The sequence below is a fragment of the Melopsittacus undulatus genome, chromosome 1 (assembly GCF_012275295.1).
Source record: "Melopsittacus undulatus isolate bMelUnd1 chromosome 1, bMelUnd1.mat.Z, whole genome shotgun sequence".
In the NCBI taxonomy this organism is placed as follows: Eukaryota; Metazoa; Chordata; class Aves; order Psittaciformes; family Psittaculidae; genus Melopsittacus; species Melopsittacus undulatus.
Genome location: NC_047527.1, coordinates 115,922,033 through 116,066,211, shown reverse-complemented (window position 1 = coordinate 116,066,211; position 144,179 = coordinate 115,922,033). Strand labels below are relative to the sequence as shown.

Genomic DNA, 144,179 nt, shown 5'->3' with positions numbered 1-144,179 from the left:
TTGATGCGTTCATTAGTGAAGGGGGGAAAAGACTGAAATCACAGGTGAACAACCTCAGTGTGCCTAAAGCTCTCTGAAGTATACAATTTTACACATGCAAGGTGGGTAGGACTAGAGTGGCAGAAAATGGAAGCAAAAGAGGACAGACCACAAACCACAGCTAATTCAACCCTCAACTTTCTTGTGCCATTTTATGCTGTTTCTAAATATGCAGATGAAGTTGCAGCCACGTTTCCTCTGCATGGCAGGCAGAAAGAGCAGCTGAAAAGCTCTCAAACTGCAGATGAAGTGCAGCGCTGCAGGAGCTTTCATACTGATATAAATGGCAGCTCTTTGATGTTATGTGCTGCACACTCCTGCAGAAATTAAGGCAGAGTTTCCATCCTATGTTGGAGAATGCAAGGAAGGCAAGATGCTTTGAAGCAAAGATAAAGACCATCTACAAATTAAATATGCATGTGTTCCAGTGTGCTTTTCAGTTCCTTGAACAACTATATTGTGGTTTAAGCTCAGGGTTAAGAAATGTCTTAAACTACTACCCCATAGCAAGGGAAGGGGTTCTGAGACCTGAAGACTGTGCTGAATGCTGTCAGAGTATTAGTGACAGTGGACCAACACCATACTTACTGCTGCAGACCCTACTTTTCTGTTTAGAATGAATATTTGCTCACAGAAAATTGTCAAAACAAAAGTAAAAATCATACATATTTAAATATTGGTGATGGGAAAGGAAACCATTTCCATCCTGCTCACAGTTTGCAGAACACATGGTTTCTGTTCAGGTTCCTGCAGGGAAAGCGGAAGAAGAAAAAACCTGTGGCAGATTGTGGAGTCTCTTCTATTTCCAAAGCAGAGAAAACTCCAGTAAATGTAACCATGTAACCTCATATTTGCCTATCCTTTTCTCTATTATTTTGGCTGCTGAATATTGCAGAGGAGAGGCTTTAGCCATTCTTGCATGTGGCAAACAGGTCAGCTCTTTTCAGTAACTGGCAGGCAGAATCTATTTTTCAGAATCGTTACCTAACTACCAAAGAATAGTATGAAGGCACCATTAAAAAATTACAAGAAAATATTATTCCTTGTCATTTATAGCTTGGACAACTATGCAGACACACATACACAAATACAGCAGCCAGAAAGAAGAAGGACTGTTGCAGAAAAGAGCTGACAAAAAAGGGAAATGAAGGAGAGACAAGTAAATAATATAATGAAGAGGGAGGGAGGAAGCAGTGGGTGTTTTCATCCCTCTTCTGCGTGCTCTTTGTGACAAGAAAATTACTTTGGCGGTTTAGGCATTAGATTAGATATTTAAAAAGGAGTAGTAGAGAAAGCGTGAATAGACTGATCTTTTGAAACAAGCATTATCTTATAAATGAAATCAAATAGCTTCTGCTGGGGACAGCAGGTCTCATGAAGTATGCCATCAAAGTGACCTACTCTGTCAAACAGCAAGCCATGTTTCCCCTTTTGCTCAGAACAGAGAAACAATTTGTATGACTTATCACATCAGGGTTTTATTAATTTGCTTTCTCATCCATTACTGGGATATTTTCTATCAGTCACCAGGTTCCTCTTGACTCTGTCCTTCGTCATGTTCACTTGCAGAAAGCAGTATTAGCTTGAAACAGATCTCTCAAGGAGAAAGATATATTTCTCTAGGCATTTCAATAAGTCTGAAATATTGTTACTTCCATCAGTCCCTAAGGAAAAGCAGGAAAAAAAGCCAAGTCTGAGCATCTTTTGCATGAGTAAGTATTTAAAAATACATCTAATCTTTTATGTGTTAATTTGGTTTCTATGAAGAAAATAGTATTGGCACGTAAAAGAATATAGAGTATGGTGAATTAATGGTCTGTGCTGTGGTTAGCCCCGATAAGCTGGAGAAGGAAATGCAATCCCCTGTCTTTCATCCATGGAAAGCTACACTAGTCAGCTCTTCATTACGTTTTAGGAATATCACAAGCACCATCCCCAAGGCACCATTCCTTGACAGTATCTGCTGTCTAGCTTTAGCAGATCCCAGCTGGTACACAAGGAAATGATATACTAAATTCTTAATGTTCTTCCCACTACTACACCACTTGTTAGGTAATAATTGTAATACTTAAAAAAGCAATTATGAATATAATAATAATAAATTTGAAAAGAGAAAAACATCATTACAAAAACAGCTAGCAATTTGTAGGAGACACTAAGCAATTGCAGCCCTGAGATTATTCTCACATATAAGTGGTTTAAGAACTGTGCTTTAAGAGTTTTAAACAACAGTCCAACAAAGTGGATAGATATGTTAAATATAAGATGAATATAGGATAGAGGTGAAAATTTACAGCCGTGTAAATAACATGAACATAGGGGATTAAGGTTGATGACTGAACTAGTTAAAAGCTTTAGTTTATAAAAGCTCCACCACTGTCCGTGGGAGTTTCATAACCAATTTCCACAGGAGTGGAAAATTCTAGTTTTTACAATCTCATCCTGAAAATGATCCATAAGTATGGAGACTTATTTTCCATGATTTTCAGGTGAAAATTGTCAAGATTTAAAGTAATGATACATCTCAGAACTCAGCCTACAATTTCACTATTTGTTTTCTTCTCTGGTATTAAAAGTTCAGCAGCATAAATGACATCCACATTGACTTCACCTGGTAAACTAACTGGGTTAGACCTCAGTAAGGAGTTCTGATCACACAGAGTCCTTTCAGAAAGACTGGATCTGCACTGCAGCTGTTAGTGAAGCACTGTAACAATATTTTAACCACTTCAGGACAGAGACATCACACCAAATGTACACACAGGAGGGAACAGAGCAGTCGGAAAAGTTATATACTTAGTATTAGAGTAAAAGTGCACTTCAAAAAACATTGAGATAAAAATTGAGATACCTGAAAAATAGATACCCTACAGTTAAACTACTTCAAGCTGGTACCTAGAGAGAAGAAAATGTGAATAATGACATCTGAGGGCTGGTTCTTCTGATTTGCACTCAGGAGAACAAATCTAATTGAGAAGAATTTTGCCCAAAGAAGCACCTTTGGGTGACTTAGGATCTGCTTACACTGGCCTTGGTATAAACATGTTTGCCTTGGAAATGAAAATGAATGGTTTGAAGGAAAGACCCAAAAGGAAAGGAGCACTGGAACTGGTATGGACTCACATACAGCTACATCTCAGTGCATGGCAGGTGACCACGCCATGGGGCACTGCTGCAATGGGAAAAGGGAAAAGAGGGAGCAAGCCACAGGCAGCCTGACTGTCTGTGATGAAATAAAACCGTGCACCTCCCACCTCTAAGGCTAGAAATGGCTGGTTTAGGCATTTGTATCTTCCTGCTAGGGAGAAATTTCCAGTAGTTTGGCCCTTTCCAAAATGGACATTCTGCCTGCTGGGCTTTGTTCTGCTGGAAGAAATCTGATATTTTAGCTGACAGAACACATTTGTCCCTTGCTAGGCAGAACCTATTGTTATTTTTAGGAAAAGTTCTATGAAGTATCCCAAAAGACATTGCTAGTATTATTTGACATTTATGTATTGTATTAGCTTTTTGTAGCACGGAACAGATTATAGCTGACTTGTTAATTAACTGCTTTTCAGCAGATGGGGAAACCAGATATTGGGACGTTAGAATAAATTGGCTGTGCAAGTTAATGGCAGTCAGGAACATGAATCAGTATCTTCTGGCAAACAGGGCACAAGCCTTTGCCAGCTGTGCCTCTGTGACAATATGGGCTTCTCTGGTATCATGTGCTCACTCTCCTCATGCTTGCCTCCTGCTGAGAGGTACTGCATCATGCCTGCTAGGAGGGCCCTCTTCCTGGCATGTGGAATGGTCTGGCCATAGTCACTGCCCTACCCGAGCCCTCTTTACTCAGTGAAGGTCTGGTTTTCACATGATAAAAAGCCTTATCTGTTGACTTTTCAAGCCTGAAGTTCAAGCTTCTTTCTTCACATTACTGTCAAAAGCCTTGCAGACCTGATCCACAGCAATTAGGTTTGCTAATGCATTTTAATCCTCAACCCTCTTAGCCACTTTCTAAAGAGTCATCTAATTTATGAGATGATTTACATGATTGAAATTATTAATTTTTTGGGGACATCTGAATTTCAGCCAAGGCATTTTAGCTATGATGAATGACTGTTCAATACAGCCATCTTAAACAGTTCATAATCTATGACTTGGTCTGCCATCACTTTGTTATAAACTGTCAGGTCTTCCCCTTTCAGGCTGGAATAAAACAACCTATTTTGCATGTCTGTCTGGATGATACATAACATCTTTGTAAAGACAGCTAAAAAACCCCTCTCTGATGCACTCCCCTTCTCTGTAGAAAACATTTGCTTCATTGACATCTGTTAGATGCCAACACCAACACTTACCCTACCTGCCAGGAGGGATGGTGTTTTGCAAGGTCAGCCCTTTGCGCTTGAATTTTGCTCAGCCAGCAGTAGATATAATTTTATCTACAGGGTTAACTGCTGGTGGTAGAGAATGACTTGATTTAGGATTCCTGGATTAAAATTTGGATTGTCTGAATTAAAATCTAGATCCCTGGAAACAGTTTTCCTGGAGTTCTCAGCTGTCAGTACTTTTCCATGTAAGGGGAGACCCAACTTCTGCACTGTTTTCTCAGGCATTCATAGCGTTTCTTTTAAACCCACTTAGCAATACTCGTTCCTGTCAGGGAAGAAACATGCTGTTTGTCAGCTTCACATGAGTTCACTTGACCTCTAGAAAACTTAATATGAAAATTACAATTTTATTCTTGATGTAATTACAGAAGAAGAGCCTCCTTGGAAATATTCAGAAGCCATCTGGACACTTCCCTGGGCAATTGGCTGTAGGTGTCCCTGCTTGATCAGAAGGGTTGGACCAGATGACCTCCAGAGGTCCCTTCCAACCTCAACCATTCTGTGATTCCATATTTGCAAGTATAAAATACGTTGCGACCAATCTTTTGTCTTAACTTTCACTTATGCTGCAATTTCATCACAGCTTAGCCACAATTCACCCTTCACCCCTACCTGCCTGTTCCCCTTTCTCTCCCTTGTGCTACCACTGGTGCATCTCAACCTGAGGTGATCCAGTTCAAGAAAATAACAATTTTTCTGCTTGTTTTCTGCTTGTCCATGAAAAGGTACACTGTGGATCAGATGAGCAACAACACCAGCATAGGAGAGAGGAGAGGAGGCAGGCAAGGATAATTTATTTAGGTATCACAGCCTTGGGCATGCTCTGAGGTTTCTTTTGGATACAGTAGCCCAGAGCCAACTCATCAGCAGTATGCCTCAAAAATTCCATCTCTAGGAGTAAACCTGTATTCAACTTGGAGGTTTCCTGGTTGCTACTGGATATGCAGAAAATGTCAACAAGAATTTGAAGAGCCCTCTGTTTCTCTTGGAACACCGTATTTCTCTGTCTCATGATCTCTCATTATGCTATGATTAAAGGTATGGATTAATTGCTCAGCATCTGTGAGAATGAAAGGAAATAACTTGATATTTGCCTGAGACTGCCCCTCCTGTGAACTGCAGAGTCCTGTTTCTTCCCTTCTTTTGCCTTAGGAATTTAAATTTGGACATATTTCACTGATTTTGAGAATCAGGTATCATAAAAATGTTCCTTCTGTGTGGAAAGTTCAGCTTCCTTTCGGGATTAATGGCATCTTAAATGTATCACACTGTCATGGTTTAAACTCAGTCAGCCATGCAGCCCGCTCGCTCACTCCCCGCCTTCCTTCCCCCAGCTCCCAGAGGGATGGGAAGGAGAATAGAAAGAATGTAACTCCCACGGGTTGTTATAAGAACAGTCCAGTAACTAAGGTATAACACAAATCACTACTGCTGCCACCAATAATAATAATGGTAACAGAAATAACAACTGAAGAGAATACAACCGCTCACCACTCACTGACTGATACCCAGCCCAAACCAAGCAGTGATCTAACCCTTCCGGGTAACCGCCCTCAATTTATATAGTGGGCATGATGTGCTGTGGTATGGAATACCTCTTTGGTTAGGTTGGGTCAGGTGTCCTGTCTCTACTTCTTCCCGGATTCCCCTCCTCCCTGGCAGAGCATGAGACTCAGAAAGTCCTTGGTCAGACTAAACATTACTGAGCAGCAACTAAAAACATTGGTGGTATCAGCACTGTTCCCAGGATGAAAGTCAAAACACAGCTACTAAGAAGGAGAAAAATGACTGCTACGGCTGAACCCAGGACACACACATGCTGTGGTAATACCACAGGTTTAGTTTCAGAGGCAGTGTATCATGCTGCCTCCACGTCCCATTTGTGCTCTTTGAAACATTGCTGGGTCTTTTGACTTTCCGAGGGTTGAATGCTTCCTTCTCTTGCAAAGGACCAAACTGGAATACCTTGTTCTCCAAATATTGCTATTAAATTCAAAAAGTGCTAATGGCTAAAGAAGGTACAATCCAATATTACTAAACAAATGAGAATATATTCTTTACTCTTGAAATATAGGAACCTGCTACAGTGCTGGCTACAAAGGTGTCAAAAGAAAAGATGCTTAAAAAATACGAGAACTGTACTGGTACATAACTGATCAGAATCTCCCTTAAACACAACAAAACAAAGTAGCTTTCTCATGTTTTATTTTATAGAAATGGTAAAGATCACCACCACCACCACCAATAATATGATGTTTTATTCTTTCTAAAAGTTTTGCAAAAAAGCAAGGAATGAGTCAGTATTACGTGCCATACCTGCAACTGCTATTGAAACAGCAGCTTAAGGAGCAGATACTCAGGCAAGCAGTGGCACTGAGAAGTTATTCATATGCTAACTGTGTTTTTCACTTCATATTATCCTGTACGCTGGTCTGTAGCACTTAAGTCATACTTCATCCTTTTGCTCTGTTCAAGTCTGACCCCAGTTTTTAAATGGAAAGATATATTAAGAGAGTCGTAATCATAATGCTCCCTCTGGTTCCATTAGCTTTGGAAGAACTGCGGTTCATACATTATATGTGATCAAATTAAAAGGCCCAAGTTTTTTGAGTGCAATTCCTGGCTTACAGAGGCTGGGTATAATTATTTCTTCTAGGGTATTGCATTATACTATAATTTGCAAAATGGTCCAAAAGCCTTCCAAATGTGCCAGCAGAATCAAAAACTCTAGCGCTTCACAGTCAAAAGCAGAGCTGCTGTTCTGCTTGTTTCAGCATGGGTAGAAAATGAGATAATGAAGGTGGAATTAACTCCCTCATCCCCAAATTAGGGGATTCTACTAATATATGAAAATAAATACTGAGTTTGAAACATAAACATATTAACCTAATTTCATCAAAAGTCATGAACATATTATCAAGTTATATATGAAGTAATTACTTGTAAGTGTGCAACTTGAAATGTTGAAGAGGTTCTACATAAGATCTTCTTACTGAGATTCAGTTTCCTCTGCAGCCTTTGAAAGCAGAAGCCATCCTTTCTGTTCTTCTGTACATATAAAATTAGGTACCATTGAGTCACAGCTGTCTCAGTGGACAGAAAACATTTTATTGTGACAAAAAGTGCCCTCATATAAAGCATTTTAATAATGTCACCATTTCAGCTGTCTAACGTTCACCTTGACATTTATAAGGTGACTTCAGTCACATTTCTGTAATTTGATTGCCTAATGAACTTGAATAATCAACTGATGATAGCTGAGATCAAACCCAATTATCTGAATCGTATCTTTAACTTACATTTATGTCACAAATTCCTATGAAAGTTTGGTGATTCTGAATAGTTTTCTGGTCTGTTTAAAACCTGGCTGGGTAATGGATATCACAAAAGCAAAAATTAGAAAGGAAAATTCATATCAAATAGTTGTAGGATTTGTGCACCTGGGCTCACCATTCACTTAGTACAGATTGGGGGCATCTTGTTCTTCACCATGGGCAATTTTTTAATAGCTTACAATAAAGCTCAATAGTTTTTCTGCTCCCAGATTAAATTGTGCTTTCTTGAGATTGGATTAATTCAGTGAATTGCCATTTTCAAGAGATTGGTTGAAATGGAAAACTATTATGAAATAGTATCAAAGAAAAATACTAGAAAAGAAAGTTTAACTTTTTTCTTTGACTTGTCAAACCAATTACTTCAGCTCTTATTCCAGGAATTTTTGATGCAGTTTCAAAGCTTACCATTATATTCATAAAATGATGCCAATTATTCTGCATTCTTTCCTTTTACTGGATATAGAAAATAAATGCTCTGGGAAGCATATCATACTTCACACTTCATACGCGGAAATATATAATTTGATTGATATTTTCTGTTAATATTCTGAGTTCATATAGTACCTACTCTGCAAGTATCATTTAAAGGATGCCCTGATCTGCAAAATTAAAACAAGTCACTGCAGTGAGTTGCTGTCACTCATTCTTTCTCTTGGTATAGCACTGCTAAAATCAACATTGCAATATATTGTATCTATGCTCTTGAATCTGTTTATTCAAATAGACATGTTTTCTTTTTTCCTTTAGAAGTGTTGGAAACTAAATACATTAATATTATAATCTAAAGAAATACAGTTGTTTTTAATAATTCAAATAACTTTAATGTCTCTCAAACAGTTCCCTCACGTTCTTTTTCTTTCCCCTTTTCCCTCTTGCCTTTAAATTTAGGAGTCTGTAATTCTCTAAAAGTTTCACTTTTTTAGCTTTGAAGCACATTGATTCTAAATGTGTAGAAAAGCAAAGAATAGGGAGATTTGAATCACCAAAGAGGTTTGTTTGCTTGTTTGTTTAACTCTGAATAGTTGTCTTCTTCACCTGAAGGAGTCGTCTGGACTCCTTTCTAAGTACTGAAGATCCAGTCATCACGTCCTATGGCACGACAGGCACACCATGCCCTGAAAGTGCATTTCCTCTCAGGTGAGTATAAAAGGAGATTAGGATGAGTTGATCTAGCAGATACCTGTTGCTGTTGCCATCCAAAACTAGGGGAGATGAAGCCCTCCCAGAGCCTCTATCTGTAGATAAGCTATAGAAGAGCCACAGGAAACTGTCAGCTCTGGCTATGAAGGAAGATCAGCCTGCTTCAAAAAAAACCCTAAAAAACAAAACACATGAGGAGATTTGTTTCTGATGAGGCAACCTAGAAACAGTAATGCTATCAGGCATCTGGCATTTGGTTCCTATTACAGGGAACAGTAAGGACAGGTCAAAGCTACAACCAAGAGAAATCAATTTCCTTATGGGAAGTGTACTGGCTGTCTTTTTAATGACTTCTGTTTCAAAAGCTTTCATTTTATGACTTTGAAAATATGTGCTTCATTTTTATACTGCAGTGGGTGATCATGCAGCTATCTATACTGGCAACTAGAGTGTTATTTAAAGTACTTTTTTCAACCGGGGGGGGGGGAACCCCCCCAAACTTCACAGTATTTTGGTATAGTTAAGTTAGTATTTTGATTCATATCGTCAGTTTATAGAATAGTCTATATCGGGACAAAATTTTTAGGGTATTCTCCCAACCCAATTTGCATGATTATACTCGAATACAGCTGCTTTTATGTAACCACCCTCATTCTTCTTGTACCTAAGTTTGTCCCAGAGGTGCAGTAGCTGCCTCAACCAACCAGATATACCCATGACTTGGAATGTTATTTATAGGGCTTAGTGGAGATTTTCTGAATATACTGGTTTATGATCAAATATTTATTAGTCAAAAAAAGAAAATTGTTTTTGCAGGAATATTTATGTTATTTTGGACAAGAATTAAATGGTTGGCCGAAACCACCTGGCCTTCTCCCAAGGATCCAACAGCCTAGTAAGCACAGCTCTGTGGTGTGATGGAGAAAACTAAAGTCCAGATCTGCACTCTGCCCACTGCTGACCAACACCTGTGTTGGAGTCACACCTTTTTTTTGCAATTGCCCTGTCATCTGGTCTAATGGATGTTGAGGAAAGGGTCTCTCATTCCCTCCAGTTGTACCTATTCCATTTTATATAAACAGTTAATCAGTCTTTGAAATAGAGACTTGAGCCTTGACTCCCACATCTCATGTGAACACCGGAGCAAGCAGTGGTACATAGCCAATCTCTGACCAAATGAGTATTTCACTTATACGAGGTGGAACTGCTCCAACAGAAGAAGTAAACAGATGAACAAGAAGGAGACTGAAAGGCTGCTCATTAGTTGAATACTATCCATCCTGGGACCAGATAAATAAAATCGTTTCATGAAAAATATAGACGATGCCAAGGTGTCTACACATATATATCTCGATGTAGAGAGGAAGAAGAGGGTAGGGTAAATGCAGTTTAATCCTAGCTTTGAAGATTTGAAAGATAAATTACAAAGAATTTAAATTAAAAATTGTAAATTTTTAATGATGCAAGTTTGGAAAAGTAATCTGAAAAGTCAGAAAACTCACCAGTTTCTTACTGAGACCTGCAACAGATCAGTAAAGGGTGATTAAATTTAGATCTGCTCCAAAGACACTTGCTATTTAAATTAGTAATTTGCAGTCATAAATTTTTTGTCTCTAACATGGACTGACAACAGAATAGAACAGGATGGGACACACGCCTGTGTATGGATATTATTTATGTTTTTGGCAGTGACTAAAGAAGAGTTAAAAATCTCATATTCTTTTTCAGTCTCTGAAAAGGAAGTACCATTTTACTGCAATGGCTCCTTCTTCCTATTGATTCCTGAACTCTTTTTGGCAGTGCCTTCAGTCTCATTTTACGCAGTCCTCTTCTTCACTTCTCATTGCCCATCACCACCTCATAGTCCTCTACAGATCACTGCTTTACAGGCTTCTGAGACTCTGACCCCAGAAAATCTCCATTATTGATTTAAACTGCCAGTCTCCCATTTGCCCACTGGGTTGTCTTTTTTGTCCATGCTTTGCAATTCCACTGTGCTTTCTGGTTCATTATTTTTGTCCACTGGTGGGATAGATGCCTGAGAAACCATATAGTCACTGAACAAGATTGCAGTCACAATTTTCCCAGTAAAATTTCCACAAATTTCCCAGTAAAATATTCTCAGTTCTCAGTTCTTCTCAGGCTAGAATTCCATGTGTCTTATTGGGATTTCACATAGGACAGTATCAGCTTCAAGATCAGCCTCATGTCTTCTGAAGTGTAGATCATCATAAAGAAAGTTCAGCTTTGTCCTTGTGTTCTCAGGTTGGCAAGATGCTCACTTATTTTGTGGAGGTAGGTCTTGTGGAGTCTTGGCAGTCCTGGGAGCTGTCAGACATGAGCACACTAGGGAAAGTAGATTCCTCACAGTTTTTAGTTTCAAGATGCAATTTTCTCTACTGAACATGAGTAATCTGTGATTTTATAAGAACTTACAAGTCTTACAAGAAGGAAAAAATTGACTGAATCTTTCTTTCCATGCAAGATAGACAATTTCAGCCCAAACTGCTGGATATGTGCAAAGCTACAAGTAACTGGAAAAAAAAATATCTATAATGGAAAGTATTATCTGACTTTCGTAACTGTGCTGCTCTCTTCCTGGCCTCACAAACATCTGCTGGCCTATAGGGCTCATTTGTAGCACAATGAATTAGGTACCTCTGCGTTCTTATCAAACCAGGTATTTGAAATGTTGTATACCCGTTTCCTATAGACAAAACCAACCACCATGGTAGGAATGCAGATTACTTCCTTCTCTTGACATATGAGTGAGTGTTGGATGTATGCAACTGTTTGACTTTCTCCTGCCACCCCTGTGATCTCTCTTCTTTCTGCTCTAGTGTCTCAAAGCTGAGGAATGATGCAAATCCCTTGGTGGGGATTTAAGGCTCTGTCACCAAGGTCCATCCTCCAGCTTGTGATATAGGAGGCCCCTTGAATCTTAGAGCTTTTTGCAGTTTTTGCATTCTGGCCACTTCAGTTGGTGTTTCATAGATGGGAGGCTACACCTAACTCTGTGTTCCTACAAAACATCATCTGCTGAGGCTGGGGCTAATATGGAATCAAGCTTGAAACCAAGGAGCTTCAGCAGATCCAACAACCCTCATTACTGTTGCCCTGCTCTGCATCAGCAGACTTAATGTACTGACAGTCTAGACCATTTATAAGAAATGAAGATACAGACTTGTTGTGCTAGTGTTTATGCTGATTTTGTGAAGAAGCATAATACGTTTATCCTGAAAAAAATATCACAGCTAATAACTGGCACATTTTCAGGAGGGACGGGGAGAGTTTCAATAATGATTTTCATCACAAATTTTGCAATAATGTTCTCCCAGCTTTCTGAAGAGTTTTTTCTAACATGTTCTCATCCCTTATATCCCTGCAATTAATCTTTTTTGTAAAGCCTTATATAATTTCAAGTAAAGTCTGTTTCCATGAGTGTGCCCCGAATTACTGTTTATTGCAACCTGCATGTCAAAGCCATGCAGCTAACAGAATGCTGTGCTTGCTTTTAGCCCTTCTTCCATACACACAATTGTGTGTGGAGAAGCAGTAATTTAAGGACACAATGGATTTTTGTGTACTTGTACGGAAGCTTGTACAGCTAGCTAGTAAACTGAAAGCTTTAAACTACGTATGCCTTGTTTAAATTAATCAATCTGGCAGTCTTGAGGATGTATGCTTATTACAAAGAGAAATCAAAATATATTAAATTACTACCAGTATGAAACACTGTTTGCAGTCCATGGCCTGATAATATTTCCTTTGGTTTAAAAAAACAGAAATACAGCAAAGACCGAGCCAAATTTACCCAATAGCTCAGTGGGTCTCAACCTCAGACTTACAATCAGCAGTATTCTACCAAGGAAGAATATGGCCCACACCTTTAATTTTGTTTGATATTAGCAGTTAGAAAATATTCCATATGAAAAGATATCATTTACATTAATACAAATACGCTGCATGAAAAGAGACAGAGCAAACAAGTAGTTGCCAGAAGTAAGGAAAAATAAGAAGCAGAACATTTATTTTTCAGCTTTGGACAGTGATGGCTTACTACATTTATGAATTATTCTTCACAGTTTTTTATCACTTTCTGCCCCAGAAGCTAAATTAGTTTTACAACTATTAATTGAATTGTCTAACTTCACTACACACTGGGAGATAGAAAGGATTATTAACTCCACTATACAGATAAGGAAACTGAGACAGGCAAAGGAAACGATTAGCTGGAGGTCACCCAGAGAATCAGAGACAGATAAATCCCAGATCTCTCCATCCAGTGCATTAAGTGCTGAACATTGTTCCTTCTCCACACAAACGGCCATTGGAAATGAGACACATTTCAAAGAGAAACAATTAAAACAACGTTTCATCAAAGATAAAAGCTCCTGAAATTCCTCTATGCTGGTGATCCCCAATCTTGTTCTCTTTTGTCTCTGTCACATTGTTTTAAGTGGAGATTATCCCTCCTTCCTTGCTTCCTGCACCGTTAGGCCAGCATGTGCAGCACATGCACTCAGATCAGTCCTGCAGGCCTCCTGCAAATATCTGCCCTACCTACGTATTGCATACTGCTTTGTATGCACGTAATCACCCTTTCAGTGTAATAACTACAAAAGCTGATCATGCCCTAGCGCTCATGGTATGTGAAGTATAGGATGTAGGATGTTTTCTATTGAAGAAGTTAATGGGCAAGTTCATAAGTAAATTGTGGAAGGTCGAACTCTCTGAGAGGATGGAGGTGGGTATAACAGTAAAGCAAATACCTCATAGTTCTGAGGCTTGGCCTGACCTCACTCATGCTCTGGGGGTCTAGGAAAGCACAAGCATACTCATCTTGCACAGCACATTTACAATTTCACCTATCACCACTCTGAATAAAGTATTTGATTCAGCTAATTAAAGTGGTGTTTATTAGCTGACAGCCATTAATAAGTGAGCTGGTTAAACATTTTGCCACAGTGTATCACTCAACAGATTAGTTTTAATTTTGTTTTACTTAGAGCCTACCTATCTTTGTTACAATTACCTTAGCACTAGGATCTAATCCTGAGTTCCTGTAAACCAACAGACATATTGCCACTAATTTCCACAGGAAAAACACCAGGATCTCTATGAAAATCATTTTATAGAGCACTGTATGTGAGCAAAACAGGTCTCTATAAGATTATGGTTTTGCAGCAACTTTAGTTTCTGGCTTTAGCATTTCTCTGCTTCCTTTTGTCACTACTTGTACACAAATTATTTGCTCCTTTTCGAACAGAGTGAATGAGGTCTCATGACTTTAGTTTAAAGGGGCAGATCTATACTACTAAAGAAGAAAACAGAACTATTGCACAGCAAACGTTAGGGCAGAAGTGCAGATTTATACAAAACAAAATGCTTCAAGAGGTAGCATTAACTATTCAAAAAATATTGTTTGAGATACAACATTTTTATTACTAAAAATCTTTCTTTAGTTCTCTTGTATAAGTTTGTAAAATATTTTCTAAATAACAGCATGGATCAAAAATCAAAGTATTTTTTAATAGTTCTTAATGACTTTGATTTCAGTGCAGAATTAGCCTCCAGAATTTTCTGAAGTTTAATAAACAGTCTGTTTGTCTGGAATGGTTTCAGTGGCATCACTGGGAATGCAATCTGAGGAAGGACTTTATCTGCAGTACTTGAAGTCTGAAGCTTCAAAAACAATCTGGAATTAAAGAAAATGCAGTTAGATAAAATTAAAAAGACTTACTCATCATTACTGACACCACAATGGTTGTCTCTGTCCATTACTTTTTATAATTATACACAGTTTTCTGTTATTTAGCTCTGATGTCTTTTACAAGGCCTAGAATGTTCCAATTTACCTATGGAATTCCTTAGCTAAAAGGCATAATGAGTTAAATTTTAATATTTGGCTTGATACAGAAAAATTATTTATCTTGGTCGTGAGGTGAATACTCCTCTTATTCTATTTGTTCTTGGGGTAATTTATATTTTGTTGGAGCAAACTCTAATGTGTAAAGAATGATAGAAAAATATTTGAAAAATAGCTGAAATTAGATTTTAATAAGATTTTATAAGGGTATCTAAGAAACAGAATTTATAATGAAAGTCTTTTGTCTTCTCAATGACAGCTATAATAGCCTTTCTTAAACTCAAACCCACATGTTTAGACTAAAGCTCTAGGCTATTAAACACTTGTGACCTTCCCCCATGAGCTGCTGAAGATCTTTGGAAATGAATGGGACCTGTGGAGTCAAGCCAAACTAAACCAAAAGCCACCATCAACCAACCAAACAAACAATCAACCCCCCCCCAACCCAACTAATCCCAGAATTCTGGAATGAAGATAAGGCAATGCCTGCCTTCCAGGAGGCATTGCCCCTGATCTTCTAGGCTGGAAGGGGGAACACTGGCTCAGGAGCCCAGGGAAATTCCTCCACCATAGTATTCGACAGAGCACAGATTTTCTTGGTATATCATCTCATTGAATGCCTAGGGCTCTGTAAGAGTACTGGATTGTCATGACTGCACACAGATTAATTTTCAAACTCATCTCCAGAAATTCTTATCCTTCTCCACCTCCCGAGTCCCACAGCAGAGGCGTGGTCTGCTCCAGCTCCATTTTGGATGCCAAGAAGAACTGAATGTTCTGCCACAAAATCAAGGCTACAACTGCATCTATATTAGCGTTGTGTTTTGAGGCAATGCAAATCCTGACAGTCCTCATCAGTGTAGTCTACAGAACAGGATTTACACTAACTTTCAGAGAAATTTCCTTGCAGAGAACTCTAACCTTGTGGCTGTGCTCCTTATGGCCACTAGTGTCACTTCAATCCCTAATGGGGACACAGCAGACTGTAACAGTGTTTGCTTCTTCAGGGCATATCTACATCACTGATCAGATCACAAGTGTGCATTTGAAGCTGATGGCCTGGCTGTCCCACTTACTCTTTAATTCACACTGCAGAGGGGCCTCAGAGAGCCTAAGCTGGATTCCTTGTAGGTGAAACTCCAAGAGCTTTTCCTAATGTGCTGCAGGAACTAATGGACATTCAGTACATAAGAACATTTGAGATATAATCTGAAGTAAACCCTCTGAAGCATGTATAATGTGGTCCTCAGCACCAGCTGCTTCGCTCTGCAGTCCTGCTTTTCTTGTAGCACCCTACTTGCTAACTTAAATACAGCCTCAGATAGCTTCAGACCGTATGTGTGATGATGGTGACTATTGTGTTTCAGGGGACCAAATTAAAAGTGCTCCAAATGAAAATCCCTGAGCCACATATGATGTAGATGTACAGGCCTCAGAACTGTTTACTTCATTAACTTTTATTTCATTGCACCAAATCACTTGCTAATGTGGACATAGCAGAGTGCTCTTTGCCATTAGACAGTGGCCTCTGATGCTTAGTCATGCTAACCAGAGGATAGACACTTTAGCCTTTTTAAAAATGTATGCAGTTTTACCACCTTTTCTACATCGTAACACATTCATCTCTCTGTTGCTTTAACTCTGTAGCATTACTGACAGTGAGGCTGCAACCAGGGAGAGGTGGAGACATGCCACTATGGAGACCCTGAAATGGGCTAAGAAGGGCTACCAGTTTTCATAGCTCTGCTCAGTTAAGACTTAAATTCCATCACACAGCTTTTACTGAGGAGTTACTTAAATCCTGCAATTGCAGTTTTATTAATGTGCTCTAGATCCAATTAAAGTTTTTATATTTTTTTTCTCTCTGTATATCACTTAGTATTAAAAGTAGAGTCATTGAAATATAAATAAATATGTAAGTGAACTCAAAGCCACCATAACTCTGGTGATCTGATTCCAATTTCATGCTTACATTAATCAGAACTAAAACAACTGAAAAAAAAAGAGCCATATACTTCCAGAGTGTGTACTAGTGCACTTAGTAGCTAGCATCAGAAAGTCATCCTTGTAACAGCATAGCAACTTCTGCTGTTGCAGATTGCAAATGCTAAGTAAAGAGAAAATCACAACAGAGCCTAAAATTAATCTGATGCAAAGTCCAAGGCATATCCTCCATTATCCTTGTCAAAAGGGAACATGAAAGATGTAACAAAATGTACATATTGGTCAGAATTTAAAAAGTGGAAGGGAAGGTTTCCACATATCTCTGACTTCTGCCTTGTGATTTCAGTCTGCAATAGAATTAACCTACAAAAGAAAATAAATTGTGGCTGGACTACAGACACAGATCAAGGCTGCTTTAGATTAAGTTCTCTGTATACGTCATGGATCTGTACCATCTGTTTTGTATTGAAAAAAATAATGTTTTAAAGCACATTTATTACAATATATCAAGAATCTTAAGAGCTCATGTACTCCTTTAAAATGCATACTAGAATTAAAGACAAAGTCCTACACTGGAAACTGAGGATCCTTAACATCTTTCCAGAGACATTCAACAATTTCATGACAGCACTGTAAACGAAAAACAAGCCTAATATATGATTCTTCCTGCATCTTGTACAAATAATCACCTTTACTTATACTGTGCTGGTCACATATTTTACATGTGTATCCTGTAAATTACGAAAGATAAACTTCAGTCATAATATTCACTGATAAATTTCTGTTATACATCTATATGGAGAACTTTTATGGAAACGAAGTATTTGTTTCTTTCTAGTCATGGATGGACCTACTGAATTTTCATGTACTAGACTTCAGATACACTGGATTTAAATACATACGGCTTTTTATTTATGCACTGTATATGACATTCATGCATGTTTTTTCATTGAGGCTGCATAATGTCCTGAAGCATACAATGTCCTTGCATTGTATACTTCAGAATTCATTATTGTGGGGTTTTGTTAGCAAAAAAACACCCAACACCTGATGAATTATCCTTGAGAACTGCAGTTACAGTGCTCAAGTTACATTTCTTTTACACAATTTAGGGTACTCAACCAAGCTAGGAGAACTCTTAAGCTCTCTGTTTAAATGAGTTATCTAACAGCATGATAGATATAAACCAGCCCTAATGGGATCTGGGAATTTTTTAATGGTTCTTAGCAACTAGAGTTACAAAGACCACTTCCCTGCAGATTCCATGTTCTCTGGCTCTGGATATGTGTGCAGCAACAATGTTAATGTTATTCCAGGCTGCACTAGCAGCAGCATAGCCAGCTGGCTAACAAAAGTCCACTCTATTCAACATTCATGTCCAGTTTTGGCAATCCCAGTACAAGACAGATACAGGCATACTGGACCAAGTCCAAGTCCTGCTGACAGTCCCCAGGATGTTTAAGGGACCAGAAACTTAACATACTGAGGTATTTGAGCTATTTGGGCACACCTGGAACATTGTGTTCAGTTTCAGTCCCTGCTATACAAAAATGATGTGGACAGGCTGGAGATGGTCCAGAGAAGGGACTGGGAAGCCTACTGTATGAGGAAAGGCTGAGAGAACTGGGTTTGTTCAGTTTAGAGAAAAGAAGGCTCAGGGAGACCTTATCACCATGTTCTGGTGTTTAAGGGGTAGGTATAAAGAAGATACTCTTTTTACAAGGAGTCACATGGAAAAGATAACGGGTAATGGGCACAAGTTACTCCTGGGGAGATTCCAACTGGACACAAGAGGAAAATTTTTTGAGAACATACTGAAAACAATCAGCCACTGGAATAATCTCCCCAGGGAAGTGGTGGATTCTCCAACAATGGATGTTTTTAAGATTGGGCTGAACAAATTGTTGGAACATCTAGTCTAGATCACACTTTGCATAGAAAGGCTGGATCAGATGATCCCTGAGGTCCTTTCCAGCCTGGCATTCTATGATCTGGGTTTTTTCAGCTTGGAGAAGAGATGGCTAAGTGGGAATCTGGTGGCTGCTTTGAGCTGCCTAACTGTGCTTACAGAAAGGATGAAGCCAGACTGTCCTCAGAGCTGCACAGGTAAAAGACAACGTTAAGGTTGCAACAAAACAAATCCTGAGTAGATGCAGAAAAAAACTCAGTGAGGGTACTTAAAAAGAACAGGTTGCCCAGAAAGTGTAGGAACCCATCCTTGGAGATACTCAGAATTCAACTGGACTGCCCACTGCAGCTTGAAAGTTGGTCCTGCTTTGAGCCAGAGGCTGGATTTGATGACTTGCAGAAATCCTTTCTAACTAAATTCTAAGCCTATGTGCATGGGTTGCTACTCCTACTACTGTAATGCTTCTCATATCTAGCTTTTCTGCATCTATACACTAAATCAGTCATCTATATCCTCATAATCTTGCACACTGATTAATTCAAAACTGCTGTTTTCAGGCCATCTGTTACACATATCCCCCCTCAATTGAGCATGTACAAAATACAAGTGGCTATGATATTCCCTGACCACAATTCTGACGTTACTGCCTTTTCGTGTCTCATCACGGCATTGCTTATCTCTCCCCCACAGCACAGCGGATTTGCTTGCCCATTTGTCAGATTCTGCCACCAGGATCTGCCTGTGCTGGCAGATCCACATGGCAAATCATAGACCGTGACCAGACCTTCTGAACTGGTGCATAAACACCTTCCAGCCTCCCACATTTTCCCACACAGAGTTCAATTATTCTGTTGGGGTGTTTTTGAAGCAGCAGCCAGATGATGCATAAATAGAATGGTCACAGTGCTTGTCAGTCCCTTTCTTTAAAATGATTTTATATTCTACACATTCCCTAATAATTCCAATCTGAGCTTTGCTCAGAAATTGCTTACCTTCAATTATATGCTTACATCAGTATTTTGAATAAAATACATAGGTTAACACTGATACTATGGGACATACGTGGGGAAGGGTCCAGAGCCCAAGTCTTATGAGGAGCAGCTAAGAGAGCTGTGGTTGTTCAGCCTGGAGAAAAGGAGGCTCAGGGGAGACCTTATCACTCTTTACAGCTACCTAAAAAGTGTTTATGGTGAGCTGGGGCTCAGTCTCCCAAGTAAGAAACAACAGGACAAGAGGAAATGGCTCCAAGTAGCACCGGGGGATGTTTAGCTTGGATACTAGGAAAGAAATCTTCCACAAAAGGGTTATCCAGCACTGGAACAGGCTGCCCAAGGAAGTGGTTGAGTCACCATCCCTAGAGATATTTAAAAGACAAGTAGATTTGGTGCTTAAAGACATGGTTTAGTGGTGGACTTGGCAGTGTGAGGTTTACAGTTGGACTCAATAGTCTTAAAGCTCTTTTCCAATCTAAACAATTGTATGATTCTGTTATTCTGTGCTCTTTTCTAAATGCCTAAAAGGGGTAAATGTCTCATTTCTAGAAACACTAGTGACAGTTAAATGTATCCCCTTGCAGCATATTTATCCTGCCTAGGTGTTTTTCAAAGTTCCACCAGGCAGAAACGTATGTGTTTAGCTAAGTGAGTTTTGAATATTTAGTTGTTAACACGACATGAGAACAATAGCAACAATAAAAATATTGCAAAGGATCATAATTAATCTTTATGTTGTTTTTCAGTCCGGTGTTCTTTAGGGGTTTTGCTGATCATGTTTTTGGAGAGGACTATAAGATGTTTTGCTCTATGTAGATACATAAATCTGCAAACCATCACGAAGTTTTGATTCACATACTTGTACATAGGCACCTGGTGATGCCATTTGATATGTCCTAGCTCCCTGCATACCCACATGGCCTCTAGCTGTGCCCTGTAAAAGAGAAACAATCATGCACTGCATTTAGCTGCTTCCTGAAGATGTCTGAGATCCTTTAGGGTATCCAAAAAGCTATGGAGTACCTTTATGTACAGGTAACTAAATTGGAGCCCCTAGTTCCTGGTTTGCACATTAAGTTGTGGAATAATACAATAACAATAACAAAGGAGCTAATCCTACAAAATACACTGAAATTATTTAAATAAAATTGTAACAGTTCTGGGGAGGAGTTGGGGAGTGGAAGGGGAAAAGATCATCATCAGGTATTCAGTTTTAAATGTTAGGTGAATCAGTACTTGGCACACCAGAGTGGAAAGGGCTTCCAGTGTTAAGTGAGCCTAGTCCCTGCCATCATTGGCACAAGAACGTGTAATACTCTCCAAAAACACAAGTTTTGCCCTTGAGCGCATCACCTAATGCTCTTCCAACTAACAACCAAATGTGTTTATCAGTTGCAACCCATAGATGTGATAGACATATGGGATGTATTTTACTGGAAAGAGCTACATTTTGATTGTTTCTTATGCTCCTCCATTCTTTTGGAGCATGTTTAAAACATGATTCTAAAGAATTATATCAGTCAAGCTGGATATCAAGCTTCAGGTGCTGGGATACTTGTCTTCAACTCTGTCTACAACTTTGTTAGAGGAAGTGAAAGCACTTTTTAGACAACAAGTCTATTTTTCATGTCTTCAGAATAAAAACTATAAATAATGACATCTCCTTTTGTATTGCCTCTTTCCATTTTGAGCTGACAATCAGCTGTCTAAAACCTGAGATTTGGTTTATCTTATACCAAGTAAGAAAGCAATTCAGGATCGCTACATAAACAGGAAAAATATCCTTATTTTCAAAGTGGTCTGAGAAACAGTAGCTCCAATAAGGGAAGATTAGCAATACAGCTAGTAAATTAGCTTTGTACTGCACTCTGCATAATGAGGAGTTAGAAATGTTTGTGGGTGGGCCTCAGACTGCACAGTCAACAGAACACAAAGCCATTGACTGGAACTGAGATGTGGATTTGATTCTCATTTCAAAGGAAGTGGGCACTGGTCACTTCCTTTATCTTCTGTCACTTTTTTTTTGTGCTTGAAACTCTTTACTGGAAGGAGGTGAGGAATATGAATACAAACTTAGTGCATGGGGAAAAAAATGTAGTGTTGATAAAATTTATATAAAGCCTTGCCCACCAGATGACTATGAGGTAATAATACTGTCTATATCAGACAAAACATTTGTGTACTGAACTCACCAGAATACTCCCAAATGCATCCACTTGATCATTATTCAGCACAATATATTAATTACAGGTTGAACTTGACAGCTATGACCAGCTTCTTAAAAGCACTCTGACATAAAGTTTAACCTGTGATTGCACTTACAGTAAAGGATTCTTTCCTGCTTTTAGATGACTTATTATAACAGTCTATCAGGTGGTTTGGTTTTTTTATTTATTTTTTTTGCTATTATTACTACTTTCTGTCTGCCCTTAGTAGAGAATTTGAAAATATACAATGGTGTTCAGGTAATTTTCTTGCTGTATGCTGCTTCTGCCATAGTAAGCACAATGTGGTTATAGCCTTCTATCTCTTCCATCCAAAAGATGTGAGTGATTGTGCAAGATGCTAGTCTGTGGCAATCACATCCACTGTGTCACTGAATTTAGATTTCAGACCTGCCAAGCATTTCACACTGCTTGCACGATACATGCAGTTGGCTCTTGCCTGGAATTCTCTTGCAGCTGGGGATCCAACACACACATTTATTCATCATTTACACAGATCCTTTGATTTGGTGCATGAGATCACGAAGCAGGAATGAAGCTGTCACAAGTTCACGCCATCCTAATGGAGCTGCCTGCTCACAGAGGTCCTGCTAGGGGTATGCTCTCTGGATGCAGCCCAGTTCCCCAGCTTCATGTTAGCCCATCACTCAGTGTGTTCTCTGGCCTAGCACAACATTCTCACAGGTACTGAAATAAATGGAACCTGAGAGCACTGATATCTGATACCATACAATTCACAGAACTTGCAGTTTATTATAAAGCAGGCAGTGCAATAAATCCTTCTATATTATATTTAGTAATGATATCATTTGTGTCATTCAGGAAAGTGATCTTGATAGTTTTGTAAAACCTCACAGCTTTGAATATATCACTTCCATAGAGGAAAAATACTGATGAGGCAGTCCTACAATGAGAAAATTATTCAGGCTGGGAAGATGACAGGTTCAGAGGACAAAAGACAATAAGCCATAGAGAAGTGGGAAAGAACAACATGTACAAAAGACCAAAGGGCAATTGTCACTATCCCTGAGTAATGACCATAACAACAGGTGCTAAAACATACAATACAACTATATAGTTCCAGCCAATTTCTAAACAGGCAGAAAGCTCAAGAGCCAAGTGAAACCCTTTATAAGCAAGAAAGTCTCATTAGCACAATGAAAGGGACAAATAAAAATGGGTAGGTTTTGTTTACAATAGCCATTACAGTCTCCTGCAGTGTGAAAGAGCTAACTGTTTTCTATTTCCATTTGATCTCTCTTTGCCACAGCCAATATAATGGTTGCCAAGTGAAAAATAAGTAGAATCTTTGGTTAAAACTGTCTATGATCTTGAAACTGTTAGAATGTCTTTCCTCATTGTTCTTTCCATCAAAATCCCTGTCTTACCAAGTACAATATATAATTATACCAATTTTTCCTCATGAAGATGTTTATCCTTTCTTATCTAGCCCATCTATCATATCTTGTTATAAGTTACAGAAATCTGAAATATGCTGTTCTGATAAACCTGCCAGAATCATAACAGAAATACATAATTAATCTTTGTGATAGGCCTTCCACATTATTCTGAGAAAGATATAAGTGAATATTATGAATAACACTCTAAATATAATTTATATGAATATATAAATCCTTACCAGTGGTTTCTATTCTCTAATAATCTTGAAATCTTATCAGATATTAATTGCTAATAAGCATGATTCATTATGACTTACTGTGCACAGATTTACTGATCATGTCAGTGAAGTAAGCAAACAGACACTGGCAAGGAGTATTCTTGAAAATGCATAAAAAGAGTTTTAGTTATCAATATGGCTGTCAAGCATGAAATAAGACTTGTTATAAAGAATGTCAGTATGCCTGTGTTGGTCTTCAGTAGCCATGTTACTCTGAGCCCTTTTTTTTAGTATATATTTACAGAAGAAAATAGAGCAACTCTATTGTAACACTGCAGCAGAGCTGAGCTAGCTAGAGATAAGAAGTGGTATCAAGCTGTCATTTGGGGAAATGTTGCATCCAGATTCTTTAGGTCTAGTCAGGAAGACCTGAAGGAAGATTTATCTTCTTCCACGTAATTGCTAGTGACTTCAATGTTGAATTCAAGAGTTCTGAGAACAGAAAACATAAACCCCAGAGAATGACTTTTTGTTTGAAAGGCACATTAGCTTTAATCCTAAGCGTATGCCCCTGCCTCCCACACAAACATAGGAAAATCCAACAGAATAAGAAATATCATCCTTTGATTTATTTCTCTGGCTGCCCATGGTTCAGCTTTGTCATCAAGCAATCCATTTCAGGCTCCCCCCTGCACCTCACATCTCAGGCACAGGCCTTTGAAAATTATACAGCTAATTTTTTCTTAATTTGTTTTTGTCTCGTTGATGGCTTGCAGCACCAAACCAAATAGAATCATTAAATGGTTCAGTGGGCTAAGATCAAAGACAGACACCTGTGAGCAAAATCCTCCATTATCCTTTCACTGTCAAAAGTAATTGTTGCTAATTGAACAAGTTTGTTTAATTCTAATATAGCTCAAGAGACCATATCCTGAGCTGCTGGAAATAGATCTGGTTCTGCTGAAGTCAGCTCTGCTAATCTATAGCAACAGAGAAACTGTCACAAGGAGAGAAGGAAGTTAACCCATTGCTTAACTGCATAAGATGCATGACTAGCTATTGCAACTGAAATACATGTCTCAAAACTTGAGCTGAGCCAGAAGAAAAATGATAACAGTCATCTTTGCCTAATTTTATATAAGAAGCTATTAAATACACATTTTGATATTAGTAGACTAGAACATGTCCAAGAGAATTTGATGAAGGTAAAAATTAAAATATGCTGGAAGTTCTGCAAAGTTTAACACACAACTGCAATCAACCAGCAAGCAAGAAAAAGCAGAGCAAGTGTATGGATTTAAGTGTTTAGAAAGTAAACAACCACAAATCCAGCACATCTTCAATCAGGCATCTTTATAAAAAGAGCTCAGAATAAAGTGTAGGTCTATCTGCCACATCTTCGTTCCCGGCACAGTGAATGCTAAAAAAAACCCAAACCCGAGCAATTACCCTATTTACTTCCTGTAAGAGCAAATTAGATAGAGCTGTAAGATACGTGTCTGTTACACACATCACACCAGCCTGATTATCAACAGTAAAAGCAAAGCTTTCTGAGATAGCAGTGCACATTAAAAATGAAAGAATGTAATTTAGGGAAGGATTTAAAATAATTGCAATCATAAACACAAATATGTATTTTAGAATTGGTGCTGGCTCCTTCACTCAGCTAAGCTAGGAGAACCTACAAATAACTACTGTAAAACCCCAGCTTATCCTATTTCTCTGTTGAGTGCTTCATATGCTCCTGTTTTACTACGGCTTGCAGCAGTTCACAGCTATAATGGAATGCCAGTGCCACATAGAACTGCTGCGCAGACTGTCAAGCAAATCCCAGTATTTAGGACTCCATATTATTGAGGCTGATGCAGGTACAGTCCATAGAGAGACAGATTGGTGCAACTAAATGTGTATTACAAGAACACAGCATGCTGCATCATGGGTGCTAAGGGTGGGCAAATTCCACTCAGTTCCTTTGCTAACTCCAGTGCTATTTACTCACTATGCTTATTTTACTACTATTATTTATTATTGTTGTTGCTTATCCCTTACTTTCTACCCTTTTGCTTGAGCTATTCTAAGTCCCCAAGCATTACCTTTAGCTCTTAATATCTTACAGTTATATTGTTAAAAAAATAACCTATATATCACTAAAGAAGCTGGCACATAAGGAGAGCTTGTTAAAATTCAGTCATGCATGGGCATAGCAGATGCCATAAATTCAGCACACTTGCAATAAGCCACCAACTCCCTTTTTTTGAGCAAGAGACTCTCCAAAACCAAGAAACATTAATACTTACCAAAATTTAGGGCACAGCTAGATCTTACAACTGAGCTACATGCCTACCAGGCTCTGGGACCTAGATATAGGTGCCGATACTAGGGATTGTCATAATAAGGATATGGATTGAGGATCCAAAGCAGGCACAGAAAGTAGCAGATAAAACAACATGTTAAATACTAAGTAGTAATGTAAATTGTAAATAGTAATATAGCCCAGGGACAAAAGGTTTTTGGGAGAGAGCTGTCTGGGTGGAGGCTTGGAACTACCAGCAAAGAAACTTCTGCTGTTGTGGAAAGAGGAAATGTCTTGAAACACAGGAGATTTTACAAGTATGTGTCTGCATACAGAACCTGAATGTTAACCATGCACATGTCACAGGGAAGAAAATATAGAAAATATATAAACAATATACAGACCAAGGGTATTTAGACACTGGCTAGTAATTCTGCATTGGCTAGAGTAAATGTGATGGCACCTCTTACTTCAGGTAACCACAGGGGAAAAGGGGACCAGTGGCCTAAAAATAGGTTTTCAGTACAGAATTGTTAATTTTCTGGTGGCTTCCTGGACTGGATAATGAAGATGTGAGGTGCACACTATGGAAATATACAATTGCTGCATTTCTTTTTTTTAATTCATATCAGATGACTTGCAAGACTTTACAGGCTGAAATTCAATGCTGTGATACTGTGTGGTGTCCCACAGCACATTTTCTGCAAAAACTGGTCACTTAGAGGACCATGGGAAAAGCAGAAGATGAAGGCTGTGTTGCATAACATGTTAGTTAGCATCTTGTTTAGCATCCTAAGCTAAACACAGCTTTGTGCAGATGCCCTACCAATTACTCCTGAATGCACTCTGCCGAACACCCAAAATGACTGGGCTGATGACCAGTTTCTTAATATTCAGAAATAGGTACCAGTTTGGTAGGCTGACAATATGCCACGGTAATTTTCAAACACAAATAATGCCAAACAAGAACTGGATAATGACCAAGCTAGGAAACGTGTGAAATTTAAAATAATTTCATGTTAAAACAAGAGCCTCATTCGTTGCCATGGGATTTCAAGGTCACTGACCTAAAGCACAGCTCATCTCACATTTTGTGCTCCTCTTTCCCAGATTTTATAGGAACAAAAATATAAGAAGAGCTTGTCTGATAGATCTACATCTATATCTAGGTCTAATTCAAGCTGTGAATTACACCATTCTAACAGTAAGGCCTGGCACCACAAACAGGCTTCAGAGACAGCAGCACTGGCATCTTTCAAGTTACCCACAGGCTCATTAAGTGGTTGGCCAGAAATATGCTGGATTCTTATATCTAGCCTGAGTCTGGCAAAAGCATCCTAAAACAAGTGTTTCCTTAAAAATTAGTAGGGTATGGGAACAAACAAGTGCTCTGAGTTTTACAGAAATTCCCCTGACTATGAGGGGAAAGAGAAGAAAACAGTTTGAAGATACTTAAACACCCCTAAATACACATATCCTACTTCAAAGTATTCCAGTAGTAACGTACTGTTTACAGACTCTCACAGCTTAACAAAGCACAAGACAGAGGTAGCCCAACTAAGTTAAGGAATGTGATAAATAGTATTTAAAAGCAATATATAGACTGGTAGTTTAAATAAATTTTAAATACAATTTATGGTCTCTGAACTTATTTTCTAGACATAAAAGGGTGTTCTCAGTTAAAAAGAAATCACAGCAAGAAAGGGACTTTCATCCAAACAGTATGTTTCTCAGGAAAATTTATCTGCATGCCTTGTGTGCGTAACTTCAAGCTTTAAAATGTTTGGGTTTTTTTCTAATTCCCAAACTAAAAATGTAAAAAATACCTCTACATGGAGGACTTCTTCTTTCTCTCTGCTGCAGACCTATTTTGACTCAAGTTTTTAATAGTTACACAGTAAGCAAAAGGAAAACGAAACTGTAATTCTGTACTCTGTATTGTTTTCTGAGTTGAGAGTGTTGTGTAAATTACAAAGTAAACGAATGAGGAGGAACTGAAGAAAAGTGAAAAAATTGCTCAATTTCCCCTCTGAACCAGAAAGAAGCAGAAAGAAGAAAAGAAAGGGACTGAAACTTGAAATTCTGAGAAATCTAAATCTATCATTAAAGAGCAAAAACTTTGACCAAGAAAAAATTCCATTTTGAATGCTACAATATTGAAGCAACTTAAAAATATTCATTAAACTACCCTCTATATTTTGTGACATTAGCCTTGAAATCCAAGATGAGCACAGTGTTGTCATTCCTTGCTGAAACACAGCCTTTGGCAAGGCTTCGGAAGGTTGATTATAGGAATGGAAACACTACAGCACAATTTGTCCTGATGACATGCAACAGAATGTTTCATCTTTGAAGACAGAAGTTGTAAATTGAAATTTGGGCAAGAAAAATCTTCGGGTTTTGAAACACAGTCAATGTATTCCTTCACCATCACCAGAGATTATGGCCTCTGAGAACACCCAATACCAAACTTAGCATTTCTGGGATGCAACTTAAAGGTATCCCAGAGAATTAATTCAGTTTAACCTTGAAAAGGATCAATGTCTTGGGAAAACAAGTGATGTTTTAAAATACATTTGGTAAGAAATGGGAAAAACATTTAGGCAGAATTATGTGATCTGTGTTAGATGCAAGGTCAAAAAGGTGAGTTCTTAGTTATCCCTTCCTTACAGACATCCCGTAATACCCTTGATCTACATCTACAGTTTTCAAATACCACTTCAGATAACAACCACGCTTGTATGTTTATTTATGTTAACTGACTGTGGTCACTCATAACCTACTGGTTTTTGAAAACAAAAAAATGTGATAGTCATGGTGACTTAAAACACAGTCTCATTTTCTTGGGATACATATGCCGTAAGTGCCACCTATTGATTTACCAGCTACCACTTAAGCATACCCTTCCTCCTTTTGTTACGCTTACATGCCCCAGCAACAACATTTGAGGACCTTAATGAACTTCAGCTCAAAACACTGTGTCTGATGAGGACTTCAGAAGTTTCATAGGCAAAAATTCAAGTATATAAATACTAAGGTATTTGGTCATTCCAATTAAACAATCAGATTGGTTTCATTTCATGCAGTTTATTTGGGATTATACACTAAGTCTATGGTCTCAACTGCTGGCTTAAAACGTTCACTGCTGAACCACCTGTCCTATTCTGAGTGTTTCTGAAGAAATTAAGTACATATGCACACCTTCACTGATGTTTTATACCACTAGCAGCAGTCAGAGATCTAGACTGTAGATCTAGGTATAAACTGTGGCTGCAAGTCATCAATTTCTAAATGATAGTGCTATACAATTTGCCATTTGCAAAGTATGATTAATACATTTGCTAAAAATAATCATATATTAATTTAGCTTTAATGCTGTCTAGAAGAAAAACTGACTAGAGAATACAACTTCACTGGGAGGGCATGCTCCCACACTGTACACCTGGTGCAGGCAGGGTGCCTGTGAAAAATAAAGACTTACAAATCTCACTTGCAAGCCTTAAAGAATGAAAGGCTTGTTCTTTGTTGGTTCCCATTTTGCTGGGTTCTTTGGTTTGGCTTTTTTTTTTCCTACAGAAAGAGGTCCATTTACATTGATATTGAAGACTTTAATGTGTGAAGTAATGTAGCAAACTGAAATGCCAAGATGATACGTTGTAAATTCATCACTCCCTAAGCCAGCTGCTTCTTGTCAGAAAAGGAAAGTTCCTTTCAAGTGTCTTTTGAGACTGATATAAAACAAGTTATATGACAAGACTGTTTGTACTGTATGTCATCAGGTATTTCATAAAGCATAAATTATGACTGATTTTCTTTTTTTTTTAAATGGAAAAAAGAATTATTTCAGACAAGCAATCCAGCAAATAGGAATTCCACTTCTGATGTTTCAGGAAATGATATATGACTCCCCCAGTGGTGCTTTCAGAATCACTAGAAAGATAATTTCAAACACCTCAACATGCAAATTTCCAACACTTAAATTCAACAAGTACTTTGATTTAGCAGTAGCATATGCATTTAAATCCCTTTTGGAATTAAATATTTAAAATGCTTTTTCACAATATTCTTACAAATATGTTTTTAAGCCGTTCTTGATTTATTTTTGCAAAAGCCTTAATTTAATCAAATTAATGGGATATTTGCCCTTGCTCCTTCATAGGAAAATACACAAATTCTGTAGTGGCATTATCAAAAGCTAAGTAATGAAATTTCATTAAAATTTGTAGTTAATAAAGTTCTTATTCACTTTATTAGGTATTTAGTCTCTAGAAAGCTCTTTAATTTCATAATCTTCTATCTTTAATACAATTTGTATTATGCTGTATTTTTACTGTTAGAAAAAATTATATTTCAATAAAATATTTCTGTCATTTGTGATTATTTGTCAGTTGTGAATTCTCATGACATTTTGTAACTGTGCTCCTCATTGCTTCTCTTCCTTTGCTTCCTTATTAGTATGTTGTTGCTTAATGACACCCACAGAGTATTTTCACAAAATTAAATTAATTTTTTTTCTTGATATATTTGCATGATTGTGCCAAAACATAACAAAAATACTGCAATTATATGGCTGTCACACAGTGCTTGATTGCCTCTACTCATGGCAAGCACAGATAAATGAAGACAGAAAGGATAATCTCTGCAGAATGCATTTCCACAGAATGGTAAGACCACATTTATTTAGACTATGGACAAAGTAGGTGCCCACAGTGTTCTCATGGCCCTTAACTCTCAGGCACATGACTGAACAGAAGATAATACTGGACTAAGGAACAAAGGGATGTGCTAAAATCACACCTGTTGTGGAGTCAAAATGCCACAAAAGCACACACCTGGAGGTTCTTCTGGGTTCCAAAGGTTAGAGATGAAAACATGGCATGAGTAACAGTGCTGGGAAGGGAAGAGTATGCTCATCTTGCTCCTAGTCATCTGCTGTTGTCCTTCTTCTGTTCTGTCTGCCTGCTTCACAATACAGGTGCATACTCTTCACAGAATTTGTGAGAAGATACTGATTGTGCATTTGAGACTACCCTCTCATTTCCCATCTGTGCAAGACACTTTAGTTTTCAAGGATAACTGAGCCCATTGTTCCAGGAGTGTATTGAAACACGGTGATCATGCACCTAGTTGCCATGTCCCTCTTCTTTCATGTAGACTGTGCATTGTCATAGGTCTTCCATGTGACAATTCATATGAAATAAATCATAGAATCATAGAATCATGGAATAGTTAGGGTTGGAAAGGACCAGGTGCACCAGGTATGGAGCACTTACCACCTCTCTCGGTAACCTGTTCCAGTGGCTCACCACCCTCACAGTAAAGAACTTCTTCTTTATATCTAATCTAAACTTCCCCTGTTTAAATTTGAACCTATTACCCCATGACCTATCACTATAGTACCTGATGAAGAGTCCCTCTCCAACATCCTTGCAGGACCCCTTCAGATATTGGAAGGCTACTATGAGGTCACCACACGGCCTTCTCCAGGCTGAACAGGCCAAACTTTCTCAGCTTAAGAAAGATATAACCAGTGAAATTTTGCCAGAATTATGTTTGAAATAACCATAAGAACTACCATTATTGAAGAGAAGAAAAAGAAAAGCTTTCCCAGACATGGAAATCATTAGGTTTGGGGAGAGTAGATCCCAACCAGCAACTAGTCACCTGCCAGCCACTCACTCACTCACTCACTACCGCCAGTCTCCCACAGGATGGGGGAAAGAACTAGAAAAGCAAAAGTGAGAAAAAAAATGTGGGTCAATATAAAGACTGTTTAACAAATGAAGGAAGAAAAAGTTGAAAAAAAAACCCAACTGACAAAGGCAGTCACTCACCACCACCCACAAGTAGACCAATACCTAGCCAGTCCTCAGGCAACAGCTACCTTGGGAGGACCACCCCCCAGGTTTATTGCTGAGACTGATGTTATATGGCACAAAATGGCCCTTTGATCAGCTGGGGTCAGACCTTTGACCACTCCATGGCAGGGCAGGGTGAGAAACAGAGAAGTCTTGACACTGTGTAAAACCCACTGAACAACAGCTAAAACATTGCTGTGTTATCAACATTGTTTTGATAACATCAGGCAACATCTACAACACAGCTGCTACAAAGAAAACTTACTCCATCCAAATCAGACCCAGCACAGAGTTAAAACCAAATCTTTGCCTTCACTATTTAAATTTATCTCTTACATTTCTATCACCTGCCTACCATTGCAGTTTAGAGAAATAAAGATATGTGAAGTTGTTTGTGAAGCAGGTGACTTGCCTCTACCAACCTACTGCAAAATTTTTCCCTTTCTTCCCTGCCAGTGTTAGTAGTCACCTCTACTAACCATTGTAATCATGACAGATCTATCAGCCAGATTTCATGGAATGTCAGTCAGTCATAAACTGGCCTTCAAAGTTCAGCGTGATTTCTCCTGCCTGCTGATATACTGGTTCTTGACTTCTTACTGCATTGCTTTCCAGTGACAGGGGGCCTTGAACTAGAAGATCTTTAAGGTCCCTTCCAAGGTCATCATAAATCTATAAATTTTCTGTGGAGGGGTGAAGTTAAAAGTGAAATGAGACACCTTCTTGGGGTTTGCTTACACCTAAAAATGACCCACCAAGTCTTCTGTTACAACAGTACACATTTGTCATACTGTAAGGCCAGTATCTGTTTGTGCTATGATCTCAGCAGATTGATATGGCTTATAAAAATAGAACTAAATTTATACTTGCTGTGCAACATTATAAGAAATCTGGGGAGAAAGCAATGAGATTTATGACTAAAAGGAATCACAGGAGAGAGGTGAGAGCAGCTGTAATTTCTTTACCTATTATTACCTGACTTTGAGGCCACAAAATTATTATGTTTGTCTGTTTCCTGTTACTTCTGCAGTTGCTCATAGCAATTAAGCTGCATTTCAAGATAGAAAATGTTATTTAATTTCAGAATTTGGCTTAGTATTTCTCCCAAAATAGCCCTGGCTGGCAAAAAGGAATACTACAATGAATTATTACTCTGAAAATAGCACAATTATCTGTACAGCATGGCTTTCTCCATCAACGCAGAGCTGATAATAGAAAGGAGACAAGTCTTTTGGCCTTCTGACAAAGCTCTGTGCTGGTGTCTTACAGCAGGGCCACAGCCAGTGATGCTCTGACAGATTTGCCTGCGCCTTGCTCTAAGTCATATAACTGTTTTATCTGTTTCTTGCAAGAACAGACAGCTTTTCAACTTTTTTTTCAACTTTTTTTTTTGCCAATGAATGCACCAAAGACAGATAGTGAAACAGGAATGAGGAAAAAAAAAACCCCAAAAAAAAACCCACCAAAAAAACCCCAAAACAACAACAAAGAAATGAAGGTGTGAACATGGCAGCTTTCAGACAGACATCCAGACTGTTCAGGGCCAGAGATTTGAGCAACCTGTTCTAGTAGAACGTGACCCTGCTTGTAGCAGGGGGCCTTGAACGAGAAGATCTTTAAGGTCCCTTCCAAACCAAACAATTCTATGAATCTATGTTTATTAGTTCTGGTCTACAAGAAATTGAACCTCAGCTGGCAGTGGGTGCTCACAACCCAGAATCATAGAATCATAGAATAGTTAGACTTGGAAAGAACCTTAAGATCATCTAGTTCCAACCCCCCTGCCATGGGCAGGGACACCTCACACTAAACCATATTACCCAAGGCTTCATCCAACCTGGTCTTGAACACTGCCAGGGATGGAGCATTCACAGTCTCCCTGGGCAACCCATTCCAGTACCTCACCATCCTTACAGTAAAGAATTTCTTCCTTATATCCAATCTAAACTTCCCCTGTTTAAGTTTGAACCCATTATCCCTTGTCCTGTCACTACAGTCCCTAATGAAGAGACCACCCCCAGCACCCCTACAGGACCCCTTCAGATACTGAAAGGCTGCTATGAGGTCTCCACGCAGCCTTCTCTTCTCCAGGCTGAACAGCCCCAACTTTCTCAGCCTGTCTTCATATGGGAGGTGCTCCAGTCCCCTGATCATCCTCGTGGCCCTCCTCTGGACTTGCTCCAACAGTTCCATGTCCTTTTTATGTTGGGGACACCAGAACTGCACACAATACTCTAAGTGAGGTCTCACGAGAGCAGAGTAGAGGGGCAGGATCACCTTCTTTGACCTGCTGGTCACGCTTCTTTTGATGCAGCCCAGGATACGGTTGGCTTTCTGGGCTGTGAGTGCACACTGAAGCTGGCTCATGTTCATTTTCTCATCAACCAACACCCCCAAGTCCTTCTCCACAGGGCTGCTCTGAATCTCTTCTCTGCCCAACCTGTAGCTGTGCCTGGGATTGCTCTGACCCAGGTGTAGGACCTTGCACTTGGCATGGTTAAACTTCATGAGGTTGGCATCTGCTCACCTCACAAGCATGTCAAGGTCCCTCTGGATGGCATTCCTTCCCTCCAGTGTATCAACCGAACCACACAGCTTGGTGTCATCAGCAAACTTGCTGAGGGAGCACTCAATCCTATTGTCCACGTCAGTGACAAAGATGTTGAACAAGACCGGTCCCAACACCGATCCCTGAGGGACACCACTCGTTACTGGTCTCCAGCTGGACACTGAGCCATTGACCACAACTCTTTGCGTGTGGCCATCCAGCCAGTTCTTTATCCACCGAGTGGTCCACCTATCAAATTGATGTTTCTCCAATTTAGAGACAAGGATGTCATGTGGGAAAGTGTTGAACATTTTGCACAAGTGCAGGTAGATGACACCAACTGCTCCACCCCTGTCCATCTGTTCCGTAGCCCCATCATAGAAGGCCACCAAATTGGTCAGGCAGGATTTCCCCTTAGTGAAGCCATGCTGGCTGTCACTAAGCACCTTGTTGTTTTTCATGTGCCCCAGCATGCTTTCCAGGAGAATCTGCTCCAAGATTTTGACAGGCAGGGAGGTGAGGCTGATTGGTCTGTAATTTCTTGGGTCATCCATTTTCCCCTTCTTGAAAATGGGGGTTATATTTCCCTTTTTCCAGTAATCAGGAACTTCACCAATGTATTCCGGGCTGCATCAAAAGGAGCATGACCAGCAGCAGGTCGAAGGAGGTGATCCTGCCCCTCTACTCTGCTCTCGTGAGACCTCACTTGGAGTATTGTGTGCAGTTCTGGTGTCCTCAACATAAAAAGGACATGGAACTGTTGGAGCAAGTCCAGAGGAGGGCCACGAGGATGATCAGGGGACTGGAGCACCTCCCATATGAAGACAGGCTGAGAAAGTTGGGGCTGTTCAGCCTGGAGAAGAGAAGGCTGCGTGGAGACCTCATAGCAGCCTTTCAGTATCTGAAGGGGGCCTACAAGGAAGCCGAAGAGGGGCTTTTCATCAGGGACTATAGCAATAAGACAAGAGGTAACGGGTTCAAAGAGGGGAAGTTCAGGTTAGATATAAGGAAGAAGTTCTTTACTGCAAGGGTGGTAGGGCTTTGGAATGGGTTGCCCAGGGAGGTTGTGAATGCTCCATCCCTGGTAGTGTTCAAGGCCAAGTTGGACAGAGCCCTGGGTGGCACGGTTTAGTGTGAGGTGTCCCTGCCCCTGGCAGGGGGGTTGGAACTGGATGATCTTAAGGTCCTTTCCAACCTGATCCATTCTATGATTCTACGATTCTATGTTTATTAGTTCTCAGAAATAGCTTTCTTTGGGTGAGAAAGTGCCTTTTCCTTTAGCTTTGAGAAATAACTGACTTATTTTTTCATCGCTATCCCTGCCCATTGGGTATTGATGACTTAATGCTTCCCTCGAAGATTCCTTTCCAGCACTCTGGAGTTGGGCCAAATTGTGAAAAACGGAGTGATGCAGGTGTCATGGTGAAATCACTCCAGAAGGACTGTGGAAATTCATGCCAAAATAACTCGCTTGAAGCCTCTGCCCTGAGACAATCGGGAAAGGGGAAGGAAGGGGAAGAGCGTCAGCGGCGAGATCAACCTCCCCCACGGCTCTCCTCAGGCGGACCCGGCGCTCTCCGCGCATGCGCTACAGGCGTCTCCTAGCAACCGCCGAAACAACGGCGCTAGCCGCTGCTGCGTGATCGCCCCCGGGTGGCACGTCTTGTCCGGCCCGTGCGCCGCGGGTGAGTGGGGGTCGCTCCCGGCCCTGCTGCCCGTGTCCGGACAGCCCCGGAGCGGGAGGGAGGAAGGCGGCGGTGGGTCGGGGGGAATCTCCGCGGCGAGCCTGTGGCGGAGAGCAGCAGCGGCACCCGAAGGGAGCAGGTGCCGCGAGGGATTGGTCACTGTCAGCTCCAAGTAAGCAGAAATCATCTGTTTGGTGTCGCCGGTTAGAGCTCTAACGTATGAACGCGGTGGCGGGGTGCCGGCGGTGCTCCGTGCCTCGCCTCCGGCGGGTTTGGCTCCTTAGCGCTCAGACAACTGGGGTCCCCGTGCCTGCAGACGTTCAAACTTCATGACCCAAAGTCAAAGCAGAATCATTACTTTTTATAATTGATATTTTAAAAGTGTACGTTGAAGTTTCCTCCAACCACAACCAGAAAAACCCTAAAAACTTATTGTCCTTTTGGGAGCGGCAACTACACCTTTTGAATAGCAGTGACAATTCCAAGATTTATAAAATAATTGTAAGATTTAAGAACAGCTGAAGTATATCAGAACGAAATAAAATGGCATTTTAAACCAGGCAGAGCAAATCCTGCACTTAGGAGGTCCTGACAATATTCCCTATGAGAAACTGGGACCCTAGGGACTTGGGTGTCAGCAAAGGTAGGGAAAGGCATGGGATGGGCTAGTTCAGCAGAGGATGACTGTGACTAGTGTTTTTAGATGTGAGCTAGGAAGAAAGACTCTTCAGGGGAAGTGCCTTAAGGAAACTTACATAGTAAAGAAAAAGAATTCTATTAAAAAATTTAGATAGGGAATATGAATAAAGAAAGAACAGTGCACTACAGATATGTAGAATTTTTGTGTGACTGTAACATGAAAAGTATGAAACCTAACATTGTATGGATAATAGATAAAAAGAAGGGAAAAAATAAAGAAAAATAATAACATTTTAAAAACAGAAGTTTTGTCCGAAAGGACACTAACAGGAAATTAGGCTGTTAGGGAGGAATCTCACCTGATTTATTGATATTACAAAGGTTTTGGGGCATCTGCAGACAGGAATTTCAAAACAAAGTACGGATTTGCTGGCAGAGGAGCATAGTCTGTAGAACAGAACCTTTTATACTCTTATTGGTAATCTCAAATTATCATCAATATATAATATAGTCCAATATTGTATTACCTTAACCTATACATAATTCATAGTATAAATATTTGGTATAAATAATATATTTTGATAACATGCCAGCAAAGAAAGTAATTGACAAATGTTTGAATATGACACAAATATAGTCATGAATAATGGCAGAAAAACTGGTCATGAATAAATGTAGAATAAAAATTGGAAAAGGTCCCTGGCTGCTGAGCAATTGGCCAGTGGAACAGCTTTCTAAAGAGAGAAGTGGAAGCAAACTACCTAGTGGTTTTTAAGACACAGCAGAATAGGTATCCGGTGGGATTAACATGTTGCAGTGGCTGTGACAGGGGAGGGGAATGAATCTGATCATTCACAATGTCCCTTTCACCTGGTGTTCCTGTAAAACTGGCAGAAGGAGCATCCATTTTAAGATGTAGATGATTAGCACAGCTGGCTAAAAATTTAGGAGTGACTTTAATTTTTGCTAATCTTTAAAGTGCCTTTTTTCCTAAGGCAGACCATCTTTGACTTCTGTATGAAAAGTGTTCTGTATTCTTGCTCAAGCACTGGTTGTGTAACTGCTCTCATTTGTTTTAGATTAAGTAAATTTCTCTTTAGTCTCTTATGGGATGAGGGATTCCGTTATGCTTCTTAGTGAGTCATTTAAAATCACACACATAATTTCTAAAAACCTCATTCTTTCAGGCTGTCTCAGATTCTCCAACGATAGAACCTAGGTCTGATGCTATTTATTATGTTCATTATAATTTGGAAATGAACAATAACATAGAGAAAGGAAAATTTCCTGATGAGATAAAATAACTTAAATTATGACTAAAGAAGACTGCTAGAAACTTCTGAGGATTCTTCTGCAGTTAGGTGAACTGGTAACACTGCGACAGATAAAATTCATTGTTGATGAAAGCAATGTAATTTACACTTTGGAAAAATATACTCTTCAGTAGTGAACCTAAATTAATTGTGATCAACTGGGAAAATTACCTATATATAGCTTAGTGAAAATCTTGACTGAGGAAATTGGGTAAAAATTAATACTCAGAAAGTTATAACATTACTGGAATAAATCAGTAGTGTTCTAGAATTGATTATGGTATTTCAGGTTAGGTTCATCATATCTGAGAAAGATTTAACGGTCACAGAGGGACTCTGAGACAAGAAACATATATGTCTGGAAAAGCTATATGGAAAAAATAATTAAGGCGGCTTAGAAAAGTGATAAATCAGAATGTACTGGGAGTTATAAAAGAAAGTAGAAAAGATCAAGTCGGCATCTTTTAACTGAAGTTGTAACACAAGAACGAGGAAATGTTGTGTTGAATTAAATAACACATTTAAACTGTTTACACACTTTTTAAATCTAAGGAGTAGTTCCTTATACAGTACACTTGACAATTGGACCTGTGCTGTAGCTTGTCAGACTAAGAATGAAGAGTAAAAGGATTAAGCATTTATGTGGACAGTAAAAATAGCTACTATTGTTAGGAAGAACATAAAAAAACTCAGGAGATCTAAACCTTTGTACTTTAGGGAAATAAAACCCCTGTAACAGATGGCAGAAATCTGACTTTTGGGATTGGTTTCATGCACTTATTAGAAGCATTTGGCTTTTACCATTCTGGAGGCAGAATACTGATCTGCCATGAAGACCGTTCGTATTCACTGAAGGAGATTTCTTATGCTGAGATATCTTAGTCATTCTATGATTTGAAAAGACTGCTACCATGTTCTTTAGTTCCTGTTACTTCTTTTAATTAATGTTCGTACATCATCTTTTACACAGCACTAACTGGAAAATGCATTCTGCCTCTGCAGCTTAGGGTCTCAAAATGACTGAAACACTCCTGACCCTGTATACTTCTTACTAGGTGTACCAAGCTCTTGAGCTTCAGAAAACAATGAAGTATCATCCTTGGGCAGGATAAAAAAGGTGCTACTATCAATCAGAGCCTGCACATGAGTCAAAATTTTATTGCATATCTTGCATATTTTCACAGCATCAGGCTGTGGGATCAAATACCTGAGAATCTTGGCTTTTCTTAAATCTAAGCCTCTACCTTTTGAAAGTAACACTCAGCTGAATGTTAGTGTGATATCAGAATGTGAATAAAAACTACCAGTGTATTTAGTGTATCTTAAGACTTCTGAGATTTTAAATAAATGATTATGTTATTTTTTAGCTCACCTAAAATCCCCACCTTTTCTCTCTTATAGCTATTTCCTCAACCTGGCATCTAACTAAAAACTCATCTTGGCTTTAAGGGTTTGTCTGCAGAGTACTCCACTCTGCATGTCTCTTTTTCTCCTTTTTTTAAAATAGAATTATTTTGTGTGTGTATACTTAATAACTGCATAATTTTTTTAAAATGACTATTTAAATGAACTCTCAGAATGATCAAAATATATTTAGTCTTTTTGGGTTTTGTCTTGTATCTGGAAGCAGATTCTTGTTACGTTTGGTTAGCTAACATCTGTATGGTAGCTAATTCTTGATTTAACTTGATTATTTTTTATATAATATACATATAGGCACAAAAGAGTGAGCAAATTCAAAGGTCTTGACTTAATTGGTCTCTCATATAATGTATTAATTTCATACAGCACATAGCTTCAGAAACTGAATATTAAATTGGACCTGGTATCTTTTTTTAACTCTCTTCTTGTATGAACCCAGTTTTTTATAGTGTATTAATGCTTGCATTGGCATTACAGCACTGGGCAAATCTATATATAAGGAGTAGGACAGAAGAAAGACAGAGGAAGAATTTAGGAGAAAGAAAGAAGGAAGTTTCAAGATTATTCCACATTATTTTCTTAATCATTACAAGGCTACCAGAGAATGATGAGGAAGATGTTTAAGCTGGCACACAGCTAGCAAACAGACTAGTTTACAGACTCAAGAAAGCTTGTGTGAGATTGTCTTCTAATGCTTTTATTAGAATTTTAGTATCTTCTTTCTGATTGCATTGGAAGGCAGCAGAGCTAGAGTGTCCCTACAAAGATCAATTGAAATAATCAATTAATATGATGAATTTATAAGCAATTTTCACTGTTATAACAGAAAAAAAATATTTTAATTTGTGAGATAAGAAGAAATAGCAAAACTTCACTGAAACTAGCTGAACTAAATTGGGATTACATGATTATCATTTGCAAGGCAAAAAGAATCTCATTTGTGCATCACTTCAGTGAGAAAACTGAAAATCATGACTAGGTTGTAGTAACACAGCTTCAGGCTCACTTAAAGCGTGGGACAGTTAATTTGCCAAGTGGATCATGCCATAAGTAACTGGCTGGAAGCTATTCTTACATACTTGTCTTTGCATTCCTTTTCCATAGAAGTAATTTCTCTCAAAAGAGACCTTTAATTCCTTGACTAAGAGGTAAGTTCCACAGCTGGCCTGTGTCTTTGGCTTATACCTGCTCTTTGTCTCATGTCTTGCTAATATTCAGTACATGCAGGGTCTTAGGTTGTTGTGTCAGTTATTCAAGGTTTTGGAAAACATAAGATGCAGACAGAACAAGTAGTGTTTTCTAAATGCATTGTCTGACTTAAAGCCATGAAATATTATGATCTTTAAAGCACAACAGGACTCTGACACTATAGGTATATATTCCATACTGTAAAGGAAGTGTTTATGAGATTCTAGCCATCATCTTGCATTAAAAACAAAAAAAGTATAATGACTAGAAATAAATGGGTATCTCAGATTTGCAATCCAAGCAATTATTCACACTGAGAGAGGTTCCTAGTGCAAGACAATAAAATGAAGTAATTACAGGAAATGTGTCTATCATTATCTTATGATCTACTATTTGGAATCTGCTCTTCTGGGCAGGCATCTGCAACAACTCTTTCAAAAACTAAATAAATTTTGCATGCTTTATTTGACATGGCAGAGATGACAGTTCATGATATAATATCCAAGAGGTTAGAGGGTTCCATTTTTGAACTAAAAAGTCCACATTTGTGACCTTCCTCAAAATCATTTTCCCTTTATAAGCAAAACATTCTAGTCACAGAGATGTTACTGGGGATGGGCCTATTCCTTCAGCCACTTCTAAAAAGACAAGATGGCTGTGTTTTGTCATATGCTGAGTTCTGCTAACATTCAGTCTACTGTGATAGTATCTGCCAGACCTAGCCTGTCATGTGGATTCATGTGGAGAATCAGGGTAATAAGTATATCTTGCTAACTTTAGATGTTAATGTAAATGTCAATACACAAGCTAACAACTCTAGACTCTGCTTTTGGTCTGAGGAAAAAGTAGCTATTTTTAATGTGCAGTTCAGTTTTAGCTACCTACTTTAAGATGAATCTGCCTTAAGGGTTATTGAATATGTTGACTTGATCTCCATCAGTTATCAAGGAGAGTGACTAACTTAAGTACTGATGCCTAATTTAGTGTAGGGGACGCTACTCACAGTTTCTGGATACTTGTTCAACTTAAGATACTGATACTGGGGTAGTTGTGGTCCTGTGGGAAAGCTGGAGGTCCTAGTGAAGTTCAGAGTAAAATAGGGAAGTGCCTGATGAGCTTAGGCACCAGAAACAGCCAGAGATGAGGGAGAGTGATAGGGAATGTAATTTTGGAATGAGGATTTAGTTAGATGTAATGACTGTCCTGGCTGAGAGGCAACACTTGATTAGCCCACTGCACTGAAACAGGGTGGAAGCGAAGCAAAGCAGACTAATTTGTCTGCCACTGACAGCAATAAATTCCAGGTGAAGGACAGGAAGTAGCATAGAATGATAACTTCATAGATTGCTTAACTACACATTGGCTACATCTGCTAAGTCCTTTATTACACTATCTCTGCATGATTTAAAATAATCAGCCCCTTAATCTCAAAAAACATATGTGGAAAAGGTATGCTTCTATGATTCTAGAAATCTACAGAGCACAAACTAAAGAGTATTACTCAAATGAGAATTTTCTCTATTTTGTCTTTAAGATTTAGAATCATAGAATCATTTAGGTTGGAAAAGACCTTTAAGGTCAATGAGTCCAACTGTTAAGCTAACACTACCAAGTCCCCCTAAGCCATGTCCCTGAGCATCACATTTACATGTCTTCTAAGTACCTCTAGGTTTGGTGACTCTACCGCTGCCCTGGGCAGCCTGTCCCAGTGCTTGACAATCTTTTCAGTGAAGAAATTTTTCTTAATATCCAATCCAAACCTGCCCTGGTGCAACAGGATGCCATTTCCTCTTGTTCTGTCACTTGTTGCTTTGAAGCGACTGACACTTGGGTCACTACACTCTCCTTTTGGGTAGTGCTAGAGAGTGATAAGATCTCCTCTGAGCTTTCTTTTCTCCAGGCTGAACAACCCGTTTCCTCACCAGACTTGTGCCCCAGACTCTTCATCAGCTTTGCTGCCCTTCTTCAGACCTGCTCCAGCACTTCAATGTCTTTCTTGTAGTGAGGGGCCCAGAACTGAACACAGAATTTGAGATGCAGCCTTAGCAGTACTGAGTACAGGGGGATGATCACTCTCCTGGCCCTGCTGGTTATACTATACACAGGCCAGGATGCTGTTTGCATTCTTGGCCACCTAGGCACAAGCTGGCTCATGTTCAGCTGTCAACCAGCACTCCCAAGTCCTTTTCCACGGAGCACCTTTCTAGCCACTCTTCCCCATGCCTGTAGTGTTGCATGGGGTTGTTGTGATCGAAGAGTAGGACGTAGCATGGAGCCTTGTTGAAGCTCATATAGTTGGCCTTGGCTCTGACTCATGGATCCAGCCTGTACAGATTCCTCTGCAGAGCCTCAAGTAGATCAACACTCCCACCCAGCTCAGTGTAGTTTGCAAATCTATTGAGCATACATTCCATCCCCTCTTTCAGATCATTGGTAAAAGATTTTAAACAGAACTGGCCCCAGTACTGAGCTCTGGGGAACACCCCTATGACCAGCCACCAGCTGGATTTAACTCCAGTCATCACCACTCTTTGTGCTCAGATATCCTGCCAATTTTTTACCCAGTGAAGAGTACACCCATGCCACACTGTCATTAGCCAGTTTCTCTGGGAATAAATTCATTAACTACGCTTAATTAAAAGTGAATAATGTTTTAATTTTCAATATAAGTTTACTGTTAACTTAGACCCATAACTTTTTCACATTTTAAAATCTAAATTCTGCTACAATTTTTTTCTGAATTCTAAATATTCTGAATAGTAAACTGATAATCAAAGATATGTGTACTGTAAACCTACTGAAAAAAAGACAACATGCAGTTATCATGGTGAGAAAGGGATTTGAATAAGGAGTTCTTTTATGGGTCAGTAGTCTTTCGATACCTGTACACATCAATTGTCTGTGATAATTAAAATTCAATGCAGAAGACACATTTTTAATCGTCAGCAAACCAAAGAATTCCACATTCACCATTGCCTCAAGTCACAGAATGACCACTGAATACAGAAAGCTTTATGGGAACAAAACTAACAACAATTGATGGCAGAATGCATTGAAATCCAGAAGAGTAACTGCAGCAAAGAAACAGACTGAGGGGCATAATCCACAATAAAGTAATTACCATGTTCTCTGTACCTGTTGCTTTTTTAATATTACTAAGGAACCAAGTATTTCTGACCACGTAGAAAAATGTATAAGTTTCTTGAAAACATTCTCAGAAGTTGGGTGTATTTATATAGAATGAATAAATATTTACAATTTAAGGCTTCAGTTATTCACAGTCTTGTAGTATGTACAATTATTTAATCTGTGAACATTAATAGTACAATATAATAAATGTTTTTACATGGATTAGTTTTTTAATTGTTTGATTTAAGCCTAATTAAACTCATTGAGAATTAAAATTGCTTTTTAGAACTTTAGCTTGATTTATAACTGAAATTATTTGAGCTGAACTGAATAGTTCTCATTGTGCCCATATCTGTATTCCAAGATTTAACACAATTTAAATAACCCAGATTTCCTGAATGTCTTTATAAATCTGATTCTTCTATGTGTGTATGGTGCTTATTTTCTATAGTGACTGTATAAATCAGAAGGTACTATGTCCATCATTTTTTTTTGTCAGTAATTTGTCCTTACGCTTCCTCTTACATGTTAATTTGTCTCTATCCAAAGCTTCACTTTCTGAAACACTGAATTCTAGTGTCTGTGTATGTGTTCATCTCTTTACATCATAGAATGGTTTGGACTGGAAGAGACCTTCAAGTTCACCCGGTTCCACAGGCAGGGACACCTTCCACTAGGCTAGGTTGTTCAAAGCCCCATCCAGCCTGGCCTTGAACACTGCCAGGGATGGGGCAGCCACAACTTTTCTGGTCTTCTCACAGTGAAGAATTTTTTCCTAATGTCTGATCTAAATCTTCCCTTTGTCAGCATTCCCCCTTGTGCTATACCTATATGACCTTGTACAAAGGCCCTCTCCGGATTTCTTGTAGGCCCCCCTTAGGTATTGGAAGACTGTTATAAGGTCTTCTCTGAGCCACCTTCTCAAGGCTGAACGTAAGCACTAAGGTAAAGCAGATTGGAGCTGAAGAATCTTTGTATGGGTTTTCCTCAAAAACCATAATTAGTGTCCTGCCTATGAAGTTTTAAGTTGTAGATCCATTTTTAGGATGTGCTTATTCAACCTGTTTCAGTACTGCCATGTTACAATTTCTTTGGGAAGTTGGTAGAGGAATAATACCTGAAAAATTTCAGAGGATTCAAGAAGAGCTCCAGATTTTTGTTGAACACAACAAACAATGGCCTTGACTTTTGTAACCAGCCAGGCTACAGCTCATGTTGCACTAGGAAATAATCTCTTATATCATAGGGAAACTGTCAGAACAGTCCTGGCTGAGGGTGGATATGTGTTTCCCTTTGAGAACTGATCAAGGAGTTTGTAAGGCGTACTAACAGTGTGTATTTGTTTTTACACAGTGTAAAAACAAACCAAAGTTTGGCATAACTTGGGTTATGTTGTATGCATAGATATTGCTAATGGGTCAGGTTGCTCTTCTCTTTTGCCTGCAGCTTAACTAGAAGGCTCTGTTGAAGTTTTGCAAGCCACATGAAATTAAGTCCACATGAGGTATTACATCCATATGCTTCAGAAGCTACTATTTGGTGCAGCTGAGAAGGTCTGCCTGGTTCACGTGAATATGTGCTAATATAAAAAAGGCAGAAGACGGAAGCTGGACTTTGTGTAAATTGGTGTAACTTTTTTAAATCAGTGAAATTTGTACTGTGCAAAACTGTTTCTTAGCACCTGCAGACCTGATTTTTGTCTCCTGTGAAATATGAACAGAGTATTCAAACCACATTTTCAAGGTAGAACTTACTTGTACATTCTGCACTTGTATAGAATGTGTGCCAACATAGAAGGTGTAGATATGGGGAAATATCCTAATAAGACTTTTAAGTTCATATATGATTTATAGATGCAGATTAAAATAATTTACAGAAATGCATGGTATTACTTAAACAGGGTAAACTTAAACAGGGGAGGTTTAGATTGGATATAAGGAAGAAATTCTTTACTGTTAGAGTGGTGAGGCGCTGGAATGGGTTGCCCAGGGAGATTGTGAATGCTCCATCCCTGGCAGTTGGATGGAGGCTCCATCCAGGTTTGATGAAGCCTTGGGTGATATGGTTTAATGTGAGGTGTCCCTGCCCATGGCAGGGGGATTGGAACTAGATGATCTTAAGGTCCTTTCCAACCCTAACTATTCTATGATTCTATGATTTGTATCACATTAAAACCTGAGCCTGTGATGTCTCAGATTTTTCTTTTTAGTTATGCATTTTGTTGGCAGATGGACTTCACCAAATGTGTTCATCAGTTTCTTTCTGCATAGAAATTACTATGTCAGAGAAATCTTCAAACTGATTAGGTCAGTCAAGTGAATGAGAAAGTCAAGCTTTACATACTTTACTAAATCACTAGCAAGCTAATTCCTAAAACACAGGAGGGAGTTTATCTGTCTGCTGCTTTTTTAGGTTTGTTTGGTTTATTTTTGTTTTTTTTTTTCAGAATGGGTAAAAAAGTAAAGAAGGAAGGAGAGCCTCCACCCAAGGATGCAGTAAGTTTATAAACTGATATGTGTTATAAAATAAACATTACACAAGTATAGGCCCAGTTCTACCATCCTTACATAGTTCCTTACTCTCCTAGCTTACCCACATTATTCTAAAAATGGCTTTTGAATATGACTCTGTTTATGCTTTTCTTGGACGGCATACAAACCAGAGTGACTGGGCATGTGTAGTTCTTTGTGGAGGTTGTTGTCTTTGGCAGGCTTTGCAAATAGTAATGTATGAAACAATCCAGGCTTCTTTTTATTTGAAGAACAGTATTAGCTTTCCATTTGTAAAAATCAAAGGAGAAAGGAGAAGAGCAACCTGACATCTGCCTGTCTTTTCAACTGTGGAGACATTCCCTTTCTTTAAGAATGAAAGAGTTAAGAGCATAGATGGATCTGCAGAGTTTTTTACTGAATACAAAATTTTATATTTTGAATGACAGTACTGCATATTCTGGCTCTTTTGCAAAGATAGAGTCTTTAGAAGCAGTTCAGGTTTGTCTGGTATAATTGGAAGTGCCACAAGAGCTGAAGCCAAATAAAGAATAATGGTGGTGTAATGGTTTAAACCCAGCTAGTAATGAAGTACCCCACAGCTGCTTACTCACCCCACGTTTTCCCCCACCCTAGGTGGGATGTGGAGGAGAATCAAAAGAATGTAAAACCCATGGGTTGAGATAAGAAGTTTAGTAACCAAAGATAACTAAAGTACAGTATAATACTATTAATAATAATAAAGGAGAAATAACAAGGAGAGGTAAAAAACAGGAGAGAAAGATAAAAACTCAAAAGGGAAAGGAAAAAAAACCCCAAACAAAACAAAAACAATAAACACAAGAAATGCACAATGCAACTGCTCACCACCTGCTGACCAATATCCAGCCTGATCCAAGCAACAATCTGCCCTTCCAGGTAAACTACCAGTTCCAGGTAACTACTTCCAGTTTATATACTGGGTATGACATGCTGTGGTATGGAATACCGCTTTAGCTAGTTTGGGTCAAGTGTTCTGTCTTTGCTTCCTCCCAGCTTCTTGTGCCCCTCCTCACTGGCAGAACATGAGAGACTGAAAAGTTCTTGATCAACATAAGGGCTACTTGGCAGGAACTAAAAAACATCAGTGTGCTGTCAGCATTGTTCTAAGACTAAATCCAAAACACAGCACTGCACTAGCTACTAGGAAGAAAATTATCCCAGCTGAAACCAGGACAGGTGGCAATGTGAGATTTAAGAGTCTAACAATAGCATGCTTTTCAAGAGTTTCTAAAAAGTCACAAGCTGCAAAGACACTCGCAGAGAGACAGAGGTTCAAAATTTAGGTATTCTTAAAGTTTAGTTGGCTTATTCAGAAAGAAGTAGAGGAAATAAGACAGAAACATTGAAAAGAGTATAATATAAATTCTGTGCCAGATAATAACTAAGTTAATGCAAATCAGGATCTCAACGAGTCCCACTGAGGAGCATGAAGCTAAATACAACGTTCAGCGCACTGTTTTAAAAAAAAACAATGGGTTTGTCTGTAAAGAGTGATGGTACTGCAAGAGCTTTCTCAAAGGTCGTAGAAAAGTCGACCAGCAAAACCTATGTCACAATTTCAATATTAAATAAGCATAAATAGTTTTGATTATGTAATATCCAATAGCCATGATGTCACTGAAGCATAGCAATTCATACCAGGTTTTTTCCATCTGTTCTGTGGAAAGAAGAATTACAAACATAATTCATAGGCTTCAATCAATAATAAGTCCTTACAAAGCAAAACTTGACTTCAGCATGACAGGATAAATACATCTAATGCCATTTCTGTATAGAAGGTATAGGTGGATGGGACTAATTAAAATAGGTGTGAAAAATTAAAATAAGTATCTTTGCACTCTAAGAAAAAAAAACCATAAGAAGTAGATTTAAGACATACAAAGGAGCCATCCCACTCCCAAGTAATAAAAGTTAACTTTCCAGTAAATACCTAGAAAGTCAGTAGAAGCAGCAATACAATTTCCATATCCAAAAGACAACATTAACGTTTCTGGAGGAAAGTATGGTACAGCCTACTAACTACAGCAACAAAACATCAATAATATTAGACCTCAACATAAACGTCAATATGTTAGAAAACATTCAACAACTGAAAAAACTAAACTTACAGAAAAGGTCAGTAAAACTATTAAAAAGGGAAGAATAGGAAAGAGTGAAGTCCAGATGGCATCTGAATTTTTTGGCTTAGCTTTTACCTTTATTATACTTCGGGCTAGCATCAAGTCTAGCTGTCGTATTAAGAGGTAAAAAACTGAATTTTGCATAGCAGAACAGTATTAAACATGAAAATAAATAATTGATTAGTTGTAACTATCAACTGAGAAAATCTTCTTGCTATGAGAATATTGTTAATAGTCATCATGTAAAATCAAATCTCAAAACTTTAAATTTCACCTGGATGTTTCAGATGGCAGGAAATGAGATGCAAGCAAAATAAAAGATATATTAGCTATTATCTTGTGATTGATAATCTGCTTATGAAAATGTCAAGTCCAAGAAAAGAAGCATTGAGATAATGTGGAGAGGCTTATGAAAGAAGGCCTTTGTGCATGTGGAATGCTCTGAGAATATATGGTACTGCAGATGACCACTAATTTTTATAGATTTCTAGGAACAGGTGGGAAACACATCTCTTAGCTTAACCACTGCTTATGTTTCAGAAAGTATTCCTGAGGACTCTGTTTTCCCGGCCTTTCATAATTTGTCTTTTGCTATTGTCTGTTCTGAGAATTGGGCTTCTCCAGGAAAAATATTGCTTTCAGCCTCTCTCTATATACGGATGACCTTAGCCAGTAAAATATGTTAGCTTTGACATAGATTGATTGGAAATTTTCATGATACCTTCATTAAATTTGATGTTGACAATATTACTATTTGATCATCAGCTAGGGCATAGACTTTAAATGGGAAGCCTAACATTAGCACTAGAGAAAATACTGAGACTTTATCGCTGAAAAAGTCAAGAGATACCCTAGTATTTTTGAAAATGGCTTCAGTCATAACACTAATGTTAAAAAGATGGAATATTTGGAGTGGCACTGTCAACTCCTGAAATTCAGTCTCCACAGAAACACCTTCTTTGAGCAATTAATGCCTAAATATTTATTTGACTTTAGTAATGCTTTCAACACTGTCTCCCATAACATCTTCATAGACAAACTGATTAAGTTCTTGTTGCTGAGTTATTATTAAACTAAATGACTTATGGTACAGTAAGCTGATTACATTTTCTTTAAAAAGGAGCTTTGTTCCATGACTCATCCCATGCCTCTAGCTTGTCACAGCAAGCACGGAGTTGTACAGAGGTTTCAGGTTTTCAGGCATACTTGAAGATAGTGAGACCAAGCATATCAGCCAGGCAACCTTTTAACTGTTAATGTAGCTTGGATCTTGATCTTGCAGGCTGTTAAATTGTGTGATATGCCTTATTGAAGGTGATGAAATTACTTCATTTAAAAACCTAACAAAATAAGAATTTAGAAGTCTGGGTACTAATATAATATTTTGCCTTTTTAGCAAGTCAGAGGAGGGAGAAGGAAAAAAGCCTCCTCTTTGTTCTTTTTCCTTCTAGCACACTTATAACTTGAAGATTTGCTCCAAATAATTTCCTTGCTTGACAACTGACTTGTATTGTTCAGCAGCATGTAACTCTGATGTAGCTCATAGAGTTTTTAAATGAAGTAAACCAAATAATAGACATTTTAAAATACATATGGTATAAATATACATTGCAGTAATATTTTAAAATATTTTTTATTTTCAAGGTTAATACATTGGTACTCAGAGACTGCATGACTCCAGTATCTAGCAATTTATGTATGTAAGATAAATTTTCTCTAGGCCTAAATTGTGAGGACGGAAGACAGTATTTCCATGTTAAAAAATTTATTCTAAATCCAAACAAGCCTAAAACATTTCAATAGGTGAAATTTTCAGAAATCCTTGAGTCTTGTTAAAGAAAAAAACCACTTTTTTAGAAGATTCCCTTGCTTAAGTGGTGTTAGTCCTAAAGAGTCTATTAAGAGGGTGAAAACTGCCAGACTTCTTGGAAGATTCCTTGCTGTATGAGAGGTCAGAAATGGAAATTAACACTGTATCATTTCTAGCTGGATGAGCAGGGATTATATAATGAAAGTACTTCAGCTAATCAAGATCATGGTGAGCTACTGAACTGAGTTGACAAAAGCACAGGAAGGGTCCTTTTACTTTTTTAAAATCAACAACAAAGTGTTAATGCCACAGAGTAACCAAATCCTGTCCCTCATACCATGCCTAAGTTCATAGGCTCTGTGCACAGCTGCTTAAAATAAACTTCTCATGTTCTTTTCCAAAGCTCAGGATGTTCTTATGTTTGTAACAGAATTACAGTTTGTTGTCCTCAGGACTTCCTAGATATACAGCAAAGTGTCATGATTTCCCCAAAATTTTCATATGTGATGAAATCATGATTATATCTGAAAGTCAATAATTCTTTTTCATTTTTCAACAGTGTTTCCAATTGTTATTGAGAAACTAATTTCTCCAAGTAGATTCCTACTCATCTTCATATTTCTAATCCAGTGTAGATATCAAACTAGATTTAATTATTTTTAGGAAACATGAAAGTCTACTGCAGCACACAGGCACACAGGAATGTTTATAAGCAATAGTTTGATGTAAATCAAACTACTCTCTCCTTTTTGTTTTTATTTGTAGTTTGATCCTTTATTGATTGAAAGCAAAACAGCAGCAACAGTTGTGTTAATGCTTAGTTCTCCTGAAGAGGAAGTTTTGGCCAAAGCATGTGATTCTCTCTATAAATTTGCATCAAAAGGTTAGTTTTTTTGCAATGAGCTTTCCTTTGTGTTGTTTGGATTTTGATAGTAATTCACAATTTTTTAGTTTCCTAGCAATGAAACGTTCATTTCATCTCAAAGGTGTCTGTCAAGGTTTTGGTGGGTTTCTGAAATATCTATCAAACCTGAATTTGCACTAACAAAGAAAACCTGTAGTTTGTATGAAGGAAATTCTTATTGTTTTGTTGTAGAATTTTATATTCTCTGTTTAATCGAACTTGTTTTAAATATGACCTAGATTTGTTTTGTTATGAGCAACAGACCTGCATCTGGGAAAGAATTCTCTTTTTTTATGTTACAGTTTGAAACTTCTGTACCAGTATAGTTATTTCAAGGTTCAGTTTTCAGTAAAAATTACTTCTAGCCTGTTTCTGTTATTTTTGCATATAGCTCTTGTGTCACTACTGTTGTTACAGATGATAAAGGAGGCTGAGCAGTCTCCAGTAAATCAAGCTTATTTCTGTATGCATTAGGAATCTAGCAAGTCCCCAGGATTCCAAATCTCACAAAGGTCCCTGTATTATCTATACCTAAGTGTCATGTTCCAGGCACCCAGAAGACAACTGTGTAACAAAGGCTCAAAATTATGTAGCACATGATTTCCGGAGTTTCATCCTAGTCATTCCATACCAGCCACACAAATTGGTATACACTGGTAGCATTCATGGTATAAACTGTGCTAACGTAAATTTCCATTTATTTTATATTTTCTTTAAAAATTATGAGGTTATATGCTGATTGTTGTACTGATGACAATTACCAACACTGCTGAATGAGAGCTAAAGCCTTTGACAGTGGGCTAGGGACCATGGGGCTCAGAAAGATCTTTAGGTTCAGCTTAATATGGCAATTTAGGCTGAGGGCATGCAACCAGATTTTGAATATGTGAAGGGACAATTTGTACTGTTGGGAAACAGTTATGAATCACACACTATAAACTCTTTTTGGCTTCTTCCCTGCTCTCTGCAGGAAGATGTGGCACACTGCAGGAGGGCAGATATTTAATATTTCTGTTTCTACTTAATAAACAATCCTGTAAGTTGTTCATGTAGATATTGCTGCAGTCTTCTGAAAGGTGAGACTGTACTTTGCTGTGTGGCACAAGAGAAGTTGCTGTTTTCTCTTTACAGTTAATTAATTTCTTGAATGTTGCTAGTAAGTTAAGTCCCATCCCTCAGTAAAAAAATAGTTCTTCTATTTTAAATGTTTTAGCCTGAGAGTGAGCACAGTTCTCCTGTTTCTCCTCACATTTCTCATTTGCAGCTGGAAAAGAAAGGCATGGTTTATTAGAAAATGAATTATAATTATTTTGTGGGAACTGAGAATAGAAGTAGTTTTCGGATTTTATTTCTTGAGTTTTGGGTGGGTTTTTTGAGTAAGCAGGAGCAGAAGGCTGTAATCATACAAAACACTTCTGTTCTTTGCGTGGCCAGAGTTTATTCAGCTACAAAGAGCTCCATTCTCAGGTGGTAGAAATCTCAGGTGGCATTTAATGATCCAAATCCTGGTAGCTGCTTCAGTTGAGGGGTCCTCAGAATGAATTAACTGTTATTTTGAGGAAAAGAAAATTGGGAGGGAAAAAAAGGAGAAAATAAAATTAGGTTCTTAATTATATCGTTCACCTGTAGTTCACTAAATAGAAAGCTGCCTTTTGTACTACTACTTCAGTCTCCAACAAATGAGTTTGGTATCCAATAAACAAAAGCATCCTTTGCTTTACGAATGTGAATTAACCCTAGACATTATCAATCCCTGATACTATTTGACAGATGCTTATTTTATTTGGGGTATAGATTAGACCAGCTACTGGGATCCTGTCCAGGCCTTTGTTATTTGTCCAACAGAAGATTGGTAGCTGCTTTACTTTGTGACATTATAACTGTGAGCATTTTTCATTTTTATAGAACTTTTAACCTTATTACTCTTCAGGTGATGAAAACAAAGCAACACTTCTTGGTCTTGGTGCAGTGGAACAGCTGTATAAACTCATCTCGCATGATGATCCAACTGTACGTAGAAATGCCATCATGATATTTGGAATCATGGCTTCTAATCGTAAGATTCTCCATTTTTTATTATTTTCTGCTGTGTATGAGTGTGGTCATCAAGCAGATCAAAACCTGTATAATGGCCCAGAACAAAGGAACAAATTGAGCTAGAATGAACTCCACTGATTTGAAAAGAAAATGACAAGAGAAGTTAATTTTCCTCCAACCCTTATTTTTGTTTTGATGTGGCCAAATTGAAAGAGTTTAATACTGAAGCTATAACTGTCAAGGAAAGCCTGACTGCATGAGATGCCCACCAATGTGGACGTGACACGCTCTTACAGAAATTGGAGGAGAAGGATAAAGTATGTATCATCTACATAAAATGCTCTGATTAAATATCAGTTGTTACTTGAGGCATTAGTGTAACTACAGTGATAAGGGAGAAAATGTGTTAAATTTAATGTAGGTAACTCAGGTATTGAGGGCAAGAAAAAAAGCCCTGAGCTATCCAGCATTGGCATGCATATTTACCCAGCTTCTTTGGCAGGTCAGTGCTGTTGCAAATGTTTTGTTATCTGTATCTGAACTAGCAAAATTCAAGTAGTCTTGAATCTTTAACATTAAGACAATATGACATTGACATTCACATCAAGGTAGTATATCTACTGTAACTATACCATTATTAAATGATTTATCCACTCTATATGCACATTTTCTTGTACCTTTTTATAAAGTAAGGATGGATGTATTGCATCCATGCTGGGTGGCTGAGTGCCAAATAATCAGGCTGTAGTGATAGGTAGATATATGTGAAGATGAAACAGTAAGTGAGTAAGGTTGAGTTTTAGTAGCTATTATTTTTACTTTGCTTTATAAGCGTACATCTAATGAATAGAATTAATCAGGTCTTATTCTTGTAGATGTTCTACCCAGTTGGTAGAACATACCTAGTTCCATGATGTATTTAAGTCTTCTCATCAACTGCCACTTGCTTTTCATGGTGCACTGGATCGTGCGTTCTTTTAACTTTGGCACTTGCATACCATCATTCCCTTCAGAACTTAGATTTCAATGCTGCTGCACTAACATGTATCGGAATGACTGAATATCTTCCTTTATATTCATAGTTTTTTTGTTTGTTTTTTTTTTTAATAAATTCAACTTAACATCTTTTTTCTTTTATTTCAACACTTTAGTATATTGATAGTGACAGCTTGGCACTGTAAGATCACATAAAGCCTGTCCCGAAGAATGTTTTTTTGTTATTCTATCCAGTGATTGTGGTTTTGCTAGTTTGCCATTGACAACAATAAAAATGCATTCTGAAAGTCTTGACTATAATTTTAATAAAACCTATAGAACTCATGTTTTCAATTTGCAATGTGGGTTGTGTTAGCATAAGATTAGGAAGTGATGGTTTGAAAATTAAATAACAGAAAGATTGCTTTTAATTTGATAATCTTAACCACAAATAATTTTAACTAATTGGGTTGTGACTTCTTTGACAACTAAAACTCTGCAATATTTGATCAGAGCATGCTAAATGCATATATTTTGAATAAAGTTTCAATTAAGTATTGAGGAACTTCATATATATCAAACATCAATGAGAGTCATCTGTTACTTCCTTAATATTTTCTAGGCCCATTATGATCTTGGTATAGTGTGTCATTCCTAGTCAGATCTTACTGTCACTCAGGGAGTAACCATAAGTACATTTTCCTTGGAGCAGAATGTGGTTTTTGCTCAAGATTGGAGTAAGGATTTACAAGCCAAGATTGTCAAATGAAAGACTTCATATTTGTATTTATTTGATTGTAGATGATGTCAAGAAGTTACTGAGGGAACTGGATGTCACACATTCACTTATATCACACCTGGTGCCAGAAGGTAGCTTGCAGTATTCATTCCTTGTGTAAAAATACACTCAGAAATAATTTATGATTGCCATTTGATTATACAATTTTATAAAATCTTCCTTGTAATTTTTTATTTGTCGTACTATATGTTAAATAGGTAATTGGTTTTATAGACGTAGCTCTGTTATTCACTGAGTAGTGGGTTTTGTTGTACAGATATATCAACATGTTTATGGAGATGTCAGGTGTGGTTAACAGCTATTGTTTATGGGCTTCAAATAATATTTTAAACCATAGGATTAGAGAACATATGCTGTGCTGAATTAAACTTGATCAATTTTTTTTTTCCCCCATAGAAGATGTAGTTATTCATGAATTTGCTACTCTCTGTCTTGCGTATATGGCTGTTGAATATACTACTAAAGTACAAATATTTGAGCAAGGTGGATTAGAACCACTTATCAGGCTGCTAGGTAGCCCTGATCCTGATGTTCAGAAGAATTCAGTTGAATGTATCTACCTCCTGGTGCAGGTAAAGTTTGTTGTTGTTTGACATAAGAGAGTCAGTCAAGCACTTATCCCCCTTGGCCACCCTCTACAGGGTAAATAATTTTTAAATATTTGGTTTCTTTACTCCCCAGTGTTCATCAATGTATTTGAAAACATTACATCCAAGTCCCTGATTGTTACATTAGTTATAAATATAGCTGATTTGACTCATTCTGTTGAACTTAATGCAATTATCCAGGCTCTACAGCAAAGTAAGTGAGATCAGAATCAGATTCAGATTTCTTTAATTAAATATGAATTTGTTTTCCTAGTTGGAAAATGTTAATCTTGGTAATTAGAGTTATAACCTGTCTATCCAAAGGTTGGAATAATGCTATAAATTAAAGAACTAACAATTGTGTTGTGCCTTGTTCTGGCCAGCAAGTCCATAGTTCCAGTTTTGAACATCTTTTTAATCAGAGGTGAATGCTGTCAACAGCTACTTTCCATACTGGGAGGAACAGATTTGTTATTGGCTACTTTCACACTCAGCACTAATGTCATCCATATGCTGCTTAGCAAAAGAATGGTGCATTTGTATGGCAGTTCTTTTCCATGGCTTAAGCGAATCAATTCAATAATGAATTCAGTTTATAACTCTATCTCTTTTGGGGCATCAGAGCATGTCTATTCAGAATCACATTTTACTCTTTCTCCTTTTTTACTATCTCGCTGTCTTTGTTGCAGGGTATATCTGGATAACTGCACCTGGTGCTTGTGTATATTGATAAGGATAATTGCATGCTGCACATGTGCAATAAGCTATTTAAAAGCAAATTATAATTTATTTATTTTTTTCTATTTTAATACATCTACTACTGTCTTTTTATTAAGCTGCACATACACTGTTTAAAGTTGAAATTTTAAATTGTCATTTTGTAATTACTAAAACAAAGGAAGATATAATCAAGCAACCACAGTAAAGTGCAAAACCTGTTTTCCCCCACTGGGGTAAATCAAAATGATAAAACTAAATTTAAAAAACTTTCTCAAAGAAGCATGTATGTTGAGAAAAACATGGCAAAACCAAGAGTAAATAGGCTTCCTTAGGACAAGATTCTGTAGCGTGTACTTCAGTCATGCAAAAAAAATGGAATTTAAGATTGGTTGGGCTTGATTATATTCAGTTTGATTCTTAGCTGAAAAGAAAGAAATCTTCAGAACTGGAAATTCTGGAATATTGACTTTTTTGTGTGCATTTGAAACCAGATTTTTTATATTCTTTCTGTAAACTCAGGAAGTGATGTACTGCTATATTCTCTATCACTAACATTCTTTGTTGAATATTTTACTGCAGGATTTTCAAAGCCGTGCTGCAGTTCGTGAACTGAACATAATTCCACCCTTGCTGGAACTACTAAAATCTGAATACCCAGTTATTCAGTTGCTAGCTCTGAAAACCTTAGAAGTAATTAGCAAAGACGGAGAAACCAGGATAATGCTGGCAGAAAATAAAGGATTAGATTGTCTTCTGACGATACTGGAAACCGATGTACAGTTCACTTGCCTTAGAAGTTTTTTGTTCTTGCTGCTAATGTTTGCATGACTAATGAGAAATATTATTCATGTTATGGGAGAGTGATAAAAGAAGAAAGAGCTCCTTACTTGGAACTATTATAGAAATAGGATAAACTAGGATTAAGAAAGGGAGCAAAAGGGTTCACTGCAGTTTGTATTTGTTTTCTTGCTTTTTTGCAATTAGTAATACTATTTTGAATTTACTATCCATTTCTCAAACTATTGCACATATCAGAGAAATCCACCATATAGCTTTTTATATGATGTTTTCTCTGAATTTTTGATTATATGCTGAACTCTGGTGCTGGCTCCTAGTTTGAACATTGCTCTTTTTTCTCCTGAATTTACGTTGATATCAATGGCCTGAAATATAATTTCCTGCATTAGAAATTCTATTGTTTATGCTATTATGAAACCCATTTTAGTGCTTCTTGAGTTCAGCTGTCACCATGGGAAATGCAATGCGTAGAGAAATTTGTGCAGTATTTGAAATTCTCGGGTGACAGATCCTTTCTGATCCTACCTGCCTACCCCACTTTGATGTAAATGAGAAAATTCTGGGGTTTTTACTGATTTTGACAAATTGTGTTGCATCCCAATGCACATCACAGAAATTATACAAAAAAAAATGAGTATGAAAATATGTACTTTGCAGTATGAATAAACTGTCCAAAAGACAGTTATGACAATTGTACTACAAAGTTAAATGATGAAAATATTTTAAACCTGATTTGAAGGTTATTTGTTTGGGGATTTTTCTTTATTAGGAATTCAGTGATCTACATGTGGAAGCTCTTGCTGTGTTGGGAAATTGTCTTGAAGATGTGCATACTCTGCAACTGATTCAGCAGTCAGGAGGCCTTAAAAAGCTACTTTCATTTGTAGGAGACTCTACCATTCCCGATATTCAGAAGAATGCAGCAAAGGCAATTACCAAAGCAGCTTATGACTGTATGTTACTTCTTAAAAACCTATTGACATGGATTTGTTTATGAAGTAAATTTTCACCTAGAATGAGGCCATCTTATCTGGTTGAGGGTAGTAGTTGTGCTGAGGAAAACACTGGCAAGAATGAATTACAGTGATGAATCTTGCCAACCAGAGCAGCAATGGGATGCTAGGATATGTATGTATAGATACATATGAAAATCTTAAGTTTGCCTCGATTTATTTTTAAATGTAATATGTTCTTTCAAAATGTCCTCAGAAAGGAAAATAGAGCGCTCTTTACCTTTTGTTTAATGATGCCAGGTAACCGGCATCTTAAGCCACCTTTGCTGGCACTATTTCTCATCCCTATCTGTTAAGACTTAACAGCAAACTTACTTCCTTTTGCATACAACTGCCCCTCTAAATGTCAGGCAATTTCAAATACAGATTCCTTTAACTGGGACATGAAAAACAAGCCTTTCAAATGGACTACAGATTAATATTCCCAGTGGAGTTAAATAGTTTCATTGTCATCTTTTTATAATTATTCATCCTATAGTCTTTCTTTATACACTTTTCTTTAATTCACCAAGGAATTCTGAATTAGGCAGAACATGCTCATCATTTTGCCCACAAGGATGCTCTTTAAATAAATCTACATTTGAAATTCCTTCCATGCATTGGCTTCTGAGTTACAACATATGCCTAGTAGTGCTGTGTAACAAAATGCAATATAAGAAATAACATCTGTCTATAGAAGATTTTAATACAGTCAAGGGATTTTGATGAATGTAACAGTAGAGCTTAAATATTTCATTCATATTTGTATCATGTCATAGTTGAATCATGGCTTTAATTTATGTGTATTTTACAAGCATGTTCTCTAATTTAATACATGACTAAAATAATCTCTCCTTCTTACAGTATTCAGACCTCCTTTCTTCTTTCCCCGTCCTATCTTTCCAGTTCTTTTCTCACCCTGCTTAGTTTGACATCTTGAATATTTGTAATTATTTGGATTGTAAATGTTACATGAACAGAGTATTTCTAGTATTTCTTAGTATTCTGTGGGTTTCTGTATGCTTTTATCATTATCTATTGGAAGCTTTGTAAGTCATTGAAAGTTATTTTCATTAATGTTTAGGTATCAAAGATAGGAAGGGACTTTATTATGCCAGTATTTTCTTTGTGTATTTTTCTGTATTGTCATTTTATTACGCTACTTAGGACTGTCAGTATCATTTTTATAGTCCTGTGACAGGCTTGTAAGCAGTATGCTAAGCAGATTTATATTTTCTCCTGCTACTTTCTACTGTATCTTACTCTTTTTTATATTTATTTTCAAATAAGCATAGCTTTCTTTTCCTCTTTCACATGTTTTTCGTTTTTTTTGTGGCCTAATATTTTAGCAGCTGTTAGTAGAAGCATGTCTGAACACAACATTTTTAAAGCATGGTGGCAAGAACTACACATAATATATTACAGTGCTAGCTATGATCTTATATCATGGGATGTTACTGTCAGTGAAGATGCATCTTCTTGTCACACTTCTTTACAAATGGAGTCAATGTGGTTTCATTATAAAGGTTTGCTCTCTTCTTCAGCCTATGACAGTTAGCATTAATGCAGCAAGACAGGAAAGTAGATCCAAAGAAGATGTAAAATATTTGCTTCCAGCTGTAGAATTTTAGGGGCAACCAGTTAGACAAAGGGCAATATGTTATACTGGTGCAGTGGAAAACCCAGTCCAGTCAACTTGCTGCTGAACATGCTCAACTTGCTTCTGCCCACAGTAGTACTGAATTTGTTGCAGATACATACAGCTACTGCTCTAAAGTCAGCCTTCCAGTGGAAGGAAAAGTGTCATTGGGGCCATTATAAGAAACAGTCCAAGTGCAAAAAGAAAAGAGAAATGTTTGCAGTTTGTTTTTGTTTGTTTGGATTCTGGTTGTAAATATACTAAACAGCATATCCAAACTATAACACTAATGTACACTATACTAATACTTGCCTTGATATAAATCCAGTATAATACAGCACAGCTTTCAGTTCTTTTATGACTTTTTCACTAAATTTACAATGGCCATACAGTAGCCCACATTCCTCAGGTTTGATAATTTGATTGCAATTTACCAACATTTCCTGTTTCTTCTGCTGTGATAGAACATAAATCTAGCTGGTTTTTTTAATTCTGGCAGCTGAGTACACAGCAATGTCTGGTTTTGAAACCATTATTATTGACAGATGGGATTTAGTTTTGGGGTTTTTTTCTGATAGACATGATTATAGCAAACAGTTTTGGTTTATATCCCTTTCAACCCCTTGGAAAGGGACTCCTGTAGCTTCATTGTTGTTGCTCTTATGTATTCCTTAAAAGCTATTCTCAATAGCAATATAAATTACATGGTACTATCACTATATTCCGTTTTAAACAGCATCTTTGGGATGCTGTTCTGTTTAAATAAATTAAAAATGATCATATTTCTATATACAATCATCTGTTTGCCTCTGAAAATTTGTTTTGTTCTGTAACATGATTTTTAATTCATTATTAATTAATATATTAACTTATTAATGGCTTTATTTTGTATGCTTAAAATTACAGTGGTGAATTTTACTATGATTCCCTCCTTGCCCAGTAAATAATGCAGTCATATAGGAATTTGAAATATAATTTAATGCTATAAATTGAATATCTGTGATGGATTAACTAGACTGTTGATTAAGGAGGACCTGAGTTTCCCCTGACAGCTCCAAACACACCAGCAACAACAAAATGCTATGGAGTGTGTATGAAGAAAGTGATGATCATGCTCCCTTGAGTTTGGCCTCACTCTGCTAAACCTGGTTTGAAGCTCTGCCTGTTCTTTATATGTATTTAAATGCAAATCCTTTCAAAGGGGAGCATACCAGCCATACTCTGTAGCCTGATTAACACATGCTTTTTCATAATAAAGGGGTTTATTTATCCGGGTTATCTCAACTCAAGATCAGTGAGAGCTCATGATATTATTTAACATTAACTTTTTCATTTGAAATTGGTATAAATAATTCCATAGGGTGGTGACAATGGGACGAATAAGTAACCAGTAGAAACTCCAGAATAAGAAGGGGAAATAGGAAAATACATAGAAAAACATAGGCTGCCTCATGATGGGATCAGCGCATGAAAATGGACAGAAGTGTTAGTACCCCAGACTCTTCTAGTAGGATGTGCCTGAGTATTTCACTTTGTGTTAAATCAGAGTATTCAAATTACTTAGAGGTCAGAAAATTCATCACTGTAAATACAATGTTGGCACTGACATGCGAAGTGCTTAAGTACAAAGGGTGCTTTTCAATTGTACGTTCTTTCTTTTCTATAGTAAAGGAAACAACTCACACAAACAGAGAGAGGATCAGCAGGAAAAATGCATCCTTTAAACAGAATAGGGACCTGGATCTTAAAATATTAATTTTCATCTGTCTAGCTAGCAAAATATAGCTACATTCTCTTTGCCATAAATTGAAAACCAAAATCTCTTCACATTGTTGAAAAAATTTTATTCTGTGTGAAATATTTTAAATAGGTATTTTCACTAATTCAAATGAATTACTCATATTAGAATTTCATATAGGCATAAGTTATCTTTAAAATGAAATGCTTACCCATCATCATAACTGCCTTTAGAAGCAAGAATAATTTTTGAGAAAATCTGTATAGTAATAAGTAACTTGCTGTACAAGAACCAAATTACTGAGGCATAAAGAGATTTAGAGATCTAATGTTCTAGAGATCATTATTAGGGATTATGGACTACTTTGGAAAGCAACAGGCCAGGAGCATACTTGAGAACTCGTCAAAACGGTCTGTAATCCCAGTTATGGCCTCCTTTTGAGAGCTGGCTCATACTCATCAAGGCTGTGGCCAAGGCTCTGCTGACATTGAAAATCTTTTCTCTTTCATTTACTGCATCTTTTGCTTTGTGGTTTCAGTTGTGTATATCTGATGATTCTAAAAATATTTAAAATGGAGCTGGGTAGGAGAAAGCAGCTAACTGTCTCATATATGTGCATTGAGACCTTTCTGCTATAACCAGGTTTTCAATCAAACTTCCTTTTCTTTGGCTTTGTAGACTTGTCTGTTTACTTTCATTCTCTACATATTCAGTTTTATTTAAAAGAATTCTTACACTGTTTTTCTTTCCTTTTTAAACTTTTTAATCCTAAAACAACTGTTCAAAGAAGGGAGTGTTCTCTCAAAGCATTAGTAAGCACTGGTAAAATTTCCAGATGTACCAAACTCCTACCGACATCTCAGATCCTGAATTTCTTTGATACACTTGAAAATTTTACCATGTAGATATAACTTCCAGCATGTAATTAATCCACTTTAAATTATGCATATGGTTAAATGCTTATTGACCCTCGTAACTGTAGGGCTTCTATGCCATCCTGTGCCTTTCTGGCTGAGAAGGTTACCCTCAGGGCTCTTTCTAACAAACACCTGCACTTATGATCTCACCCATTTGGGATGAGTGAGTTCATTAGTGTAATTATCAGATGTCTGTAGATACTTTGTAGACACTGTATGTTTTTACTTGTGTAGAGGAAGGGAACATCTATGTCCTTCATTAGCTGCTGCCAATCATTGCAGTGTAGGTCAGCAGTGAACCCTGTGTCACCAGGCTAAAATGCAAAATTGAGATTCTCTGCAAAGTGTGCATTAATCAAGAACTGCAAGCTGTGCAGAATTTAAAATTCAATTTTAACACCCCTTGCATTTTGGGGTTTGTGGGTTTTTTTGCTATTGTAGTATGTTCACTGGTACTCCACCAACTTCAATTGTACATTTACTGCTATGTTCTTCAATTTTATGCATTTGGCTTTGTTAGCATAAAGCGAAGTTAAGCATGATCCTGAGTAAGTATGATCTGTTGAACTGGAAAAGCTGTTTCCATCAAGCCTGTATGCATTCTGTGGTTTTAAGTCTTATAGAGAACAAACTTTGCATTCTGTTGGGCTATGTGTTTTTAAAGCTTTATTTAATAGTCATCTTTTGGGCTTGATTCAGAGTTCATTGAAGGTCTAATGGGTTTTGGATCAGGCCTTTGTGTACATTTCTTAATTGCGGGTGCCTCTATTACTAATATGTTTTGATTTCCATGGGATCAAAAGCAAGTGTTATGTTGGAAACAACTATATGAAATCAAAATCACGTCCTTTCACTGATCTGGAAAATTAACGCAGGTTAATGCTATTGTTCTTTTTCATTTAAAGCGGAAAACAGAAATATCTTACATGAGGAAGAGGTTGAGAAGTGTCTCATAAACCTTTTGGAAACTGATAATGATGGAGTTAAAGTTGCTGTTTCCCAAGCAATTTCTGCCATGTGTGCGAATTTAGCTAGCAAACGTGCATTTGGACTCCAGGGTAAGTAAGGTGGGAAGCAATGAACTGAGAATCTGTGCTTTTCCTTTTATAAGGAGCATATTATAATTTCACAGACTGCCATGGTTTATTTAAAGGTTCATGTATACAATTATTTCTTTCAAAGGGATTCCCCAGCTAGTACAGTTGCTAAGCAGTGACAATGAAGAGGTAAAAGAAGCTGCAGTGACAGTATTAGTTAATTTGACAGCAGCCAGTCCTAGTAATGCAAGGTGAGTCTGCAATAATTAAATTATTATTTAGAACACTGACCTGAACACAAGTGATAATATTTTGATTTTTAAAGAATGCTTTACCTAGTCCTTATCCTAGAAGGCATGTCTGTTTGAGTTTGACTATAAGGGTCTTCTTGGTGCTTATGTGTCATCTAGAATACGTTGGTTCTCATCAGCATTACAAGACTTACACAATCTCCGCTAATGTTTGCTTTATCAAAGAAAGGTATGAGGCAGATGCAATAAAAGCAGAGATATACATCACGTTTTTAAGGGAACATATGAGGAAAATACACCTTCTAGTCTAAGGCATTCGATGTGGGATATTTTTTGAAAATTCAAAATCAGTAAGGTATCCTTTAAAATTTGATGGTTCATGCAGCTCTTTTGACTAATTTAAACCCAGTCTTTGATGGAGATAGCACTCAGATATTCTGAATATTGACATTGTCTTTCTCTTCCTTTTTTTACTGTTTCCCAAGTAATAGAGAATGCTCATAGTGCATGCTCTAATAGAAAAGTGTAACTTCAGTATCTAAAATCACTAACAAAGGATGGTTAGCTGACTATATGTTCCAAAATAATTGTATCAGCTAAATTCTACTGTCAGTTGCAAAGCTGTCTTATCCGAACTCTATTAAAAGTTCTGTTTGGAGAAAAGAAGTGGAACAGTCTGACATATATGAGCAATCACATGTAACTAACAAACCATAAAATAAAATTCCTTAAAAGTTTCTTGGAATACACTTAAGGAAGTTGTAATCCATCCACAGGCATTCTTTGAAGTGAAAAAGCAAAATAACTCACCAAATATATTATTTGTTTCAATTTATTGATTCAGGTCTTACAGTCACCAGTATTCACTTAATATTGCCATAATTTGACACAAGAGAATAAAACTGTTCTCGGATTCATATAGTAGATTTTTTTTGTCTGATATTCTGCTCTTCTCATGTGCATGACTCTTCAGTTGGTGTCAGTGGGAGTCATACACACATAAAAAGAGCACAGTACTGGAGTTTAGGGGTCAAACTTTCAGCTCTGCTACAGCTGTTTTTCGTAGAACAGCTCTTTGAGGCTTCACATTGTGAAAAGGAAATCTCTGGAGAGTTTTGAGTTGGTATAGCAGCTTATGCCAACTCATTCAGTTTCTTTTGCCAAGGAGATAGTCAGGACATTGTTTAGCTCAACTGCTAGAACAATTCTCTGAGACCTCAGGCAGGGAAATAGCTGTCTCTGTTCCTCTGCATTATAATCAAGTCCGTATTTGTTTCTTGCTGGGCAGAGTCAAGAAATTGTAAAGGTGGCTTACATATACTGCTCTCTCTTTGCAATCCAGCTCCAAGTACAATATGGAAGAACCAGATAATCTAATCACAGGTCTTCTGTGAAAATCAGGAAGCAATAATTTACATAAATATGTATATTGGATGAATGCCATGTGACTATATAATTACTTCAAAGCTTCATTTCTAAATCAAAACCATTAATAAGTCATAGAAGGGTCCAAGTGTGACTAGGATCTATGAATGAATATATAGAGTTGAACCCTCGGCTGATACGAATTGGTATAGTTCCAGCTCACTGACTATCTGGCCCGTATTTCTTTTACATTCACATAATAGGAAAAAAATAGTTTGGAGAAAATGGATTCCAGATTGAGTTACCATAATCATATTTCATCCTGGAATATTTTCTCTGAGTGTCTTGTAAACCACTGAAAATAAGTGTATATATAATGAAGATGCTGATATGCTTTTATAATAACGTGACTTTGTTGTGTAATTATGTTGACAGTACTGTAGTCCCAAATGAGACTAATGAGACTAGTGTCCTTTTATTGGTTATATATTAGATCCTGTTTATAAACCTTCCAAGAATATTAAATCATAAAGCTAGTAGTAGCAGGTAGACCTTATGTGGCAAGAACAAAATGACTACAGTAAAGAGGAAAACTATTTACTATAAATGTTTTTACTTTTTACCACCCAAAATTCAATCTTATTGAACTCATCTACATGTCTTCTGCCATATTTCATTTCATGAGCATTTTTGCATGTATTATATCAATTGAAGAATGTGTACCTTGCCCTTTCATTTTGTACAGTATATATAACAGAATGTAAGGAGAGTACAAAACATGGCTATTTTTGCTGGAGATTTGTTGTTCTTGTTAGGAATATTTGATCAAGAAGCGTCTGTTTTTCCTGTAAAATGGAAAAAAAAACCTAAAAAAAAAAGTTTAACCACACTGTGTCATTAAGGCTCCCACAATAGCTAGCTCCTAAGGATAAAGTCTTCCATTGATTAATAACACAAGAACAGCATAGGCAATGGGCAATACTACCCCCCACTAATGTATATTAACCTTGACCTTTAGGTGCTTCCCCACAGCAATGAAAGGCTAGTTCTATACCTCTATCCAATCAATCCTTTGTTTCTCAACTGAGACAGCTAATAAAGGTGTCAAATATGGTGGAGGTTTTGTAATTAGAACACCTGTTCACGACAAACGGGACGGAGACCAGCTTGTCATTTCACACAAGTCCCCAAGCAACCACAATTTGGCAAAAATAAATAAATTCATGAATGACTCTGACCCCTGTGGTATTTTAGCCAAAGATCTAGAGCAGAAGAGAACATGGGTCCTATACAAACTGTTTGAGTTTTCAGGTTTACTGGAAAACGCAGATTTTCAATATGTTATCTACTGGAACACATAAAATTACTATGGATAACTTCTAAAATATTTCAGCATTCAAATTTTTTCTGCAGGCTGGTGGTGTGTCATGCTTCAGTAGCACACAGCAGAAAGTATGGTGGTCAAAAGCCTCATTAGTTTACAGACTGACACCACAGATGACACTTTTATCAGGATTTTATCTGAAAGTCATGACAATTTTTTTAATGCTAAATTCTTCATAAGCTTGCTAATAATTAGGTTAAATAAAAATAAAATTGCAGAGCATATTGCAGTTTAAAACCCCATATACTTATTCTAACATACAACAAAGAAATTATTCTGTTATGTTACTCTTGTATAACTCCAACACCATCCTTGATATATGTCAGAATTTGTTTCTGTGGTCTGCTTCTGAGAAAAAGAGAATTATGTTCAGCTGGGGTTTTGCATCCATTTCCCATTCTTTAATCCAGAACACTAACTTGCCTTATTGAAAACTGTACACAGTTATTTGGACAGCAGAATGCCATTTTAAAGAATCTCTGAAATCTGTCTGCTTTTGATGTGTCCAAGCACCGGGAAATGTAGGCATAGTCACTTCAATAACGCGCATTATGCACGAATTGAAAAATTACACACAAACAAAGAAACAGCAGTGCCATCTATTGGTCAGAAAAACAAATCCTTCTGTGCTGCACAACTCACTATAGAACAAACGTTTTACTTCACCCTCTGCCTATTTTTTCCCATTTAAGTATAATCAGTTATTTTTGCTTTTCCTGTATTTAGGATAAGCTAATCATGTTAAATATAAATATTATATTAGTTAGAAGTAACACATAGAAATAAGCTCTTAAGTGTACCAGTTACACATTAATTTGACTAGCTCTTCAGTATTGTCATAGCAGAAATGCCATTTCTAATAGCTGTCTTCATAAATCTGGCAATGTCTGAATTCTAGGCACCTAATGGACTTACCACTAAAGAAAAACATATGCTCTGAAATTTAGAGCTTTGTACTGGACATGAAAACTAATCAACAGTTTCAATAATATTTGTCTTAAATTGTTTACTTTAAGTGCAAAATTTATAGCATTCAGTTAAGAGTTTGGTCTGGGGGAAGAAGGAAAGGGATGTTTTTGGTTCAGCTGCATTAAGGGCTGCAGGAAATTGTGGTACATGACAGACTTATGATCTGGCAGAATATTTCTCCTGGGGTTTATCATTAGTGTCACATTACCTATTTCTAAATATTATATCTGGATTCGAGATAGTAAAGTATCATCCCAAAAATTGCAAAGCCAAGGCAGGCTTGATTTATTTACACATTAAATATTATATATTTAAATAGTTATTTAATTTTCTAATTCTTTACTTCTTTCCAAGAACCAGTGGACCTATTTAAATAAGCAAAATTATGTCTATATAGGCAGTTACAAGCATCATTGCAGCATCAGAATACATGCTTTCTTAAATGTATCAAGATTTCCAAGATTTGAGAGTAGGCTGGGGATGGGAAGATAGACTGGGAATTCACTGGTTGTGAGCAGCATGTGAGTCAGTCCCTTGACTTCAGTGGGTGTTGCATCTACTCCAAACTGAAATTCAGATACTGATCTAATGACTCAAAATAACATATCCTCAGTCTATTCCATGTGGATAACGTTCATGTGTAGTGAGAGTCTTTCACTTTCTTAAATGGAGTTTTTCGGTATCCACAACAGATTTTTGTTCTTTTTAAGACAGGTGTAGCTGTCAAGGAATAAATCAAAAAATGTCCAGGTTTCTTACATTTCAAATTTTGTTATTGTCGTTAGGAAGTAACGATTATTACCATTAGGTAATAATATCACTAGGTAGTAATCTTCCCTATTAGAAAATGGGAAACTTAATCACAGTTTTTTTTCTTTCGAGACTGCGAGACTGCAGATGGAACCTAATTCACATAAATGGATCAATATTGAAGTGTCAGTACTACATAAGATAATACATTTGCGTGAATATATGATTTAAATTGTGAGAACAGAAACCAAAATTTCTAGTACATGAAAGCTACATTTAAGAACGGAAATAGGAAATAATCCATTGTATGGGTTTTGTCCTTTTGATGGTTTAATAGTTGTTCTTTATAACGTAAGTTTGTGTTTCTGAAGGAGGGAATCAACAATAGAATGCCGCTAGCTGTATTGTGTAAAGGTAATATGCTTTAATACTGACCCCTAGTGACAGAATCATATTTTTGAGCCACTGTGCTGCAAGGTAAAGGGATTTTGTGGCTTTTGTGGTTTGTGTTGTTATTTTTTACATTAGCACCCATTCTGTTGAGCCCTTCACAAATAACATTTAACTCATGCCATGAACAGATTCCTCCTTTGACTGTCTCTTACTGTATATCCACAGTGCAGTGGGTGCTTTCCAAAGAAAAAAAGCTAATGCAGTCATTACCCAAGAGCTCACAAGCTTTTCCTTACAAATTACATATTGACTTCTATTGAAAACTGTTTTATGGTAAATTTCTCCCTTGGCAGAAAAGCTGAATCAAGGCCTGCTGCTAGGATGTCATTCAGAAATGGGTTCCCACTGTGACATTAACATCACATCAGATGACTGATGTGCAACCCATGGACAGTACCCAAAATCATGCCTTGCTGGCAGCTGCAAAATGTTCCACTCAGCCAACTGTTGGTTTTCTCTCTTGGATTTGTGACAGTGTGGCTATATAGAAAAGTCCTGCTGTGGACTCACTGTAACTGCATTTTGTTCCCATTACAATCCTTCTTCCACAAAAAAAAAAAAAAACAAACAACAACAACAAAAAAAACCCAAACAAAAACAACAACAAAAACACCAAAAAAACCCAACCAACCAACCAAAAAGTTATGCATTTTCCTGTTTGTTTTATATTGAAGTCACAGACCAGCTTAGAACATTCATCTCTAGCTAATACAAACCTCATTTCACAGCATCCTAAAGTCCATGAGAACCTAAGTTCTACCCCTTACTGATACAGCAAAATCTTTCAGGCTCTTTGCACTCTCCTACCTTCAAAGCCTCAGAGTATGATCACTATTTATTTTAGCTGTGGAAGGGTGGAATTTCACTTGGCTCATGTGTGTTGTCACCTGTAACTTCCCATGGTAGATTTCTGTGGGATGAGGTAAAACTTCTCCCTTTCTGGATGGAGACTTCCTAAGACTGGTGGGGAAAAGTGTGTTTAAGGGAGTGGCACAAGTACAATGATTTCTTTCGAGTGTGTATCCCTACAGTGACAGTTGGTTATATGCACTGAGATTAATTATACTTCTTATGAATTAAAAGTGGCAAGGATTATTTTACGTTTGAGTAAATTTCAGGCAAATCTGCTGGTGCTTTTACATGCGTATTTTCTTTGTAGCCTATTTCTAAATTACATGTAAATTATTTAAGTATATGCTTTAACTTATTTAAGTGTAGTGTGAAGTTATTGAAGTGAATATAAGGGAATTGCAGGTTTATAGCTGATCATGCAAACTTAATTCTGTCCTGCTGTGAATTTAACCTGTGCACTGACTGTGGCATGCTGTCTAATTGGACTGTTACACACACAAGGGGGTAAAAATAAACGTTCACAAGTAACTTTAACCCTTTTGATTTGCAACCTCAGTAATTTTACCTTAACATAGTAGTATATATATACTATGTTAGAGATTTACTTTTGAGAGAGAAAACTAAAAGCTTAGTTTCTCCACCTGAATCCTTGTTGAGCCTTTAGCAAAGCAGATTGCTGCCACTGGAGATAAGTTCACAGTTGCCCAGAAAAGACTTATCCAGAAGTGAAAGATGGAGTCAAGTTTCACAGTCCGAGTGCTATGTTTAGAGAGACTGACTTGGCACAGCTCTTTTGTACTTCCAAAAATGAAGAGGAGCCACTGTCTCCTCAGTCCCTGTGTTCAAATGAGTCGTTGTGAGGATCCTGCTCCAGCTTTTTCTTTCCTGCCCTTACATCTCCATGAAGGCTGTTCTGGCAGCTCCTGAGTGTTCCCTATTATTTTGTTTTTGTCACAATGTGGGTTACAGACTCTCAACATTTGTGCTGAGATACTGTTTTTTTCATACACTATTTCTTGGATTGGAAAAAAAGAGAGAGGGGGAGGGTATCTTTTTCACAAGCTTATCCTGGCAGAAGCTATGTGGGATCTTTAAAGGGAAAAAAGTTTCCATTGCTGAATTTCAAGCCTTTCTCATTATAGCAGAAGTGTCAAAGATTCTTAATAATTGTTGCAAATGATATTATAATTTAAAGGCTCGGATATCACAAATAGTTCATTACCAATGCCACTGTAATATTTTAAATTAAGCATACACCACTTTTAGAACTGTGTTCTGTGTTACTTCGTCAGATGGGTTCAGTGACAGAACTCTGTAGTGCTAAATGAGAGTCAGGTGTTACAGGCTCTGCTAATCCAGATAGTTTAAGGTTTTATTGCTTCCAGACTGTGGAGTTTATTGAGTTTGGGGTTTGTTGATATTTTAACAAGATACTTCTCATTAAGAAATAGGAATAGAGGGCTCAGTTCCTGAAATTAAAAATTAATATGGTTTGTTGATATCATCACTATTTTTATTGTAGCACAAAGGGGCCCTAAATTGTAGATCAGAGTCTCCTGTGCTAGATTCCCTTACTCAGAATAAACATACTGACATTAATTTCCTTGGTATAGTGAAGAAAATTGAAGTAATATTAATCTTTAAATAAAATACAAGGCACTGCATACAGTATAAACAGTCAATTGCTTTTGAAATAATTAAATCACAAAGTGAAATTTTTGGTAAATGCAGAAGACATTTGTTGGATGTGATTATTCTGATGGCATAACAAGGCAAGTGAAGAATATTAATACATCTAAGGAATTAAAAGAAAGATATTTCTTGTTTTTTTTCAAACTTCTGGTTATGATATCCTTTCTCAGTCAGAAATTACATAATAGAGTTGGATCAAAAATACCTTGTGTGAAAAAGAAGTCATGCGATTTAACAGAGTTGACTTTAAAAAAATGTGTGTGTAATTAGATGCATAATTTCTATGCATAATTTACATGCAATTATGTATGAAAATGAGATATGCACAGGCATAAATGGCTGGCTAAGCACTCACACACAATCACAGTAATTTTGCACAGAAATTAAACATGCGGTTGCAAATACATTTGGAAAATGAAGTCCACAAGGAGTCCAGCAGTCTTTGTGAGGAGGAGAAATGTGAATTTTCTCTGGGCAGAAATTGTATTAAATCCTAAGTCAGAAGGGGGGACATAGCTTAGGTGAAGGGTTTGGGGGTGGTCTCGATGGTTTCTGTCAGTGCTTTGGACAGGGATAACTGCTTTCTCCATTAGGCTAGACCTTCTCTTCAGGAGGAAAAGCTAGCTGATCCATTCTCTATGCACTAAGTAATCTGTTACCTTTCTTGCCATGGCTGGGAGGGTTGGTTGGTGACAGAACTATTATGCTTAATGTGATGCCAACAAAGACGTGGTTCTTGCCCCAGAAAGCCTACAATCCTAAAAATAAAATAAAAACCCATGGAGTTTTGGATCAGTTTTTACTGATGATTGTTTTCACAATGCTCTGCCAATGTCTGAGCTTTCCTATTGCACCCCAGACAACCAAAGAAACAACATATTCCACTCAGTGAAAATCAGATGCATCTCCAAAGTAACTGTTTCAAAATATCTGCATTGTGAAACTTTTGGTAATTCTTTTATTGTCAACTTTTAATTTATCTTTGTAGTGAAACCAGTAAAGAAAACATTTGTCTCAAACTCTCAGCATTTGTTCTTTGAGTCTTGAGTGATCTTTAGCAAACATTCAAGAAAATCTCTTAGCTTGTTACAATGTATACTTAAAATTAATAATTTAAATTAAATATTCGTTATCTGACCTTTTAATATTTGTCTTTTCAGTGGCACTTGAGAAAAATAATTTAGCTGTTCCTGTGTATAGTGATTTGAATTCAGTTGTAATCAGAATTTTACTCTTTCATTACAGAGCATGGTTAAGATCAGTAGGGTACCTGAACCATGTATACCCTGGCTAAGGTGAATGCCTAACCCTATTAGGTTAGACACTCTCACGATCATAACCATGTGCTTATTAGTCATAACATTTGAATTATTTTAACTTTCATTTGAGCTCCTCAATTTCTACACCTATCTTGTCTGTTTTTTATTGTTTGCTTGTTTGTAAGTCAAATGGCTTCCAGTTTTCAAAAAACCATGGTGATACTGCAAATGGATCTTTTTTTTTCTTTTGCCTTGTCATTATCTTCTTTCCTTTTCCGTAATCTTTTCTCTCCATTAGGGTGCTTGATGTATTTCGAATCTTTACACAACATGGAGGAAAAAACCTGTGTATTTATATAATTCATTCCTTTTTCACATCAAATAGTGTATTTTTTTTTCAGCTAATCCAATGTAGTCCTGTAGTGGGAGCACTGACAAAGTGCACTGTCTCAGCAGGATGTGTTCTGCAGGCAGGGAGAGGCGAGTGCTCATCTACATTAGGCAAAGACAGTGATGGTAAAAGCTTCTTTCACTGGCTTTTATTTCTTTGTAATAAGAATCTACACAATGTGTATCTCTGCACAAGATGGAAGGGAATGAGGATCTTCATGATGAGATCTTAATGTTGTAGTATTTCAGCACCTTAGAAGTTTAAGCCTATTTATTCTTTCAGCTCCATTCTGCTGTTTCTTTAGCAGCTGGAGCTCTGTGGCCCAGGGTGACAGGGCTATGGAGGCCTTCTCTGGAGGGTTAAGGAGTAGCAGTGAGTTGAACTATGGATTCTCCATTCTTCCCTCATAACCTCTTCTGTACGTATCTCTGTTACCAGGACACAGCATTGCTCTCAGGTGATTTTGCCCCCCTTAAAATCTTTTTCTCAAAGGTACTGGTTACCTTCAGCTCTCGTTACCCACTTTCGTCACTTCTTACACGAATTCTTTTTGCTTTGTAATTGTGCTCTTGATTAAACTAAACCATCACTAAACTGTGATTCAAAATGAATCTGCGCAGAAGTAGAAGGCCGGATTGAAATAAATATGTATGATCTTCTAAATCAGTGGTTCTCAACCTTTTTGAAGTTAAGTGGCACTTGAGAAAATTGGCTGTGCTCGGTACCTCGCTGAGGTCAACTCTGAACACACAAGAAGCTGTCACCTTGCTCTTTTTTTAAGTACTTGTGTACTTGCTGGCTTTATGGAAATTACAGTGAATCTGCTTCTAATGTGATTGGCTACATCATTCAGTTCCATGTGTCATCCTGGAATCAGGCTGTTAGGGACTATGTTTATTAGGATTTCCTATGGGAGAAATCATGTGTTATTAGGTGTAGTATAGGAAAAGTAAGTTCCGTACTTACTGCAGAAGTATTGGATATGCTATACCTGTGAGATGCAGCCATGCATCTCATGTAGTGTATCTATCTGTCCTGTAAATCCTGGAATTTTGATGCATCCATTGTACAGGAAAAGCTTTGATTTTTTTTTTCTTTTTTTCCCTGGGTAAGGTATGTGTGTATATACTGTATAATGTTATAATCTGGGGGGGAAAAAGCTTATGGATATGCCTTAATGTGCATGTATGGTAAGTCTCTCCCCACATTTTGCCAGCAGGTACATCCTGTCATTGTTACATGTGCTATGCATGTGATGCTTTCTGGTAAACCTGTGATATATGTGGTGCATAGCTGATCCTTAACATGTGCAATTGACATGTCCAGGATTTCTTCATATACAGCAGCCTGGATAAAGGTACAGCACTCCTGAAGCTGGATGTCTGGATAAAATATTTATGGGGAAGAGAAGGCAATTATTAACCGGAGAAATTCAGTGGCCTTACCTAAGTAAAACAAAAAAAAACACCCACAAAAGCAAACAAAACGTTTTCAGCTCTTCTTTATCTGGTCACCCAGATAAAAGGCTAATGGAAGACAGTCTGAGAAGTATAGTGCAGGACATCTGAAAACATGGGATTCACTTCTGAACAGAGACTGAAGTGCTTGTATTAAAGTTACTGGTGCCCCAGGAGCAATCAACACCAGATGGACCCTATACCTTTATGCTGCACCCAAGCTAATAACCCTATTCACCTTCCGTCCCTGGATTGCTGCCTTTTCTCTGGTTTTCCAAACTGGGAACTGCTGCCTGGCTGCCAGACTTCCTTATACTCATGCTCCAGCACTAGAGCTGCCATTGCCTTGTAGCTGAGGCAGAGATCAGACTAACAAACCCCGTTAGCCTCTGCTAATTCATTGCAGGTAGGCTCAGGAGTAAAAAAATCTGGAGATACTTGTGCTAAGATGAGTTCACAGTGAAATCTACATTGTGTTGCTCATGAAATGGGATTATATGGCATGTGTTAGGATGCATTCTGCTTTCTATCCTGCTTGCATGGGAGTGCGACTGCCCGCTTTCCTGAGGTTTTTTGTTTTTATCAATGCCTTGACAGTCTTCGACTGCTTAACTCTTTCTTGTACACATAATACTTGTAAGCTTGTGTTTATTTTGCAACCGTGAAAGTTACCAAAAGCCAGTTAGAGTTTGGTGAAACACTGTTACAGTAAAAGTAAGATTTTTCACATCCAGATTTCTCTTACTAAGGTGTTGACAGAAATTTAGCAAAACTTATAAAAAATGTACACTCATCTCTTGGTCAAGTGCTTAGGTATGCTTGTGTAGAGGTGGGAGAGCTTATTATGTTTTTGATATATACAAAATGTATAAAAGAAGGTATAAAAAGCAATTGCAAAGAAAATTCAAATTGCTATCTGTGCATTTCCACTGCTAACAATAATGCCAACTTTTAACAAACAGATGAGCCTAATGTAAAATTACTACACACAGATATTAAATTTGACATATGCCTCAAATCATTTGATCAAATTTTATGTACCAGCTCATCAGAAAGACAATTCAGTTTTTACAGTGTGCTGGTTTCTAATGACATTGGGAAAAGCACCACTGAAGTGAATGTAAAATGGTATAGGCAAAGAAATAAGCAAAGTTTTGGCAAGAAGGTGGTAAAAAATCTCAAGTTATGGAGTATTTTATGGCATTCAAAGAATGTAAACTGTGTTGGTTTCAGTAGTTTCCTTTGCCTATGGCAAAGAAACCAAAGAATATATAATGAGGTGGTAACCCAGAAATATATACCTGAAGTTGACTTTTTTAGTTTTCCTTTAAGAGGCACTATCCCAGTGAGTGCCAGAAGGAGAATAGCAGTGTTGAGATCAGGTGCTCGTAGTCCAGTGCCTTCTGCTGTGACTGAGCTGTAGGCCCACATGATTATTAGTTCTGCAACACACCAGATTTAAGTAATTTGCAAATGTGTCCTCTAATAGTGCAGCTGCCTGAACCTTCTGCTGTCTCCTGCCTGAAGTTACTATTTCCTTAGTAGTGCTTCATAAACTGTTGTTTTATTTTTCCCTTGGCTGCTCTGTAACCTAAATCAGTGAAATGATCCTTAAAAAGAAACCCCAGCAATCTTCCCCAATTTTATTTGCAAGCAGGCTGTTGCACATCTAGCTTAGAACTTGGCCACACCAGCATTTGTCCCAGCAGTGTTGAGAGGCAGCACCCTTCAACTACGGCTGCAATATCAACTGGAAGCAGAGGGAATATTTAACCTGGATCTGCTGCTGATAGACCTCTTAATGTGGAGCCATAGTCATAGCCAGCCATGAACTCTGTGCTGATGTGTCCATTGTACTCCTGCTGTCTAAATCAGCTTGTATAAAGCCAGCTCAATTAATTACTATGTTGCACTGAACTGCACCATGTACACCTACTCTTTAAGAATGGCAGAAACTTGGTGTACTATATTCATGCCACCTAGATATCTGATCACATAAATTTATGGAGACAGCACAAAGAACAATGGCATGAAATTCCATGCACTGTAATCCTTATTAGAAGTAGTGCTAGAATGGTTATGGGGAGAAGTGGTAAGAGTCTGCAGAGGCACTTGCCTGCAACTAGAGGTACAGAAATTTTGCACCTTTGAAGAGATGCAAGATTTAATTCACTTGTTCAAAACCTCAGAAAGGATCCATGTGCTAATAAGTCAAAGAATCCAGAAGTTTATGACTCTGTCTGCTTATGTTGTGCCTCTTGAACTTCACACCATGAGTCATATATAAATTACATGTATATATATACACACACATACATATATATAAAAATACTGAAATGTAATGCTAATTTAGTCGATACATATAGCACACTAAGAAGAAAAAATGGTCCTAAAATAACAAAGATTTTTTTCTCCTTCATTTTGCTAGTGCTGTTGCTGAGGCTGAAGGAATTGAGCCATTATTGAATACCTTGTACACTCAGCGAGATGGAGCCATTGCTAATGCTGCAACAGTTCTAACAAATCTAGCCATGCAAGAGCCATTACGTGTAAATATCCAGAGCCATGGTATTATGAGTGTGCTTGCAGAACCGTTGCGCTCAACCAACAGCCAAGTGCAAAGCAAAGCAGCATTTGCTGTGGCTGTGTTTGGTTGTGATGCTGATGCAAGGACTGAGGTAAAGCTGCTCTTCTGGGCTGTGGTTATTTTATGACATTTCTAGATCCTGAGGTTGCTGCTATACTTACCTACAATCTTTGTATTTTGTGTCTGTCCTAAAAGTCCCAGGCTTTCTAGATAGTAACTGATTTTTCACTTTTATGATAGGTTTGTTCAGCTGAATTTAGCACAGTTTGTCATGAGAACTTGGAAAGAGTTTTCTCTAATTTCCATGTTTATTGTATTTTCTTGCACCAAATAAATGTTTTACAGCTTTTCACTGGCTTTGATGAGCTTGCACAAGGGCTACACCTTAATCCTCATGTTTATGAGCATTAAACATTATGGCTTTTCAGCTGCAACTGCCGTCTGAACTTTGAAGATGAGAAGTTCTGTCCTCTTTACTCTCCCTCAGCATTGTTCTATTGCCCATTTTCAAGGCCTGAACGGCAGTGCCTGACCTTGATTGATAAGATACTGCATGTACATGGAGTAAATGTAATTCAGGCAAAACTCAAAATATAATTAATCCCTTGATCAGTGGCATCCAGCAAGTTGAACTTCTCACTGTTTATCAGTGGTCATGCTATTTTCTTTTCATAAATAAGGATGATCCTATGTGCATTCATAGATCTTAAGCTGGGGTTTTCTCATGGGTCAAGGCTGTTAATTAGGACATGAATAAGGGGCATAGATAATTAATCTACCTCTTTCAGTGTCCTTAAAATGTCTTTCTCTTCAAAAATCCAAATGAGCAATATTTCCTCCAGCATGTATAGGAAAGATACTGTAGTACACAAGAGAATAGGACGTTAATAAGATTGTCATACATACAATACAAATTCAAATAAATTGTCATGTAAATTAGTTGCTAGGAGGCAACAGAACACAGAAAAGGCTGTGTAATTCTCTGTGGCAGTCTGAAGTTGCATAGTCTCTTCTGTTTCCATACCACAATCTAATAACTGAAAAGCAAGGCAGAGCCAGAAGGGATGTGTGCCTTGTACTACTCCTGAATCTTGCTTCAGCTCTAGTCTATGCCAAGTTCACAGAAGCACAGAATCCCCATAAATGGTCTTTCGAGCAGCCCAGCATAGCTTGTCTACAAGGCTTGAATGTTTCAGAAGGTGAATTTCACAGGCAGTTCTTGCTGGGATAAATGAAATATGTAAGAGGCAACATCATCTCTTGTTTTTTTTGCAGTTAAGAAATGCAGGTGGACTGGGACCACTCGTTGAATTGCTGCATTCTAAAAATGAAGAAGTCAGAAGAAATGCCTGTTGGGCTGTTATGATCTGTGCAAGTGATGAACTAACTGCTGTTGAACTATGCAGGCTAGGGTGAGTAGAAATAATATCGAGCGGCAAAGGGAAGATTTTAATTCAGTAATTCTATTGAGTTGATCTTTACACGTTTATAGCAGAATAACAAAGTTAAGCTATACGTTTTGGTAAGCAGAAACTACTTATGCACTACTGATGTTATAGATTACACGTTATTAATTTTAAGTAACAGAATGCTTAAGAAAAAATGTAAGCTTGAAAAGAGACTTTGTCTGGAGTTATAAAAATGTTTATTGTTTTTGTGACTGAGTTGGGCTTTATATTGAAGGTGTACTTGTATCAGTCAAAATTAGGGACTGCAGTGCCTCATACATATGAAACTGAAATTAACGTTTTGGGCTAAGTTCAATATACAGTAAATTGTATTTAATATGCACAGGCTAAATTTGATTTAAAGCTCTGGTTAACTGCAGGTGTGCTAAAGTATCACATAAAAAAAAACCCTGTTTTATTCCTTCTTAGAAAGTCCAGGCTCCATATATTAATATCTGAATTACAAAAGCTGTTTTAAATTATAAGAATTATGACACAAGCCTCCTTATGCAGGGTGACTCTTAGTTATCATTAAAATATATGTAATTGCCCTGCTCCCTCTGCTGGACACTTCTCTGATTACTGCACAGATACTTGAAACCCATCTATGAGGAAATTCTGCAAAGTGAGAATCTCAGACATTTAGGTCAGGAGGGGACATCAAAGGAGATGTTATACCTCTGCCCACTGTAAGACTGGATCAGGTACACTGATATATTTTTACTGTTCAGTGTAAATACCAATTCCAAGGGGGGTTCACAACTTCCCAAAGTAACCTGTTCCAGTGCAGGAGTGTCCTTACAATTAGAAAGAGTTTCTGAGTTCTAAATACCCCTCACAGCACATCAGCACATATTGTCCTGCTTTCAGTGGGATTGAACAACCACCTTCTTATAGCAATTTGAGTGTAACTTGCTGAATTTTCTCATGTTCCATGTCCCTCTCTCCGTTTCCTTTTCATGACAAAGTAAAAATGTTAAACTTTTTTTTTGGTTTGAAATCTTGTATAATTTTGTCACACATCCCTGAATCTCCCTCATTTTATTTATGCCATTTTGAAGTGCTGTCTCCCAGCCAGGATGAGGTACTTCAGCTGAGGTCATATCACCATCAAATAAAGCTCAGTAATTATTTTCTATATCCTGCATATAGCACTGTTCTTATTTAAGCCCTTCTCTCTGACAGTATCAGAGTAGGACTCTAATTTGTGTCCTTCTAGTCTGACAGCATATTATTGATAATAATACATTAAGTATAATTTTTCAACCCGTCAGGCACTACTTCATGCTATTTTCATGTAGATCATATTTCCCTGACTTGCTTATGAGTATTCAAGTAGGAATATGTGAAAAGACTTATTAAAGTCAAAACATATCTCAAAGTCAACTCATATCTCATGTCTTCTACTTCTGCCTGTATGTTAAGTCAGTTACCGTATCACAGAAAGGATTAGATTGGCTTTACATGATTTACTCTTGACAAATGCAAAATGGCTATTTCTTATCTCTTGTTGCTTGCAAACTGATTGTTTGATAATTTGATATGGTGTTCCTGGGACACTGAAATTTGGCTGAATTATCTCCATTGTAGCTTCCTTGTTCTTCATTTTTCAAATGTAGATACAATCTTTGCCCTTCTCCACTCCCCTGGCACCTAGCCTGTCCTCACTAAATTTTCAAATACAATTACAAACAGTTCAGAAGTTGCTTTTGCCAATTCATAGGGCAGTGGGAGGTAGATATCCTCAGGGGCTGCTAACTTTGCCTCCTCAAACTTATTCTAGACATACTAAGCCTACTGTTTCTACCTTCTTTGTTAATGTTACTGCCAGGCATCTGCTTGCAACCTTTTTATGAAAACTGAAGCAAAAAAGGCATCAGACACTCCAGTCTTTTCTGTGCCATCTGTTACGAGTTTTCTTCCCACATTGAGTAATAGGTCTACATTTTCCTCTCTGACTTGCAGCATATGAAATGTTTATTTTCGTTTCAGTCCCTGAATAGTTGTGTCTCACTTTGCCTGTGGGTCTTTTGGGTTTATCCCTTACTTTTTCTTTTCAAAAGTGTTAGTGTTTCCATTTCTGTATGAGTCTTCCTTTTTTTTTTTTGGTTTTCAGGTCTTCACAGAATTTTTGGTGCAGCTTTATTTGTCAGTTTATGTCTTTCCTCCATATGAGGGTAATGTGCCATTGTTGCTTTAATGTCATCTGGTTTAGACACTGCTGTACACACTAGCTTTTCCATATTCATTTTTCCCCTTTAAAATTCTCTGCATCACTTGCTGGTTACCTGACTTTGTTGCAGTATGCTGTATGACAAATAGCCTGTACTGCTCTTCCACTATTTTCTCCCATTGTTCGCTTCTAAAAGATAGGGTTGTTATTTGCCTTGCCTGAAAAATTTATTCTCTGGAATTCATCTGACATACCTTCAGAAGTCTACGTGGTAAATGTCCACAGCTGAGGCTCCCTGTGTAGCTGGCAGAACAGTCTAAACATGGAGTTCATTATATTTATACATATATATATTAAATTGGCTCCTTAGGATGCAAAGAATGTCTGCATGTGTGTATATACACACACAGATATAACTTTTAATATGTACACACACATATATTTCCCTATTTCTTCCTCGTTTTTTTCATTCCTAAACAGTTTCAAAACTGCAGTGTGCTATGTTCTCCTCATTGAGCTTCCTTTATCCTCTTAGCAAGCTTTTTCTCAGTTTTTCAGGTCAGAAGTTATCAGTATGTGGGTTTCAGCACTCAAACAGCTGAATAAATTAATTCCTGTACTCTGGTGTCCTCACATGACTATTTTTTTCTACCTTCATCCTGTAAAAATCCTGTCATCCTGGCAATGCTGACACAACTACTTGTGTTTCCACGCTCAACCACGTTTAGCAAATCTCTGCCAACTGTGCCTCCCCGAACACAGTAATAGTCCTAAACCAGAAGGATTCACACACTGAGTATTACACAGCTGGAATCTGCAAATTGCATTGCAAGTTTTCATGCATTCCTTGATTTGTATCTTATCATCAGCTCTGAACATTATTCCTTCTGCTGTACTTTTACATCCTTCTTTTTCTCAGGTTCTCTGTGGTGCTTAACATCCTTCTGGTATAAGGTTGTGGCATGCTGTCCACATGTAAGTTTAACTGCCTAAAGGTTGACCACTGCAGGACATTTTTCTTCCCTACAGAAAGAATTCTGTGCAGCACAGCCAGTTCCTTGCTGGCCCAGAGGGCACAAGGCTACCACTTGGAAATGAATCTGTCTTGGCCTTGGTGATGCTGAAAACAAACTCTGGACTGTATAATAACAATTAATTTGTATTTAATGATGAATTAGGCTTTATTTTGTTTAACAGTGCTTTAGATATCCTAGAAGAAATTAATCTATCAATAAGCCGCAAAAATAACTTTAGTGAAGCTGCTCTGGAAAAGCTACTTGATAACAACCTTTCCCAAAAGTACAGTCAGATGGGATATTTATCATCAAATAATATCATTACTGATGGATTCTACGATTGTGGTCAGGTAAGCTACTTTAAATAAATTATTCTTCATAGAAAGAGTGAAATTTTCTTATTGATTTGGAAAGAGTACTACAGTAAAAGCCAGAATCTACCTATGTAAAATACTTTCTTTTCTTGTCCTGAAGCTTCCCAGCTTTTATACAAATTTCTTTTGATTATCTTTCTTCATGGATGAAATCTCATCATCTTCATATTATGCTCCAGTTGTGATCTTCTTCGCAACCCTATGTAAGCTATCCAGACATAGCTCCTCTCCAGATCCTTTCTCAGACTTCAGTTCTTCTGGTCTTTTTCCCTAATATCTCTTTTCTAAATACTAACCTTACACTGAATGACCTATGGACTTTTTGTTTATTTTTACATAAAGAAGTAAAGAGTTCATATTTTCACCTTGGTCATGACCCTTTCACAAAGCAGTGTTTATATATAAAGAATGACTCCAGTATCACTTGTTAGTGCTGTGTTCAGTTTAAATCCAAGGACTTTTCAAAATGCCCAAATTAATTAGAAATCCCAGTCTGACTGAAAATCAGTGAAATAACTGCTCCTAAAGCACTTGGTTGTATTTGAAACATCAGTCCTATATTGTAAAGCCTTCAGAAGCAGGAACTTTTCAACATCCTAGAACTATTTGAAAAGTAGCAATAGGACCAATAACTACAAGTTAAATTATTTACAAACAATCTAAAAAAAATGACAAAGAAAATGCAAATTAAGAACAAAACAATTTTATTTATTTTTAATGTCTTTATAAAGTCTCATGGAAGCCCTCTGTTCAAGATTATGAATTTTAAATTACTCTATAAAGATCTTCTAAATACATTTTTTTCCTTCATCTTTAACTGAACAGAACACCTTTTCTTCTATGCTAATTTTCTTGTAGATAAAACCTGGAATGAAATTTTCATCTCTGGAGGAATTGAGTATGCAAGCTCTAACTGACCGTCGGGCCACAATCTTCATTAATGCTAAACCACAGGAAGAGCAAGCCAGGTTTGATCTACTAAGTTACTGTGGTAGCTCATCTTTTGCATCATTTCCACTGATTCCAGTACAAACTACATAGTCTATATATGTATACACATATATAAAATAGATCAATTTTAATCCCTAGCTTCATGTCCTAGAAGGCAAGATATTTCTATTTTGGAAAATAAGAATTTAGAAAATAACTTCTTTTCCCTCTAGACAGGAAAGATTCATTCAGTTGAGTTGTTTTTTTTTTTCACTTAGCCATTAAGACTTACTCATTTAACACCCTTTGATTCCTGATGGTGGTATACCCAGTGTTGTATTAGCTATTACAAAGCTTGTCATCTGCCATTATAATTATGTCATCTAAGCTGAATGTCAATATGCAGCAATGGAACCTATGATTTGATGATCCTCTTTTACAGACAAATGCATGGAATTTTAAGCACAACATCCCAAGCAGCAGAACAAAGCCGGGCATCGTGCTTTCACACTTGATATAGAACCTACGTCTGTTCCTTCTCTGTTTAAGTTGAAGCCAGCCTAACAAATCTTCCTAGATTCGAATGCAGGAAGTTGGTGTTTGGCTTGTTTAAGTGGGAGTCACTTCCTGTAAACAGTCTCACAGATCAAAGAATGCTCTACCAATATTTTGCAAGTCCAAAACCTTCTTCTCTGTCAACACATCACATATTTGGTTAACAGTATCATTAGCTTCCCTTTTAAGCTTGTATATGACACCATAAAGATGTCTGAGAATATCTATAACAAATTAAACTTTCATGCTCTTTGTTGATCCCTAGAGTTGTCTTTAACTATCAGGTTTTCTTTCTTTGACTTTGATATAGCTTCTTGCCTTTGCACTATGGCAGCAGTATTACTTTCCAGTTACTTTTGTTTCCATCATTTGGTATTTGGTATTTCATTTTTGATCCGGGAATCAATATTTTGTTTATTACTGGTTATGTTATTTCTTCCACTTATATCTTCCTATGAATATATTTACTGTCCTTTAAAATCAGAAGGTCATTTTCACAACTTAATATGCAAACATGAATTGACATGCAAAAATATCTTGTTCCATTTCAGTCTTCCAGGAGAGGAAAAGGCACACGATTCATCTCATAAACAAACTATCTTGTCACCTTCTATTTCAAGAAAAAGCAGTAGAGAGAAAACAAGGTATGGTTTTAAAATTCACTACTTTTCAATATTCTGTTATTGCTCTAACATTAGAAATAAAATTCTGATTGAAAATAGTGATAGACAGTTTCCGAATGGTCAAATACAAATGTTATATATGTTTTTGGAGTCTTTCTTTCACCTCCTAATTGCTGTAGTCTTCCTTTTCTATCTTAGTAATGATTCGTCCTCCCTCCCCATGCTTTCTTAAAACATCTCCTGTTTATTTGGCTGGTTTTCCTTCCAATATCCCTTAGAGGCAGTGAAATTATGTTATTTTACAGCTTAACAACCAAGACACAGGGAAACTAGGGTAGAAGTTCCTTCTCAATTTAGAACCTAGACACACAAAAAGTTCCTACACTGCCTACATGCATCTTTATTTCTAGATTAGATTTCTTCCAGTGAAATTTTATACATGACTAAAAGCTGAGAAGGGTGTGCTCAGAACTGTCTTCATTTTGGCAGCAACAAGCCTAAAACTGCCTCGCTTTTGCAGGGCTCCCACTGACCCATACAATACACTAGGTACAATACTGCAGTCCTCTCTGTAGAACTGATCTGGTAGGCATGTCTGCTCATAACAAATAGGTCAGAGCCTCTAGCCTTGTGGTGGAAAATTAATTTCTTTCCTTTACAGAAAGAGGGTTTGATCCTGTCCTTCCCACCTGCAGGTAGCTGACCACAAGATATTTGGGGTTTAGCAGTCTCTTTCTGGTTTGTTGTAGCTATTCACTAACAATGAGGTGGAATGAACAGAGCTTTCTACTTCAGCTGTTAGGGTACTTAACTGAGAGAGTAGAGACCAATGACTAGTCATTGTCTTGATGACTTTTAATATAAGGTACTTAACCCTTAGTTTGTTCCTGCAAAAGAAAATTGAACCACGATACCTGAGCTGTGCTTTATATAAAACAGCAGCACAATCATGACCACAGCTGTCTTTCAGAAAAGGCAGTTGTACATGCCTAATTCCAGAGAAATTTTCAGGATTCCCAAACTGGTCCAAATAGAGCTTCCTTGACATTGATGAGATGATACCTAGTCTTTGATAGGAACGTGACATAACCTACAACTCTTCTTGTTTTTTCTGTTAGCCAACTTAATGAGCTGACCATTTATCATGCTAGTTTCTGTGGGTCTCAGGCCTGTCTTCCTAATTTTTCTTGGTTTATGGTATAGGGAGCCTTGGCTCTGCTTCAGGGCTGTGACTGTGATGTCAGTGGTGGGCATTACAAAATCCTAAGTGCTACAGGATCATAAAAAAAAAGCCCACAGGAGAGATGGCATGCCTGTTGTAGGAACTGAAGTACTACATTTGCAATGTTTAGCTTGGAGCTCACCCATGAACTGTGATATGTCTGTACAGGCATTTTATTGATATTGTTGATTTCTGAGACTACTTCTATATTTCTGTGTATGTATGTATGTATCTGTGCTGGAGACATGAAATCTGCAGGAGGGAAGTCAAGAGAAAATTCAAGCCTGCTTTGTGATCTCAATAGTTTGATGGTATCTCCAGTGAAGGAAAAGTGAGAGTTACCCGGACAATGGTGTTTGCTCAGCAAAACCAGCACTAGAGAAAAAGGCTTGATGCATTATTCTTTGAATTATATGTCTATCAGCTTGTTTAGAACTGACATGCAAATTGTTGACAGATAATAGCTACTGACTGTAAAAGGCTGAGGTTCTGACTTAAATCAGGACTCGAATTGTGAGGCAAGTCTATCCACTTGACTTGTAGATCTATCTATTGACTTACAAGGCAGACATTTACATTTGACTAGTTATTTGGACTGCAAGCACTTCTGGAATTCAGTTTAAGTAATTTCATAGTAGATAACTGAAATGGATCATATCAGTTGCATTGTAGAAGGTTCCCATTTCAGGATGCAAAAGAGTAGATATTGCATCTTGAGAGTGCAATGTTCTAGCAGGCATGTTCTAGCTTCTGCTCATTTAGCAGGTCCTCCTGAAGCCCAGCACGCTCTGGTCATGACCCACTATGCAATGTCAGTTTACTCAAAAGGAGCAGAAGGCAACGGGAGATACTGAGCCCCCTGGTGCTCTGCACCTGTGGAGGATTCCTTCATCTCAAAAGATGCTCTAGAGTCATGGACCATTTTGCATAGTCTCAAGTAGCTGCACAAAGCTTAGAGATCTGTTCTGACAAGATGTTTGCTTATTACAATGTGAGATGAGGATACCCTTGGATAGTTGCTTCTTAATCTATTTTATGTCAATTACACAGTAAATGACTGCTGGGTTAGCAACAATAAGTCTTTTGGAAAGCAAAAAAAATTCTTTATGAAAAAGACCCCAAATACTGTCTCGATTTCCCATGGCAAACTTGCAGGGATACAAAGATTTCTTTCTTCAAGTATGAAATAATTGCTTTTGAATGTCATGATCAAGTTGTATGATTTATAACCCCATTGTCATTCATTTTGAATCCATAATTCAGACATCATTATTATTATTAATTTGTGAGATATATGGGAGTTACTTGAAGGTCAGTAGCTGACTCCAAGTCTCAAACAGACCTTTTCCAACATATTTTTTTCCTTTGATCATACATTTCTGTTCATCAATATTTTTCAAAGTACTACTGAACACAGCTTAAAGCTATTGTTTTGAAAAAGTAAATCTACTTTGTATAAACTGCACTTGAAAGCTAAAAGAAAGGGCAGTTGTAATTGTCTGCTGGAAGTGTTTGAATTAGATGTAGAGGAAGTGCACAGTAGATAGGTTGACATATATTTTCATGAACAGATAGCAACCTTTTTAATCAAATGGTTGCATATCTGATATACACATTCACTGGGCTAAAATATGATGTTTAATGTAGACTGGGAAATTTACATTTATTCTATGCTATGTTCCAGTACAGAATTTAAGGAGGTGCTTTCCAGTGTTCATTTACTCCTTTTCTAAAGACAGCCAAAGGATTAAGCTATGTGAAAAAGGAAAGAAAATAGGTGTCATGGCTTTCTTGTAGTGGTAGCATATTTTATTGGCTGCCTTCTTCCTCACACTGATTCTTTCGTGACCAACCGGACTTTTTTGCAGCCAAAATCAGAAACATCTTGGACACTGTTTACTCCCATGAGTTCTTCTTTGCATATTCTTCTACATTCATGGCATGTACGTGTCATGAGTAGTAAGACAGCTTTGGGAAAGGGGAGTTATTTTCTTTTTTCAGATGTCATAATTCTCACTGGTAAATAAAATGGGAATAATAAAAGAGAACAGGAAAAAGATAGTAGGAGTCTAGTGTAATGGTTACTGGTTATTTTATGGCACTGTGCTATGAGACAGCACCTCCACAGTTCCTTAGGAGGTAAATATAATCGAAGCCTTGGGTGATATGGTTTAGTGTGAGGTGTCCCTGCCCATGGCAGGGGCGGTGGAACTAAATGATCTTGAGGTCCTTTCCAATCCTAACTATTCTATGATTCTATGATTCTATGAAATATTAGACATGATGAACTGAAGAGATGAGGAGTAAGGTAGAGACAGGTGTGGAAGACAACCTTAAAGCAGCCATTCCACCAAGGAACCATAGTCATACCTGAGAGAAATAGGCAGCAGCAAAAAAACTAAACAAATCACTGTTCAAACCCATCCCTCTCAGGTGTTTTCTTCCTGAAAACTGGAAAGAAGGAGAGTAAGCTTGATTCAAGAGTCATCCTAGCAGACAGGAATAGGAAACAGTTTTCTTTAAATAAATTATTCTTAAACATTATGTCTAAGTGCATAAATGGAGAAGTAGGTAGCTGTTTAATCTACCATTATAAGGTTCTCTGGCTACGTCTAGATAGAGTCAAATTAGACAAAGAAAACTGTTTGTCTGCTTTTTTCAAGTATAAGTGCAATTAATAACCAGGAGGTTATGTTAACCCTAATGTTAATAACTTAACAGGGTGGTGAATTTTCTATAATTTCAAGATTAAATCTTAATTGGTTATCCTGCTAAAATAATGTGCTTTAGGAAACCTATGAAAAGGCCTTTTTGTGAATATGGTAAATCTCAGTAGGTAAAAGAAAAGTTTGCAAAGTATTCTGAAGACAAATGGCTTGAATTAGACACCTGATAATGGTGTATGCCCTTCTGCTTTGTCCGTTGCCTTCCTTCGTAAGAGAGCTGTTTCAAGAATAATTTGAAGAGCATAAGATAATGATACTGTGCCCTGGAGCCATGTACTTCAGTGATCCATCCTTTCTTTCCCCCCCCCCCTTTTCCTTCCAAGAATGCCAGCAGTATTATGGATTTCAACAAATAAGCCAGAATTTTTAAATAAAGAAATTCTGTCATATTTCACAGTAGAATTATTCAACACCTGGGCTGAAAAAAGATACAATGCTTATGAAACACAAGTTCCACATGTTCCCACAAATTAAAATTCCTAAACTGATTGTATCGATCTTAATGATACCTCTGTAAAATCCTGGTTTTGTAGTTGCTACATAACTTGTGAAATGCACAGTATTCAATCTAAGCAGAACAAGCATTTCATTTATACTTCTGGTAAGTGCTTCTGATGCCTGTTCAGGATCACAGTCATTTTTGCAGTCCTGAGCATTAGTGATATATGTAGCATGTACAGTGAAAAAAAGAGAGAGCAAAACAATGGACTTCTTATAAAATCTTCATCTGACCAGCAGTGTTGTAGTTTGTATAATGCTTGAAGTACATGGACTTACAACTACAGACACTGCTGCCTGGTATGTCCTGTCAAAAATTTTGGCCATGCTTTTGATACCACTTGTTCCTTTATTTGAAATCCAATTTCTATCAAGTAAAACCTCACTCGAGTCCATGATTTTTAGTTCGTGTCCATATGGAACCAAACTGTAACTGTCTAAAAGTGTTTCTTATATGGATGTATGTCTCTTCTCCTCTAGATATATGTGAAAGGCATATCAGAGCTATAGACAAAAATAAAATGAGAATTTACAGCAATATTAGTATGATGCTAGTGACACTTGGTTCATAAATATCTCCTGAGGGCATGTTCCACAAGTGTTCTCTACAACTTTGCAGATTTTAGAGTATTCATTATCAAGAGAAAAGATTTTTTCCTAACACCCCCTGCAATCTACTTGTCTAAAATGTTCTGTTGGAGAACTGCTGTATTTGAATTTGGACTTTAGAGATTACAGCATTCTAAATAACTGTACATTGTTTTCTATGTAAGAAAAGGAAAGGGGAAAAAAGAAGAGGAAAAATCAAAAGAAGATATTCAGATTCTATCTGCAGTCCAGGATGAAATAAATCTACAAAATACACAGTGGCTACCACCGCCTGACCTCATTTTACTGGATTACATTAATGATGCTTTCAAAACAATTTTACCACTAACTACTACAAGGGAACAGGTTGTGGCTCTTGCACAGTGAGTATCAAATCACATTTCCATAAATAATACAAATAAGTTCAATTGGTAAAATAACCGTTCTCTCATCTGAGGACAACTTTTCCAACTTTGTTATTTTTCTCATTCTAACTGGAATCCAAATCAGGTCTGGTCTAGAATTCTAACATAATTTTAGATTTGAAGCTTCTTGTTCCTAATTTTGTTGTAATCAGTTGGATTGGGCTTGTTTTGAAGAAAAAATCACTTGCCCCAAAAGGGTATAAATTTCACATTTTGAAAATATTCATATGGAAAATTTCCCTTCCCCCCCCATTTATGTGTCCGTATTGATCCTTTCCAATTAACACCTCAGCTGCATATGGTATCATTAAGGAGCTAGAGAGACCTAGGAGCTGCAGTGACTAAATCCACAACCTAAACTCCTAACTTAATAGTTGAGACTGTTGTAACTTGCATGTATCATGTTTGTTCCTCCTTTTATGATCTTTCTTGCCTACTTGGTTTGGAACCCCCTTGGGACAGGATCTGTCTCATATTTTGTTTTCCTATAGAGCCAAAATCATGAGACATTTTTCTAATGTAGTTTTTAGGTACTACTGTAATTAATATCCTGATGATTTAATAGTGCCAGAATATTGCAATGGTGCATGCACAGACTGTTGTTATCAACGTGTGATTCATTAGTTACACTGACTACTTGGCCTTGGCACCAATCACTGTCATCTCCAGGCAGTGTCTCTGCTTTCATTTTCTCCTTAGTTTAACCTTTACTATCTTAGCAGTTTCCTGGCTACCTCCTGAATCCGGAGAGTTTGGCGTCAGATCCCATTGAGTCTCACAAAATCTGTTGCTTCTACTAACTCTCATTTTTAATGAAGTGGTCTAATGTGATAGGAGGAATGACTTTTCTGCTGGTTGCAAAATGTGACAGGACAGATATTCATCCTTTACTATCCAGCTGTGTATAAATCATGCTGCCATCCTCAAGGTGGAATCCATAAAATGCTCTTTCAAATCTGCTCTTCAAACACACCAATGAAATTCTTGCAGGCACACAACCCAGCAAAACAATCATGGGAAATTTAAGTAGAATGTTTTCTGTGGGGATTTTTATGTGCATGTTCCATTTTAAGTGGCTGCCTGAACAGTGTGTGTTGAATAGGAAGGGGAGGAGGAGGCAGCTGCAGCAGCCCTTGGCAGCCTGGCAGCTTGAGCAGGGTTCCTGCTGTGCTCACCAGGGAGGGAGCCGGGGTAGATGAAGGAACATGCAGCAGTGCTGGCTGTCTCCTTTTAAACAGACAGAGCACATCTTTGTGCACACGTGGGAGCAGTGTGCCTGTAGGATCAAGAAGCTTTGCCCTCTTTACTGAGGGCTGGCTTTGGCACAAGCAGCACAAGTGACTGCCTGGAGCCCCCACTTCTCCACGTTCACCAAGTAATTCCCAACTTCATGATACCATGTCTATCCAGCTTGGTGATAACTCCCTGTGCCCATGCTGTTGCAACCAGTACCACCTCAGGCCCTAGGGTTTGAGAAATAAGCCCTCCAGTGTTGCCTTGCACATACTATGGGGACAGAACCTACACAGTTACTGCACAGGAGGGTAATGCAGATCTTAGTTCATGTCTGAAGTAGTGGCTTGTGATTTAAACTCACAACAGCTCTGCAGCACCTTGTCCAGAGTGAGGGCCCTCAATAACACTTGTAGCTCTGGCTGAGGACTCTGAGAGGAACAAAGGTCTTTACATACAGGGACCATGCATAGAAAAGGTGAAAGTGTCTTACAGACTTATAGATGGGGCCTGGTCCTGTGTGTACACAGCAGTCCAACAGACATGCTTTCGGCAGTGTCTGCACAGATTGTGAGTTTTGATGTGATGTACTCTAGGTTTCCCTGCTCTTGCAGGAGGGTTGGACTAGATGATCTTTCGAGGTCCCTTCCAACCCTTGGGATTCTGTGATTCTGTTTCTGTGACTAAACCAATTCTTTTTCATGGATAAATATACACCTCTCACCACCCAAATACTGGCTTCAATATAAGACAGCACATGTAGAAGTTGAACTATCCTTTATGGATATAGTTGCTTTCCTATGTTGGGATCATTACCTGTGGCTTAAATTTTACCCTGTACATTCGCATGCCTTAATGACTATTTCAAACAGACGGTAGGGCTGCGGATTGTATTATGTAGCTCACATAATCTGTTAGCTGTAAAGGTGAACACTAGCTTCTGAGCTACGTCCTCGGTAAAGACACGGTTACTGGTGCTTTCCTCTGAGGACTTTGTGCCTATACCAGAGCTCCCCAGCATCTTTGCTGACAGCAGCTGCACCTTGGTTTATGTCTGTGACAAATGAGAATGACCTGAGTTATGGTTATTTGTATTTAACAGTTAGCATATATAAAATACAAGTTACTGAATTAATACAGCCAGCATAGCAAAAGTATCAAAGTCTTATATTGCTTGTATACATTTCATTTTGCTACATTTTTGTGGTAAATACAAGAGGAATTACAGATGCAGCTGATGCTGGTATACACTGGAACAGGTTTGTTGCAGACAAGATGGGTGGCCCGATTGAAAGAGACAAACTATATGACTTCAGCTGGGAACTTCACATAAGCGAAATACAATTTGAACTGAAATGCAACGTTGTGCCTATCGGGAAAGTCAAAAAAGGGACATTCTACCACAGGGCTTTACTTTTCAAGGTACTTTAACGTTTATTTTACAACATAACATATTGATGTTAAATGGATATTATAAACTAAAGCATACTTGCATCAGTACAATATAATATTTATATTTATGTAAAATCTTTTGTATACACTTAAGTCATTTTTCACTGGCAAAGTTGATTTCCCAGTGAATGAAAGCCAGCATCGCTTCTTTCTGTAAACATTCTAGTTGTCATTAAATTGTCTTAAGTGATATCTGCAGAATACTTGATAAATGGCAAAAAGCCAAAATATCTGATTGGGAGTCAAAACATTTTACATTTTCTGTAAACTGTAAAATACTGAATTATGCAGCTTCCTTTTTTTTCCATGCTGCAAATATAAACTTGTTGGGACCATTTTTATTTGCTATCTAGCCAGTATTCTATAATAGTATATAACAGCTTTTATGTTCTAATTTCTGAAATTGGAAAGATTAATTTATTCTGTCTTCATGTGAAGATGCACTGGTGCAGCCTGCAGATCTGTTCTATCCTTTTTCCTTGGCTGTTGGGTAGCTGATCTTTTCTTCTTGGATTGAAAAGAAAAGAGAAGCAAGAGCCTAGCACATTAAGTGTGAAGGACCCAGGAAACAGTACACTGGAGAAAAAGCACAATCCTAAATTTATGGTATCCGTGGGGAGAGAAAGTTCCTGACATATTTTATGGAGGTCTGAGGACATGAATTAATTGTGCTGAAGCAGCACTGATGTACGCTTATCCTGCACTGTCCTAAGAAACCTTTGCAGGGACAGATCATCTCTCTTAAAGCCACAGCAGTCTAAGCATTGGTTAGCCTTGCCCATTCATAACAAGTTAAAAATCTTCCAGGATCTCATTCCCTCACAGCAGATGCATTCTGAGAAAGCAGTTTTTCAGCTGGAAACCATTATAGGTCTGTCAGTGATAGCACAGCACAGAGGAAAGGCAGGTGTTTCATCTAGCAGATGCTTGCCTCACATTTCATTGCTTCCCATACTTGCGGGGCTGAAAAGCAAGGAGTGTGCTCTGGAGTGAAGCAGCAGTCCTAAACTTACACGGATAGAAATGTTGCATTTTTACACCTAATATTTCATAGTAGCTGTATGTGTGCAATACCTACACCTCATCGCCTGAATAGACAGTTGTTCAAAATGTTATTCAGAAGCAAGTCTTGCAACTAAAAAAAGAACATTCCTGGGCACTGCAGCTATTGCACTTGTTTATCACCCAGTCCTTCAGATCTCAAATCAAGAGTTAAAGTTAGTAATTTTCATGTTGTGCATAGAATATGGTACAAACAACATTTTCAAAGGCCACACTTTCTAAGCAGAACTAACAATAAGGATTCACAGTTTGGAACACTTTAGAGATTTACAAAATGTGTTTCAAGAAAGCGCTTGGCCTTCCCGGTGTTTGTTTTCTTTTTAAGCATCTCTTGGCCTTGCTTTGTATCACAGAAGCTACATGTATTAACTGTGATTAACTCCTTTTTATTTCCTTTTCAGGCGATAGCAGACAGAATTGGCATTGGCTGTAGTTTAGTTCGTGGCAAGTACAACAGAGCTTGGAATGAAGTTAAATTGGTTGATGACTCTCCTCAAGGAATAACTGGGCTTCTGCTTCCTCCTCGCGAGTATATTGTAGATCTAATGTTTGAGCCAGGCCATTTGATAAAAGAGGGCAGTGTGGAGGCAGATCAGTACAAACATATTTAATCATTTTGACAAATTTCACCAAAGTAGCTATTTTAAAGATGTTTGCAGTGCTAATATTTATGAAACATGAGGGGTTTCAGGTCCAGCTATCAAAAAGAAACATAACTGGTATGTAGTCCTAAATGTTTAATTAAACACATTTTAGGTATCCAACTTCAATGCTTAGAAATGTTATTAATTTTTTTGGTACTATTTTAAGACTAAACTAAAACTACAGATTAAAATTTGGTAGCTCAAGAATATTTGGTACATGCTAACATTATAATGCTTATTCAATAGGTTTAAATTATTTCCAAAATACAGTATATTATTTTTTCTTATGTTCCTTCAAAGCCCATGCACATTTATAGGAGTTGTGTGTCCATGAAGCAAGAAAATGTGAGGGCTTGGTGAAGTAACAAGTCACCTATAAACAACTGGACAATTATTTGTGTGAAATAACCCAAGAACTGAGAATTAGAAGAACTAAGATAACAGCGTACTTTCAGCCTTGTAGAAGACATCCCATTCGTATTGCTTGGAACTTGGCAGAGTTAATAATTACAGATAATAGCATACTGTGGATAAATACTGTTTGTCCTGACACAGAGAAGACAGATGATTGATAAGTTACTGCTTACAATCTCCATTTGAATTTTTTATCTTTCACTTGAAGATAAAATGGACTCTGAGAAGGCAGCCGTTTTAGACAGGGAGTTTGTAGTTCTTGCAGCTGTGGCTGCAGTGTGGTGGTGCATCTAAGAGGTGAAACACTGGCTAGAACACTCTGGAAACACTTTCTGGTGAAACTGGGAGGAAGGTACTGGAGTATTTCAGGGAGCACCACTACCAAGTGAGTTTACTGTGGGACAGAAAAAGACCTGTACATAAGTTGAGCCAAATCACATTGTCACATTGCAAATCTGTATTTCAGAAGACCAGAACACCGCCAATAAAGCATTTACTTCCTGCTCACCAAAAATGTGATAAAAATGTCTGGGGTCTGTGTTCTTTTAGTTTTTAATGTTTGTGTAAGCACAGTCACTTGTACAGTCTGCTCTGGTTTGAAGAGGTTATATCTGTTGTATTCATTACTGCTTATGAGCATGATCCCACCACTCCCCCTCCTTCCTCCTCTGACATGCAGCATGATTTTCTGGTAGCCCTTTGGGACACAGTCTATCTTTCTGTTGTAAATTCACTTATATGGCCTCATGTTCATTTTTTACCTTATGTTCAGCAGTGCTGCAGCCATAAGAATGAAAAAAGAACTCTGGAAACAAAATACATGATATGCTAGTAGGGGCCTGATGAAAAGTCATCTGCTCTCACTGACAGGCATGATTTGGTATAGAAACCTACAACTTTGAAAGTGCAGTAAGTGCAAGTAAAATAATAATTCATTTCCTACTAGCTATCATTTTGTATGGTTTTCCTACACTGGAATTTCATTTTCTATTGGAACTGTAATGTTAATGAGTGACTTACTCATTTGAGGTGGTCTTCAAAAACAAAGCAATTTCTGTTGTTTCTAATAAAAACTTCTGTTCTAGACATATAAAATGGCTTTACATAAAATGATAACCTAAGCAAATAAAAAATACTACACAACCTTGTATAATGCAGAATTTGATGATCCAAAAATGTTGGATGATAGTTGGTTTATGTCTGTCATGGGTTCAGCTGTGGCAGTCATTTTTATCCTTCTTGTAGCTGGTGCAGTGCTGTGTTTTGACTTCTGGGCTGGGAATAGTTGCTTGGTGGTGAGCATGTTTTGAGGGTGTTTTTGTTCAAAGCCTTTGTTTTTGTTCAAGTGCCTTTTGTTCAAGGCACATGTTCTGCCAGGGAGGAGGGGAGTCCGGGAGGAAGGAGAAACAGGACACCTGACCCAGGCTAGGCAATGAGGTATTCCATACCATAGCACGTGATGCCCAGGATGCATACTGGGAGAGAGAGAGCTGGAGGGGTAGAGCTCTAGAGGAAAATGGAGGAGGCAGCACACGGTGCTCAGCTGGGCAGGGTGGAGTGAGTTATGGGTCGGTGGCTGGTGGGGTGTTGTATTCTTTTAGCTTGTTATTGGCTGTATCATTATTATTGTGTTATGCCTTAGCAATTAAACCGTTCTTATCTCAATCTGTGGGGGCTACATTCCTTGGATTCTCCTTCCTAACTCTCCAGGAGTTGGGGGACTTGGTTTAAACCACGACAATGTCTTTCACAATTTTTAGCTTTATATTACCTGAATTCCATCACTTCAAAATTGTAATGCACTTGGGTGTCAAATATAAGATCTAGGTAGAACAGGAACACTTATATCCCGAATTGTTACTTTGAAAACTGTAGTTTAGTTGTCAAGTGAGTCAAGAGATGCCACACATTTTTATTTGATGCTTCCCATGGACCTGTAACTGTGCCCATGCCCTGATGAACACCCCCAGCCTTCAGAAGAGCTGCCCAGCTCACACTCATTCCACACCTGAACCAGAAAACAAAATGCTTCTGCAGGGTTCAGCTGCGTGAATATTCCTGGGACATGCTGAACATACACTGTTTGTTTGGCTTGGGCCATCCCTGAGTGATCACCTACCATCTTCTAAGGAGCAGATGGGGAAGGGTCTCATATTTCCTTTTACATAATAGTTCAGTGGGCAGATTAGTCACTTAGCATAGAAGGAGTCAGGCCTTGATGCCTTCCTAAGCATGAACAGTCTGCACCTACCCAATTGCCATGATATATTCTAGCCTCTGAGCACTACACCCCTCTGTCTGAAGCTCTGCTGTCGTGTAGAAAAGAGAGTCTGGGTCTCCAGTGCCCAAGAATATAAAAAGTATTCTTCTAGTTTCCTGTGTCTACTGTAAGATGTAGAAACTGTACCCTGCCTAAAATAATACCCTCCTAGTCAGGTGCTCTCCTTCCAGATGAAAAGCTGTCTTAAGCCAAGATAGGAATTGAAAAACAGGTTCATTCCTCCATAGCTGTAACCACTGGGCAGCTACACAAAAGCAGGCATTATAGCCAGCAGCTGTGCAGGATGAAAACCTAATGAGACATGATCAGCTTCTTGAAAGAGAGGGTATGCAGGTGATTATCCCAGGACAGTGATGTGGACTGTAGCTCCTCATTTGGAAGGGGCACCTCTAAATCATCCTTACTGTGATATCTGTGCTTCTGAGAGAAGATAACATGAAAACATTGCTCCTCCTGTTCAGTGGAACTACCCAACTTCATACTGACTGTGCTGAACCTACTCTGCTGTTTACTGCAGGGTTTGTTCCAAGGCACCTGGAACTGACACACCACACCTGCACACACCCTGACATTCATTTTCATAAAAAAGAATCTTAGTTTTGATTTGGCACTGAGCACAATGCTCAATATACAGCAATCTGCATATCAACATATACAGAACTGGCTGTGTTGCCAAAAGGTCCAGCACAATTTCTAGCTTTCTAATGAAAGTGGACCAGCAAAGCAGCAGACCAAAACTGCTGGTGGTGTCAATGAGATCTCAAGTTGCAGCAGAAGTTTTGGTATGAGAAAGTCTAATGTTTTGATCCTGCACATTTCTCTGCCTTTTTCTGTGTGTGCCAGGACCATTGTGGCTAAGGGGATTCTAGGTGGATAATTCCAGTCTCTCCAGACCAGTTTTTGGCTAAGACCTGTTTCGGAGGGGTGCTTCTCACAAACACCTCACTGCCAAAGTGTCTGCTCCTGTTTTTCCCCAAGCAGATGCAGAGGCAGTAACAGATTGCTGGCAGCAGCAATACCAGCGCTTCCATGCTTGCTTTCTCTTGCTCTTGATCCCTGAGCAGTAGGAGCACTGAGGTTAACTTGCACTTGTTTTATCTTTATTCTAGCTGGGAACAACTGCTGTGTAATTTATAGAATTAGCATATTTCAAACAGTTTCTGATTACCCACCGCTAAACTACAGCAATGGTAGAATGTCACTGCCTCAAACTATGCATGGTAGAAATTGAAATGAACTCTTCCTCCAGTAAATATCCATTGTTGATTAGCTCTGCATCCTGAGAAGAATCCAAGACTCTTAGAGCAAAACAGGTGTTTCTTTTCAGATCCAAGAAGAACTTTTGTTGTTATTTTTGCCATCAAACTTGGCTTTGGAGAAAAACAAAAAAGTCTTTTATTACTAAATATGGGTTTCGAATGGTGACATATTATTTCATTCATGGATAAACCTGCACCTCTTCTACTACATGATTAATTTCTCCATAAATCCAGAATCCAGCTCAATGCAAAGCATCAAAATGGAGACTGTGCAGAGGCAATAAACATTTACTGACTAGCACATCAAGTTAGTTTAGATAGAAAAGTGCATTAATACACTGTTACAGTTCTCTTGCTGGTTCATAAAAGAGTCTTCTCCTCAACAACTTATTTGCAGTACCTCTTTCCTTCAGAACACTGAAAATAAGCAAAAAAAATTAATTCAAAGCCTGAAGACAGCATATGCCATTGCAGCAAAGTAGAGGACAGCACAGGAATGGACATAGAGGCTCAAGCCAAGAGTCTGTCCAACTCCAGCCGTAGTCAGTACAGAAAAGGTTAAGAACACAGCACAAACCCATTTATACATTTCAAGAGTACTGTGATCAGTGACCCACCACCAGCACTGGGATAGTGTGAGGGGCACTCTGGCATCCCTCAAGGCAGCAAGGCTGAGTTCAGACCTACCTCCTGCTGCCCAGGCCCACTGCTGTGGGGGCAGGGGAGGTCTCGGGGCTGCTGCACAGGGAAAGCATCGGCACTGCCACTGCTGGTATTCAGCTGCACTGGAGCAGAACAAAGTCAGTTACAAGGTGGTTTCATCTTTCCACCACAGGGAGGAAAGCGCACTAATAAACGTGTTTGTCTGTGGGCTGGGGTGGTTATGGACCACAGGCATTGCTTTGCATAGAAACATCCCAAACCAGTCTCTTCTCAGCATCTTTGCTGATAGTGTAACAATGGCAAAACCCTCACCTTGACAAAAAGCGAAAAACCCTCACCTTGGCAAAACCTTGACAAAAGAACTGTTTTTCACTAGTACAATCTATTTCCCTCAACTGCAGAAGCTAAAAAAGAGCTCTTTGAATGCCATACATTGGATCTATGTGAGGCACTGGATATCTGCAGCCCTAAAAGCCAGAGGGATGCCACGCAAACACTGAGAAGTAGGGCTGGCCACACAATGAGCTCTGGGAGGCAGGACTGAGCAGGGGTGGGAATCAGAAGTCAGCTAAAGCATGTAAACTGCTGAGTGCTGATCAACACATCCAAACCACAGTGAAGCAAAGCAGCAATGAAAACACATAGCACAGACAGACATGTACAGCCACCTCCTGGCACATCCAGAAAGCCAACCTTCTCCCACTGCAGCTCTGCCAAGGTGTCTCCTCCCAGGTAGCTGAACATCTCCCAGAAGGTGAGGGGAGTAACCAAAGGCTGCTGCAGTTTTTTGTCTCATGTTTGCTTTGCAATACAGCTGTGTGGATGGGGGGCATGATTTTTTTCACACTCTTTACCAACAAAGCTATTACAGCAGATAAATTAACAGCTCTTTAGCCCTCTTAATGAGCTATTTCTTTTTCTATTATAAAAACACTTACTCTGACATGGAAAGATATTAGAGATATTGGGATAACCTGATCTGGCCTTCCTTGCCCACTATCAGAATTCACAGTTCAGGTACAGGTAGAGTATGTGCAGAAATGACAGAAAGAGAGAGGGAGACACACACACATACATGTCTTTGACCTATAAAAATGTTATCTGTAGGACATAGAAGGTATTAGTGTACTGGAGACACAATGAGGTAGTAAAAGCTTTTCTCTCATTAAAGAGTGAGCTTATTTGCATGCTAATGAACCAGCTAGTTCTTCCAGCTCATTGATGTTTCACTGACACGCTGAGATGCCATCTACAGAAATCATGTGCAAAGTATAATTGAAGCCAGTTCTTGCTTGGGGTTGATAAATGTTGGGGAAAATACAGCAAGATTAGAAAAGCATTCATACCAAAGTAGGCAGCAGATTCTGCTGTTCATGCAGCCCTTTGCTCAGGCTATACCCACTTTCTCAAACACTGCTTACGACCAGCTCTCCTTGTTCTATCCTGACCTTGCAGACACAGCAGAGGGTTTCTTTGACCCTGTCTTCCAGCAGTCCTAACACTTAGTGTATGCAAAATCACCTTGCTTATTTTAGAATAGAGACAAAAAAGGCCCTTCAACAAAAGGCTCTTCTAGTAAGCGCAGTGACATTAGGTCATTAGGTCATTAGGATATTGGGTTTTGCATGCTACCTACCTTTGAACAAACCTTTTCCTGTCCACCTAAAGCTTTTGAGCTGTCCACTGCTGTTTCTCATTCCCTCACCCATGCTGCACAAAACTGCCAAAAGTAACAGACTCCTCTGTGGACTCCATGGTGTGTAATACCCTTCCCTTTTGTGGTACCAGTGTTGTGCAAGTTTGCTTTAAAACATGGTGCTAAGTTCTTGTGGAACAGAAACTGCTCCAAAGCCAGTTCACCCTTTTGTTGCACTACAGGTTGACTACCCCACCAGACATCTCAGTGCATGCTGATCCCACATGTAAATAACAGCTCATAGCTGCAGTGTTCCTTGTTTAGTCATTATTGCGCTCTCTTGCCATTTCCAGGAGATGTCCCTACATTGTCTTACTGTTGCTGATACTAATCTCTCGTGTTTTCTAACCTACATCCTGCAGTGGTTTAACCCCAGTCAGCAGATAAGCACCATGCAGCCACTCGCTCCCTCCCTCCCTGTGGGATGGGTGAAGAGAATCAGAAGAGTAAAAGTGAGCAAACTCATGGGCAGAGATAAAGACAGTTTAACAGGCAAAGCAAAAACCACATGCACAAGCAAAGCAAAACAAGGAATCCATTCACCACTTCCCATGGGCAGGCAGGTGTTCAGCCATCTCCAGGAAAGCACATAGCCGTTATTTGGGAAGACAAACACCATCACTCCAAACAGCCCCCACTTCCTCCTCCTTCTTCCCCCAGCTTCATATAGTAAGTCTGATGCCATATAGTATGGAATATTCCTGTGGTCAGCTGGGGTCAGCCATCCTGACTGTGTCCCCTCCCAGCTTCCTGTGAACCCCCAACCTCCTCGCCAGTAGGGTGCTGTGAGAAGCAGAAAAGGCCTACTGTGAGTTTAACCCTAGCTCCGCGTGGTATTAACAGGAGCTGCACTACCAAAAAGAGAGCTAAATGATCAAGGGCTGGTCCTTAGGTATGTATAAATATATAAAAACACAAAAAAGGCTGGGGGCCTTAAGACCAAACACTGGATGAGCTTAGAGCTGTTCAGGTACTAAATTCCTTCAGAAATTCGCAATGACCAGACAACCTAGTGTCAGGAATTAACAGGGACAAGGGCTTTGCAGCACTGGGCCACATGTCACATTGGAAATGGCAGTTTCCACAAGTCAAGAGCTGTGTAGCAAGTGGTATGCTTCTAAAATACAAACACCACGAAATGCAGGGGGAGTTCACCATGTGGTGTTACATGTGCCAAGGAGGATGCTGTTCTGATGGTCAGGGAGCCTTCTCCAGGGCAAAATCTCTGGCCAGAAATCTGCAGTGATTTCCACAGGGATTAGTCTGTCACTTTTGCTAGCATGAAGTAGGGGAAGGATAAGAAAGGGACCATCACCAGTTCAGTGTGTTATTGCTGCTTGCAGTGTATTTACTGACCACAGAAATCCAGGAGCAACCAGGAGCGCAGACTTCAGTCAGGTCTGCACTCAGTTTTCGTACTGAAATGCCACTGAACATTAGGGATTGGGAAGGTGTATTTGCTTGCCACTACAGAATTAAAGCAGTGCATGCTAACAAACAAGCTAGCAATACCTGATCTACTGTTGTTTCTCCCTGCTAGATGAATGTCAGTATGGTTTGGAAACAAGAGGTCTGTGCAAAACACAGAGCTTGCTCTGATCCTTTCTATGCTCTTCCTACATAGTAAATAGGGACCAGAACACTTAACAGCAGCAGCTTCAACTTGGTACACCTGTCTTTCAAAAGACTTCTAAACCTAGAGCTGCCACAGAGGTAGCTGTCCCTGCAGATCTGGCCAGGCCTTACATGACATGAAGCTGGAGTAGGAGTTTTTACTCACCCAGAGTTTCTCAGATGGCCCCTGAAAAGAAAACCCCATCTCCCATTGCTGCAGGAGTGGGGATTGCTGGGCCAGGGTACCTCCATCATCATGAAATGGAAAACCAGCTCATGCCCTGAGAGCAGCATGCCAGTTTCTCCCACAGACACCTGGTGAGCATGCTGGAGACCAAGGATTATAACCAAATCCTGAAGTGCTGCTAAAATAATGAGTCAGAGGCAGGCAAATCACACTAGGCAAAGCAGAACTGCACACTGTTCACATGCAAATCCCTTGGGCAGCTTTTTGAGTGGTCTTTTGTACTGCTTCCACTTTACTACATGTTTCCTATTTTCCAAATAACATACGCATTTGAGAACATCACAGTCTGGTTTTAGACTGCAGCTGAAACACTAAAAAGCCTCCAGAAACCCAGATGCCAAATGCATTTCGAGACATTTCCCCATCCCTCCCCTATCCATCTACTTCACCAACAGTCCTGTTCATTCCTCGATAATGCTTACCCAAGTGAAATCAAGAGGCAAACACAGCCTCCCTGTCCAGCCATGAGGCAGGTCATTCATAAGAAGCAGGGCATGCACTCGGCCCCATACTTTTCTCATCTCTTCTAAACCAAGAGCACCACAGTGGAGATGAGTTACAAGCAGGAAACCAGTGGGTGGCTGCCATCATGCCTGTATCACAGCAATAGTGATACGGAGGGAATGCAGAATCTGGGGGGGATTTTTAAGGAGTGTGATTTTGTGCTTTTCCTGATTAGAAAATGCATTAAAAATAAATCTTTGGAGGGTCATCTAAGAGAGAAGGCAAGAAGGTTCATAACTGCATTTATGTGAATCCCAAATTTAAAAATACATCTCAGATGAATGAGAGGGAATAAAACCTGTTCTGGCGAGCCCTGCTCCTCAGGAACTTCCATTTGCTGGGAAGGAGGCAAACTCTGTTATCAGGGAAGTCTGCTGAAGGGAGAGCAATTTCCCCCAGTCAGAGTGAAGCATGACATACCCCACTCTTAAATCATTTATATTTTACCTTTTTATGATGCAATCGTGAATTAGCTTTTTCTGCATTTGTAATTAGAGGCTAGAACAGATGGTCAGGGCTTAGTTCAGGGTGATAAATCCATTAAGATACCCTACAGAAAGCTGCTGCTACTGCGGTTGCTGCCAAATAACTGTTCATTCAAAGCTTTGCTCAGGCTCTGGGTACTGGGTGGAAGAAGAACCAGCCCAGTTCTTCACTACCTTGAGGTACAAGGGATAAAAATCACACACAAGTTTGGGGAATGTATTATTACTGTCTATGTGGCTCAAGAAACTTTGTGGTATGATACAGGGAATGCATGGGGCAATCCAGGGGAGAAGCCTAGAGATGCTGCTTCCCAAGAGCTGCCCCGGCAGATACACTCACTCCATCCCAGAGTGTGTGTCTGCTCTTCCAAGTGGATGAAATATTTCACAGAAGAGGCAGCCTGGTTGCAGAACAGAGTTTTCTACCAAGGAGTGATTGCAAAATATCCATTTGATTTTGAATTTATGTCTTCACCCATTTTCCAATAAATTTCTCAAAGCATTAGAATCCTAGAATAGTTTATGCTGGACAGGACCTATGTACAGCATTTGGTCAATCGAACTCAAAGCATCTGTCACAGTAGACCAAACCTGTAGCTCCTTTCTCCTCTCCTCCCATCCTCTCCCCTCTCTTCTCCTCTCCATCTCTTTTCCTACCATATTATATTCAAATCCTAACCTTAGGCTCCAGCAGAAGGTTCCTGCTTAACCTAGTCCTCAATTATGACCTATTTTTTTGCCAAAAACAGAGGTCAGGTAGTTAGGTATCCTAGTGATTATGATTAGCAAAAAGAGATATTAAATCATAAAGCAAACAAGGTGAGAAGTTGTGTGTTCATTGTTTCTGATGGCATCTTTGACCTGAATCACATCAAGCTACTCTGCAAATGAATCTCAGCAGAACCCATGGTTCAGCTCCATGGAGGTTCAGATCTGTGCACCTCTGGAAACCAGCAGTATCCTTTTCCAAGACTCTGCTATTAACCACTTTTGCTGAAACCCCTTTCCACTACTGGAATTTAGCACTGGAGCATTACCAGATATCTTTGTATAGCACTGCCATATGGAAACAGTATCTCCATACTCAGAGTTTCGTAACATCTGAGCAGCTAGAAATTAGCTGTGGAGTTGTATCAGGTCTATTAGAGGAGAGGAAAGACTCTGCTGTGGAAGGATGTGGAGTTCCTGTCATCCTCTCCCACAAAAGCAGTGAAGATTCCTGTGGGGAAAACAGAGACTGTGACAGATACAGCCTACCCACCAAAGTATGTGCTCATGCTGGACCCCTTTCCTTTATTCTCCAGGGACTTTGGCACACAGTGCCACTACACAGGACAGGCCTGAGCTAAATTCTTGTATGTTGAATGTTTCAGTGGAACATTCCATAGGAGGTGACATACATTACATATGACAAAATGAGCAGAGGAAACCTGACTGCATACAAGCACATATAAAATACAAACATCACTATTTCAGTGTTTCTTCTGCACATAGTAAGGTTGAGGGGCTTTATTAACAAAGGCTGTTTAAGCAGAGGTTTGCATTTGAACAAGGGTTCATTTGATTTCTGCTCCTCACTGTTTCCTGGCTGACTGCTCAGTATCTGCCAGCATAGGCATTATGTGATGCTCTGCTTGTCCCCAGAGCTGTCAGTCAGCACAGAGCCTGGGCTGGGAAATGGTTGGAGCTCGAATAAATATTAGCAGGATAGCCTGGACCGTGACCGCTTCCCTCCTCTTCTCGCCTTCACACACCAACACACATGATGCTGCTGCTGCCTCGGCACAAAGTGATGCTACAAGAGGAACCGGGGAGCTTCTCCCCCATATACACACCTCTAATACAACACTGTGCTTTTGATGAGTGACCCTTCCCTTGATGCAGCTTGTGCCTGTGCTGGATGGAGCCAGGTGATATTTTTAACAATAAACCAGATGAATTACTATTCAGAGAGAATCTACTTGGAAATTTACATAATGTAGCTAGGGGAGACTTTTGAACTGCTTCCCCTCGTGCATGAGGGAAGGAAAAAGAAGGAAAATTAAGTAACAGCCTAATTGGCTTTTATAACAGTCTATGGGGAGAGATGCAGGACGGTTCTCTGCCTAGCTACGAGGCTTGATATGTGCTGTAACCATGGGAAGCAACATTAGAGGCATGACAGGACAATGATTTGGTTTTTCAGCACTGAAGATGTGAAAAATGAAATACATCCAGCCAGGGGTTGTTTTCTGCTTGAGGAAGATCTGTCACTCAGGTTCAGAGGACTGCAGGTCAGGCTTCTGTTGGAGGGAAGAATGGAGGACCCGCTCTGCTGGTGCACCACCTCCAGTGTGGATCACAGCTGCTGGGGTGAACAGGATCTGCCTCTTCCACCACTGTGCTCATTTTAATCGAGGAGTGCTTTGCAGTAAACTGGGTAACAGAGAGGACCACCAGCCTAATGCCTTCTGCTCCTTCTGTGCCTGCCGCTCCCCTGCGTGCACAGTCCAGGTGCCAGCCCCCTCCTTCAGAGCCCAGAGAAGATGGCACGGCAGCAGACCTGAGTTCAGCTCCCACTGCCTAGAAACTGCCACATTTTGGGATACAGCAGTAACAGCGAGCTGCAAGGAAGATATTGATGGTTCATTTTTCATTGGATTTTGTCTTCAAAAAAGCGCCTGTTAAATCAGTGTCAATTACATTAAAACATGCAAGTTTCAGGACTAATCACTTTCTCTCACCCGCCTTCATTTCCCAGATACTTCAGGGAGAACTCCATTGACTACCTGCCCTCCTCAGCAGCAACCACTGCCTGAGATCAAGGCCAGGAGGAACAGGAGGGAAATGCCACTCTTCCACAGCTGAACCAGAGACAGTGGCAGTGAGCACTGGGAGTGACACCATCCCTGCCAGCACTTTCCAGGCCTAAGCCATTTGCCAGAACTCGGGAGCATCAGATTGGGTCTCTCCTCAAAAACGGCTCCCTAACATGTTCCAATTCCCTCCTAAACCATGGCTAAATGACTGATAGAAGCCCTCTGCCAGCACCGCAGGCTCAGGCAAAGCCATCTCCTCCCTGCCCAGCAGCACTGCTCTCCCACCACTCTGAAACCACGATCCTGAGGACTCACAGGCACCATCACATCCCCAGGGTTTTTATCAAGGTACTCTGGCTTCACTCTATTGTGCCTATTTATATAGGACAAAGCTATTAATCAGCTGTGTGTCCCACTCTCCCCTGCCACTGCAGGCAGGGAATGCAATCACCTACAAGCTTTGCTGCTGTCTTCTGGTGCATGAGGATCCAAGCAGAGGATTTGATTACAGCCATGGTACTGATCATATGCTGTGCTGGATGTCCTCAGCTGCCATCAAACTCACAGTCTTAGGCATGAGGATGGTTCAGTAAGGGTGTGTATACACAGGACTGATCACACAACACTATTTTTTGCTTTGATTTTAAAATTAGGCTAGAAGAATTAGACTAAAAAGAAAGTAATTTTGTTTTAAACACCATTTGTTACCCAGTGCAACCAAAACAGTTCCTTCCACACTGTTCAGTGATGACCTAATTCCAAATCAGAAATGGAGCTATCAGGGGAAAAACCCCAGACAACAGCATTAAGGCTTAACCTGAAAACTGCCCTGTGTTTAGGTCTACCTTCTAAGGACACTAAACCCCATGTCCTATTACAGCTATATTTATAGACCAAGCCAAAGCAGCTGTGACTGCAAATCACACCACGTTCTCAATCAATACAACTAAGAGCAACGCCTACAAGACGCATTTTAAGAGCACTTTCGTGTGTAAACACCGGACTTGTTCTTAAAACAGCTGCAAGCAAATGCCTCGACAGGATAGTGCTGCAGTTTAAGCCGAGCTCTTAAAGAAGCGATCGAAACCTTTACCTGCAATTGCTGCATTGGTGTTTAACGGGGTGCTTTACTCATAACGTGCAATTATTCAGGTTGAACGCATGGACGAGACATAGAACGCTGTGGGGCGGGACCGGGAGAGACGCCGGACGCCGCGTTCGGCGTCTCTGCCGGTCCCGCCCCACCGCTATGGCGTCTTATGTGCTCCGGAGGATGCTCGGGAGCTGCCGCCTCCTCTTCCTCGTCCATAGAGGAAGCTCCAGCAGCAGCAGCCACAGCATCCGCGGTGACACAGGTACCTTCTGCCCGGACCATAGGGAGATGAGGGGAAAGGGCAGGAGCTGCGATGGGAAGGTATTCTCGACCCTGGTGTCCTCTAGCTGATCGGAAAGGGCAATATCAGCCTGTGGTAGGTATTTCTCTTGAACTGGCAGGCTAAATTATAGGTGTTTATAGTTAAACTGTGATTGTAAGTTTTCTCTCTCTCTTCCACCCCCCCCGCCGTATCACCTCTGCATTGCAAAAGATGAGTCCAAGCAAGCATTTATTACTCGGGCTGATTTTTCTCCAAGGATCCTATGCTGATGGGCAGTAAGTGTGGAGGTAGTTCCCAACCTCACACTTTTGATTAGGAAGGAATCAAACTGTTCTATTCATTGTTTTTCAGCCAATCTATTAATACTTTTGCAATCCCATACCACCATAAATGGCCTATATGGTGTGTACAGACTCACACACTGTTCAGCCTGGAGAAGAGAAGGCTGCATGGAGACTTCATAGCAGCCTTCCAGTATCTGAAGGGGGCCTACAAGGATGCCAGAGAGAGATTCTTCATCAGGGACTATCGACAAGACAAGGGGTAATAGGTTTAAACTTAAACAGGGGAAGTTTAGATTAAATATAAGGAAAAAATTCTTTACTGTGAGGGTGGTGAGGCACTGAAACAGATTGCCCAAAGAAGTGGTAAATGCTTCATCCCTGGAAGTGTTCAAGGCCAGGTTGAACAGAGCCTTAGGCAGCCTGGGCTAGGTGAGGTGTCCTTGCCCATGGCAGGGGGGATGGAACTAGATGATCTTATGGTCCTTTCCAACCCTAACTATTCTGTGATTGTATGATTCACAGGAGGTATTGCTGGAGGTTTTGCACCATTATGGGATTATGCTCTCCATTTTTGTGTCCCTCAGGACTATGGCTCTATTTCTTTTGGGCTGTAGGTATTTCTTTCAGTGCTTCTTATCACTAGTTCACAGAGGCCTGTGGAAGTTGATAGCCTTTGACAGCCCATAAATGAACATTAGTTGTGTTGTTTGAGGGTTTCCAAGAGGCAAACTGCCAAAGCTTTCAGTGATACCCAGGTAGGAGGAAGGAGCACCAGCATACCAGCAGTTGTCTTAAGCCAGCACAGAGGACTGTGCTGGCCAAGGTGGATGGTCCCTTGGATGCCCATTTCCAATCAGAGCTTTCTCAGGTGGTGTGCTGGAGCTGCGCATGATTTTAAAGTTATTGTGACTTGTCTTTCTGTATCTAACTGAAGGCTCAGGCTCTCTGACTAAACAAGCTGAAGCAACTGCTGCTGCAGACTGGAAAAAGAAATTGACTCCAGAGCAATTCTATGTTACAAGACAGAAAGGAACTGAACCGGTAAGCAAAAGCATTAATGCTGTCCAAGGTTAAGCCACCTCCTCTGCCTGCTGGGCAGAGATAAACCTGCTGTGTGGAGCTGTCACTACTCAGTTGCTTCCTCTGCCTTCCCGTGGGTGGAAGGCAGACTCAGCATACTGAACTGGGTGGATTCTGTTCTGATCCACACTGGTTTGAGGATAAAAAAATCATTCTACATTCTTATTTCAGTGGGTTTTTTTCCTCTGGGATACTCTGCTGCCAGCTCAGCTGTCTGTGTGGCAGTGGTGGAGACCTCTCCAAAGGAGAGGGAGAAGATCACACTCTGGTCCTATAGTCCCCTTTTTTAGACCATATGTATATTAGCCATGGAAATCTAATGCATAGCACTCCCTTCAGGGGCTGGGTTGTCCCTCGTGTGCCAGGTCACCACCCACCTTGTCCCTGTGCCTTACTTCTTTCTGTGATGGAGGCCAAGTAGAATTGTGGGTGTCCCCAGCCCAAAGCCAGGGCTTCTGTGTGCATGGAGCATGTACCATGAGATTAAACCATGTGAGCCATGCCAAAATCCTTATCTATAAAATAAGGATCCCAATTCCAGACCATTCAGGGCAAAGAGAGTCCCTTTGTAGAGCCACTTTGAAGTTGTGGCACTCCACAGCAGAGCCCTGGTCTTTGGGATGCTACACATTTCCTCAGAGGTCACGACTCCGGCCCTGGTACCTGGATGATTTATGCATCTGACTGCTCTCGAAGTTTCTAGGGGCAGGGGGTAGTCTTCACTATTAATCCAAAGGCATCCTGCCCTTCATTTCTTTAGTCTGCTAATGTTTGTTCTTCAAAGCCCCCCTGTGAAGCCTTCTTTTTATGGTTTTTCTCCTGTTTTGAATCTGATTCCCACATGCTTGTTCCAGATGGTGAGCTTTAAAGACCTAGATTATTAACTTCCTCTTTTTTCTTCCTTTTTTTAAAAGCCATTTAGTGGGATCTATCTGAATAACACAGAATCGGGAATATACTGCTGTGTGTGCTGCAATGCCCCACTGTTCAGGTAACACCCTTTAGGTTTCACAGCTTCCTTAAAATGTCCAAACTATGACAGGAGGAGAAGTATCTGTTCATGAGAGGAGTGGGAAGCTTAGGTCAGAACAGTCCTTTGGTGCCAGAGTGTAGTACAGGATTTCCAGGATACCTGTGGTGATACAGGTACAGCCCCTTTTCTTGAACAAATGAGGGTCTCCAGTGGCCAGCAGGCAGTAGCTGATACTTATGGTCTGCCTTTGTTGCCTGCCACACACACTGTCCTTGATTGATTATAATTCTCTGTTTAAGAGGTCCCTAAGTCACAAGCTGCCACAAAATACATGTATTTTTGTGTGAGTATCACTGTATGTTTGCTCTGTTCTCGTGCTCTTCCACAGCTGTCTTCTGCCACTTATGCTGCTGGGCTAGACAGACTTTTGGTCTGCTTTAGCCTAGATGTTATGTTCTTACTGCTGGGTCCCTCATACTGGATCTGAGATCTTCTCTTCACCTCCACCTCCTTCTTGCTTCCTAAATTAAATTCCACTATTTTTGACTTTTTGGTTACATTTGGTTACATTTACTTTTTAAAACCTGTCTGTAAATGACTGCTGTTAACCTCTGTGCTCTTTACAATACTATATATTTTGCAACTTCATTAAAGTCTAAGTAAAAGGAAATAGAATGCCTCAGAGTAGAATATTCAGAAGGTGTTCTGTTCTCTGTAGCTGAAGCAGGAAGACAGTTCCTTATATTTTTGATCTAGAAAATAGCCTTTACTTATCCTGAGCTGAGAGTTCAATGGAATATGGCTGATATGCCCATTTTTATGAAGACTTTAAAGGATGCATCAGAGATCAGAACTTCAATGGGAACCTGAGGAACAAGAGATCTGGACAGTAAGAAAGGGGGGGAGAAGGTAATGGCTGTATTAAAAATAAACCTAAACTAAGCAATTAAATGGTAAAATTAGAGGCTGATAATTGTGAACTGTTATTCTTTGACCAAGTACAGAAAGCTATTGTTATGCAAATGAACATTTGCTTAAATGTATCTTTTTCTGTAGAGGTTTGATAATAAACACTTTGAAGTACATTTACTTCAGAACCTAGAACACGTTGCAGAATATTCTGAAGACAAATACAAAATCTTAAAAATACCTGTGAAAAATTCAGGTAAATGAGAGAAATTTTAAATTATTAAGCTGTGCAAGTTTCCTTCAGTTCCCTCAAATATTCCTTCAATTTAGGTTTCCTTTATATTAGATAATAGATATTGACAGGCCAACATGAAGAGATGAGCACGGGAGGGAATTGCTGCTGCTGCTAAACTAATAACAAAACAACAATATCACCAGTCATGCTGCTTTTTGCAGTATCCACTCTCAGAGAATATAGGCACTTCTGTTTAAAGCATAAAATAATGCTGAGCCTTGCATAGTGATACAGAGAAATTAAACCTCCCACAAACTTTCAGAAAAATAAGTAATAAAAAAACCTGTTAAGAAAATTGAAAATTACTAAATGTGCAAAATGGTCTGAAAATATATTTACCATGAGTACATTATGTTGTGGAGGACACTAAATATGAGGGGGAAATGGTATTTGATAAGGGATTCATTCATTATGTTTATTTCCTAGTGCATTTAAAAATGCCCTTTTTTTTCCTAAATGCATCAGATCATAGCTACAGGTAAATATGAAGCATTTCCTTCTTTCTTTCAAAGTATAGATGTGTGTGTATGCATTTATACCAGAATTTATTACCTTCTGCTATCAAATACATATTTGAAAGAGTTGGAAATACATGGAACAAACTCCTAACCTTTATAGATAGCAAATTGTGGTGCTTTAATGAAAACTCAAACCTTCAGCGAACCATAAACCTACAGCTGAGATTCATACAGCAAAAAGCACTTTTTAGAATTATCTGGATTCCATCCAGGACGACTGAAATAGGGATCAAAGTAAATGACATGTGCTGGAGGAATGGTGTGTCGAAGGGTAATCTAATGCATATGTTTAGGGAAAGTCCATTTATCCATAAATTAAGTGGTGAAATACTTCAAAGGACAAATATGATCTCGAACAGCAATATTTTTGGGTACTAAAATGTTTCTATTAGGGAATCTAAGTGATATTACTGTTAGTAAAACCACACAGAGACTGTTTCTGTTGAGAGCTAGTTTAGCAGTTCACAAGATTGATTCTTTAGCAGTGGAAACATCTACAAAAAACTGAAGCATTGTGAGTGGCATGCAAGGGACAGAATCAGTCAGGGTCAGATGCAAAACTCACATAGCATTAAAGACCTTCCTTGGCTCTGCAGGGTTTCAGAGAGGATCCTTGGATCTGTATATGAATAAGCAGAAGGGTCCCTGTGTCAAAAGAGTTGATTGAAATATGCATGCAGGCCCATGCCCAGGAAACTCAGGAGCCAGTACAGACATTTGTGTTCCCCCAGGTTATTCTCTGGGACTCTGGCTGGCAGGCAAAGTGTTGGTGTGGTTTTGTAGCAAGGAGAGGCAGGGAGCCTTTTTTGGCTAGAACGAAATAGGCCTGGAGCTCTAAATACCTTATCACGCAAATAGAGTCTGCAAACTGCGTTTTCTCCAGTGCTGCCTGCTTCTGTGCTGTGTCCTGTTTCTCCCCAGTTTTATGGAGGGGAGGAGGTAGAAGAGCATTTCTCATGGGTCTTTATGGAGTCATGTAAAGGACTGAGCAACAGCCACAACAAAAAGTAGCCTTCTGTTCTGTATTTGCAAATTCTCCTCTATTTCCACAGTTGCATTGCTCAAAGACAGCCCTGTACAGTTAATGATAAAACACATGCTCGAACATGCCCTATTCTTTGGGTTGGATTTTTTTAAGCTTTTTGCTCAGTTTGTTTGTATTTTCTTTCTAAAAAAGGCACTGCAAGTAAGATTTTTCTCCACTATATTAACATCCCACCAAAATATACATGATCTATACTAGATATTTTGCTTTAAATTCTGTGTTAACTAATGGACTCACCCTGATCACAGAAAAGCTACTGCTGGTGTTTGTGTCTCCATCTACCACTAGATGCCAGTAAGAGCATTGGGTTTGTGAAATGGGATAAACCATGGAAAATGGGGAGGAAACGGTCGTGCTGGGTCTCCAGACCACTTACCCCAGGAGCATGTGTGTCTGTTTTCATTTCTCACTCTAACTCAAACTAGGTCACTTCTCTCTAGGAGAAAGTTCTTATTGCTGTCAAAGCTTGCACAACTTTAAACAAGGTGGATTATCTCATTTCTGTATGCTAGATCCCAAAAATATTTTCTGATCATATTTTCCAATATACTCTAGGTTTTAATATGCAGCTAAGCAGGGTTGGTAATCCTGGATGTTAAGAGGAGGCACCCACAAATGCCTCAGTTGTTAGAAAAAGCTTTTTTTCAACCTTTATAGAATGCAAGTCTGTCAGTGAAACGGTGACAGCGAAGCAAAAGCTCATGTTGTGGGCTGATTGAGAATTCCCTTTGGAAAAGAGCTTCCAGCACAGTCTGATGCCAGTGAGAAAATCTATACTGTGTCAAATATTATTAATAGCAGTACAAGACAGGGATGAGGTAAACAATCCAATGTTCTTATGAAAATCAGATTTTTTTGTAACATGTCTGTTATTTATTAAGAAGAAGATCTGCTTTTCCTTATAGCTCAGAAAAGAAGTTCAATTCTGGGACTGGATGGCCATCATTTTCTGAGGCTTATGGTACCTGTGGCAGAGATGAAAGCAATGCTAATATTATGAGACGACCAGATAACTCATTGGGACCAACTAGAACTGAAGTTGTCTGCAAACAGGTATGTTTATTTTGGAGGTGATACCCAAAGATCCACATCTTAACAAATACATTTTCTTTGTGCCTGTGAATGAATCTACCTAAATACAATAGTGAGAATTACTGTTAGTGATTATCACTACAACTGTTCATATGAGTAGTTTGAAGTATCAGGTATAGGCAGCTGGTTTAGGTTGAACAAATGATGTGACTAGGGAGAACAGTTGTTTAAGTATATCCAAGGGCTGGAGTTTAGACAGAAAACATATTCAGATGACCACAGGTGAACTGCAGGACAGAAAAACACACAGTAGAAGGGGCTGTGAGATTTAGCCCATTTTGCTCCATCACAGGGGCAGTTCCTCATAATTCAGTCCTCCTAAATGTTTGCTGAAGCTGTTCTTAAAATACGCAGTGATGGAGACACCACAGCCGTTGAAAGTTACTACTGTTTGCCCTGCACAGCAGGGGCTGTGCCCTACATCTTCACAGCTATCTTCTATGGCTTCTCTTATTCCACAGAAGCCACCCTTCTATTTTGAGTAGCTATTTTGACTCCTTAAATCATCTATTTTCTAGACTTAAAAGGCCTGGTTCTATTTATGAAGTGTTTTTTAGTGTTAGTCATCTTGTTGCTGTATTTTGCACTCCTTCCAAATTGATCCTTTTCCTTCTTGAGTACAGTGCAGACCTGGACATAGCACTGCAGGTGTGCCTAGCCTGCATGAGAGGTTGTGTAGGTGTGTTATAGTGTTCCTGATCTTACACCTTTACCTTTCCACAGCCCGTGACCCATATTTCTTTTAGGACTTGCTATAATACCCAGGTTGTCTTCCAAAGAACTGCCACCATGACCATTTATTTCCAACCCTAAACCTGTGCTATTTATTAATTTTGTTAGGGTATAAAAGTATGCAATTGAGTTGAATGAATTGCATCTTAGGCTTTTGGGTTTGGGTGGTTTTTTGCTTGTTTTTCCAAACTGTTAATACTGCTAACACTGCCCTCCAGTGTGCTTGCAGCCCATTCTAACAGGATTAGGTATTATCTGCAAATGTAACAAGCATCTACTGCAGAGTTCATGTTTGCAGGAATATCCAGCAATCACCTTTCAAGAACCCCAGCTGAAGATAACCTTTCAATTATATAATGAGCCACTGATAGGTATTCTGAGTCCTATTTCTTCCCTTTTGTAATTTTGGGTAGGAAATCCTAGCTGACCTGTGAGAAGTCCCTACAGTGACTGCCTCAATTAACTTGACATTTTCGTTATATATTGAGATGTCTGAATCCTCCCATTTATTCCCTATACTTCCTGTCATTAGTACCTTTCAACTTCCTCTTCTGCGCTCTGCTTGTCTGGGGGCAGATATTCGCCCACTGACAAGAGGTGATTACTCCAGGACATATTTCTGATCTCTCCCCAAGACTCCCCCACCAACATAACTCAACAGTAAATTCATCATACAAGTTTCTTAATTCAAGTTAGTACCAAGTCGATCTGTAATTGCAGTGGTAATAATGGTACATCATTTCTGTTGCAGTGTGAAGCCCATCTAGGCCATGTATTTGATGATGGTCCCCCACCTTCTGGGCAGAGGTTCTGTATCAACAGTGTTTCCTTAAACTTCAGACCAGACTCTGGTCAATGAGAAGTGGATCTCTGTGGCTTATAGAACATCCTTTTACTGCTTATACAACAGGCTTGTGAAAACCTCATGTTTTTAATATAGAACTCAAATTTTTATGCCACTGCAGCTTTGCTTTCCAGCTGAGTGTTGATAAGATACATATTTTTGTGTTAAACCTTTGGCAATCTGCTTTTTCATGATTAGTGTGATGTAAATGTTACCTGTTTATTGTATTTTTTTAAATTAAAAATATGCAATAGTTCACATCATAATTATCAATGTGAACTGCACTGAGGCTGCTGAAACGAAGTACTCTCCCTGAACCTGACTTTGCTGATGCTGAATACTAGTTGTGGCACCCAGGAATACTGATGTACAAAAGACAGAGCTTTTACTTCTGTAAAATCATCATATCATTCTAAAGGGAAGAAAAAATAACATGAATCTCCAAACAAGGTTTGAGGTGAGGTTTTTTTCCCTGATGTGAGAGGTCTTTAACCAAGCCAAGTGACTTTTCCGTGCACACATAAAAGCAGAAGGAGGGCTTAATTAAAACTATTTCAGGCAACAGAACCAGTGAGGACACAGTCTTTCTTCTTTAAAAGCAACGGCTTTGATTCTGAGTCCAATAGCTGAAACAGGGTTTGCTCCAGGAACTTCCTCTTACAGAAATAATATGATAATAATGTAACAATCTGTAATGTATCCACACTTCTGTTATCACTTGTGTATTTCAGAATCCCAAAACAGAAATGAATGTGAAATTGACTGTACGGGGAGGGGGGCAGGAATTAGCATAAAAAATGTGTTCAGTAAAGTGATGCTTTTGTTGAAAACATACCTTGTCTGTTCTTATTTGTGCAAGTTTGTAAATAATTCTGTATTCTCCCAAGCATTGTTACCATGGTTTGCTGGAAAATAAATTGTACGTTTCTTATTGAGCTTTCCCTCTTTCAGGTTTTTTCCAGAGAAAATAATCTCTGAGTCAGAACATCAGCTTCACTAAACTGGCTGGATTTAAATGCTTCCCTGCTGAGAGTTACTAGGCAACATCTCATTTGGCTTTACCTATAACAGGCTGTTTCCATTCTCCCCACTTTGGTTGCCTCAGTAATAAAAAGGGTGTGTTCATTTACTAGTGTAGTCTTAAAACTGTTTAAATTACTTCAGAAAATGGACCTCTATTCCACTGAATTTACCTTTGCTCCTTCTGTTTTGGAGCTCTGTAGCTTTTCATTCTCCTGTACTTTCTACAGGAGAACTCTACAATTTCATAACTTCTAAAAACAACAGATGAGGGCAATGATCCCTATAGTCAACCTAAACCAGAACAGCACAAAAGCCACCAGAGGCATGAAGCAGACACTTGCTACTACTGGTTTTATGTAGTGTCATAAATGGTGATGGTCACACTGTCATCAGCGGTGTCTGTTAATGGCACCCACATGCTGCCTGCTATGCCTGCACTGCATCGTGCTCTGCTATGCAGAGATGTCCTTGCATCACCTGTTGCTGTTGCCTGCCTGTTCTGACCAGGATGTATGTGCCCAACCTGTTCAGGTCTCTGCACCCGAGTCTTCACAGGCTGTACAGAGATTACTGTTCTCACATGATCTGAATTCATGTATCTCTCATATCTTGATGTGCCTTCATTCACTGACAAGTATCCACACACAGATGTGTGCAAAACACACTCAGTTTAGTACCTTGGATGTATGTGGTTGGTGAAACCAGCTCTTAGTGAACTAGCAAGTTAGTAACTTACTGACAGAGGAAGCTTGCCTGAGCAGAGAACACATTTATGCCTTTGAACATGACTTTATGCAACTGGAAATGTTTGGTCTAAGCAGCAGCTAGTGCCTCTTCACTTCATACAGGAAGATGACCTGAGGTCCTGTTAAAGCCCCAGTTTGGCTTGTGCACTGTTATTTACAGATACGTAATCATATGAATAGACTCACATCTTCAGGGATAGCATCTGAATTGCACTACACTGATATGTCACCAAGCAAACAGCATAAAGCACAACTCCAGTGCCCCACAGAAACCAGACATTGAGCTAAGCAACCTTGTTCTGCTTATTCAAAAGAATATTGGGGAAAGAGGAGGGTTTGGCTTTCACCACATCTTAAAACCAGAGTAGTGGCACATCACCTTTCACTGTGGTGGTGTATCCCACAGTTTGGAGTAGCTATACTGAGAGGTATTTGAATATCCTGCTGCTTACACCTCACTGTAAATCTAAAAGTGTTTAGGTGTCTGTAAAACCCATGTGTATATATTGGTAGAGGAACAGGGAAAATAATTTCCTTTGCAAGTATGGCCAGTAATCAATTTGAAATAAAAGCCAAATTTGCAAATTAAATTTGCAGCCCTCTCCATTGCAGGCAGCTTGCACCTCTTCCATTAAAACACAGCCATACAAATGAATGATGCAGGACTCAGCAGAGGAAAAGGGAGAGGTGGGTAGGTAAGGGAAGAATGTGTGAAGGAAATGGTATGACCTTCTTGAATTAGCTCTTGCAATGCCTTTTATTCAGTGTCTGACTCTCACATTCTCTGCTGTATCTGACAGTGCCTGGAACTGTTTTCACAGCAATCTTGAGTACTGTGGTGGGGATAAGGCAGAGGTTTCTTAACAGATCCATCTTTTTATTACTTTATCAGTTGTGGAAAATTACATGGATCAGATGGGTTACTCCTCAGTAGTCCTTTATAAAATGGCATCCTTGACAGCCTTATTTTCTATTGTTTGTCCTACAGTGCAAGATGGGGGGAAGTGCCATGCTCATTTGAGTTCAAGTTAATCATCTCTCGAGCTGAGCATTACTATTCTTAGGCTAACAACTAAATCTGAGGATGCGCCAAGATCTGCATGTATAAAACTGCAGGCTGTCTGTGTCTTTGGTTTTACCATTCCCTCTGCTGGCTTTTTATGCTGTATATATCAGCTTGAACTTCTGTATTTCACTTGTGAGATACATCACAGCTTGGTCCCACCTTGTGTTTTGTCTCAGATATGCTGACGGCACTGGCCTGTGCTTTGCCAGTAATCTCTGCCTTTGTAAGATTAAGGTCAAATTTTCTTCTAATATATTTGTGCTTTTTCTAGGGCTACCAAAACCAAAGAGGAGATTAATCTAAGACTGTGCTAGGCCATTTAGTTACCCTGCCTCTTCCTGGCCTCCTCCCTGAAATTTGCATCTCTCAGTATGTGCATAGAGCATATTTGGTGTACTCTGACAGTTACACCAGCCTTAATGATGCCACTGTTACCTTGTGCTTCATGCCAGGGAAATCCCCATGACATTTCTCGTCATGTATCTGAGCTTATCTCCCATAATGATTCATTTATGGACGCTAGTTTTACATCTATAAACAGAGCTGCTCACATTCATGGTTTCATCCTTGTGTGATGTAAACTGCTAGGCATTCAGGACCTCTGACTGTAAGCTCTTTGGGGCAGGGAATTTCATTATCTTCTGTGTCTGTGGTACCAACCACACCAGGACAGACCCCAGCTAAAGGGACAAAGTGTTACAAAGAATAATAAAGACCAATAATAATGGAAGACACTACTAAAGAGTATCATAGGCTACAAGACTTTCCACATGCACCTGCACTGACTTTGTTCCACCATAGAAATGCTCAGAAGAGCAGTTGCTTCTCTGAGCTGACTGTAGTCTGCCAGGCAACTGCAGATTTATGTTCTATTGTTCACATCAGAGAAGTTTTTCAACATTGTTATTTCATTAATTAGTTCCAATGATGATACTTTTTTATCCCATTGTGGTTTTAAATAACCTTTTTAGAAATCTTAATTGAGGTTTCTACATAATTCTTAAGAGGCTTTAACATCTTAAATAAATTATTTAAAGACTTTCTTAGTTTTCGCAGCATCTCTACAAGACAAGTAATTATTCTGGATTTTACTGAGGGAAGATTTGATGAAAAGAATTTAATTGACTTGCTCAAGACCACAAATTAAATTTGCAGCCAAGCCGGAATTAGACTCTGCATGGCTCCTACCAGTGTTCCTATCTTCACACTCTGACTTTTTTAAAACTTGTTTTGGTACTTGATTGCTTGGTAGGGGGGTGAATTATCGAAACAAAGAAGGTAAAATTAGCATGTTTTTTTCCAGCTATGGCATTAAAACCAAGGCTGAGCCAACTAGGGCAACTTTGGCACATAAAGAGCAATACTTGACCTCTTTCTCAGAGCAAAGATGGTATGGGCTTGGTTGGGAATTAGGCCACAGTATTTTCCAGCTGTGTTGCATGTTGCCATGCAGCCTAAAGTGAACCTATGTTCTTCATGTTCCAACACAGCTTCAAGTAGAAGTGATGCAACACAGCTTGCTAACAGTAACTTCTTCTCCTGGAAGACAGCATGGCTTTTTTGGGGGGAGCACAGAGAGAAGATAGGGAAGAAGGAGCAGGTTACTCTTACCTTACTAGCAGCTTCACGTTCCTTTCACCAGAAACCATGATGCCCATTATTTTAGCCACCTATCCACAGAACTGTAGTGATGCCCTTTTCTGTTGCACCATGTTGCAAATCATTTGGATTCTCTTGTAAGTCTGTTGACAACCTGATTCTGGTCAGAACAACAGAAGAAGAGAGATGTTTCTCAGACCAAAAATAAGATTTTGCCAGCCCAGAACATCTCCCGTATGAGGTGGCACAGGAGGCAGCCTGCATGAGAAGGAACTGAAAAAGTGTTTGGGTTTTGCTTTTTTTCTGGTTTTGAACAAGATGGTGAGGACTTGGCTAGTACTCCTAAGCATGTTTGTATTTTCTAGTGTTCAGCTTCAGACATACTGTGTAGAAGAAATGGGCGCTGTCACTATAAGACTGAACTGCCTCCTAATTCCATTCACTTAATGACTTTTCGCTCTTGGCAGTGAAATGGTTTAAACCATACTCCTGTGCCTGTCCAACCTCCTGCTATATACAAGTGATGAGCTGTGGTAACACTACCCTCACAGTGTGTGGTGTAATGCTCAGCATCCCATCAACCTCATGGATTTCACAGCTCTTTACACATAAATGATGCCTAACCCCAGCCCTTTGACGTAGTGGTGAGCCACATGTCACAGAATAGGAAGCTGAGGGACAGCTGTGGGAAGTGACTTGCCCACAGTCCCCTGGGGCAGGGGAATCTGATTACAGAAAAGGGTTCTCAAAAGCTCTCCAAGTGCAAGCTGCTGCCAAAATTCACAAAGGCAGAGTAGTTTAAAAGCAAAGCTCTTTATTGAAGAAGTGCCCAGATTTTTTCAAGACTAAAAGAATTTGTCTCAAGGCAGGTGTGTCCATGGGGACTGGTTTTAGCAGCGCTGAGGAATGTGTGTGGAAGGGATTGGCAGCTTGCCATGGGGCAAAAGAAAGAGAAATCCATGCCCATTATTGCACTGCCTTTTACTGTCTTCTCTTTTGTTTTTTTTTCTGTTTTTTTCTTTGCTCTGTGGTATCCTTTCCCACTCCTCCTCAGAAATCCCTTTGTAATATCCCCCAGGCTCTAGCTTTATTTATTGCATTCTCCCTCACCTTGTGCCTGAACTCTCCTAATTCCACACACCCAGGGCACTTCTCTGTGCCAGAGAGATGATCAAACACACAGTCCTGTGCCTGCTACCTGCACATGCTGGAGGTGGCTGTAAGGATCTGCCCTGCATGGTCTGCAGAGGCTGGTGGAGCAGGCATCAACTGTACTCATCCAGCTCACCTCCTTTGTGTACATTAGGCTTGGCATCATTTACAAAGTGACTTCCAGAAGAACTTATCAGGGACAGAGAAGCTGCCACAGAAATCAGAAAAAAAAATAGAAAAGTCATCAGGATGCTCAAGTAGCCTGCTTGGTTCTGGAAACAAAGACTGTGATGCCCTGCCACATTTTAGATGTGGCAGGGCATATGGGATGTAGAAAGGTGGACCACAGCCAGGTCATCTTTGCTTTGGTGCCATTTCTGGAAGATTGGAAGATGGATCCAGACATTTTGTGATAGGAGGAAGGAACAGGAAAGAATGGCAAAGTATTTCGCACAACTGTTAGGAAAGAGGCAAAGGCAACACAAGGTGCTGGAGGAAGGTGCTGATGACGAGAATTTGTGTTTTCTTCTGCAGAAGGAGTCAGCACTGAAGGATGGGGACACAGAAGCATGTAGGACTGAAAGCCTGAAGAGGACAGTAGCAAAAGAGCTGACTGTGAACTCTCAAGGATGAGGGAGCTGAGATCAGTCCTTCCTGGTGTGACAGTCTCTTGGGGACAGTTCTAACAGAGCCATGGGATGTCTATGCATTTTCTTGGATTTCTGAAGGAAAAAGCCTTGTGAAGGGCTAGGATCTGAGGAGAGCTACAAGCAGGTGTTCATGTTTGGGAAGTTCAGGAGATTGACCTCACTGTTAATCAGAATACCAGGTGCAGAATGAACCCTCACACATTCACTGCCCCAGGAATGACCCTATTCCCAATCCAGAAAATGTTCCCTCCCTATTTCAGGCTTTCCATTACCTCTTAGTCCTGGGCCTCTTCCCAGTGCACTTGGGTATTCACACTCGGGCCCATTATGAACAAAGGTCATTAAACCTTGTCATGTACACTATGTCTAGCTGGAGTTTCCTTAGGCCCCCAGAGAAGGAAAAAAAGGGCCTCCAAGACACTTCTCCTTGGCAATAGCCCCAGTAGCCTCTGCCTCTGCGCTTGGTCTGTAAGAAGGGCATTTTCCAAAACCGGATCACATGTAACTTTCTATGACCTTGTAGCCTTCTCTTTACTTTTATGAATGAATCTCTATTAAAAGCAGGGGGTAAATGTTTTTCCTTTGTCCCTCTTTCAGTTTACAAATTTGTCTTCTCCTATAGCCAGCTGTTAAAAGATTGGTTCTGCCCCTGCTTTCACCTTTCCTGTTTTATCAGCTGAGACATCAAACTGAGGGCCTGACCACTTGGTGTTAAAGATCCATGGCTCTTTTTGTAAGGCAGTGGCCTGGCCAACTCTAGACTCTAAATGCTGCCTTGTCTTACCGTTTGAGTTAGCCTCTCACACCCTAAATTGCAAGGCGTCATTGCCTTGAGCAATGAACAGCTTCTCTGTCCTAATTCAGGGGTGACAGCAGTTAAGCAATAGGTGAAAGAAACTGTGTATTTCTGATGTATGAGCACTGCTGAGAGAACTTTTTTAGCTCTTGCAAATTGTTTGAGATCCACAGATGAAAAGGGCTGTAGAAATGCTTGCCATGGCTTATTATTTTGGGCCTGTTGTTATTTTTATTTCTATTACCCCTGTGCCAATTACCTTTTCTGTAAGATTTCACCTTCTTACTCTATACCTGCCTCAAGAATAGGCAGAAATTGCAAATAAAAAAAAAAAAAGCCTAAAACTGACAAACTGCTCCTAGAGACACAGTAAATCTCCACTCTGCCCATGCCGAGTCTTCAACTAAGCCCACTAAGCACCCCTCCACAGATAACTACAGTGAGCAGAGGTTTTCAGCTGTACTTGTAATGACTTCTCAGCCTGCAGAAAACAGAGCAGTGTACAGTTTTGGGATCCTGCTCTGTGGAGGTATGGCATATGTTCAGTGGGTTTGGAGAGGGATGGACTACTCAGAGTAGTAGTATCACTACTAGTAGTAGAGTCACACTCCTGAGTGACTACTCAGAGCCACCTCAAAATACATTTTTTTTTAAATATTTAATTTTCCAGAATATTTTGACAATTCTCCCCATAACACAGAGCAACTCAACTGGCTGCTCTCCAGTGACCTCTAGGGAACGTTTGCTTTCAATCCTGTTGCAACCTTAAATCACCTACAAAAAACAGCTTCTCCCAAATAGATTACACTGTCCTACTTTCTCTTCTAAGGCTGGCTTGTGCCATTGCCAGTCTCAAAGTCTTTTTCCACACAATGCCTTAGGTAGGAAATGTATGGAGAAGAGAGCCTTGTTATCTCCAGTTTGCTGACGCATCAAAGGAAGTTGCAGGTGCTCCACATGGATCTGATCCAATACCCTTTGAAGTCAATCAAAACCCTTCCCTCGACCTCTCATTCAATTTCCCTCTCTCAGTAGCTCCTTATGCAAATCATAGTCTATTTTGTCTGTCTCTCTAACAAAATCAAAATGTTTCTCTCAAGCATATCCCTTTGTGGAACCTGATGGAAAACCTTTCAAATTTCTTGGTGTTCTCTTTTTCAGAAGATGTGTGAATTGAAAGCAGATTAGTGCTATCCAAAGGGGGGAAGAAGCAAGCCCTGACCCTGCAAACCTGTGGAAGTACCGATTACTGACAGCTATTATCACTCTGACTGCAGCAGGAATGCTCACCTGGGTAACAGCCAGGAGGAACAGGCCTCAGATAGGGACCTGCTGAAAATCAGACACAATGCAAATGAATGCAGGGCACTTGACAGCAGAAGGTTGTCAGGAAGCCAAACTGGAAAGAGCTGGCTAAGCCTAAAATGAAATTGTCTGAATTTGCTAAAATAAACAAACAAATAAAATTATGAATAAAATGATGGATGGAAGTTTAGAGTACAGAAGTCCTAGAAAGCTCAGGACTAAACTGTTCAAAAATGAGACCAAAATTCACAGTAGAGGCTAAAACTAAAAAATGGGCACCCATGCTCGTGATGACTGGGATGCAATCCTAACGCTTTGTGTCTTTTAAGATAATCCTTACGTATTCATGTGCCAACAGCTCCCCTACCCCCCTTAACAATTAAAAATCTGGGATACGGATTAAAGCAATAGCAGGTGGCAATCTAATTGCTATCAATCCTACATCTGAACCTCTCATTTGTCACATAAACTCAACAACAGCTGGCTCTCAACCCTGGTTATCCTCACAGCCATTACAACAGGTTCAAAGAAGGTATGGGGGTGCAGGGTCCTCTTCTGCATGCTGCCAAGGACCAAGGGGAGGGGAGGGGTGTACAGGTGCTGTGCTCTGCAGCAGCGAGATGAAGGCGGCAGCAGCTTAGCCCCCTTTTCATTCTCTTCACAGGAGCTATTAATGGAGGGGACTGAGCATTCATTATCTGGTACCCACTTCAGTCTTCACACTGAGTAAAGGTGGGCTGAGCAGCATCCACCATGGTGGTTCACAGCCAGAAACCCGCAAGCCACGGAGGCAGCAGCGCAGCAAATGGGATGCACTGTTATGAGCAAGAGTAAGCAAGAAAGCGCTTTTCTGCCATTTTCAGGGCTGGTTTAGTCATACTGCAATGTTTCGGGCATTGCTGTGCCTTGGCGAGCCTGGTTTTTTGGTGGGGTTATTTTAACTTGTGTTGGTGCGCTGTGGAAAGGGACGGGGTGGCGGCGGCAGGTCTCAACACCGGGTCAGCTCGGCCGGCCTCGGGGGCAGGCTGGCGGACACACAGGTCCGGGTCGGGCCCCAAGGCCCGGCCCTGTCAGTGCCGTTCCGCGCGGCGTCACAAGATGGCGGCAGAGCCCCGAGGCCGGGCCCTAACGGCTCCCGCTGCCGGCTGGCTTTTCCTGTGAGGAGTCATCAAAACTGGTAGGAGCTGGGGAGCTGGCCTGGGGAAACATGGAATAAATCGTGGTGTTGTGGGTTTGGGGGACGTCTGTGTTCACGCTTACAGAAGCCTGGTTGATTTTGGCATCCAGGTACACCATAGTAACCAGATCTAGTTGAAGATGTCTCATTGCAGGGGGGTTGGACTAGATGATCTTTACAGGTCCCTTTCAGCCTAAACTATTCTATGATTCTGTAGTTTCCTTATGAGCAACTCACACTTCAGCCTGTGTGTGTGAGGTGTAGGCACAAATTTGTTTGTGGTCTTGAGAGGTCTCTGTGGCATTGGCCTCTCAATTTAAAAGGTGTAGGCCATCTGTGTTATCTGTGTCTTCTCTGGTGGCATTTTGGTGGGGGACAGTAACACTTGACTGGGAATTAAGATAGGCAAAGCTTGGGTAGGGAGAAGAGAGACCAAGAGATGATGACATCCAGGAAATGTGGTGTCAAGGGCAGAGGAGAGTATAGGGTAGGGGAGGGAGGGAATGAGGCAGTTGCTGAACGGAATGGACTTCTGTAAGAAGGGAAGAAATTGGGGTCTCGTCAGTTCTGAGGATTCAGTTGAGTGTATTGTATAATCCATGGCTCAAGCTATCGTTAATAACATGACACTTCAAATCAATAGGGATATGTTCACCAAGTAAACTCGGTTTGCATTTGTTAACAGGAAAGAACTGATGATTCTATAACCAAAAGTACACCTTAATTATTGTCCCTCAAGTGTCCCTCAAGTGCTATTGCTAAACAATTGCAGGCCCCAATAATCCAAAATACAGGGAGACAGCATCTCTGCCCTGCACCAAAAGGACAAGGACAATCCGGTGTGTGAGATACTGGCAGAAGCCCTGGGAATGCAGGAACTGAGCCATGAAGACCTGTGGAGGATTTGCATTGAACGCTGGCATGGCATAAAGAGGGCACCACATTCACATGTGTTCCCCTAAGCCTTTGTGTGCCAGTGTGCAGGGCCAGCCCTAGCTGCCCAGCCTCGCAGCCGCAATTAAGGGATTCCCACTCGCCATGAACAGGTGCAGCCCCACCCAAACAACAAGGCCGCAGACAAAAGGCTACAAATAAGGGCTAAATCCCTCTACTGCACATTGCAGTGGTGAGCAGGGACAGGTGGCCTATGGTGATGCAGGTTTAGTCCTCACGCTGGGAAACTGTGGCACTCATTTGGATGTGAACTATTATATGGTAACTCCCTGTGAGCTCTGTTGACAGGGAAGCTGATGGGTGCATGGATTAAATAAAACAGCCTGTAAGCCACTGGCAGTGGAATGGTTTCTACATATTTCTGACAGCTTGCAAATCAAGGCACAGATGAAGGAGAAGCTGCTTTCTCAAGCTACCCCTTCCCCACCAGTACCTTGCATCATTCATTTGTTCACCTACAATTTATCATCAAGATCTTGTACATCATAAGAATACGAGTGTATGTGTGCAGTGACTTTACTTCATGTACCTTTGGGACTTGCTATATCAGAAGAGATCTTGAACATTTCAGTAACAAAACAGAAACAATTTTCATCTGATGTGATCTTTGATATTTTCTTTATTTACTGCTTTTTTTTGCTTTTTTTTTTTTTTTTTTTTTTGCTGTTCTAGATGTGTTTTGTCATGAGTGTTCTGTCTGTAGATCTGGTGGAAGGTCTTAATACAGCTCAGGGATGTGGGCAGCTCAGGAAAATTTCCAGTACTGCCATGTGCACTACACAGTGCGTCCAAACTTTCTGCCTTGGGTGCATGTAGCTCTGTTATCACAGATCCGAGTGCCCTGCAAGCTTCCATGTGGTTATCCTCACAACACTTGCAAGTGAGTGAAAGGCTGGATTCTGCACTTAATAAATATCGCTGAGCTATAAAACCCTGGATCCCTCTCAATCAACAAAACCACCCAAGCTGGTACACCCATCTTTTTTTCTTGACTATTAATTAACACCTTATACTTCGGGCTGTAGTTACTTTAACATAGATATAGATGCTTTATCCCTTTTTAGATGCTCTCAGGTATCCCACATGAATAACCTACAAGGAAGCTCCAACTGAGCTTCCAGAAACGTGGAGGACTCCCGTGGGTCCTGTCTCATGTCTGCAAGTCCCAAGAAATATATATGATACTATATAGTACTCAGTGTGACACTAAGCTGTGTGTCATACTCCTGTGTGTGAGGAGCTGAATTCCCTTCTAATTAATGTGCAGGTTTTTTTGCCTCTAACTGGCTAAAGTTAGAGGCAATGACAACTCACTTGTGAGTGACTTGCTTGAGGACATTGATTCCAGAGGCATGTGTTTACAAGCAAAAAAAAAAAAAAGCAAAGAAGAGGATCCTGGGAAGTATAAATCCATCAGCGTAACCATGATAATGAGAGTCAATTATTAATCAATTTGTAAGCACATAAGCGATAAGAAAGCAGTAGAACATATCAACATGGATTAATCAAGAACATATCACTTCAAATTATTTCCGTGTCCTTATTTGAAGGACTAACTAGCCAAGTGTATAAAGAGATAGATGTGATATATCTCAACTTTGTTAGTATCAAAAGCCTTACTCTTCTTATAAACCAAACTGTGTGATGAGATCTAAGTGAAATGATTAGGCTGAGCACATACTGTTTGAATCATACTAAAGCACTCATCTCCTGTTCACTGTCAAAGTTGGATGTGCCAAGTGGGATCTTGAAGGCATCTGTTGTGGCCCTAACGTTTTCAACAATAAATAGGCTGCTGGAAAAGAGAGTACTTAATTCAACTCCAGAGAGCACTGGCTGGGAGAGGTTGATTTGGAGAACAAGATCAGGACTTACATTGATCTTCACAGATTGGAGAGCTTGCCTGAAATCAATAAGCTGCACTGTGATAAAGACAAGTACAAAATGCAGTCTTGGGACAAAAGATGGATCAAATATGTGGTTTGTGAAGTGAGGAATAGCTGATATGGCAGCAGTAGTGCAGGAATGGAGCAACTGGCTGTTATGAACTGTGCACTGGGTAAAGTGGGATAGAACCTATGCAGAAGAAAACAAATGTCATTTGGGGATATATTAGCACCAGTGTCTTGGGTACAACTCTGAGGTAATTATTCTGCTCTACTTGGCACTGGTGATGCATAGCCTAAGCACAGTGTCCAGTTTTGGGCAGTACACTTGAAGAAAAGCTACAGGGAAATTAGCAGCAAACAACAAAAAATGTTATATTTAAAAAGGATACACTAAAGGGATACGGACTTTCTTCATCTCAGGAAGAACTCATTGAGAGGAAGCATGAAAACAATCCTCACTGTAAGAAAGGTTCTCATAGAGTGGAATGAACTCTGTTCTCCCATGCCTCTTTAAGGTGAGCTTAGGAGAAGATCTATCAGGCTAGGTAAAACGGTATTTTCCATGTGTGGACAACTTCCAAAGAACATGCAGCATCTCCTTGTGTAGATGTTTTTCATGTCCCTGACTTGGTTAATAATTTGCCACAAAGATAAAAGCCTCAGGGCTAAATGGATGGAGAGATGTGGTTTTGCAATGCCTAAATTGTAGGTGCTGGGCACCCAGCCCCAAGGCTCCTGGTACGGTGAGAGGCGGGTGATCAACAAAGAAGGAAACTGAGCCAGTGGGCTCAGAAAGGAGCTAGAATATGTAAGATGTCTAACTCTGGGCTGGAGAAAAACCTAGCGGCACTTACAAGTGGGGGTTGAGGGATCTCCATTGGAACAATTGAACTATAGCAGGTCAGCTCTTCCTAGTTAAAAGTCATTGAGATAGTTTTCACATCGTATTACAGCCAAGACTATTCAACAAAACACCAACAATGTAGGGTGTCTCCTCCGGAGAGACATTTGTGGGGTTACATAGTAGCTAAGGAATGATTCTTGAAGAATGTGGACCCCTCGCATGCTTTTAAGACTCTGGTTTCACCTGCACCTCTAAATCTTGCAACTTCTTCCAAGATATGAATTGTTGATTTAAAGCTCAGCTCTACTAAATAGTATCTAATAGTTTTAATACATCAACATTCTGCTTTAGTTCTAAAAGCCATTAGACAAATTCATGAAAGAGAGAGACATGCATCAAGAGCTTTTAGATACACAGAAGCAATCTCTGGCAAAATAGGTCCCTGAGCTCTTACCACTGGTACATGTGGATGAAGAAACTGGATGGACTTATGCCATGGCCCAGGATAGTAATCTCTTTGCTCTTACAGACTCAATGGAAAATTTTCATTGACAGTTTTAGAAAAAAATAAGGACTCTGCTAACAACATCTGACACAGTCATGGAGGAGGGTGGACATCCCAGCATGGAGAAGGCTTGCAAAGTCATCAGGAGGAAGCTTAGGACTGCGAGTGCCACAGTGGCAAGCAAGGAATGAAATCCAGCAATAGGAGGTAATATATTTTTGACATATAGTAAGAACATGTGCTGTGGCCTTGGAAGTCCTTGCCAGGTAGAGGAGGAAAAAGACCTTGGAGCAGTAGTTAATGACAAAGTGGGCATGAGCCACAGAAGGAACATGGCCATGAAAAAGGCAAATACAACCCATGAAGTACAACATGAGGAGTTTTGGCAGAAAGGCAAATACCGATGGCATTCTCCAAGGAAAGGCATTTTCCACAGCCATCCATCTCCTGGATGACTATGTATATAAGCCTAAGGGAAAATCCTGTGGATGGAAAATTCTTTTGTGGGAGCCTGCACTCACAAGAGCAAACAGGCATAAACCAGGGAGGAGGAAACCAAGGGAGGAGACAAAACAGAAGGAGCCTCTAACCCCCTGCCCCCCCCAAAAAAGAGCAATGTCTAGAAAATCTTATTTCTATTTAATCTATAGCTGTATATATTAATGTAAGAGATGATGTAACGCGTTGCTTATTGAAATTAAAAAGTGCCCTGTTATCCATTGGGATGGGCCTCTTAGTCATAGGAAGTTGTCCGGAGTAAAAACCATTCAAACCGAGTGGCAGTGCCTCCTGCCTGCTGATGCTAAGGAGCCTTGTGGCCCTCTTTAAGCTGTCCGGCGTGTGGGTAGAGCCTCGTGAGCAGTCATCTGCTTTCCCTTGTTCCAGCCAGCCCTCCCGCGGTTACCATCCTTCCAGTGCGGGTTTTCAAGTGAGCGATGATCTGGATCAGGACCTGGTCTCAAGGAACGATTTCCGCTCCTCATGAATGCTTTTATGCATTGGAAAGTAAGGGACTCCTTACCAAACGTGGTTTTCACACACTGCTCCCCTCCAGTGACCTGGCTTACCAGTCCCCCAAGGGAGAGTGCGCAGAGACACCCCCCAGCCGGTGCCGCGGCGGACGGGAAGGCGGTCGCGGGTAGGGCTTGCCCGGGATGCCACCGAGGGATCCAGGCAGACCGCACTTACTGGGGTGGTCGCTGCCCGTTTAGGAGACTGTTCCCGATCTAGGCTGTCAGGTTTGTTGCCAGTTTATTCCGCTGCGATGCCCTATAGCAGCTCCTGCGTCCTCCCCGTCCAGGACAATCAGCACGTCCCCGGCATCCCCTTCCCCGCATTGTGGCTGCCTTTTTCTCCCAGCTCCCCAGCCCGGACCTGGCAGGGCAGGGCAGCCCCGTCTAGCCCAGCAGGCGCGGCACGGCCGCCCCGCTCGCACCTGAGCTGCTCCTTCCGGAGAAGTCGGGCGGCAGCCACGGCCCTGCCGCTTGCGCAGCCTGCGGAGCCACAAACCCGGTCATCTCCGTTGATTTCAATGATACTAGCTTCGAGCCTTTCTGTTGTGGAGCAATTTAGAAGCTGATGAAACAGTAAATTCTTCGTGGAAACGTAGGCAAAGCTTTGTGCTTTGCCAAGCAGGTGCCTGGCGGTTTTAGTCAAGGATTGGTAAATTTACAAGAGTGCTGTGGACGTGCCCTCCCCGGGCTATTGTGAAATTCAGGGACGAACAAAGGAGAACGTGAATATTCACACAGCCGCCTTTCAGCGTGTGGCATTGCTCTGCAATGTTTAAAGCGCTGCGCTTTCTTTTTCTTCTTGTTCGGGAAAAAAACCCACCAACGCCCCCCCTCCTCAAATCAGAAAGTACCTGTTTGCGTTTTAAAGCACATGGAAATCATCCGTGAGCAACCATATAATTTGATTTGCTAGACAATCTGCGAGGCGATTGCACATCATTTATAATGTTCATTGAGCATTTTGCTTAATTGTGTCTCTTTTTGTAAAGGAAGCACAGCCCCCTCCCGGCTGCGCCCGGCGCAAGTGGCCAGATTCCCATGGACCGCAGGCAACCGCCGGCCTTGCGCGGGGGTTCCCAAGAGGAGCCGTGCACCGCTCACGGCTCGGGGAGAGAAAGGGCTCAGGTACAAGACCCCTGCTCGCACACAGCCCGCGGCTGCGGCAGGTGCTGCCAGCCCGAGCTGCTGGGTGCCTGAGCGAGCCCGGGCTTCCGCATGTGCGGGGCAAGCCCAGCGGCACCGATGCCGTGACGGGGTTGCTTCCCCTCCCCAGTCCCAGGCCCGGGAAAGGAGCTTGGGAAGGAGACCTGAAAGCGGCACCAGAAGGGGAGGAAAGATCTTTGATCTTTGCTGAAGTCCCCCCAGGTGCTTTGCCATAGCTGGTCGCGCTCCCGCACGCCGCGCAACCTGCGCGCAGGTCGGCAGCGAGACCGGAAGGTCGTAGGGTGCTTCGGGGCACGGAGGGACCGCCTGGCAGATCCGTGTTCAGAGAGACCGGGGTGAGCCAGAGACTTCCCGTCTCTGCCACGGAGCCGGGGAGAAGCCGAGAAGATCTTTGCTGAGTAGAAGTTGAAGCTGGGGCTAGGCTGGGCTGGCAGCCTGTCCACTCCGCGCCAAGCGCTGCAGCGGAGGAAAGCCAGCAGCTCGCCTGCCGCTCTCTGCACCTTTTGCCGACCGCGGCCGCCCAGCCGCACCATATAATTTGATTTTCCCCCGTGCCCGCAGATCGATTGCAGCTCATTTGTTACATTCAGCGGCTCCTCGGGGCGGTGGAGGGGGGGGAAGGGCGGGCTGGGGGAGCCGGCGGCACAAGTGTTGGGATTCCCATGGGCTGTGCCTGCTTTCCAGCTTGCCGCGCTGGCACCCCGGCCCGAGCGGCCGACAGAGGGGGGTTTGTAGACATGGTGACCTCCGCGATCTCGGCTTGAAAGAGCCTGAAAGGAGGGTTTTTATGGTGCATTACCAACCCAACGCCCAGGTACCAGCGCGGAGGGAAGGGTGCGCAGCCGGGCCGACCCCAGCTGCAGGTGCCTCCTCGTCGGCCGGGCGTGCGAGGACCCAGGGCCGCCACACCGTCTTTGTGGAGATGCCTCCCCGCCGCGCCGCGCTCACTCCGGTAGCAGTGCCGGGGGGTGGGGGGGAAGCCCTTTTCCCCGTCGTATTTATGGGTCTCCCGTGGTGACTGGGGAAGGGGTGGGGTCGCTGCTGCCGGGCCTCGGCGACTGGTCCCGTTCCCTCCGTACCCCTGGGCTAGGCCCTGCTCCGGGACTTTCTCACGAGTCCAGGACACCAGCCTCTGGAGACCGGGGGGTGCTGTAGGGCACAGGCGGTGAGAGTTGGTGGGGCTTTGGTGGCCCTCGGGGAGCAAATAGCTCCCGCAGACGTCTCTGCACAGCGGTTTAAAACCTGCAGGATTTGGCACAGCACAGACTTTCTGTCAAGTGTGCGGTGGGACACCCTGACACCCCAGTGAGGTGTTGAGGTTCTTCTCCCTTGCCTGCAGAGCAGGAAAGTTGTCGTAAGTTTATTACCTTACTAATTTAATAAACTTAATAATTTATTAACTTAAATAATTCAATAACTTAATAAAGTAAGTTTATTAACACACGGTCCCCCAGGGTTGCACTAGGCAAAGCTTAGGTTGCTTCCAGTGGTAAAAGGACCTGAGACCAGCTCTGGTCCAGTCTTTCAAAAGCCTTCTGTTTCCTTTCTGCATCAAACATTACATCTCTGAGCGAGTGCAGTACACCGAGGAATTCTTATAGGTGAGCTGCTGAGCTTTATCATCTTGAGAAAAAAATAGCCATACTCGGTATTCGCCCCCCTGTGGCTTAATGGACCTGAGTTCTCCTCTTTAACCGAACGCTGACAGATGAAGTTTTGAAAAGAATATTGGGTCCATGGAGGAAGGGGGGTCTCTCCCAGCTTGTATTTCCATTCCTGTGGCTTCATGGCATTGGATCAATAGGATCTGGGAAATATATGCTGGTAACATAAGAGTGAGAGCTGGATTTTAGGACTGGATAGGAAACCCAACACACCTGGGGACCTTATGGGATCCGAGGTGTTACTTTAGTGTAGCTAGCAGGTTTCATTATTCTGGATTATCACAGGATTTGGAGCTACTTGTCGAGATCCTGTACCGAAAGGTGGCTTGCAGGGTGGGGGCCTATGGCTCCTCTCCACCTCAGACCTCGCTGTTGCTTACTTAGCTCCACCTTTTATCCGGTTCCCGTCTCTGTTCAGGGCAAAACGTAGTCGAAAGTGGAAGCCGGGGCCGGGAGGCGCGGCGGTGGGACCTCAGGGGCGTCGGAGGGACCCACTGCCTCGTCCCGCTAGGTGCCAGCGCGGGGCCGCGCTCCTCACTCAGCACCTCCGGGGTCTCCGCGGTCGCAGAAAGGCACCGAGGACGAGCGCTGCTGCTTCTCACTGCGGGGCTTGTAACCCGGAGGAGGGGCTGGGGAGCAGCGCTCTGTCGTTTGTTCCTGCGGGTTACCCGGAGGGAGCCGCTCGACCCCCCTCCCGCCGCTAAGACATCCCGCCGGCCGTGGGTGTGAGGGTAAAAAAAGGGATTTGTAGTAATAGGGCAGACACAAGGGGCTGCGAAGCCTCCGGGGCCCGATCCTTCGAGTGTGGGCCTCCGCGCTCAGCCCCGAGAGTGTTGGGGTTCAGAGGCAGTATTCTTCCACGACCCACGCAGAGCATCGCCGGGAGTCGTGCGCGCTTTGCAGTCCCGCCAGGGCGAGGAACTGCTCCTGCTGCCCGGCTTCGCTCCGGCACCGGGAGACCCCGAGATGAAACCTGTCAAAGGGAAGGGATGGGCACTGGACGGACGGACGCTCTTCTTGCCCTAGAACAGCAGGGCCTCTGTGGCTTCCCAGATGTACTGCGGGATCACTAGCCAACGGAAATCTTTGCCGCCTTCCAGAGCTAGGGTCGGGCTCCAGCCTTCACTCGTCTCGGGACCGGCGCGTACAGCGCTGAGCATCCCGGCTGAGGCAGGGCCAGAGGGCCTGGCAAGCCCGGGTGCTCTGGGTACACTCGGTGAGCCACTGAGTTTCGGTACGCGCCCTCTCTCTCCGTGCCCATGTCCCTCTCCATCTATGGACCTTCAGCGACTCCCCGTGAAGTTGGCTGCCAGCTGAACTTTTGTATGGTCATTGGCTGTGGAGGAAGGTGGTGTGCCCCTTGGCGTCTCCCCTACTGTTTTCTGCCCTCGGGGAATGAAAATAACGAGGTGTCAGGAGCTGGTCACGCATTTTCTTTGCTGGAAGGTGGCTCAGGGAGGTGCCGTTCCTGTGAGCACACCCGTAGACAAGAGGGACAGGACAAATATTGAAAGAAGGGAGTTTGCGACACAGGTGGTGCTGGTCCAAGTGCGTTGCCGTGGCCCATGCTGCGCAAGTACCGGCACTTGGTTTTCGCGTTTCTTTTTCGTAACCTCTTAGGCAACCCGTGATGAGCCTTTCTGCTCCTCGGCAGTTCCTTCGGGGAGGGTCATTGCTCGTTGCTCACAGGGAAATGTACAAAACTGGAACTGTTCATCTTTAAACCCGTCATTGTCGCAGGGGCAAGGGCTGAGGCCAGCACAGTGAGGGAAACGCCTCTTCTACTCCAGAGCCGAGCGTCGCAGCGGGCACTGCGCGCCGGGGAGCCGCGCACCGATATTCCATTCACTGCTTTCGCAGCCCTGCGCACACGCAGAGCTCCAGTGCGCACGGCGAGGGGGAGAGGAGCTGTCCGAGACCTGCTCTATGCATCACTCACGTCCCCCGGGGCGCTGCTCACCAACTCACCAAAGATCTGCTAGGTCTGAACGGTTTTAAGACAGGCTCCGAGTCTCCAACAGTTTGGACACAGTAGGTTGCCAAAGAACTCCTCAGGTTCCCCCGAGCAGAGCGCTCCCACCATTTGGAGCTGCGGGGCGGTGCAGGCAAACCTGCTACCGCAACGGCGCAGCGAAATATCTGTCGGTCCTGACGGAGCTGCCTCGCAGGGATGGACAGACTGCACAGACCAGCTGCCCGGGGCACCTGCCTTTGTTTTGTGGCCCGCTGTTTTCATGCCACCTCCATAGTGTGACATTCACTGCCCCAGCACTGCAGGACTCATCCCCGATGTGGGCCAGAACAAAACGGGACCGCCGGCCGTGGGGAAAGTGAGACAGGCTCCGGGCATTGAAAATGTTCTGGGCACCCCCAGCGTCTCTGGGCACCTGTTGTCCTTAGATCAACAGCAGAGAGCCTGCTTGTCCTTCCTCATCACCCCTTGCCCTCAGGCCAGAAAGCCAGCCATATACTGGGGAGCATAAAAAAGAGCATGGCCAGCAGGTCAAGGTAGGTAGTTCTGCTCCTCTACTCCTTTCATGAGACCTCACCTAGAATACTGTGTCCAGCTCTGGGCCCCCAGCACAACAGAAATGTGGACCTGCTCAAGAGAGTCCACAGGAGGCTACCAACAGGATCAGAGTTCATAGGAGGCCACAAACAGGATCAGGAGGGCTGGAGGACCTTTGCTGTGAACACAGGCTGAGAGACGTGGGCTTGTTCAGCCTGGAAAAGAGAAGGCTCTGAAGAGACCTTATAGCAGCCTTCCAGTACCTAAAGGGACTACAAGAAATCTGGATAGGGACTTTTCAAAGGGGGTGTAGTGACAGAACAAGGGGGAATTGCTTGAAGCTGACAGAGGGGAGATTTAGATCAGATATGAAGAAGAACTTTTTTACTGCAAGGGTGATAAGGCACTGGCATAAGTTGCCCAGAGAAGCTGTGTCTGCCCCATTCCTGGCAGAGTTCAAGGCCAGGTTGGACGAGGCTTTGAGCAACCTGGTCTAGCAGAAGGTGTCACTGTCCATGGCAGGGGAGGTGGAGCTATATGATATTTAAAGTCCTTTCCAACTGAACTATTCTATGATTCTATGAAACTAAAACCTTCAGACGACCACCGGAAAGGTGCCTCACCACTATATTAAAGACAGAGGCCCTGACACCTGCCTCACTCTTAGGGACAATGACAGACCAGGGTCAAGAAGTTGCACTTAGGGACAAGGCTGGTAGCAGACTCCATGGGGGAGAAAATCCTGTTTCAGGGGTTGCTTCCCGCTGGATCTGATGATGCTTGGCCTGTCTAACCCAGCGGAAGTGCTTCAAGACAGGCCGTGAGTCAGCGTAGGTGTGTTTGTGTGAGTGTGTTGAGTGTGGATCTTGAGTGGATGCGATGATGACTGGGGCCACTCGGAAGTGGTTCGCTTATCGGCTTTGAATTCCCCTGCTCCAGCCGCAGTGTGGCAGGAGCAAGGACTCGCAATCCCGTGGTTGATGACTCCTTGGGCATGCAGGAGAGAGAACAGAAACAGCTCTGTGGCCAGGAAATGCCCCCAAAATCACCTCAGCGTTGTTAAGGGTTTGAGGTTTTGCTTTCTTCTTTTTCTGTGTTTTGGGTTAGGAATTACATGAATCCGAGAGGATTTCACGCTAGGTTTATGCCTATGCTCCTCTCTAGGATGCCATAGCGTTCATCCACTGGCTGCGCTTGCCTCCGGTAGGGCCGTGCCAGATGGGGAGGGAAGGAGCTGGCACTTCTTTTGGGAAAAGGAGGCTCTCCAGCTGCAGGTGTGCCCCGGCGTACCCACTCCTCCCAGCCACGGTGCGCGGAAAGAGCTGGGGAAGGGCCGGGCCGTCATGCGGGTGTGCCACAGCTGAGCGAGCGGGGCGTGAGGGACGCGGGTAGGGCTCCTGTCCCCCCTTCCCGGGCTCTGCACAAGACCGGGGACAGGCTGTCGGCGGGTGACACGGATTAGGGGCTGCGCAGCGTGGCTGTGGGACAGACCGGGTCTAGGCTGACGGAGCCGCCGGACTCAGGGGCCGTGCCCAGCGCTACCTCTGCCAAGCTACGAGGGCTTCGCGCCGCTCGGAGCTGTCCATGAGGAGCGCCACTGGAAGCGCTGGGAGTGCCGGTGGGCAGCGGGCTGGGAGAGAGTCAGCCGTGTGCCCTGGCAGCCCGGGATGCCTGCAGCACCTCTTGCCTGCGGGAACATGATCACAGCCTAGGGACCGAGGGAAGGGATTATTCCTCGTGTTCTATGGCACTCATGAGACTGCGAGGCACAGGCGGCCACGGGGGCAGCCGCAGCACTGTGGCGGGAGGGGTGTGGAGCATGCAGAAGCCGGGCTCTTGCTAGCGGTGCGTGGTGCGAGGTTAAGGGACAGCGGGCGTGAGCAGAAGCAGGAGTCCAGACACACGGAAAACCGTGAGAAACGGGAGAGGTTAGAAATTTACATACATGGGGGAGCACCAGTTCCTTTAAGACCGAGGGAGGTGAAGCAGCCGCACAGGTTGCCCTAGGAACTTGTGCAGGCTTCATTAATGGATGTTTTCAGGACCAGACCGGCTAAAGCCTGGTCCGGCCTCTGAGTTGCCCCGGTTGGGAGCAGGATGTAGCCCTGGATCCCTCTCCAGGTCTCTAACTGCCGAGGTTTTCACTCGAGGGCAGTGTGTAGCCCAGCGGGACTCCCGGCACGGGTAGGCAGCGGAACCGTACGTGCAGGGTAACAGGAGAGAGGCTCTTCGACCGCGGGCAGCTGTGCCGGACTCTGCCAGCTCCGCGGAGGGTACCGGGCGGTGATGCCGCAGCAGGCAACTGCGGCTGGTGTTTCCCGGACCGGCAGCCTCCGCCTCTTCCCCTCATCCCCAGCTCGGGTCCTCGGTCCCGCTCCCTGGACGTGAACGGGGAGCCACTTCACCGTCGCACCTCGATGAGGGGACTCCCTCATAGACGCCGTCCCGGGACGGTGGCAGCGGTACCCCCCGCAAAGCGTCCTGGCGTCGGGAGAAGGTTTCCTCCCTCCCTTCTCTTTTTTTCGCGTGGTCCATCTACAGGCAGGACTTCCCAAGAACTGGTTCTTGCAAAGCTCTTTGTTCCCTCCCGTGACTCACGCGTTTCCCCGCCGTTATCACGGTGTTGTCAGCTGCTTTGAAGTCGAGTCATTTATTACTTTCCCGGAGCTGGCCCTGTCCTTCTCTGCTGATAGAGCGCGGAGCATTTCCACTCGGGGTTTGATCTCTGTGTTGCTGGTGCCACACTGAAAAGTCACTTTCGATAAACCTCGACAGCCTCTGCCGGACAAACTACTGCAGCACTAATGACAGAGATAATCCTCCCCTAATCTGCCGGGTAATCCATTTCACCCCAGTGAGAATTTTTAGGGCTTTAATCAGTGAGAGTCAGTTGGGGAATTATTAACAGAGCCTCCGCCAAACGTGCTCCTCCCGAGAGTGCAGTTGGAGTGGGAAAAGCTAAAACGCAGCAGATCAACACCGCCGCACGCTCGGCTCAAGGAGCTGACATGACTTTGCTCGATGTTACGATAGATCTGTCTCCTTTCAAACCCTGCGCCATCCATCCACCCGATGTCCGCTCCGACAGCGGCTCTGCTGACGGCAGGGGCTGGCGGGCCCGGGGAAAGGTGACGATCCGCGGTGGTGACCCCTCCAGGCTCCAGGAGCGGGTACTAATCCTCCTGATGCCAACTCGCGCGATCAGCCTGTGGCTTGTGGGAAGGGCGTTGAGCTGACAGGGGCTGCGAGCCTCGACGTGTGGGAAGCACCAGCCTGAACTGTTTCGCAGGCTCCAAGCGCGTACCCGGGCGGCGGGGCCGGGCGAGGCCGGCCAGGACAGGGCGGGGGGCACCGTCGGGGGTCACCATCAGCGCCCGCCTTCCACCCCCACCCCTAGTCTCCGCCGAGGCGCCGCCCCTCGGCCGGCGGGAGAGCTGCGGGTGTCGCCCCGACGGGGGGGCCCGTCCGCCCCCCCGCCCGTCCACCCCCCCGGAGGGAGCTGATTGGCTGTCGGCTGCGGTCAGCGGCACGCGCCCGGGGATGTCGTTATAAGACTCCTCGCGTGCCGGCCCGCCGCGCCAGCCGGCTCCGGCCTCCTCCCTGGAGAGCGGCGGCAGCGGCCCGGCCTCCCGGCCACCCAGGGGCGGGGAGGGCAGGCCACGGGCAGGGGCGGGGACCCCGCCGCCCCCGGGGCGGCTCGGCGAGCGGGCCGGCGGCAGCGGCTGCAGGCGCTTCCCGGCGGGGCTGGCCGCCCGCCCCGTCGCGGCCCGTGCCCGCAGAGGCCGGGCGCAGCATGGAGACTGTGCTGCTGGAGCACTTCGCCGGAGGGCTGGACTCGTTCTCCTCGCCCCCGTATTTCGACGAGGAGGACTTCTTTCCCGAGCCGCCCTCTCGGGACGCGCTGACAGCCGACGGTCTGCTGGAGCCGGACGTGGACTTCCTCAGCCGGCAGCTGCAGGAGTACTACCGCGACGGCGGCGACCTCGAGGGCGGCTACCGCTGCCCGCAGCCGGCCGCCACCTTCCCGCCGTCGCCCGCCTCGCCCGGCTTCGCCTACGAGTGCTGCGGGGCGGCGGGCGCGGCGCTGCTGTCCCCTGGGGGGAGGCTTCAGGCGCTGGGCTCAGCCAAGAGGCGGCGGCGGGTGCGCTCCGAGGCGGAGCTGCAGCAGCTCCGGCAAGCCGCCAACGTGCGGGAGCGGCGGCGGATGCAGTCCATCAACGACGCCTTCGAGGGACTGCGCTCGCACATCCCCACCCTCCCCTACGAGAAGCGGCTCTCCAAGGTGGACACACTCCGCCTGGCCATCGGCTACATCAACTTCCTCAGCGAGCTGGTGCAGTCCGACCTGCCGCTGCGCAGTGCCAGCAGTGAGAGCCCCAGCCAGCCCAAGAAAATAATCATCTGCCACCGCGGCACAAGTAAGTGGCGGCCTGGCACGGCCCCGTACGTCCTGGCCCGGCTCAGCCTGGCTTCACGCTCCGCAGGAATGCCGTTCCACAGCAATAACCCCTTGCCTTTCTCCCTCTGTCCCCCAGGATCTCCCTCCCCTAGCGACCCCGACTACGGACTCCCCCCTCTGGCCGGTCACTCGCTGTCGTGGACTGATGAAAAGCAACTCAAAGAACAAAACATCATCCGGACAGCCAAAGTGTGGACCCCCGAGGACCCGCGGAAGGTGAACAGCAAACCCTCCCTCAACGATATCGAGAACGAGCCTCCCTTTGACTTCGTGGCGTGAGGCACCAAGCGGGCGGCCCCCGCCCGCCTTGTACATGCTGTGTGTAAAGACATATTGTAAATGTAATTTAAGATTCAGACTCTAAGGGCAATCAACTTTATTTATCTATTTATTACGGAGTAGTGATAATGATATAGAATCGTCTGTTTTGAATATATAATTTATATAATTTATCCTGATTTTTTTTTAAGATATGCAATAGGTTTATTCCACCAGCACCTTTAAAAAAAAAACCCAACAACAAACAAACAAACAAAAAAATTGCCAGAACTTGTGAAAATAATTTATTGCCGCACGTGGACTGTTCCTGTGTTTGTTAATAATAAACCAGACTGTACCTTGTGGAGCAGCGTGTTTGCGGGAAGCGGCTGCAGGGAGTCCTGCCGCATCCCGGGGAAGCCCGTCCGTAAGCACCCGTCCCGATCCCCGGGTAGGCGGGGTGAGCCCCGGCTATGCGGGCCCTAGAGGTCCGTCCCAGCCGGCCCCGCTCTGCCCCATCACCGGCTCGGGCTGCTCTTATACAGCTGGGAGGGCCGGGGACGGGCGGGGGAGATTTACTCTCTCTCTCCACCCCTTTTGACGTCCTCTCCTGAAGTGCTTCCAACTGATGTCTTTGTCTATCTCTAGGAGGTCCCTTCCTTTCAGTGCTTCTGCTGTCTGCTTGTAGCTTCCAGCTGAAAGACCCGAGTCCCCAAACACCAACTTTGTGAGGGTGTGACACTCCTCTTCCCCCCGCCGTTGTTTTGTACCCCGTCCCGCCGCCACGGGGATGGGCGAGCAACCGCAGCCGGACAAAGCTCTTCCCTAAACTGCCGGGGCGGAAGGGGTATACAGGGGAGGCAGGCTTGGCCTCTGCTCGCGCGAGGGCGGGCTGTCCCCAGCAACTGGTGGCAGAGTTGCTCCTGTAGCCACAGCCCCGCGTACCCCGCTGCTGGATGTGTGTGTATATGTGTTTGGGGGGACTGCACCTGCCCAGCGGCAAGGGGAGGGGCCGGTGGGGGACCAGAGCCTGCAACTGCTACCGGCGGGGCGGGGGGGCGGCCTGGGGCTGGGCGTTGGGCTCGGCCCGGCGCCGCAGGTGCTGATTTTCCCGTGGCACCCGCGGCTCAGCCCCGACGGCGCGGCCGCCGGGAGAGCCGCAGATGCCCGGCCCGGCCGCCGGCCGGAGCAGAGCTGTCCCCGCGGCGTGCCCGGGTGGGTGGGAACGGCCCGGGTGAGCCAAGGCATAATTATTACCCATCATATACTGTACATCTCTCCTTCTCGGTTGTTTTTTTTTTCAAAGCTGCCGCGAAGTGGGAGCAATATGTTGCATGCATGCTAATTGCATTAACCTAGTTAGTTCCCTAGCGCGGATGGCATGGATCTATTCCAATAGCAATTAGAGGAGCTACTTACCCACAAAAACAGACCGAGGCTCGACTGGGGAGGGGGTGGGGGCAGCTTTGCTTATTTCTTCGCCCATTTTCCGTGCGAACCCGGCTGTAGCCTCTCCCCGTCCTGCGGCGGGCGGGAGGCGGGCGGCACCGGTGTCGTTGAACTTAAACGGAGCTCTTTGAGGGAGAAAAAGAGCCGACCTATAATTCGATCTTGTCCTGTATTAGGACCTCATTAAACACAGAAAGTCGCTTTTGCACAAATGCTTCCATCAGGCATGTAATCTCATTACACTCATTAGAAAGTCAAATGTTAGGCGGACTTCGGCTTAATTATAAGTTATGGAAGTGTTGTACCGTTTCCTTCTGTGTATAGCCCCGTCCGTCTCAATTGGCTCTGGTGATGCGGTCCCCCACAATTAAAACACTACAATCATTGTTATGTGGCACCTTTTCTTTGGCGTGCCACTTTTTTTGTGATTCAATGCTTCAACACATCCTTTAGTATGGTGCAGATGAAGCGGAAGAGCCGGCCTTCGCATGTAAAACACCAGGGTCTCTATCTTGTCACTCTCCCGTCTTGACTTGGCAAGTCCCTTTAAACGCAGTCTTCAAAGAGACTGACAGCTCCTTTTGACCGACTCATCATCCATTCACTCCAGCGCCGCGCTCATCCGACGAGATCCCTCCGCACGGGGCAGAAGGAGGCGCCTGAGCGGGTCCTGGCCAGAGGGATGCGGCGGGACCGGCCACTCCCGCAAGTCCGGCTCGGGGCTTCCGCGGTGGTTTTCTGGGGGGAAGCACGGCTGGGTACGTTTAGGACCAGCGTGGCGCAGGCGTGACCTGCAGCCACGCAACCCCGGGGCCCGCCGCCTCTTCCCCCTGCTCCCCGCGGCCGTCATCGGGGCGATGGCAGGGATGGCTGCACCTTCCAGCGCTGTTCCCCCCGGCTCGCCCCTGCCAGCCGCTCCCCGCCAACCCCCGGGCCCCTGCCCCTCTCCCGCAGCCGCGGTCGCCTGAAGCTACACACCGGCTCCCGCAGGGGCCGCCCCACTGCCCCGACGGCGCCCCGAGGGGACGGGGGAGGCCCGCTGTGGCCCAGCCCTCTTCCCCTCACACCGCCACCCCGCATCCCAGCGGGGGCTGCAAAGTGGGACTGGAGAAAAAAAAGTGGGAGAGGGAATCCCCAGCCCTGCAGGAATCCCCAAACTTTTGCGGAAATCCCCAAACCTTTCCTCCCGGCCTGGTTTCTGCGGGCGGCCGGGAGGGTGGTGCGGGCTCTGGCCGTGCGGGATGATGCTGTGCTCCCGTGGCAAGCATCACCCGTGAAGCACCAGGTGAAAAGACATCTTTATTGTGCAGAACGGGCAAGCCCCCACTAAAATAAAATTATATATATATATAGTTGAAGAAATGTAACAAGAGCGCCCTCACCGTACCCCCCCCCCCCCGGCCGAACCGGGAGGACCCATGGGCCCACACGGACCCGGGAGTCCGGGCGGGGCCCCTCGGAAAGCCGGGCGCAGGAGGGGGCTGCCCGGTGCTGTGAACGGGTCCCGCCGCCGTTCCCAGGGCCGCTCATCTGCCGGCGGCCGGGCGCGGGGCGAGAGGCTGCCCTGTCCCGGGCTCTCACCCCCTCCTTCATTCATACACCCCTCATTGGCACCGAGTGCCAGCTGCGAGGTCGAACAAACACCAGTTGAGTGTCCCCCGGTAAAGCTCCCTCCCGCTTTCCACAGCATCCCGCAGCCGGTGGGAACGGCCCTAAATAACTCCGCAGCGAGCCGCGGTGCAGGGACCTGGAAGAGCGGGCGGGAGGCGGTTCCCACGGCGGGGCCGGGGTCTGGGCAACAGGTGCTCGGGTTTGGCGGAGGGCGCCGGGGGAGCCCGGGGCGGCCGAGCCTCCTCCGCCAGCAAGCAGCCTGCCCCGGCGCCTCCGGCTTTACATGGCGTGGAAGCCGCAAACAATCGCAATGATATCTTTATTGCTAGGTTCATGTCCTGGGCTATAACATATCAATCCCTGTCGTGGTTCTCTCGGATGCACCTGGTATTTCAAACTTGTTCTTTTTGTGCTTCTGGGTCCTGGACTGCAGCTGCCTAAAGCGAGCAAAGAGAGAGGCCCTTACAATGTGTCCAAGACGTGTTGGCATGGTTTGCTTGTCTTTAATGTACCATTAACTATTGTCTTTACACAATATGGGAACTGTAAAGCATGACATGTGTTATAATAAAACACATTTTCAACGATACACTTGGACGCGGCGCTGGGATGCAAGCAAACAAACAGGCCCAAATCTTGTTTTGTCTCCCTCGCTAAGCCTACTGGCAATTAAACTTAAGACCACTGCTTTCCCCTGATCAGCCAATTAAATTTTATGTCTCCTAATTTTTCACATAGAAAAAAAGTCTCGGGGCCGGCCCCTAAAGACATTGATTTTCTTGCTATCACCTGGCGCTCAGACCTTAGTTCCATTTATCAAGAAGGGAAACGTCAGGCGTTACATAAAGTGACTCTGTTACCATAAGGCTCTCACCATCCTGCCCCATTGTTTTCCCTTGTTAATAACTCATTACCAGGATTTAACAAATCAACCATTACATATGTTTTGTGTCTCCATATTTTGATCCGTACGATTAAGCAGATGTTACGATTGAAAATTGAAAAGTCCAAGGCTACTCTCGTCTGAAAGAAAGAGGGCAGCCTCAAACAACGAGCTAACAATGAGATTCAGAAGATCTTCAGAAAAACATTTACGACCAATAAACAGACTCCAACCTGCTCCATTTCAACCATTGTGCGCCTTGGGGGAATAATTAAGTTGAATAGGAAGAGGTCCGCAGGGTTTTCAATGCCAAGCCCACAGGTGCGGGGTGGCACGATGAATGATCCGCCTGATTTTTGCCAGGCTCAAGGGCCCTTCTCCTGCCCGGCCGAGCAGATACGAAATATTGTCATTTCTTTTAATTCACAGCGTTACTCTCAGGGCGAACAAAGGGGCGGCGGATGAATGGCTCCGGCTGCAGACCAGGCGCGCCCGGACGCCGCTGCCCTCGCCGGAGACCGCCCGGCGGGGACAAGCGCGCCTCCGCCGCCGCCGCAGCTCCCGGGGGCAGCCCCGGCGGGCACTGAGGAGCGTCCGACCCCCCCCCGCCTCCGCCGCTCACCCCCCTCTCGGGCGGCTCCGCGACCGCCCGCGCCTCGGCCCCTCGCCGCTCCCGGGCTCCGCGACGCCGCGCGCCTCGCCGCGGGGACAGACCCCGCGCGTGCGCGCGTGCGCTCCGCCGCTCCCCGCCGCTCCCCGCGCCGCCGCCGCGGCCGGGAGGAGCCGGGCGGGGCAGCCCCGAGCCGGGGGAGGCTCCCGGCCGTCGATCCCGCCGCCGACTCGCTGCCG

General features: G+C 41.3%; 3 protein-coding genes across 5 annotated transcripts; all 3 read left to right on the top strand.

Moving 5' to 3' along the window:
* Window positions 1-45,969: 45,969 nt before the first annotated feature.
* Window positions 45,970-93,472, top strand: ARMC3 (armadillo repeat containing 3). Of its 2 annotated transcripts, none has more exons than XM_005152971.2 (17): window positions 45,970-46,017; window positions 50,749-50,866; window positions 52,818-52,943; window positions 54,701-54,769; window positions 55,095-55,270; window positions 56,585-56,779; window positions 57,573-57,756; window positions 62,995-63,147; window positions 63,272-63,377; window positions 76,378-76,627; window positions 77,812-77,948; window positions 81,355-81,523; window positions 82,406-82,515; window positions 83,584-83,676; window positions 88,875-89,072; window positions 91,607-91,769; window positions 93,263-93,472. In XM_005152971.2, the coding sequence occupies exons 1-17, from the start codon at window positions 45,970-45,972 to the stop codon at window positions 93,470-93,472; spliced, it is 2,505 nt and encodes an 834-aa protein (XP_005153028.2). The 2 variants fall into 2 exon arrangements, with proteins under 2 accessions (XP_005153028.2, XP_030908379.2); XM_031052519.2 differs by having other exon boundaries at window positions 82,406-82,529; window positions 83,595-83,676.
* A 13,235-nt stretch (window positions 93,473-106,707) lies between these two features.
* MSRB2 (methionine sulfoxide reductase B2) lies at window positions 106,708-122,893 on the top strand. Of its 2 annotated transcripts, none has more exons than XM_031052592.2 (5): window positions 106,708-106,821; window positions 108,061-108,167; window positions 109,121-109,197; window positions 112,852-112,999; window positions 122,808-122,893. In XM_031052592.2, the coding sequence occupies exons 1-5, from the start codon at window positions 106,716-106,718 to the stop codon at window positions 122,832-122,834; spliced, it is 465 nt and encodes a 154-aa protein (XP_030908452.1). In that variant the 5' UTR covers window positions 106,708-106,715; the 3' UTR covers window positions 122,835-122,893. The 2 variants fall into 2 exon arrangements, with proteins under 2 accessions (XP_030908452.1, XP_033925849.1); XM_034069958.1 differs by lacking the exon at window positions 122,808-122,893 and adding an exon at window positions 114,522-115,549.
* A 15,570-nt stretch (window positions 122,894-138,463) lies between these two features.
* Window positions 138,464-139,408, top strand: PTF1A (pancreas associated transcription factor 1a). The gene is made up of 2 exons (XM_034066637.1): window positions 138,464-139,088; window positions 139,206-139,408. The coding sequence occupies exons 1-2, from the start codon at window positions 138,464-138,466 to the stop codon at window positions 139,406-139,408; spliced, it is 828 nt and encodes a 275-aa protein (XP_033922528.1).
* Window positions 139,409-144,179: the final 4,771 nt, after the last annotated feature.

Coding starts and splice junctions, on each gene's coding strand:
- ARMC3 (XM_031052519.2), top strand. CDS start 45,970: ATGGGTAAAAAAGTAAAGAAGGAAGGAGAGCCTCCACCCAAGGATGCA. Junction 56,780..57,572: donor TGACGATACTGGAAACCGAT/GTACAGTTCACT, acceptor TTTCTTTATTAG/GAATTCAGTGATCTACATGT. Junction 89,073..91,606: donor CAGGTTGTGGCTCTTGCACA/GTGAGTATCAAA, acceptor ACACTGGAACAG/GTTTGTTGCAGACAAGATGG.
- MSRB2 (XM_034069958.1), top strand. CDS start 106,716: ATGGCGTCTTATGTGCTCCGGAGGATGCTCGGGAGCTGCCGCCTCCTC. Junction 108,168..109,120: donor GACAGAAAGGAACTGAACCG/GTAAGCAAAAGC, acceptor TTTTTTTAAAAG/CCATTTAGTGGGATCTATCT. Junction 113,000..114,521: donor CTGAAGTTGTCTGCAAACAG/GTATGTTTATTT, acceptor TTTCTGTTGCAG/TGTGAAGCCCATCTAGGCCA.
- PTF1A (XM_034066637.1), top strand. CDS start 138,464: ATGGAGACTGTGCTGCTGGAGCACTTCGCCGGAGGGCTGGACTCGTTC. Junction 139,089..139,205: donor CATCTGCCACCGCGGCACAA/GTAAGTGGCGGC, acceptor TCTGTCCCCCAG/GATCTCCCTCCCCTAGCGAC.